Source organism: Salmo salar, chromosome ssa17 (genome assembly GCF_905237065.1).
Source record: "Salmo salar chromosome ssa17, Ssal_v3.1, whole genome shotgun sequence".
In the NCBI taxonomy this organism is placed as follows: Eukaryota; Metazoa; Chordata; class Actinopteri; order Salmoniformes; family Salmonidae; genus Salmo; species Salmo salar.
In genome coordinates this window covers 25,346,984-25,486,270 of record NC_059458.1, presented here as the reverse complement: position 1 = coordinate 25,486,270, position 139,287 = coordinate 25,346,984, and the positions used below count along the sequence as shown (strand labels likewise).

Genomic DNA, 139,287 nt, shown 5'->3' with positions numbered 1-139,287 from the left:
ATCGGGTTCAAGTCTGGGCTCTGGCTGGGCCACTCAAGTACATTCAGAGACTTGTCCCGAAGCCACTCCTGGGTTGTCTTGGCTGTGTGCTTAGGGCCATTGTCCTGTTGGAAGGTGAACCTTTGCCCTAGTCTGAGGTCCTGAGCACTCTGGAGCAGGTTTTCATCAAGGATCTCTCTGTACTTTGCTCTGTTCATTTTCTCCTCAATTCTGACTAGTCTCCCAGTACCTACCACTGAAAAACATCCCCACAGCATGATGCTGCCTCCACCATGCTTCACCGTAGGGATGGTGCCAGGTTTCTGCCAGACGTGACGCTTGGCATTCAGGCCAAAGAGTTCAATCTTGGTTCCATCAGACCAGATAATCTTGTTTCTCATGGTCTGAGTCCTTTAGGTGCCCAAGCAGGCCGTCATATGCATTTTACTGAGGAGTGGCTTCCGTCTGGCCACGCTACCATAAAGGCCTGATTGGTGGAGTGCTGCAAAGATGGTTGTCCTTCTGGAAGATTCTCCCATCTTCACAGAGGAACTCTGGAGCTCTGCCAGAGTGACCATCGGGTTCTTGGTCACCTCCCTGACTAAGGCCCTTCTCCCCCAATTGCTCAGTTTGGCCGGGTGGCCAGCTCTTGGTGGTTCCAAACTTCTTTCATTTAAGAATGATTGGAGGCCACTGTGTTCTTGGGGACCTTCAATGCTGCAGACATTTTTTGGTACCCTTCCCCAGATCTATACCTGGACACAATCCTGTCTCGGAGCTCTCTGACAATTCCTTAGACATCATGGCTTGGTGTTTGCTGTGATATGCAATGTCAACTGTGGGACCTTAAATAGACAGGTGTGTACCTTTCCAAATCATGTCCAGTCAATTGAATTTACCACAGGTGGACTCCAATCAAGTTGTAGAAACATCTCAAGGATGATCAATGGAAACCAGATGCACCTGAGCTCAATTTCAAGTCTCATAGCAAAGGGTCTGAACACTTATGTAAATAAGGTAATTCTAAACATTCAAAAAAACTGTTCTAGCTTTGTCATTATGGGGTATTGTGTGTAGATTGATGAGGATTTTTTTTAATTTAATACATTTTAGGATAAGACTGTAACGTAACATTGCGTAAAAAGTCAAGGGGTCTGAATACTTTTCGAATGCACTGTAACGGTACATAGGGGCCCAAGCATGCTGGGCCCCTATAGCCTTCCCTGTAGCTCAGTTGGTAGAGCATGGTGTTTGCAACGCCAGGGTTGTGGGTTCGATTCCCACGGGGGACCAGCACAGAAGAAAAAAAAATGTATGAAATTGTATGAAATGTATGCATTCACTACTGTAAGTTGCTCTGGATAAGAGCGTCTGCTAAATGACTAAAATGTAAATGTAAATGTAGACAGACTACATAGACTATACTCTCTGCTGACATTGTTGTAAGTGGCCGTGTCTCACTACACCGCCCACCCATGCCGCTTTACACAAGGGAACAACAAATCCCACGCAGCTGTTTCAACCGCAGGGCATTCACTGTATATAGGACCAGTTTCACATTATGGCCTTTATAGCTAGCTGGTTTCTCATGTTAACAGGGGTAGAACTGCAGGGCTTGGCTGTTAATGAAATATACTGTATAATTAATGATCACAAGCAGAATTCAGCCTCAACAGTTGATAAATAAGCTCTGTGGAGTGTAAGGCCAAAATGCCAGTGGTGGAATCATTATGCAGGGACATTACATCCTTGGGTGGTGATTTCTCATAATTTCAGGCATTAGGCAATGCATGTGTTAAAAAACTGTAGGGATTCTGTTTAGTTTAGAAGTTAGACTTAAGGTTAAGACTTAAGGCATAGGGGCCAGTCATTTGGGATTGAATCCTAATTAAAATATTGATAAAGCCTCTTTCACACAACATTGTGAAGCCCAAAGTGTATACAGAGACAGAAATATAGAAGCATGTCAAAACAACTAAGTGTAGTAGAAAAACAACGGAGCACGATAACAGATGTCTGTATGTGTTGTACTGAAATCAGTTCTCAAATCATGGAAATGTGCACCAGACGCCAGTCCACAGATCTCCATTCAACGGTCAGTCAACCACTGTCTGACACCGTTATGAAACAAACGTCTCGATCGAAAAACCAAGAAAATCGAAGCGTCCCATTTATATTTGAATTGTATTGAATTGAGTTCCGTGTCTATGGGATATTCCAACTCACAAGCCCTGCATGTAATGTTTACAGTCTGCTATTGTTGAGCCGTATGCAGCAAGCTTTTACTATGATGAAACATGAGCACCGGAGAGGGATGTGTCTCCAGTCTCAGAATTAATCAGCATTATAAACACACACACACACACACACACACACACACACACACACACACACACACACACACACACACACACACACACACACACACACACACACACACACACACACACACACACACACACACACACACACACACACACACACACACACACCACAAAGCATAAAAACGTGCAAAGCTAATCCATCTGGTCTGACTAGACACAATGGAATGACTGTCATTTTTGGTGTGTGCGCGAGTACATGGGTGCCGACGTGCGTGTGTGTGCTCAGATCTCTGTCAACACTAACAGAGGAAAGGATCGGGACCACATGAAAAGTCACTCCCCAGCCTTGGGAAAGTATTTTCATGCGATTATTGGTAGCCTAGTGGTTAGAGTGTTGGGCCAGTAACCGAAAGGTTGCTAGATTGAATCTCTGAACTAACAAGGTCAAAATCTGTCGTTCTGCCCCTGAACAAGGCAGTTCACCCACTGTTCCTAGGCCGTCATTGAAAATAAGAATTTGTTCTTAACTGACTTGCCTAGTTAAATGAAAGAAGAAATGTGTCTGAGAAAATAAATTGAGCTAATCAATGACTTGGACTTGAATGGGATCTGACTGTCAGTAACCAGGAAGTGTTCAGCACTCTGTGAACAGCACATGCTGGTACTGTAACCGATCCTCTAGTTTTCAGGGGATGTGATAAAAGTCCACTTCCTGGTTACTGACAGTAAGTACATGGCCCTGGGGAGTTTAGACAGCAGGCCTCTGGGAGGGTCTGTTCTGCAGCCAGCTGGAAATGTTCAGTCTCTTTCTCTAGGGGCGCATCCAAAATGGCACCCTATTCACTATATAGGCCTAGTGCACTACTTTTGACCAGGGCCCATAGGTAGTGTACCATTTCAGATGCAACCGTAGTGTGTTCTGCAGCCAGCTGAAAGTTCTCTCTCTCTCTCTCTCTCTCTCTCTCTCTCTCTCTCTCTCTCAGAAGGCATGTGTGTACTGGGGTCCCTCATCACATCCAGCTGTATCACCATCACATCTCTAGAGCAGGGTTTCTTAAACTATGGGTCAGGACCCGAAACGGGCCCTGGGCATATGAGAGATGGGTCACAAGTTATGATAATACATCTATAATCACATACTATTTCTTCTTCATCTGGGTCGTTGGAGAACGATTTGTTGTTGTTGTGAAATAAAACAGGGATAGTGCCATGTTAAACTCAGTACTGACTGTCGTACCCCTCACCCCAGTCACTCAGCCACAACGTACATTATGTGAAGGAGGTTCTGATAGTAAGTAAAAATGTTTGTGACAACGCTCTTGTCTAGCAATTAAACAGCATGGATGACATTTGCAGAGGAGTTGTGAAGAATGACCTTTCCCTTTCAAGGACATACATAGCAGAATACACTGAAAAGATGAAAAAAGAGAGCTGTCCAGGCACTCAGTATTGGGTCAACCGAAAACACATGTTGAATGTGTTTGCTTTCTGTTGTCAACTTCCCTCAATGCAAAGGTGAGACGCTTTGCACCAGATGTATAAAAGCATGTCCCCAGTGTCCCCCCTATAATCACTACCAACATGGGTTGTGTTAAAACCAAAGCACTCCTAAAATGGAAAGACATAAAACTGTTTTACTAGCATTACAAATACGGGGTAAAGCTTGTGTGGTCCATTTTCTGTTTTAATGTTATGAGCGATAACGCTTCACGTCAGTACAAAATAGACAGAGGCCCATAACCAACCTGAATGACGGAGCAACACGTTAGCACAGTCCTGCAGTGGACAGACGAGGGCTGTGAAAACAATCACAACACTAATCTCTATGCAGGGATCCCATGCTTGTATGAGGTAGTCATCACAGAGCAATACCACATGAATCTCCATGCCCCTCTTCACTGTCATCCACCTTCCCCGGAGCCAAGCACCCTTCATCCTCCGCTCTCCTTCCATCCCTCCATCCTCCTTCCATCTCTCCATTCATCTCTCAAAAAAAAATATTTTTCCTTATACAGGGAATCCCTGCCCAGATAGGATTAGGGAATTTCCCTTGGACCACAACTCATCTATCAAGGAAGCCCTTGAGAGAAACATGACAGGGAGAAAGAAAAACGGAGGGGGTGAGAGTCCTAATCCGACGCAGTGTTTTCCTTTTACACACTCCATTCCCTTCAGCTGGGATGCTCTCACACACACACACACATACATACGCGAGCGCGCGCACACACACACACACACACACACACACACACACCCACACACACACACACACACACACACACACTTATTTTCAACACAAAACAGTTTTCCTACAAACAAGCCAGCCTGTGAAGTTCAGAGAACAAAAACTCAGTGGTCTTAATGGAGAATTGATGTTGAGAAAATGTGGGACATTCCAACTGTACTGACTAATGACCACAAGTTTATGGTCCTGAACCTCTTTAATGACCACCATTAATTAAAGAGGATTAGAAAGTGTGAGGAAAACAGAGGGGAGGGCTAAAATGACAGGGAATCGATGGAGAGAGAGCAAACACCATTGTAAATACAACCCATATTTATGTTTATTTATTTTCCATTTTGTACTTTAACTATTTGCACATCGTTACAACACTGTAAATAGACATAATGACATTTGAAATGTCTCTATTCTTTTGGAACTTGTGTGAGTGTAATATTTACTGTTCACTTTTGTTTATTTCACTTTTGTTTATCCATTTCACTTGATTTGGCAATGTAAACATAATGTTTCCCATGCCAATAAAGCCCTTTGAATTGAACTGAGAGAGAGAAAAACAGACAGAGAGAGAGAGAGAGAGAGAGAGAGAGAAACAGACAGAGAGAGAGAGAAAAACAGACAGAGAGAAAAACAGACAGAGAGAGAGAGCGAGAGACAAACAGACAGAGAAACAGAGAGCGAGAGCAACAGAGAAAGAGAGAGAAATAGAGAGAGAAAGAGATACAGAGAGAGCGAGAGAGAGAGTGAGAGAGAGCAAGAGAGAGAGAAAGACAGAGAGAGACAGAGACAGAGACAGAGCAACAAGGGGCATTTCTAGAGAAAGCGAGAGAAGAGGGTGGTGCTGAGACAGACTGGTACAGAGAAGCCATAGTCTCCATGATGATAAATGAGAGAGTGTCTTATGCCAGAGGTGGGCAGAGCATTACTACATCACAGAGAGTTTGAGAAAATTCCAGACAACATGGAAACTGTTGTGCATCCAGGACTCAAACGTTTTGGCCGAGTTTTGCCATTTTAAGCTCCTAATGCGCACATCAAATCACTGGCATGTCAAAGTAGGGCATGAACCTAAAAATAAAACACAGTAAAACAATGAGCAAAAGCAGTAGAAACGGTTAACAAATGTTTTATTTACCATAAAAAAGAATGCTGTGTTCTCATTTTCTCACGGGGAGTTGAGTTGACTCATATTATGGGTCTAAATAGATAGACAAAGTGGATTATGGGTGTTTGGCGATAGTGTTACAGTGGCTGAAGTTCAGACTAACATTCTGTTGGTGTTGAGATTATGATTTAGGGCTTAGAAGGTTATTTGAGGCCATAAATAAAATAACAAATACAGATTAGTATTAGTCCCAAATGGCGCCCTATTCCCTACATAGTGCACTACTTTTGCTACTGCACGATATATGGCACTATAGGGATTACGGTGCCATTTGGGACGTAGCCTTAGCCCTAAATCCTCTTGAACCTACCCGTAAGGCCTTGGTTAGTTTGTAGCAGATAGCAGTGATAAAGTGGTGACACTCTGCGCTGTCTCAACATCTCTGATATAATGAGGTTAGGATTGGTTGGGTGTTCTGATACAATAAGGTTAGGGTTGGTTGGGTGTTCTGATACAATAAGGTTAGGGTTGGTTGGGTGTTCTGATACAATGAGTTTAGGGTTAGATGAGCATCTGATATAATGAGGTTAGGGTTGATTGGGGATCTGTATAATGAGGTTAGGGTTGGTTGAGTATTCTGATACAATGAGGTTAGGGTTGGTTGGGGATCTGATACAATGACCAAAGTTTAGGGCTAGTTGGGGATTGCACTTCAGAAACAAATGGAAAGTAAAAAACGACATAATATAAATACGCTTCTGCCGGAGAGTATCCATTGCAACTAAAACCAAATGCATTAGACTCAAGTGTCAAAACACAACAACCATTGGGCTGTTTCATCCAATGACATATCTAACCTCTTTGAGAGACTGTGAAGGCACCATGACCATGCCAACGACCGGACAGTTGAGAAAAAACCTGTAAGTGTGTTTGGCGTGGTCGCCGCACCTCAACGTGACACATGTCAAAGGACTCGTTGCCTTGAACTCTGAGTACCTGTAAGGGATCCTGTGTGTGTGTGTTTAAATCCACTTGGCTAACTCTACTACTCCGTGGCCTGTTACCCATCAACTCTGTTACATAACTCAAGACAGGAGTCCAGTTTCCCCAGTCACTCTTGTCAAGGCTCATTGCAATAAGAAGTTAATGTCTTTTCAACAGAAGGACGATAGAGGAGGAATGACACGGGAGCTTTTCCTTCAATCACTCCTATTATCCAGACACTATCTACCCTTAATAGGTAACTGTACATTCTCCAGCTGTTGATTGAGTTGTGCCAAGAGGTTTTGACAGTACCGAGGACAGACGGACACATTCCATAATACATTCCTTGGGTAATTGTCTGTATGGCCTCAGTCATGAGTGTAAACCCACAGCATTCAAAGCACCTGCTCTCCAGACGTCTCCATTGAAGACACTGCACATCATCTCTTTCGAAAACATACATTCTCAAATTTGCCACTGCTGTCATGAGTGACTTCTTTTCAAAGAGGCCCAGAGACAAAACAGCTGCCATTTCTTTCATTTCTTCTCTTCCTCCAAAAAAGCATGTAAAAACTAAGAAATACAGTCTGAAACAATCAACTAATTTGTTCCTGAGAGGAATTTCCTGATCGACTCCAGCAACTCTTTCTTCATCCAGTTTTGATCAGAACATTTTCAGAGTTCGTCTTCCACAGCTGGCTTTCAAATAAGATTGAAATGTATTGTATCAAATTGCTTCCCCACCTGTCCTCCATCCTACTTTAGTCCAACCCTTAGAACAATCAAACCTCTCAACAACTCTGAAAATGCACTGCGTGGCTTAAAGGTTGAATTACAGATCTGCTATCTTAGTTTGATCACTCTGTTGTCGCAGGAAATGCACATTGTAGTCTATAAAAGGTTTATAAAAGTTTCTAAATTTTGTACTTTCCACTTTAACATTGCTGACCTGATTTGCCCTAATGATAAAGTATCAACACTTACAAAAATATCCATTAATTATAATCCACATAATAATTCACATTTCCTGTTTCCATTTCCTGAGAAGCAGAGTCAAATTAAGATAGACCATCTGTACCTGTACAAGAGATGAGCCCAATAATATATAATGTATTCCCATAGTGATGATGCTTTACTGTGAGAAACATTTAAACCATTTAACCTGTAGACTCGAGCGGATGGAATAATGTTGCCGAAAGGCTGCACAAATGATCAATCACTCCTACGACCCAGAAACGATCTACCCTCATTAGGCGACTGTAAACTCTCCAGCTGTTGATTGAGTTGTGACAAGAGGTTTTGACTGTACTGAGGACAGACGGAAACATTCCATAATACATTCCTTGGGTAATAATCTGCATGGCCTTGTCAGTGAATGAGCTTGACCTCATTTATTACTGTAAACCCCATTGCATTCAAAACACCTGTTCGCCAAACGTCTCCATTGAAGATAACTCATCTCTTTCGAAAACATACATTCGCAAATTTGCCACTGCTGTCATGAGTGACTTCTTTTCAAAGAGGCCCAGAGACAAAACAGCTGCCATTTCTTTCCTTCATTCTCTTCTCTTCCTCCAAAAATACATGTAAAAACTATGAAATACAGTCTGAAACAATTCATTATTTTGTTCCTGAGAGGAATTTCCTGATTGACTCTAGCAACTCTTTCTTCATCCTGTTTTGATCAGAACCTCTCTTCACCTTTAATTTATTTTTCAGAGTTCATCTTACAAAGCTGTCTTTTTAAAAAAATATTAAAATGTGTTATATAAACTTGCTTCTCCACCTGTCCTCCATCCTACAGTAGGTTTGATTCTTAGAAGAATCAAACCTCGCAACAACTCTGAAAAGTCACTGAGTGGCTTAAAGTTTGAATTACCTGTACAATTGTTCCAAAGGGGTTCTTCAGCTGTCCGCATAGGATAACCCTTTTTGGTTTTAGGTAGAACACTTTTTGGTTTCAGGTATAACCCTTTTGGGTTCCATGTAGAACCCTCTGTGGAAAGGGTTCTACATGGAACCCAAAAGGGTTCTAACTGGAACGAAAAATTGTTATTTAAAGGGTTCTCCGATGGGAACAGCCAAAGACGCTTTTAGGTTCTAGATACCACCTTTTTTCAAAGAGTGTACAAGAGTTGGGTCCAATAATATTCATATGACGTATTCCCTTAGTAGATATTCTTTACTGTGATAAACATCTAAACCAGGGTTCACCAACCCTGTTCTTGGAGAGCTACCCTCCAGTAGGTATTCACTCCAAACCCAGTTGTAACTAACTTGATGCAGCTGATCAACCAGCTAATTATTAGAATCAGGTGAGCTAGGTAGGGTTGGAGTGAAAACCTACAGGACAGTAGCCCTCCAGGAACATGGTTGGAGAGCCCTGATCCAAACCATTTAACCTGTAGACTCGAGCGGATGGACTCCAACTGATCCGCCAGTAGCCGATGACTAATAGCTGATAAATCAGTCGTGCTGTTTAATATGTCACTAGAAAGAAAAGACAAGGGAAGCAGCACATCCCAGAATGTATTTATTTACATTACATGCTCTAGTAGTGCATGGTCTATCAGTCACCTTATGGACATCTGAATAGCATACCATCCCTGTGTTCGTTTTGGGGAGGGGAGAACGTGTCCTTACTCTGCCTGCACACCATCTGTGCTCTCGTGGAGATTTTCCTTGGAGTTTCAAACAAAAGAAATAACTAAACTAATGGAGCTTCCAAAAGACATCAGTTAATCAACGCTGGACCCAGATCTTCCACCCCCAGAGACTCTCTGTGCCTGCGCTGCCTGAGGTGGACCGCCAACTCAATGTCATGTCCAGGACTTGATTGTTCAAACAGACGAAAAGATCGAGGCGGACAAAAACGTCCAAATATCTGATCGCTTCTACAGAAATGAGAGAGGAGAGGAGGCTCTGCACACCGTGCCAGTGGAGAGGCTGGCTGTCAGGAACGAGGGGGATGAATCCCCAGAAGAATGATTATAATCTGAAATGTTTGGCAGAGCCAGAGACGCTAGATTTATGTTTGAAATTACGATTGGACATCCACACAGAGTGGGAATGGTTTGTAGAATATTTTGTCTGGTGTAGGTTCCACAGGAGGTTGGTGGCACCTTAATTGTGGAGGTTGGGCTCATGCTAATGACTGGAGCGGATTCAGTGGAATGGTATCAAAAAATCCAACACATGGTTTCCAGGTGTTTGATACCATTCCATTAGCTCTGTTCCGGCCATTATTATGAGCAGTTCTCCCCTCAGCAGCCTCCACTGGTAGGTTTCACTGCAGCATGCACTCCAGAGCGTCTCTCGTTCCACGAACAATCCCTGCTTGTCCTTATTACCCATTTCTGAGAACTGGTATTTATTGAGGTCTATTTAAAAAGAGTTTATTTCCAAAACGCTATATCCAACAATTTTTCACATTTGTGTTTTTTTCATCAGAAATGAATGGTTATAGGTATCTTCATGTGTGTGTAAAATATTACTGATCTCATATATTTTCAATGTGTATTAAAAGGGGTATTTAACGTAACCATTGTTTAGCTGAAATGGAATGTTGGTATCCTGTGTATTTAACATATGAATTGAACACATCATAAATCTAGCCTCATGCTATAATGTTTGGTTAGAGTAAGACATCGTACCAAATGGCACACTATTCCTTACCCTTCACCTCCACTGTGACCGTAGTGTCAATGGCTATTCCTTACCCTTCAGCTCCTCTATCAGCTTGGTGTCAATAGCTATTCCTTTCCCTTCAGCTCCACTATCAGCGTAGTGTCAATGGCTATTCCTTACCCTTCAGCTCCACTATCAGCTTGGTGTCAATGGCTATTCCTTACCCTTCAGCTCCACTATCAGCTTGGTGTCAATGGATGTTCCTTACACTTCAGCTCCACTATCAGCGTAGTGTCAATGGCTATTCCTTATCCTTCAGCTCCACTATCAGCGTAGTGTCAATGGCTATTCCTTACCCTTCAGCTCCACTATCAGCGTAGTGTCAATGGCTATTCCTTACCCTTCAGCTCCTCTATCAGCTTGGTGTCAATGGCTATTCCTTACCCTTCAGCTCCACTATCAGCTTGGTGTCAATGGATGTTCCTTACACTTCAGCTCCACTATCAGCGTAGTGTCAATAGCTATTCCTTACCCTTCAGCTCCTCTATCAGCTTGGTGTCAATGGCTGTTCCTTCGCTTCAGCTCCACTATCAGCTTGGTGTCAATGGCTATTCCTTACCCTTCAGCTCCACTATCAGCTTGGTGTCAATGGCTATTCCTTACCCTTCAGCTCCACTATCAGCTTGGTGTCAATGGCTATTCCTTACCCTTCAGCTCCACTATCAGCGTAGTGTCAATGGCTATTCCTTACCCTTCAGCTCCACTATCAGCTTGGTGTCAATGGATGTTCCTTACACTTCAGCTCCACTATCAGCTTGGTGTCAATGGCTATTCCTTACCCTTCAGCTCCACTATCAGCTTGGTGTCAATGGCTATTCCTTACCCTTCAGCTCCACTATCAGCTTGGTGTCAATGGCTATTCCTTACCCTTCAGCTCCACTATCAGCTTGGTGTCAATGGCTGTTCCTTACCCTTCAGCTCCACTATCAGCGTAGTGTCAATGGCTATTCCTTATCCTTCAGTTCCACTATCAGCGTAGTGTCAATGGCTATTCCTTACCCTTCAGCTCCACTATCAGCTTGGGGTCAATGGCTATTCCTTACCCTTCAGCTCCACTATCAGCTTGGTGACAATGGATGTTCCTTACCCTTCAGCTCCACTATCAGCGTAGTGTCAATGGCTATTCCTTACCCGTCAGCTCCACTATCAGCTTGGTGTCAATGGCTATTCCGTACCCTTCAGCTCCACTATCAGCTTGGTGTCAATGGCTGTTCCTTACCCTTCAGCTCCACTATCAGCTTGGTGACAATGGATGTTCCTTACCCTTCAGCTCCACTATCAGCTTGGTGTCAATGGCTATTCCTTACCCTTCAGCTCCACTATCAGCGTAGTGTCAATGGCTATTCCTTACCCTTCAGCTCCACTATCAGCGTAGTGTCAATGGCTATTCCTTATCCTTCAGCTCCACTATCAGCGTAGTGTCAATGGCTATTCCTTATCCTTCAGCTCCACTATCAGCTTGGGGTCAATGGCTATTCCTTACCCTTCAGCTCCACTATCAGCTTGGTGACAATGGCTATTCCTTACCCTTCAGCTCCACTGTGACCGTAGTGTCAATGGCTGTTCCTTACCCTTCAGCTCCACTATCAGCGTAGTGTCAATGGCTATTCCTTACCCTTCAGCTCCACTATCAGCTTGGTGTCAATGGCTATTCCTTACCCTTCAGCTCCACTATCAGCGTAGTGTCAATGGCTATTCCTTACCCTTCAGCTCCTCTATCAGCGTAGTGTCAATGGCTATTCCTTACCCTTCAGCTCCACTATCAGCTTGGGGTCAATGGCTATTCCTTACCCTTCAGCTCCACTGTGACCGTAGTGTCAATGGCTGTTCCTTACCCTTCAGCTCCACTATCAGCGTAGTGTCAATGGCTATTCCTTACCCTTCAGCTCCACTATCAGCGTAGTGTCAATGGCTGTTCCTTACCCTTCAGCTCCACTATCAGCGTAGTGTCAATGGCTATTCCTTACCCTTCAGCTCCACTATCAGCGTAGTGTCAATGGCTGTTCCTTACCCTTCAGCTCCACTATCAGCGTAGTGTCAATGGCTATTCCTTACCCTTCAGCTCCACTATCAGCATAGTGTCAATGGCTATTCCTTACCCTTCAGCTCCACTATCAGCTTGGGGTCAATGTGACATTCTACCTGCTACACAGAGCTCATTGTTTGAGAGTGGAGAGCAACAGAGGGGAACGGCATCTTTATTCTATTTTCCCTATTATATTGGACCATATTCATCGATTATGCATAAGTACAATAGCTTTGGTCCAGTTTTCGCAAGTACACATAAATGTTTTGCTATTGCTTGTGCTAAATGATCCTCTAATTACACAAGTTTCTTTTGTTTACATTGTGAACATAGTCAATGTAGCTAGCTAGAGTTTCTGCTAGCTAGAAGCTTCTTGACTTCATACTGTAAGGACCGATGCCGGAGATGAGAAGCAGGTACAGGGAGTCAACATTTAATCAGGAAACAGACAAAGACCAAGACAAGAAAAACACTGTTCTTGTCTTGGTCTTTGTCTGTTTCCTGATTAAATTTACACGGGTACAAAATGACAAACGACAATTAATGCTGTAGCAGGGAACAGAGCGGGGAACCTGACAGATATAGGGGAGGTAATGACAGAGGTGATTGAGTCCAGGTGAGTCCAATAATCGCTGATGTGCGGGACGGGGGAAGGCAGGTGTGTGTAATGATGGTGGCAGGAGTGCGTAATGTTGGGGAGCCTGGCGCCTGAGAGCGGGAGCGGGAGCGGGAGCAGGCGTGACACATACAACTTAGTAAAATAACCAGTGGTGTCTAGTCCAGACCATATGCAACCAAAATCGACTTTATTTCTCATTATTTTAATTCACAAGATAAAATGAACAGGTGCGTCAGCCATCAAGAATTGAACCTTGGCAATTCTTGAGCTTAGACGTTGCCATTGGAAGTGACGCAGTGCGTGCGCAACACAGGCAGTATAGCAGCTTTCATTTATTTTAAAGGAAGCATTCCCTCAATGGCAGATGGCTGATGGCAATGCCGGATGCCCGATGGCTGTACTGTAGTAAGGCTGTTATATAGTGCCCTGCTTTTGACCAGAGCCCATTTTACTGTGTCGATACATTTTTGAACATGTCTTTTTTTAATATTGATGTCACAAATGTATCATTTGTACCATTTTTTATTAAAAATATTTTTATTTTCACACCCTGCAGTGCTAGTTTTTTCTCTGAGTGAGGCAGATATATCTAGTTTTGCAACAAAATGTGATTGTTTGTCTCTCTGAAATGAAACTACCTAGTGATAGGATTCAAACAAATACATGTCTGTCATTTACCAACCCTATGCCATGATTAGATTGGGGGAAAAAAACACACCTGTCACGCTCTGACCTAGGAGAGCTGTGTTTTCTCTGTTTAGCAAGGCCAGGGTGTGATAGGTGGGTGGGTGGGCATTCTATGTTTTGTTTTCTATGTTTTGGCCGGGTATGGTTTCCAATCAGAGGCAGGTGTCTATCGTTGTCTCTGATTGGAAGCCATACTTCGGCAGCCTGTTTTTCCTTTGTGTTTTGTGGGTAGTTATTTTCCGTTTAGTTGTAAAGTACCTGACGGAACTGTCTGCTGTCATTTTTTGGTTTAATTTGTAAGTGTTCATTCTTCTTTCATTAAAACTACAAGATTAACATATTCCACGCTGCACCTTGGTCTACTCATTATGACGCCTGTGACAACACCAATCTCTTACATCATTTATTTAAACAAAAAAGTGAATTTACCCATATTTTTTAAAATGGATATACTGTATAGCGTTTTGGAATGAAACTTAATTTCTACATACAGGGAGATGCAGGATATGTGAGGTTGTAAATGTGCTGTGTTGATCATATCTGCTTGAATGAGAGTCATTAACATGGAAGGAGGATGATGTCAAAGATGGCAGGTTATGGTTCTAAGACAGACCGTGAGTTTAACGAAATACAAAGCATTTTAGAAAAGTGAATCACTTAAAAAGGCCAACGGATGGGGTAGAAAGAGGTAGACAAATAAAAAAAGCCCTGGGAGAACATACTGTATATTTGGCCTTTTCTAAGTAGGGTGCAAGGTTTCAATTAGGAGGACATTAGCCTGTCCTCCCTGAGACCAGAATTGTTGGCCGGCTAGTATCTCTTGATGTTTAATGGCGACTTCTATGGCTTTATGACATCCAGAGCCATGACACACTGCACAACACTGCAATCAATGCATGTTTCTCATTTTGGAGGGAAAAAACGATCTCGGAGAAAGAGGTTACACAACAAAGAGATGCAAGAAGGCTATCAGCAACTAATAATTACTTATGAACTGTCTTGTCTACAATCCTTCAATATCGGCACGAGGTCATTCCCACATTCTTATTTTATTTTATTTTTTTACAGTAGTTAGTTATACTTCTGCTTGAAATAATCTGGCATAACGTTTTTGCACTTAGATGTGCTGATGACAACTGTGATTGATTTATCCGACTTTCGGAAAACGTGTGATTGCTAATGTCCGTTCACTGTTATTGCAGGCCCCAAATGTATCACTTTATGACCAGTCGAATGAGAACAGAATGTTTTCATATGTCCGCCTTTATCTGAATGGAAGAATTGTCTCTGAAATGGGGAATCTAAGAATTATACTGTATGACATATTTCCATCACATCTTAGCTTAAATGAGAATGTACTCAGTACAGTACAAGAACTTGTAATTGCTCAAATGTTCCACATAGGGGCCAATATAATAATGGTAACCAGTGACGTTCACCCATGGCAATGCTCAAAAGCTTTTTGCAGGTTTTTTTTATGTCAACATCAAAACGAAGCAAGGGGACACAATGGTGACATAACAAGATCCCCGTTCATCTAGCATTATAAAAACACAACGTCAAATGTCAATAAATTCTAAACCATATCAATAGCTGGCACCGGGGACTTACTAATAACAGACTCAAGTCATACTTTACCAGACAAAAAGGCAACAATGTATGAAAGAAAGTCTCCCAGTCAAGCTGTGTCCGTTTACAGTCCATACAACAGGCCCACAAAGTTTTAAATGCAGAGTACAATTAGTCACGCATCGTCTGCTCTGGCACAGAAACCATACGGTAGAAACAGACTGTAAACAACATCACATTTCACAGCACTTGTGGTTATGGTTTCAGATCTGAAGACTCCTATACAGCTTACCAGTTACAGCTACTCTGTGGCTGCAGCTGACCCCAAGGTCAGGCCTACTGTACGCTCCACAGACACGTATCCCTTCCAGCTGACATGACACATTCGGCTGGCGGTGGCGACGTTGTGTCATTGTCACTCAGGAAACCTCTGGCCGGGGACAAATGACCTCGTCCACCTAATAAAAGACATCTGTAAGCGCCGACATCATGTCAAGACTGGAGCAAAAATAAATGGCGAAATCAAGAGTGAAATATCACTGGAGTCAGCAGGAGCTTTTTAAATCATCCCATGATTAGCAGCTGAAGACAGGTGAACAGTCTCTGACGTGTTAAGTTAATGTGTGTGTAGGATTGTGTTGCCTTCCACAAAAGCTACCTGTCACTATGACCGGATTTATGTTCAGTGCTCCTAAGTTACGCAATGCATGATTTAAACAAAAGTTCTAAGTTACAATATGCGCAGAGCTCAAGTTAGGATACTAATGGAATTATGGTAGTCTTTTGTAATACATCCTGCTTTATCCACCTAGTGGAAAGGTGTAGGGGTACCAATATCACATGGAAGACCTCGCCAGACCAATCCTCGCCAAAGATCAGTTTAGAGCTCACGATCAATAAGTCTCAACGCAGCCTAGAGCTGCAGGGCCAAACACCAGGGGTATCGATGTCTTCTGAACCTCTCCAATAGGAAATACTTGGATCTCTCTCCCTCTAAAATCAGTCATTCTCACAGTCATGGATCTGGGTCAGTTTCCTTCACCCCATGGATATCATCTCCATTTCACCATCTCCTCTCTGTTTACCTGGCTGTTCATAACTGCTCTTAGGTTATGAAAACATAACAGCTAAAAGAAGGCAGAGAAGTGCGTCATACTGTAAGTTCCCCGTTTATAGACCCGTCATCACACTAGGGGCTCTGGACCGGGAAGTGCCGCCTGCGCGGGGGAGAGCTGGGTTGTTTTTCCACCTGAGGGGGACTGGGGTCTATTTTAAAAACACTCATTTCCCACATGGCTCTGTAAATGAAAGTTGAAGTGCAGTGGGTTGGACAGCGTAGATAGAACAAAGCATTGGAAGGTGTCCATGGAGAAGGTTTCATCTGTGAATCTTTGCCACAGTAAACTCTTCAGGTGACTGACTGGGTTTAAGCCTCAGAGAGTGAACCAAAGGCCTGTAGAGTGAAGCAAAAGCCTGAAGGTTAGCAGCCTGCTAACACCTACTTTGTCAAAATGGAGTGAATGATGGAGGGCGAATAGGGCCTGTATTCAATCAACATGGACAACCTGCTCAAACTTCTTGGTATCCAAAATACATACATATTCACATGGTATTAACATAGCAACAGTGATATTACAGTGCAGGTATGCATTGTTACATAATACTTGCTGTACAGTACTGTTATACCTCTTTGTGCCAAGCACAATAAATAGATCACTTCCTCCTACAGTGCCTGAGGTGACATAAAACCATCAGGTAGATGATTAGTAGCCATTTTAACAGTAACTACATCGGGGCACTTAGTCTGCTGAGTAATTTATAAGGAGTAATTAAGAGCTCATTTCAGTACATTGTCCCCTCTGGGCTCGTCAGTAGCTCTGACTGCTCCTGTCGTTCTTGTTCATTACCTTTCATGCACCATTTCTTAAGATTTAATTAACATTTAGATGCATAGTTACCAAGTATTTACATGGTTGAAAAAGGTATTGCAAAGGGATGCGATATCAAAAAAACCTTTGACTTTAACAGGCTTTTCAATGTTTGTTCAGCAATGATGATGTTGCCTAGCTCTAGCTTACACTGCAATGAAGCTTTTACATAATTCCCTCATAAGTGTGTTTGCAGCAAGCTGAATCGTCTGCTTCTGATGAGCAATTTGTCATGTTTAAATGTGCTTTTTATACATGATACAGGGCACTTGAGAAAGTCCCTTTTTCTAATCTAAAACAGTCCTCCTAAGGGAGTATTAGACTAGACAATTGTAGCTCATGGCCTCACTTCATTTTCCTCTCCTCATTCCCACTTTACTCCAGCTGCCAAGCCCTCCTCTTCCTTCTCTCCTTCAGCGAAGAGGAGACAGTAGATGTAACCACAGCTGACCAATCTGTGATTTTCAGTAAACGGATTAAAGTCAGAGACAGACATGGTGTATTCAATCTGACCCACTTTGTTGATAGATGTCAGTTTAAGATGATTGGTTAATAGATTTTTGTGAAGTTTCCTTTTTTGTGGTTTGCATGTTGCAACACAATACATCTGTTTATCACGCCCTGATCTGTTTCACCTGTTCCTGTGATTGTCTCCACCTCCTCCAGGTGTGGCTTATGTTTTCTGTCTCTCTGTGCCAGTTCGTCTTGTATGTTTAACTGGACTTTGTACCCGCCTGCCTGACCATTCTGCCTGCCTTGACCACGAGCCTGTCTTCCACTCTGTACCTCTGTCACGACTCCTACCGTAGGTAGCTCTCCCTCCTGTTGGGGTGGCGCTCGGCGGTCGTCGTCGACGGCCTACTAGCTGCCACTGATTTCCTTTTCCCCCTTTTCGTTTATTGTGTGCACCTGTTTTTGGTTTGGGCTGATTAGCTGGGCTATTTTAGCCAGGAGGCCCGCCTGCTCTGTGTGCGGGATTATTTGTTTGCTGTATTGCTTGTGTATGCACGCTCATTTGTATTTTGAGGTGCGAGTGCGTATGTTGCGCCGACCTGTTTTGTCCCATGTGTTTGGGCACTTTGGTTTTTTTTGTGCGCTCCAGTTCGCTGTTGGGGCGGCTTGTGTTTTGCCGTTGTGTGTTGAATAAATAACACTACCCTGCATTCTCTGCCTCCTGCTCCTGACTCTGCACCCACTACGCCCTAGCGTTACAACCTCCTGGACTCTGATCTGGTTTTGACCTTTTTGCTTGTCCAAGACCATTCTCTTGCCTACCCATTTGGATTAATAAACATTTTAAGACTCCAACCATCTGGCTCCTGTGTCTGCATATGGGTCTCGCCTTGTGTCATGATACTGTTCTCTTACTGTGGAGTAAATCTACATCAAACCCTTCAGCAGAGGGGCCTCACCGTTTTAGTTAATAAACAAACAACCAAAATCTGGATTTGAACTTTTTTTCTTAGAAATCGAGCAGAAAATCTAACTTCTTTTTAGGATTTGTCAGGATTTGAACACATCTGCCACGTCTACTCCCGCTCCCCCTCTCCGGTGCTTGACGTCACCGGTCTACTAACCACCGGTCCTGGCAACCCATCTTTACACACACCTGGCATCCTTCATTACGCACACCTGCGCCTCATCATTAGGCACAACTGGACTTCATAATTTCCCTGATTACTTCCACTTTATTTAGCCCTCCCTTGTCATCAATACTTAGGTGTTATTGGTTTTTCTTTCACGTGCAGTACGCGTCCCAGGTTTGTTCTTTTGTATCTGTTCTGTGTTAAAACTCACCTTCTGCACCTCCTTTCTGACTCCCTGCATATACGTTACAGAATAACACCTCGTAATATGGAAGCAGCAGAAGATTCAACTCTCTTCCAGACCGTTAATGAACAAGGTCATCTAGTCCATCAACACCACGACCAGCTGGCAAAACTGGGTACGGCTATAGAGGAGGTCCTCTGTGTTCTCCACCACCTCGACACCACCAGCGAGGTACTCCATACCCATATCAGAGGGCCTCCTACCACGGGTTGTACAAGTCAGCCATTCCCCCATCCTACCCAGTCATCCCCCCAGGTCAGAGCTGCCCGACTATCCCTTCCGGAGAAATATGACGGTATTCCATCAAAATGCCGTTGCTTACTACTCCAGTGCTCCCTCTAGTTTGTCTATCAGATGGGAGCTCCCACCACCAAGAGGTCCAAGGTTGCCACGATCATTTCCCTGCTGACCGGATGGGTGTTGGTGTGGGCTACGGCCATCTGGGAGGGAGGAGAGGAGGAGCTGGGTTCGTAAGAGAGCTTCATGGCTTAGTTCAGGGCAGTCTTCGACCATCCTCCAGAGGGCAGAGAGGGAGGTGAGCGACTTTTCCATTTCTGGCAAGGTGCCCAGACCAGCAGGATGCCAAGAGCCTCACCTTTTGCCTGTGGCAACCTCCAGCGAATGGAATGAGCCGGCGCTCCGCATCTCTATTCCGTAGTGGTCTGCACGAGGAGGTCTAGACAGAGTTGGCATGTCGGGATGACAACATATCCTTGGACACTCACCTCGATGGCCATCAGTCTGGATAACTTTCTTCGGGAGCGCAGATGTCCACCTCGCCACTCGCCTCCATCCTTTGCATGTCCTGAGGCAGAGCCTGAACCCAAGGAGTTAGGGGCCACAGATCTCTCCGCGGCAGAGCGGCGTTGCCGGAGACAGCTGGGGCTCTGTCCCTATTGCGGCCAGGAGGGGAACCCGCTAGAGCAGAGGGGCGGCCCCGTGATCTTCCGTCTCCCAGGGTAGACGTGAATATTCCATTATTATCGTTATCCGCCAAACCCTTTCTGGTTCCTAATTCACTGGCTGGCTGTCCCTCAAGTGCTGTCTATACAGCTCTAGTGGACTCCGGTGCTGCTGGGAACTTCTCCAAACAGGCCCTCGCCTCCTCCTTGAACTTAACCTCATACTCGCTCTCCTCTTCTCCTTTTCCTGTCCAAGCCCTAGATACACAACCATTGGGATCCGGCACAATTACGCACATCACCACACCACTTATCCTCACCGTGGGACGTACGCACCAGGAAAGCCTTCCCTTATTCATCACCACCGCACTCGTACACAAGGTAATCCTTGGCCTTCTGTGGATCCAACGTCACAACCCCACCCTCTCATGGTCGAGCATGAAAATCACCACCTGGGGACCGGGATGTCGGAGGACATGCTTCCCTGTTCCCTGTTCCATACAGAGTCCTGTATGTGCCCACCAATCGGGCCTCCTGAATCGTTGGCCCCGTGTTTTGGGACGTAGATGTGGACTTCCGCCAGGCTCTGCAGAGGGAACCTGCTCCTGTCACCTGCCCTCCAGAACGTCCTCACGGGGGTCCTCACATTTTCGTCCTCACATTTTCCGCCACTGGACACCCAGGTTTCAACCGCACCATCCAATCCTTTTCCGAGAAGTACTGGTGGCCCACCTTGGCGCAGGACGTCACCCACTAGGTCTCTCCAGAGATGTTTGTTGTTGTTGAACGCTGTCGAATGCCGAAAGCTGAACTAAGACCTCGATTTAAAAGCCGACAGTGTTTTTATATGACAGTGTTTTTATATACTTTTATTTTTATTTTGAATCCTGCGGCTCTGTTGGGCTAAATTGCTGTGAGCGCTGCTATCTGTCCCTGAATCCTGCCAGATTCCGTATAGGGGGAGAGACGCGAAAGCCCAGCTAATCTAGCTGGCTCAGCGTCTCAAATGGAGGCCACTATTGAACGTTTCCAGCGTTGCAGGAGCTGTGTTTACTTTGCTTTGTTCTGGGACAATGTGGACCGCGTTGACTTTCAATGTAGCATCTGCTTGCTTGCAGAGGACTACAAGAGCGAAGTAGCTACTCATTGCAAGCAAGTAGCAAACCTACATATGCTACTGGGGAACCCACACCCACCTACTTTTTATTTTCTTCCACCTCAGTAGCCGGACGCTGCTCTGGTCTGGTAGAAGTTCCGGCCCGGTGTCGGCTCTCCACAGCCGACTGGCCGGTGCTAGGCAGGGTTCCATCCCTGAAGGGGTCTCCCCCTTCCCTGGAGAACGGAGCTGTACTTGACCCAACCAACCAGCCATGGAGGTACGTCACTCGCCGTGGAAGACGAAGAAGGCGTCCTCTGGCAACGGGGGTCTCCATGGAGATGTTGAGCCCGGATCTGACACAGACCAGAAACAGCTTTGCCGCCCTGGATCCAGAGGTTCCGGCGCCTTGGTCCTTGGTGACTTCCCAATCAAGATCAGATCCAGAGGTACCTGCGTCTTCGTCCTCGGTTTTGTCTCCCTCTCCAGTGGCTTCTACCTCAGGTTAAGATCTCCAGAGCTCCCAGCCTCACCAGACCGTGAGGCCGCCTGAGAGACCGGCCCATTCAACATCACCAGCTGTCATCATAGGCAGCTTTATGGTGAAAAACATCTCGGTCCCCTTGGCAAAAACCCTGTGCTACCCAGGAGCACGAGTACAGAACATAACAAGGCTGCTTCCGACTGTTCTACCACAGATGCCGAGAGCTGACACTGTCGTAGTCCATGTGGGCCGCGGGTGTGAAAGATTCAGCAGACTACTGGAATTACACATCTGGCTAAAGACTACTGTAGCTCCACTGGAGTCACTTTTATTGATAACTTTGACACCTTCTGGAATCAGAAGATACTCTACAGTGTCACGACGTGCGCAACTGGTTGCAGGTAAGTCAGGTTGCAGGAGAGCAGAGATGGGTGAAAACAGGCACACTTTATTCATGCCCAAGGAAAACAGTGAATATGCCCAAAGTACACAAACGGTACAACAACAAAAAAACACGGGTAAAACACATACCCGACGCAAACCAGCCTGAAGCGAACCACACGTAACAAACAAACAATTACACATACAGACATGGGGGGGGGGGAACAGAGGATAATATACAATTTGTCAGATGAGGGAATGTGAACCAGGTGTGCGGAAAACCAAGACAAAACAAATGGATAATGAAAAGTGGAGCGGTGATGGCTAGAAGACCGGTGACGTCGACCGCCGAACGCTGCCCGAACAAGGAGAGGGACCGACTTTGGCGGAAGTCGTGACATACAGAAATGACGGAGTCCATCCAAATCATCTTGGCTCCTGGACTGTCCATACATTTCAAGGCTGCGTTGAAACAATGACTGGTAAATGATCCAAGACCAGCTCAGTTAATCCCTACTATTGTGACAATGAGTCGTCATAATGCTGCATCAAATGTACATGATCTTAGGGGCATTGGCAAACACAATGCAAGTAATTTAATTTATGTACCCCTAATTGCACCAAATACATCTGTTTATCCTACAGCTATTGTAAGCAGTAATCATGAGCCTAAAAACCAGAGTTACACTGTTAACACTGAGGCGGTGTGCAATAGTAGGAAGACAATGTGCAGCTCGCCCTGCACTATCAGCTCCAATGTAAATAACATGAGTAAGTCTACCTCTGATAAGCCATCCAGTAAAGCATTAAAAACAATCAAGCATCCCAGAAAAGTGCTAAAAAGTAGCCCATATTAGCACTTGTAGCCTAAGAAACAAGGTCCATGAAGTCAATAACTTGCTTGTAACAGATGACATTCATATTCTGACTATCTCTAAAACTGACTTTGATAATACCTTTGATACAGTGGTAGCAATACATGGTTATAACATCTACCAAAAAGACAGAAATGCCAACGGAGGCGGTGTTGCGGTCTATATTCAGAACCACATTCCTGTAAGCTTAGAGACAATTTAATGTTAAATACTGTTGAAGTAATATGGCTACAGGTTCATCTGCCTCACCTAAAGGCCATTCTTGTGGGAAGCTGCTATAGACCACCAAGTGCTAACAGTCAGTATCTGGATAAAATGTGTGAAATGCTTGATAATGTATGTGATATCAACCGAGAAGTATATTTTCTGTGTGATTTTAAATATTGACTGGCAATCATCAAGCTGCCCACTCAGGAAAAAACATCAAACTGTAACCAGTGCCTGCAACCTGGAGTCAGTCAACCTACCAGGGTAGTTACAAACAGCACAGGAATTAAATCATCAACATGTATTGATCACATCTTTACTAAAGCTGCAGATATTTGCTTTAAAGCAGTATCCAAATTCATAGGGTGTAGTGATCATCATTTAATAGCCATATCTAGGAAAACCAAAGTTCCAAAGGCTGGGCCTAATATTGTGTATAAGAGGTCATACAAGAAGTTTTGTAGTGATTCATATGTTGATGTAAAGAATATTTGATGGTCTGTGGTGTGTAATGAGGAGCAACCAGACACTGCACTTGACGCATTTATGAAACTACTTATTCCAGTTACTACTAAGCACGCACCCATTAAGAAAATGACTGTAAAAACTGTTACATCCCCTTGGATTGATGAGGAATTGAAAAATTGTATGGTTGAGAGGGATGACGCAAAAGGTATGGCAATTAAGTCGGTCAGCCCAACTGATTGGCAAACGTACTGCAAATTAAGGTATTATGTGACTAAACTAAATAAAAATAAACTACACTATGAAACACAGATAACTTATATAAAGAATGATAGTAAAAAGCTTTGGGGCAACTTAAATGACATTTTGGGAAAAAAAGCCAACTCGGCTCCTTCATTCATTGAATCAGATGGCTCATTCATCACAAAGCCCACTGATATTGCTAACTACTTTAATGACTTTTTCATTGGCAAGATAAGCAAACTTAGGGATGACATGCCAGCAACAAACGCTGACACTACACATCCAAGTATATTGGACCAAATATATGAAAGACAAGAATTGTACATTTGAACTCCGAAAAGTCAGTGTGGAAGAGGTGAAGAAATTATTGTTGTCTATCAACAATGACAAGCCACTGGGTTCTGGCAATCTGGATGGAAAATTACTGAGGATAATAGCAGACGATATTGCCACACCTATTTCCACATCTTCAATTTAAGCCTACTAGAGAGCATGTGCCCTCAAGCATAGAGGGAAGCTAAAGTCATTCCGCTACTGTAACGCCCTAGAGAGGGGTATTTGTTCTTTATTTTGGTTAGGCCAGGGTGTTACATTGGGTGGGCGTTCTATGTTCATTTTCTATGTTGTCTGTTTCATTGATTTTGGCCGTGTGGCTTCCAATCAGGCACAGCTGTTGTTGGTTGTTGCTGATTGGGAGTCACACATAAGTGCCTGTTTTTCCGTTGGGGTTTTGTGGGTAATTGTTTCTGTTACGTATTGCACCTGACAGTACTGTTTGGCTGTCAGTTTTCTAGTTTTTGTGTATAGTGTTCTTTCGTCCATTAAAATCATGATGAACACTAACTCCGCTGCGCCTTGGTCTACTCTCTCTCCCAACAGCCGTTACAGCTCCCCAAGAATAGTAAAGCCCCCTTTACTGGCTCAAATAGCTGACCAATCAGCCTGTTATCAACCCTTAGTAAATTTCTAGAAAAAATAGTGTTTGATCAAATACAATGCTATTTCACACTAAACAAATTGACAACAGAATGTCAGCATGCTTATAGGGAAGGACACTCAACAAGCACAGCACTTACACAAATGACTGATGATAGGCTGAGAGAAATTGATGATAAATTATCGTGGATTATAATAAATTGACATTTTTGTAGGGGTTGATATATTTTTGTAACGTAAAGAAAATCAAGCATGAAATTTCAACGTGGAAATTACAAACGTCAGAAACCTTTTTAAACCTCCTATAAACTACAAGTTCTCCGCCGAAAGGGTGATCAAATTAAGATCCTACATCTGTATAAAACAGTAGGCCCCAGACTACGAGGGATGCCGGCTGCTGTAACTGTTGTAGACACACTTTGGTGAAACCACTGTTCCCAAACGATTACAGTAGAACCAAACAGAGGGCAGAGAGAACTTTGCTGAGAAAAGAAAAGGTCTGGCTTCTATCGGTCAACACGTGAAAATACTTTATCGCTCAATTAACATCTCCTGGTTTATTCATTCACTCACTGAGCCAGGAACAGAATAGGCCTAAACAGCATCAAAGTAGTCATAACCTCCCTCTAATCTGACGGAGTCATTGATCAACGTGAGGGGACTGTTACCCTTAGAAAAACCTTCACAGACCATCTGGCCCCTGATATTTTTCCTCAGTCCTTCACCTGTCATCTGAAAGGATCTGTATAGAGGAAGGTGGTACATCTGTTACAGAACCTTGACTGGATGCTCCATCATCTTGACTTGAGGTTCAGCATGTAAAGTAGCTACATGTACAGTGGTCCATAAGAGAGACCTTACCAAGGTATGATCCTAGTTAAAGTTGAAATGTGTAACTTTTGGGGCGACCTGACCAAATTCACATACAAATGTGAGTTCTAGATCTGTCATTCTCATTGAAAGCAATCTAAGAAGTGGTAGATCTGCTTGCTTGTTTTGTCACATAAACTGAAGTTAGGCGAACTAATAGAATTTTAGAAACCAGGAAATGTCAGAGAGCGATTTCTGCATAGTGCATCTTTAACATTTCAGAATATGGATTAATTATGAAAATAACTGATTGAATCAACGTTGTTTCCATGTTATTTCAACCAAAAAAATGAAATGTGATGACGTTGAATCAACGTGGAAAACTGATTGGATTTGAAAAAAGTTATTTCATATTTTTTGCACCCAACTTTTAACCTTAATCCAATGACATGGTGAAATGTTTTGTGGATTTCACATTAGTTGACAACTCAACCAAATGTCAATCAAAACTAGACGTTGAACTGACGTTTGTGCCCAGTAGGAAGGGTTCCAATCATAAGTGAAAACATTTATATAAAAGTACACACTGGTACGACATAATTTATTTAAATACCAGACAAAACTGTAAATAAAGTGTGGTAGCCCTAGCCCTAACCATAATATAACCATTGTCTCATAACTGTCTGAAGCTGACAATAAACCAAGACAAATTTCCGCCCTCCCAGGAGTTCCTTGGCTAGGACAGTCCCTCCTCCGGGGTTAGGGTTAGGAGAGACAGACTCAGTCCTGGTGCCAAACCACAGGTCCCCGGCACACCGTCTCGCCAGAGAGCCTGGTGATTGATCCTGGAAGGGATGAGCTAGCATTCTAATTGGTGGATAGTACCGCGCCAGGCCAGACAGCAGCAACAATGGGGGACGGACACACATGGAGTATTTAGGACCACACGGTGACAAACAGACTGGAAAGTAATAATGGTGCAGCACAACACCTTGGAGATGCAGCTCAGCGCGGACAGTGGAAAGATGACCTCAGAGGGCTGAGTTCCACTAAGCCAGCCAGCATAGGAAATACAGCTAAGTACTTCTATATGAGGATAGCTCTCCCTGAAAAGTCATCAGGATTAAACCTCCAACTGGGTGTCATTGGCATAGTCTCTGCTACAGTGCTGCTCTCTCATCCTTAAGAAAATACTGTAGATCAGGCCTGGGCAATTATTTTCCATGGAGGGCCACATTAGAATATATTTTTGCCATCGCGGGACAGAATCATATTACAGGATTATACATCATGTGTATGACTGTTGACAGATATCTACTATAAATCACATCCAGATATGCTACTTATTTTACTGTTTTAACATGCATGGAAATAAACCACATCCATGTTCTCCTTTTGGTGGGTATTTTCATTACTAAACATGCAATGAACTACATGGAGGGAAAAGTACATTGTGCATTCAGCACCACGGACAGAACTCTTGTTAACAGGTATGCACAAAAACACAAGAAAGAGAGAGAGCTCAACATTACATTTAAATTACTCAATTAGTGTGAGGAGTGAAGTCTCTGATGGGCATTGACTAGAGCAGGGAAGTCAGGTATAGTTTCTGACGTCGCTATGCACAGGATTTCTGAGAGGTGAGAGTCAGTAAGAGATTATCTGTGCCTTGACTTGTTATATTTCATCACTGAAAATGTCTGTTCACATACATAGGTTGACCCAAACCGTACAAACATCTTCTGAGCATGACTCCTAATCTTTGGAAAGTTTTGTTAATCGAGAGATGGATAGAATCTTGTCAGTGACATTGTTTTGAATAGTTCTCCAATCACTGCATCAGACTGAAGATGGATAAGCTCAAGTTGCAGGTCAGTGGGAGCGTTATCCACATTGAAGGTGAAAGGAGAGGAAACCAACAGCATGTCATTTTCCAACACTTTGAAATCCTCAAAACGATGAGAAAACTCACGATTCAAAGCACGCAGCAGCGATGTATACTTCTCCTGCTGGTCATCTGATAGGGAACAGACTAGTAGTGTCAGAAGGTGGGTGAGATTGTTGGCTTCTACTTAGCGGGTCAGGAGGAGTAATTTTCCCTTGAAGGCTTTGACAAGGCTGTATATCTGATATGCAAAAAGGCCCTTCCCTTGTAGTTTGGAATTCAGTTCATTCATGAGGGCCATGATGTCCACGTTGAAGGCACAATCAGCCAACCATTCTTTGTCTTGCAGTTGAGAGAAATCCACATATTTTCCTTTAATTTGCAAAAACTCAGCAATCTCCAACTCCAGGTCCCACACCTTTTTAAGCACCTTCCCCAAACTCAGCCATCTCACGTTTGTGTGGTAGGGGAGATCTGCATGACCCGACTCTGTCTCTTCCAACAGTGAGACAAACTGGTTTAAAGATTTTGCTCTTATGAAGTTTACCACTTTAGTGACTGTATCCACAACATGGCTCATTTTCAGAACACATTTACAGAGCACCTCCTGATGAATAATGCAATGCAGGAAAATTACATCTTTTTCTGATCTGGGTTCAGCTCAGCTACTTGATCTTGTATCCTTTTCAAAAGGGCACCCATCAGCAGTCACTCTGGATAACTTTCTAAACTCAGTCCTAGCTTTGCCACACACTTATTTCCATCCTCCAATACATCTTTCACTGTGATTGTGCTCTTCATTGACTGCACTCAAGCAAGCTCCTCTGTAATTTCAAAGTCTGGAGTTATGCCTCGTAAGAATATCAACAACTGCACTGCGTCACAAGCATCTCTGCTCTCATCCAGGGCCAAGGAGAAATAGGTGAAATCCTTTACCTTGTCTTTCAACTGTTGTTCCATATTCTCTGCGATGTCCTCAACATGGCGTGTCACTGTTCGTCTTGACAGGGAAACATCGCTTTCTTGTCGGGGCAAAGTATTGCTGCAGAGTCAATTAAACATTCTTTAATGAATTCACCCTCAGCGAATGGGGTGAGTACATAGCAATTCAGCAATTTTGTGGGACAGTACATAGCTAGCTCTTGCAATCTCGTCGTTTGCTGAATGCGGTTTTGTGAAAAGTCTTTGCTGCTTTTGCAACTAAGAAAGCAACTCTTTCGATGCACTTGCCCTCTGCTCAGAAGACATATTCCTTTATTTCTCTGTATGCTTCGTCTGGAGTGTCGGGACAAGCTGTAGTCTTTCAAGACAGCGATGCTCTCTTTGCACACTAAGCACACAGCTTTCCCTGATACCTCAATAAAGACATATTTCGATGTCCGCTCTTGCTGGAACACCCTACATTCATTGTCTACTTTCCTTTTCTTTGAAATCTTTGAAAAACTAATTTTTGCACAATTTCTAGCTAGCTACTATTTGTAACTGTGACGTGTGTGTCAGTCACTGTCTGTTCTCGTGCAGTTGTTATTTATACGTACCTTCAAAATAAATGTCCCACAAGCGGTGGGAGTTAAATCATTACACAAAGGCGAGTATTCATTTGGCTTTTAATTTGTATAACATATACGTTTTTCAAAACTTTACTATCACAAAATCTTTATGTGATCTGAGCATGATTCTGCTGGGCCGTATTGAATCAATTCGCAGCCTGCATATGGCCCCCGGGCCAGCCTTTGCCCAGGCCTGCAGTATATCATACCTGATTTGCACTCTGTCGCCAATAACACTTAAATACATTACGACAACACTGCATGGCAAATAATTGTGCAGAAGTACCAGAGACAGCCCAAAATAGAAATGACAGAAAGAAATGACAGAAATATGCCTATATGTCATTGATAGGGTTGATAATTCTGCCTCAGACTGTAAACAAACCAATTGGACAACTCAATAGTATCTTCATTTGTGGGAAAAGGGACATTTGGTGTATTCTCTTCCCCTGTATGGTGAGTTCACCCATTTCACCGTCAGTAAGGGCTAACTGCCTCTACTACAAGGATGTCTGGCTTACCACAGCAACCCATCTTTGGGATAACTGTAGCATAACATTGATGGACCTCACCACATCAATGTGTCTTTGAGTGTATCAAACTCCAGTAGCAGAGCAGCTGAGGATCAACAAGATGAAAGACAGTACCACAGAATCACCACTGGAACATCCTAAAATGGCTCTGTGTCTGACAGAGACTACTGTGGCTGGGCATTATTGTGTTTGAGTTTGTGGTTGAGATGGGCGATGATCTAATGTTGTGAGCTCAGAGAGAGAGACTGGCATGGACTTACTGCTGTCTCAGTCTCCCTCCTCTGCTCTCTCTGTCTCCTCTCCTCTCCTCTTAGTCACCTCTTTCCTCTCCTCTCCTTGCAGTCTTCTCTTAGTCTTTTCTTCTCTCCACTCAGTCTTCTCTTGTCTCCTTTCTCTTCTCCCTCCTTTCCTTTCCCCTCCCCTCTCTTCTCAGTCTCCTCTGTCTCCTCTCTTATCTTCTCAGTCTCCTCTCAGTCTCTTCTCCTGTCCTGACCTCTCCTTTGCTCTCTTTTCTTCTCCTCTTCTTTTCTCCTCCTCTCCTCCCCACAGTCGGCCTCAATGAAATTCCCTGCAGCCTCCCGTGAGGCCTACTCAAAGTCATCGGGAGAAGTTTGACGACCAGACCGCGCTTTAAAACCAAGCAGACGAAGGGAGGATGATGCTCCTGTTGCAATTGAGGAGTGAAATACCACCCTCTTCAGCGAACGTCCTGATAAACGACCTGTCGACACACTGGGATCCTGGAAGCGTGCGGTGGACTGCTTGCCCGGGGGATTATTCCTAAAAACAAACACATCCTTCTAGATCCCTCCACCGCCCTCATAAAATAGGTCTCCTTCTTTCAGACACTCATTGGTGGAGAGGTAGCGAGGCCAGGTGCCAGGTAACAGGAAGCCAGTTGCCAGGTAACAGGAAGCCAGTTTCCTGGTAAAGGGTACAAGTGTAACCCAAGAGCCATTGGGACCCCTGGCATAAAAATAAGATAATATAGGCCCTATTCAAATGTCTAGAAAACAGAGAGGTAGAAATGGAACCCGCTCGTAAATCTCCTGAACAGACTGGAAGATGGCGCAGAACCTCACAGAGAAAGACCCGGAGCACAGGGGGGAGAAAGTGGTTGAATCAGTCCAAACAACCTGCAAACAAGTTTTCTCCAACCCTCGAGTCACAACAATGGACCGGTCCGCTCCCAAACCAGATCTTAATGAGCCACACAGAAACAAGTGTTATTAGCAAGAGCCTTGGGGAGGTAGAAAGAGTGATTCCAAACAGTAATGAAATCATTAAGACTACTCTTGTTCCAAAAGGGTTCATTGGCTGACCCCATAGAAGAACCCTTTTTGGTTCCAGGTAGAACTCTTTACACAGAGGGTTCTAGACGGAACCCAAAAGTGTTCTACCTGGAACCAAAAAGGGTTCTTCAAAGGGTTCTCTATGGGGACAGCTGAATAATACTTTTTTCCCTAAGAGTGTATATTAAACCTCTGAGACATGGTAGGGTCTGTAGTCCAAGGTCTGTAGTCCAATGTCTGTAGACCTAGGTCTGTAGTCCATGGTCTGTTGTCCAAGAGAGGAATACATACAGTACATTCCAGGAACTCTACTTATACAGTATATCTTAAAGGTTGAGTATATCCTGTGAATATGCCTCAAAGACCCTAAAGATCGACAAAGCTCAAGCTGTAAAACTTTAGAAACTCAATAGCTACTCTGCTCTGAGACTCCAACACATACTGCAGTTTAAAAATGTATTTTGACATGACTGTCTTTGTCACGTCCTGACCAGTAAAGGGGTTATTTGTTATTGTAGTTTGGTCAGGACGTGGCAGGAGGTGTTTGTTTTATGTGGTTCGGGGTTTGTTGGGCTATGTACTTATGTAAGAGGGGTCTTTGTTTTATGTGTTCCAGGGTTTTTTGGTCTATGTTCTATGTTAGTGGATTTCTATGTTCAGTCTAGTCTATGTATTTCAATGTTTTGTTCATTGGATTGACCTTCAATTGGAGGCAGCTGTTCCTCGTTGCCTCTGATTGAAGGTCCTATGTATAGGGGTGTTTTTGTAATGGGATTTGTGGGTAGTTGTTTCCTGTTTTGTGTCTGTGCACCTGACAGGATTGTTTAGTGGCGTTCGTTGTTTTGTATACGTGATTTGTTTGTTTTTTCCTTCTTTTGATTTAATAAAGAAGATGAGTATACACGTTCCCGCTGCACCTTGGTCAAATCCTTACGACGCCCGTTACAGTCTTACACACTGATAAGAATATATATATATATATATATATATATATATATATATATAATTGTGAGTTGAAGCAATTCCTTGTGAGAGCATAACTTGGCTGGGGTTGAGGCCCCCGGAGGACGCCAAGAAATTAAACACCATCACTTGTCAGAATTGATTCTATTTCTTCGAGGAGAAGGAATCCGTTTCCCCAGTCATGTGTGCTGAAGAGGGCTTAATCTCAATGTGATGGACAATCATGGGAATGTGTCACGTCCTGACCAGCAGATGGAGCTGGTGTAGTAGTTTGGGGGTCAGGACGTGGCAGTCTGGTGTGTGTCTTGTGACTCCTGATCAGGAACAGCTGGGAATCGTTGTTCCTGATTGGGAGTCACATATGTAGGAGTTGTTTGTCACTGGGGTTTGTGGGGAATTGTTCTGTGTTGAGCCTATGCATTGCCAGACTGTTTATTGTCGTTTGTGTTTCGTGTTTGTTATTTTTGTATGTTCATTTTGATAGTTAATAAAAGTCAAGATGAGCCTGCACATACCTGCTGCGTTTTGGTCCTCTTCTCTCCAGTACGACATCTTTAAGGATGAGTACAACTTATTTTATGACAGAATGGTGCCGTTCAGGAAACAAACACACTCAAACAAAGGTTTAATTCACCCAGAGTGAGCAGCAATAGTAAATTACTTAGCAGACACAGGAAGTCACCTAAGTGGAGCGTTTGGAAGAAAAAAAACGTTGGCTTGATTACTGCACACTAAGTGCAAGGATCGTAGCAAATTCTTAAATCCATCTTTTTTATGTTTGTTCAACTTCGGTGGCAGTGATAGAGCGTATAACTGAGAGCAACACCTTTCAGTCTAACTGCTGTTTGTTCGAAAAATGAAAGTGTGGAAAACCCTTATCCCCTCAGCTAGAATGTTCCTTCCGAGCCGGATATCATACAAACAACAGCCTTGCTCGAATTTGATCATTGAGACACTCTGGGCCGTTCATGTGTGTCTAGTCTGAACACAAGACCTAAACCAGTTCAGACAGAAAACCAAAGAGCAGAGCAGAGCAGAGCAGTAAAATACAGAAACCGGACATAATCCAACCTGTGGTATAATTACATTGATTCTCTGAAAGCATCAGAGAGACGTCTGTCTGCCGTCATCATGTCACGATGCAGTAACCCCTCAACTATTTCAACCATCGCAGCTGTGAGCAATTATGAAAATTAGATTTGATGTTTAGATTATTTCCACAGACAGAGCACTGCTAATCCTCTCCTGACTGTTCCTAGATCTGCTGCTCCAGTGGTCCGTCACAACCAAAACATGTTTGCTCCAAGAAAAGTCCCCGACCCCTCGACTCCCACGCTAAACGGGTGTACAAATGAACCTCTGCGGACGGTGTAACCTCCTGTTCAACCCAACGGGGGAAGCACAGGCTGGTCCTGACCGCATCTCCAAGAGGAAAAACTGAAGAAAAGATCCAGTGGGTCTTAGGTTGATAGAGTAAGAAATGAACAACTTAATTCCCACTGTCAAAGAAGACCAACGCATCTGACATCTGACGTTTACAAGGCATCTGAAAGTCTTTACATGGTCTGAAAACAGAATTAGCAGCAGTAATTGCAGTGTTATAGTACCTCATACCTAGTGTAATATAATTTTGCAGTTACCCCGGAATAATGTCTATGTAATATGGTTGTATATCTATATGGTTGCATACGGTTCTATGTAATATGGTTGCATACCATTGCACCCCAGTTTCTCTACTTGCACATTCATCTTCTGCACATCTATCACTCCAGTGTTTATTTGCAAAATTTTAATTATTTTGCCACTATGGCCTATTTATTGCCTTACCTCCCTTATCTTACCTCCTTTGCACACACTGTATATAGATTTTTCTATTGTGTTATTGACTGTATGTTTGTTTATTCCATGTGTAACTCTGTGTTGTTGTTTGTGTCACACTGCTTTGCTTTATCTTGGTCAGGTCGCAGTTGTAAATGAGAACTTGTTCTCAAATTGGCCTACCTGGTTAAATAAAGGTGAAATAAAAAAATTAAATTAAAATAAATCTATGAGGGATTGGCGTCTTCATCACAACTATTATAGAGATACGTTAAGACCAGATCAGCATTATAAAAGGCTATAAAACAAGTCTCAATTCCAGGCACCATATACGTGGTTATTGGAACCACCGGTGAAGTGTGACAGAGACCATACATATGGCTCATGGCTATTAAATACATTATGCTCTTGATCATGAGTTTAAGGCATTAGACACAGAGGGGATAAATAACTAGCAAAAATGACATAAAGAGTAATTCCACCTGTTGTCTGTCTTTTGGATGGTTGCCAACGACAGACGTTGTGCTTTCAGTGTACATGATCTAAAGCAACAGTTCTCAATGCCAGTCCTGAAGCGTCTGCAGGTTTTGTTGAAGAAATGCATTCAAATCTGTAGTGCAACAACAATGCTTGTGACTTTGATGACATCACCCGGAAACCTGGTTACTGTGCAACTGCATAGGCTTCCGGGTTAAGTGGCCATTGTGTCAAGAAGCAGTGCGGCTTGGTTGGGTTGTGTTTCGGAGGATGCATGGCTCTCGACCTTCATCTCTCCCGAGACCGTACGGGAGTTGCAGCGATGAGACAAGACTGTAACTACCAATTGGATACCACGAAATTGGGAACAAAAAAGGGGTAAAAAATCAAATTAAATTAAAAAAAATTCAAAACTGCATAGGACCCTAAAAAGTTCTCAACAGTGTATATTTGTGATGACTAGCACCCCTAAAGGCCTTATCAATGCGTGTGTTTGTGATGACGTCATAGAAATATAGAATTCTGAGAATCATAGGCATGGATAGTCAGTTCACACTCCCCTAATCACACATGATCACTGCCTTTTCATTCCTCTTCTCACAGTCAAACGTTCTAGAGACTTGACACGTCACCTGACAAACAGCTGTATTTAAGGAGAACAAAGCTGAGGGAACCTCCCTCCCCCACTCTAAACAAACACCATATGTGTCTGTGGTGCTCACTGCTTTATCCAGCCCTGTAGCATAATGCAGTACCACCACCTCTCACTCACTCACTTACTCACTCCACCGGGCCTCTTAAAGAAAAAAAGTGTTTTTTCCAGAACAGGAAAATACATGTTTTGACATCAACACTGTGGAGTAAGGCTATGGTGTATTTTGGAGTGATATTTTGGTGACGACTTAATTATGAGGAATCAATCATCAATGTTCTCCGTAAAATCACACACACAACATTCTGTAAATGTAATCACTATTCCAGCTGTCTCACTTCAGAGGCGATTTCTCTACTCTATTGAGGTGGCTGAGAAAGCTGTCGTGTGTCTGCCCCATGTTCGCCTGACAGAAGTCCTATACCAGGGGAGCATTCTCACAAAGTCCTTTGAATACCAGAGTCCTATGGAACTCGATTACCTTAGACTCTGGAAAGAGAAACACTTCTAATGTTACACTGTTCCACTCAAGCTGTTCCAGCTCCACCACATTCACTAACTCAAGGTATCCTCACTGTAGCCCATGCTCTGCTGTAGGAGTGGTTATGCTGTTAGAGTTCAGACCATATCACAGGCCCACCAGTTGTGTTTATATGGCTCTGAGGTCAACATGGAGAGATGGCTGTAGCTGAAAGGGAAAGTCATTGAAGCACAAACCAGTTGTAGAGACCAGAAGGGGTTAACTAACTGAGATGAAGTGTGTCGACGAAACACAAAGATACTGTGTATAGTTTAACACCGTAGTTCCCAGTCAGCTGATACAGAATGTATAGATCACAGGAGGCTGCTGAGGGGAGGACGGCTCATAATAATGATCGGAACAGAGCAAATGGAATGACATCAAACACATGGAAACTATGTGTTTGATGTATTTGATACCATTCCACCTATTCCGCTCCCACCATTACCACAAGCCCGTTCTCCCCAATTAAGGTGCCACCAACCTCCTGTGGTACAGATTATACTGCTATGTGACAATGGCCTCAGATACTCCACGATCTACTATTGCTATGGCAACACACTGCTTGCCAGCCTCCCGAATTAAAGGGAAGTCTTTTACATTGCTGCTTTTGTTGACACATGCCTGAAGTGAAAACACAGGCAAGGAAAAAGCTGACTGGCCAGGCAGCCATCCATCTTTGTGATTTAACGCTAGCTGCTTGTTCGCCAAATACCCAGGAATTCCTCTCTTTAAAAGACACAGAGAAGAGAGGAGACCCGATTCACGGGGAGAGAGCTAATTTATGAGTTGAGTCATCATCCGCACAATATCAATCACTTCACAAGGGCTTTTTCTTAAACCCAGTTAAGCTCAGCATGAGTCCTGCAGGACAATAGAAGGGAGGCATCTTTTCAATTAGCCTCTTCACAGGTAGAGTAGTTGATGTTGACTGCCGCCAGAGTGGTGACCTGACATCACAGAGGGTGTGGATGAGAAGAGAACGCCTTCCAGAAAGGTACTTGAGTCTGCAGCAGAGTCAAATATAATTTTTGTCGTTCAGCATATGCTCTTTTCCAGAGCAACATTCAGTTGTGAGTGCATACATTTTCATACGTTTTTGTGTACTGGTCCCCCATGGGAATCAAACCCACAACCCTGGCACTGAAAGCGCCATGCTCTACCAACTGAGCTACACAGGAGGGCAGAGTGATATGCAGACCCTCACTGAGTGTTCCGATTCTTTACGAAGAGCCAGTGATGGGAGAGGAGGGGAGGTGGAGGGGGCATGTTTATGATCTTCAGTTCCTCTGTGAGATTCCACAGGTCTGACTGCTGTTTTCGGGTCTCTCGCTCCCCTCAGCAGCATAGCGTGGTTGGGAAACAGGACGGGAGACAGCTTCAATATAGCAGTAAGGATCAGGAGCACATCATCGTCCTATTAGCCTGTGTCTGTGGTGAGCCCCCGCACCACTTCCAACACAGCAGGGTCTTAATAGGGGAGAAAACTTACAGAATACACTCAGACGTATTAAAATGACTATGACCACTTTGATGGTAAACCCCAGTTCAGACTGAAAACAGGACATGCTTCCATATGGTCCATAACACCACAGGAATATTCTATCAGCCATTCCCCGTTCTTTCACATGCTAACTAACGCTCAAGTTCTTCAATGTTCGCAAAGAAGACCCCAGACCAGACTATTCATGTGTCCTCTCCCTTCCCTTTTATTGCCAACTGGTGATGTTGTATGTTAATAAATGGTTGGAAACAGCTGTAAACTTTAACCATAAGAGTGTGCACAGGTGCTTGATGAAATATCAATATATCTCTTGGTACAAACGAGATTTCCAAACCACAACAACAGCAATTAATAATGGCTTAGCTTACACTTAGCATTTTATTTCTTCAAGTTCATTTCATGAAACCATGTGTGATGTCATTTCAACTGCTCCCAGTCCTTGGCATCTTCAGGTATGAACTGGGAAAGACCTACTGATGCGGTGTAGCGCCCATCAATCCTCCTCAATGGCTCACAATTAAACCCCACAATGGCTTTAAATAAAAGCTGACATATGAAAACAGGCAGAGGCCGGGATCCTCATCATCAGAAGCATTATTCTCTAATGTTTCCACCATGGGCTGGTTTTAAATCATAACAGACCATTTTGTAAATGGAGAGGATTCTCTGTACTGAGAAGGGCAAGGGCAGAACCCCTGTGGCTCTGTTCTCTCTGTTCAGAGGAGTCGTCTTTTCCATTAGAGAAAGAGATTGTTGTTGCTGATGGGCAGTGGGTCTGGAGCTCAGTGAGAGAGGAGGAGAGAGAGAGAGCGAGAGGGGGAGATAGAGAGACAGAGAGAGAAGCTACAAGCTCAGAACTACAGTAAGAAACAAGTTGTCATGGTAGATATCACTAATCACATGATCTCCCTCTCTCTACCCTTAAAGCCAGTCATATTTCTTCCACAGATGCCATTCATCACTGGTCTTGGGATATGTCCAAAAGGAACAAATTGACAAAGGCCTGCAACCTGGACTGAGGGGTAGATATCACATAGTAAATGAAAATCCTGGACACTCAAATTAGTAGGATATGTTACGTTTGGTATGATATGTATTCATTTGTGGATGTCCATCATCCATTTTGTAGGATATGTTACATTTGGTATAATATGTATTCATTTGTGGATGTCCATCATCCATTTTGTAGGATATGTTACGTTTGGTATGATATGTATTCATTTGTGGATGTCCATCATCCATTTTGTAGGATATGTTACGTTTGGTATGATATGTATTACATTTGTGGATGTCCATCATCCATTTTGTAGGATATGTTACAAATTACAATTTGCATATGTTACGAAATTACAATTTTTATGCTATGTTACGATTTGCAATTTGTTGTGGTTAACGTTAGCTAGGTGGCTAATGCTAACGTTAGCTAGGTGGCTAACGGGGATTAGGATTATGGTTATACGCTAGGGTGAAGGTTAGGAGTTAGGTTAAAGGGTTAAGGTTAGGGGAAGGGTTAGCTAACATGCTATATAGCTGCAAAGTAGCTAAAAAGTAATAAGTAGTTGCAAAGTTGCTAATTAGCTAAAATAAAGTTATCCGTGATGAGATTCAAACACACAACCTTTCGTTTTTGCCATCCAGTCTTATGTAAACATACCAAACATAACATATATTTCTAATTTGAGTGTCCCAGATTTTTGTTTACTATGTTACGTCTAGTCTATGAGAACAACCTGGACAACGGCATCCTCAGAACACAGGAGGGCATGTCCATCGAATCAGCCCTTAGGGAGTCCAATCTATCTATGTACCTTTAGACAAAAATGTTGTTCTTCATGGTACTGCTGTTGATGTGTTCTTAGTAGATGCCGGTGTGAATGTGAAAAACAAACTGTGATATAGAAAGCTACTTGACACAGGTTAAAGCCTGTTCACTACTCATTGCCAATATAACGTAGAATGTGCACATTGGCACGGAGTGATTCTGCTGTCAGGTAAAAATGTTGTTGGAGATATAAGATATCTACACTAATGTTACACACTACACTAGATCACTCCACACATCCTGTTTCTCAGAGGAAGAGCAGACCGCAACCATCAGGAAGAGCCTTAGCTACTCCGTGCCTCCATGCTCACAACACCCATCTAACCAAATGACACTGAACAGATACTATGGAGGGAGAAGAAGCGTGAAGGAGCAAGAGCTGTCAGAATGCTGGCATGGCCGGGGAATCACTCTCTAATTTCCCTCCCGCCTTTTGTGCTCGGGTGTAGGGGGTGTGGATCCCAAAACCTTCGCCACACATGCCTTAGATCGGCAGGCCCACGTGAGGTCACAGCCCCCGGCACTTGGCGAGGTTCCTAGGCACGTCACGAAATGTGCAAAACTTTTGGGTCAGGCTGACAAGCCCTCTGAAAGAAAAAAAGGCTTACTTTCTTTTCATTTCCTTTGTTGTTTCTCTTATTGTAATATTAGCTGAAGCTGAAACATTCAAGGGTCGATCCAAATCACACAGATTCCTCAAACACGTGAAATATATCCTGACAGTTCTACTCATGTGGTCATAGTCAGAGTATAGTTAGTCTCATTGACTCCCCTATAACTTGATGAAAGGGTATTTGAGAAACAGGGATCCATAACAAAGACTGAAGGGCCAAACGCCAGCCAACATTTATCTCAGTGGGAGACATTCATTGTTTTCCTTTCAAGGTCAAAATTCTCCTAGATGAATCACCTCACACACACACACACACACACACACACACACACACACACACACACACACACACACACACACACACACACACACACACACACACACACACACACACACACACACACACACACACACACACACACACACACACACACACACACGTGTGCATGCACACACGCACGCACACACACGCACACACTCAAAAACACACTCTCTCTGGTTCTCCCAGCAGCCTTAGTAAATCCAACTTTAGGCTGGAAGCTGAGCTCCCACAAATTTCAGCAAACTAGCTGTGGGATGATTCAGAGCTTGGATCAGGATAGGGGCTGGAGAATCTGAACATCTCCTGTCCACAATCTCTCACCCCCTGGTTGATGACCCTGGATCCAGTCAGCTTCCAGCTGAGCCGTTGCTGTGGTAACAGACTGTTGTGTTTTGAAGGCCTTGCATTTTCCTACATCCAGAGAATGTATTCTTATGATTGTGATGTCGTGTTCTCCCGCATGTCTCTGTTGTTTCTGTTTAAATAAGATGGAGGGGGGAGGGGGGAGACATCTATCTGGCTTGAATGTGATGTCATGTATACATGAATCTATAGAACAACTCACATGTGAAATCATTTGAAACATGATTTTCATGTGAAAACAAGTGTTTTTGGAACACTTCACGTGAAATTCATGTGTTTTCATTCAACGTTGTTTCCACATCATTTCAATTAACTTAAAACGTAGAATAGTTTCTAGTTTCTGACTCATGCAAAATAGAAGCATTCAGTCTGTCGCTATTTGCAGTCCAACCAAGGTGCATGGCCCTAATGAAGGCTCAAAGTCTGAACTGTTTTTAATAATAAAATAACTTTTTCCCTATAATAGTGGGCAAAATGTATAGCAGTTCTTTAAGAATGTACCCCTAAATTAGCCTTATGAAACAAATGAACCTTGAATTCTTGAAATTAGACATACATAAGGGAAAGTGAATATGCTAAAAGGCTTTTCATAAACATCTCTACCTATCTGCACATTAATGAGGAAGACTGGTGAACAGCTTGGATGGACGTTCCACTTCCATAATAAATCCCCCTTTAGAGGAAGAGTATTGGCGCCACCACATGGCAGAGGCTGCGTCAAAATTAAAACAAATTGTATTTGTCACATGCTTCGTAAACAACAGGTGTAAACTAACAGTGAAATACTTACTTATCAGTATATAACCTGTTAATTTATTTGCCTTGCGACCGTGATATACAGGCATAAAGGCCGAGACAAGACAACGTGGCAGAATAAACTCAACCACACTTTTGTTTTATCACAAAACCGTATAGCTCTGTCCAATGAAGTCCACAAAGCATATTGCGTGTACAGTTACATGACCTGCAGCATGGTCACGCAAGTGAATGTTTCCGACATTTTCGGACCACAGAGAGTTACCACAAGTCGCAAAGAAAACAGGAGCTGCCTCCTGAGCGGCACAGTGGTCTAAGGCACTGCATTGCAGTGCTAGCTGTGCCACTAGAGATTCTGGGTTCGAGTCCAAGCTCTGGTGCAGCCGGCTGTGGCGGAGCACAATTGGCCCAGCATCATCCGGGTTAGGGGAGGGTTTGCCCGGCAGGGATGTCCTTGTGTGGCTGGCCGGGCGCAGTGCACGCTGACACGGTTGCCAGGTGTACGGTGTTTCCTCCGACACATTGGTGTGGCTGGCTTCCGGGTTAAGTGGGCATTGTGTCGAGAAGCAATGCGGCTTGGCTGGGTTGTGTTTCAGAGGAAGCACGGCTCTCGGCCTTCGCCTCTCCTGAGTCCGTACGGGAGTTGCAGCGATGAGACAAGACTGTGACTACCAAATGGATACCACGAAATTGGGGAGAAAAAAAGGGCAAAAAATGTAAAACAGGAGCTGCCTCCACTATTCCAGCAAAACTTCAACATTTGAACATCATCAAATTACCTCTGCTGACTCTAATACAGTGTCAACTAAAATATACCAAAAACTATTTAATCCAAGCTAAATATGTTGTGGCTGCCAACGGTTCTGATTTCTGTGTGAGTAAAAGTAGAAAAACATGTTGACTCACCCTAACTGTTACTTGTAGAGAAACTCCAATTCCATCCTCCTCTCTTTCATGTTGAGGAAACGGTCTATCACTCTGTCATACAGTACATGCTTTCATTTTTTGTTGTCCTAAGCTACCTGGTTTCCATTTGTGGGCAACATTAGCTAGTTAACATTAGCCTTCTACATCTAGCTACATATTGAACTTCCATCCTCAGGCTAGAGGCACAACAATGTATGTATATGTATTATCCTCTTTTGACCTCACCCTCTCACCTTCCCCCCCTACTCACAAGGCAGGCAATACGCTTGACCTCATCTTTACTAGATGCTGTTCTTCCACTAATCTCATTGCAACTCCCCTCCAAATCTCCGACCACTACCTTGTATCCTTTTCCCTCTTGCTCTCATCCAACACTTCTCACTCTGCCCCTACTCGGATGGTATTGCGCCGTCCCAACCCTCGCTCTCTCTCTCCCGCTACTCTCTCCTCTTCCATCCTATCATCTCTTCCCTCTGCTCAAACCTTCTCCAACCTATCACCTGATTCTGCCTCCTCTCCTCCCTTTCTGCATCCTTTGATTTTCTCTGTCCCCTATCCTCCAGGCCGGCTCGGTCCTCCCCTCCTGCTCCGTGGCTCGACGACTCACTACGAGCTCACAGAACAAGGCTCCGGGCAGCCGAGCGGAAATGGAGGAAAACTCGCCTCCCTGCGGACCTGGCATCCTTTCACTCACTCCTCTCTACATTCTCCTCTTCTGTCTCTGCTGCTAAAGCCACTTTCTACCACTCTAAATTCCAAGCATCTGCCTCTAACCCTAGGAAGCTCTTTGCTACCTTCTCCTCCCTCCTGAATCCTCCTCCCCCTCCCCCCCTCCTCCCTCTCTGCGGATGACTTCGTCAACCATTTTGAAAAGAAGGTTGACGATATCCGATCCTCGTTTGCTAAGTCAAACGACACCGCTGGTCCTGCTCACACTGCCCTACCCTGTGCTTTGACCTCTTTCTCCCCTCTCTCCAGATGAAATCTCGCGTCTTGTGACGGCCGGCCGCCCAACAACCTGCCCACTTGACCCTATCCCCTCCTCTCTTCTCCAGACCATTTCCGGAGACCTTCTCCCCTTCCTCACCTCGCTCATCAACTCATCCTTGACCGCTGGCTACGTCCCTTCCGTCTTCAAGAGAGCGAGAGTTGCACCCCTTCTGAAAAAAACCTACACTCGATCCCTCCGATGTCAACAACTACAGACCAGTATCCCTTCTTTCTTTTCTCTCCAAAACTCTTGAACGTGCCGTCCTTGGCCAGCTCTCCTGCTATCTCTCTCAGAATGACCTTCTTGATCCTAATCAGTCAGGTTTCAAGACTGGGCATTCAACTGAGACTGCTCTTCTCTGTGTCACGGAGGCTCTCCGCACTGCTAAAGCTAACTCTCTCTCCTCTGCTCTCATCCTTCTAGACCTATCTGCTGCCTTTGATACTGTGAACCATCAGATCCTCCTCGCCACCCTCTCCGAGTTGGGCATCTCCGGCGCGGCCCACGCTTGGATTGCGTCCTACCTGACAGGTCGCTCCTACCAGGTGGCGTGGCGAGAATCTGTCTCCGCACCATGCGCTCTCACCACTGGTGTCCCCCAGGGCTCTGTTCTAGGCCCTCTCCTATTCTCGCTATACACCAAGTCACTAGGCTCTGTCATATCCTCACATGGTCTCTCCTATCATTGCTATGCAGACGACACACAATTCATCTTCTCCTTTCCCCCTTCTGATAACCAGGCGGCGAATCGCATCTCTGCATGTCTGTCAGACATATCAGTGTGGATGACGGATCACCACCTCAAGCTGAACCTCGGCAAGACGGAGCTGCTCTTCCTCCCGGGGAAGGACTGCCCGTTCCATGATCTCGCCATCACGGTTGACAACTCCCTTGTGTCCTCCTCCCAGAGTGCTAAGAACCTTGGCGTGATCCTGGACAACACCCTGTCGTTCTCCACTAACATCAAGGCGGTGACCCGATCCTGTAGGTTCATGCTCTACAACATTCGCAGAGTACGACCCTGCCTCACACAGGAAGCGGCGCAGGTCCTAATCCAGGCACTTGTCATCTCCCGTCTGGATTACTGCAACTCGCTGTTGGCTGGGCTCCCTGCCTGTGCCATTAAACCCCTACAACTCATCCAGAACGCCGCAGCCCGTCTGGTGTTCAACCTTCCCAAGTTCTCTCACGTCACCCCGCTCCTCCGCTCTCTCCACTGGCTTCCAGTTGAAGCTCGCATCCGCTACAAGACCATGGTGATTGCCTACGGAGCTGTGAAGGGAACGGCACCTCCATACCTTCAGGCTCTGATCAGGCCCTACACCCAAACAAGGGCACTGCGTTCATCCACCACTGGCCTGCTGGCCCCCCTACCTCTGAGGAAGCACAGTTCCCGCTCAGCCCAGTCAAAACTGTTCGCTGCTCTGGCACCCCAATGGTGGAACAAGCTCCCTCACGACGCCAGGACAGCGGAGTCAATCACCACCTTCCGGAGACACCTGAAACCCCACCTCTTTAAGGAATACCTAGGATAGGATAAAGTAATCCTTCTAACCCCCCCCCTAAAAGATTTAGATGCACTATTGTAAAGTGGTTGTTCCACTGGATATCATAAGGTGAATGCACCATTTTGTAAGTCGCTCTGGATAAGAGCGTCTGCTAAATGACTTAAATGTAAATGTAAATATTAATGGTTGGATCAGAATCGCCACTATAATCATTGGCTAGTACGTAAAATTAAGTAAAAGCACAAGGCCAAATCCCAATCTATCCATGGCTAATTTAGGAAAGGGACAATTTTAGCTATCTAGCCACCGGAGGACAACAACACAATGAGATGCAACAATTCAAGTTTTTCCGTCAATGACGTAAGCTCTCAATGGGACTTGATAGGAGTAAGCCAAAATCCGAGCTGGCCTTGCTTGACACTTTTTCTTTGGTGGGCCAGAACCACTCACAGTTGAGCTCGCTTAGCTCAACACTAATTGTTTTATACTTTTTTTTGTCAAGGGAGGCCAGATGCACGCTGGCTTCACTTGCCTTCAATGCCACGGGCAGCAACAATGTGGTACTCGTTTGGATCAGACAGAATGAGATAGATCACCTACACGTAGAGAGACAGAGGCCGCTGTTTTGCTCGCTAGGATGCTTTCTCCTGTGAGATAAAAAAATATATATTTTGGGGGAAGCCTGGCTTCCCTTGGCATCCACGAATACAAAATACTGATAGAAGGAATAAATGCACAGTGTCATGCATACTTCAATTATTTGAGACTTACTAATGGTGTGAATGTGATACACCACGGGGTACCAGTAAGGAGATATCCAAACTGTCATATATAGTGACAATATCATTGCCTGTTGAGGTAGAGAAAAACCAAATCATATGTAAATAAGAATTTGTATAAACTGTACATCAGACTTTGTTTGAGGAGCACAACACAGATATACAGTACGGTGTGAGCGTCATAATTCCCGGTGACATCAACATCACCCCTTGAGGTCACAGCTACATTCCTTTAGGTGCCTTTTGGCAAACTCCAAGCGGGATGTCCAGCTGCCCTGTTTTTTCAGGGCTATGGCTCTGACATGCCTGCTTTCTTCCTTCTGCTTTCAGACCTACCTCTGACATGCCTGCTTTCTTCCTTCTGCTTTCAGACCTCCCTCTGACACGCCTGCTTTCTTCCTTCTGCTTTCAGACCTACCTCTGACACGCCTGCTTTCTTCCTTCTGCTTTCAGACCTCCCTCTGACACGCCTGCTTTCTTCCTTCTGCTTTCAGACCTACCTCTGACACGCCTGCTTTCTTCCTTCTGCTTTCAGACCTACCTCTGACATGCCTGCTTTCTTCCTTCTGCTTTCAGACCTCCCTCTGACATGTCTGCTTTCTTCCTCTGCCTTTAATACCGCCTCAATCTCTTCCTGGCGAACCCTCTCATCCTTGCATTCCCGCAGCATCATAGCCTGACGTGCTTTTGTTGCCTTGTACTACCACAGATGTAATTGGCAGCTGCAACTTTCTGCCTGTGCTGTACAGGCCGATGGAGCTGAAGCTTTGTGGCCCTTTCCTGCAGTCATTGACCAAAAGTGCCCTCTTTGGCCTCATGGGTGTTATGTTATTCATCTTTTTCATAATTAATAATGTTTTGTTTTTTTTAAGGAAGAAAATCAGGTGTTTCTATGTCAAACAGTTTTGTTATATTTCAGTCTTCTGTGAAGTATATAAAGTCGAAAATTGGGATGCAAACTCTATATCTGGTATTGTACAGGTGTCTTCTTTTTTTTTTAGGTCCATGACCATGTGTGTGAGGTGGATACTTTTGTTTCAAAGTAGATTGTTACCAAGACGACCAAGAATCACTCTGTGTGACCCTGATTTTGCCCACTGCAGTAAAGGTTAATACATTTGAATTAAGTGAGGTAAAGACCAAACATGGCCCGCAGGGAAAATTATGTAGTTTGACACCGCTAGGCTGCACTGTCTAAAGCAATTTTCTGACATTTTGTGTAAAAGTGTTTTTTCCTCACAAAAATACTGAAACAAACATTAGTTTCAAAAGGAAATATTCAGTTTTATTCAAAACAGTTACATTTAAAAAATAACAGAGTATGGATATACAATATTTACATAAATGTGCACAGCCAAAAAATCCTTGGACAACACAACTTCTGAGGGAATACACAGTAACAATACACAATAAAATTGTGTGTATTATACTGTATATTATAGGTCAATAGTGGAGGTATATAAAATATTTTTCAACCGAGGTTGAACTTGCAGCCCATCAGTTAGATGTCTGTGAGGAACAAGGAGGAAATGACAGATCAGTGTCCTGCTGTGTGTATGATTCTACTTGATCACTGTGCTTTCCTCGCCATACACTGAACTTCCTAGTGGGAAGAGGGATCCCAACACTAGAGATATATTTCAAAGCACTTGACATCATTTTCTTGACAATTGCTGTTCTTGCTGTGAACAGAATGAAAATCTGCAAGCCCTGTGAAGCAAAAGCAAAAACACAAAGACGTTATCAAGTATTTTCAGGAACACGCAAGAGCAAACGAAAGGTAGCGTTTCCATAAAGACCAGCTCAATTTATTTATGTTTACTAGGTGTCTAATTGTCAATCATGTCTGGATTCTGTGGTACAATAGTACACTAGTATTTATAGTTTACATTTTAGTCATTTTGAGACACTCTTATCCAGAGCGACTTACAGTAGTGAGTTCATACATTTACTACCTGAGTGGTGGTGAGTACACAGAAGGAGATGTTGAGTATGATGTCCATGGTCTGGTTCTGTGTAATGAGCAACAGATAGCACAGGATCCAGGACAGACCGAGCACCACAGCCAGAGAAATGCTGCTGAGGAACTTCTTCTTCATCGATGTGTGTCTTGTACTGGGAAACATAACCAACATACTTAGATTTCTGTAATAGACTGCTGTAATACTGTGGTATAATAACAGTATGCTTCCATTGACTGAGTGGGTTAGAGCATGGTGCGCATTAAATTTGATGATTTGGTTACTAATGACAATTAATAATAAAAAAATATATACAATTGTATTTATAACAAGCTTTTCATTGAAGACAATAAAAAAGGAACAAGCTCGTTAGTAGGCATTTAAATCAAGACATCTTAATGACTAAAACTTTGTACTTTGTGCCTCCAAAATGCCCCCATTAATGTTACCTGGTTAAATGTGGGTTGGTCTTACCTGTTGTAACTGCAAAAAATACCAACACCACCGTGTTGAAGATAAGCATGAACGCCACAGGGATCAGGAACCCCCAAAACATTGGCAGCTTGAAGTCAAAGTTCCCCTTTGGATCGAGGGCAGCAAGCCAGCAACTGTAAGGTCAAATGAATGAGTTAGAGAGTGGGACTATGTGACAGACAAAACAGGATGCCAGTGATTTGAATAACATGGTATAAAGTAAACATGGTGGCATAAGTAAACAAGAAACCTTTCAACACAATGGATCATTCTTTTAGTTTTTTACAACTTTTTTAATTGCTCTTTACCATCATTGATAGGGAAAACCTTTTACAGTATGAGTTATAACATTTTATACAGCAATTGCCCCACATTGACATTGGTAATTCTATTCAGTACAGTTCATGTGAGAGATATCCATCCCCTCCAGCTCGTGGCTTCAGCCAATCAGACTGTCCCCATGCACCCCAGACACTGCCCATGCAGAGGTTCACAAACCAATAATATGTTGAGCCGGGTCGCTCTCTTTCAAGTACAGTACATTATAGTATAGTACAATACAGTACAGAGAAGTAGTACAATAGTAGTATTACTCACAATTCCTCCTGCCTGTAACCCAGTGGATCATCCACTCTGTAACTACTTCCTAAGGTGAGGGCCACCACAACCACAGGCAGTCCTAAAGGACAGAGAATGATGATGTTATTTCCTGGTAGATTTGCATGCAGCCATATACAGAGTATATACACTACGCATACATCCTCTAAAGACATAACATTACTATACAAGTTGTTTTTAAGATCTATTTCAGACTTATTAGAGCCTGAAAATATCACCTAGCATTAGTTTCGGTTCAAGGAGCCCAGGGATAATGCCAGCCAAAGCTTCTGAAACAACTAAATACTTTATTTTTCTCCATGCTGTCCTACCCCAACCGATGGCCACGGTATAGGCTGTGAAGTGTCACGTGCTGGTGGCCAGGCTGTTTCTGATCATCAGGAAGACATGTGTGGCGTACAGTGTGTTCCAGGTGAACGTCCCCAACAGGAAGTACTGCAGCAGGATTGCAACTGCAGTACAGGGCCCTCTGTCCCGCTCTGTGTGTGTGTCGGACGGGAGGAGAACGTTGTCCTCCTGTATATCAGGTTCCTTCGGCTGTTTATGAGGGTGGTCCACTCCCAACATGAAGAGGAAGGTGAAGATCAGGAGACACACGCAGATGCTCACTAAGAGGACCGTTGGGTTGGTTTTGCGTGATTTCCTGGGGATAGGTCATAGACAACAATATGTTAGGGAAGTTAGATGTGTAGCTATGGATGTGTTGGTTCATAAATAGTGGGTTTCATATTGGTTTCACGAATCAAGTCCTGTTGGATCAGACAAAGGGCTTCTTTACACTATTGAGATGCACCAAATATTTTGAATTGGTTCTGGAACCCTGTAGGATCTTACCGGGTCACGATCTGGAATGTTATTGTATATTTTGAATTGGTTCTGGAACCCTGTAGGATCTTACCGGGTCACGATCTGGAATGTTATTGTATATTTTGAATTGGTTCTGGAACCCTGTAGGATCTTACCTGGTCACCATCTGGAATGTTATTGTATATTTTGAATTGGTTCTGGAACCCTGTAGGATCTTACCTGGTTGCGATCTGGAGCGTTATTGTTAAACTCAACCCTATGATGGAATTGGAGCATCCCAATATGGGGATCCAGTTTAGCGCTTCAGCGTATTTAAAATCCCTCCTGAATGACTGTAGAAATAAAATAAAAAAATAAATTTCAACACTAGGTTGTGTCACGGTCATACTGTATAAAGTCATCACCCTCATGTGTCTGGATATGCTGTGGTAAACAATAGGTCAGCGGTTCCCACACTAGGGGTCACGACCCCATGTGTGGTCGCCTGATATGAAAATGCATCGTCGCTGTCCATCATGAATGATAATTCTTCACGTTTTTCGTCAAACTGCTATATCCGTCTGTTTATTCTTGACTAGTAAAGGCCCAATGCACTACTTTGGTGAAAATATTTATTAATATTATTTTGTCATTCTGATTTTTAAGGGGGTGCAGCACCCTCAGCACCCTACTTCCCACGGCTATGCTTATATCTTTCAGTCTAATATGTAATATGGCTATTAACTTACTTTTTTAGCTCTTCCTCAGAAGATTTTTGAAGTAGTTAGGAGGCCTAAATGCCCTCTCCAAGTTTAGCTGGAATTTAGTCTGAAAGGATTTGAGAAATATTTGTTGACGATAAGCCAATGTCTTGAACCCTGGTCTCCCGCATGCCCCGCATTCTGAAGTACAGACATGGCCTGCTCTCCCTTATGTAAGAAATTAAGCACTTTCCCATGTTTACTACATTATGTATTGTAGACTGCACAGTAGCCTAATAAACAAATAAACACTTTTCGTTAATAAAATAATGATAAACAAATACTCGTTCAAAATGTAGATGTTGATTTAGTTATGGATCCATAACGAATTACTATGCGAATAAAAATCCCTGATTTACAGAAATATTGGAACAAAGTTGTCTAATGAAGGCAAACAATTTAGAATCCTCCAATCCTGTAGCCTACTCCCGACGGTCATGTTGTACATCACAATATTTTCCATTCCATCCTAACGGAAACCCTGAGGGTTTCGTTTTCCTCTGAATAGAAACACCATAATATTAATCAAATTAATTAAGCCAAATTTCTTTAAATCAATCCCATATACTATGTTATTACAAAACACGGAATACTATCACATGCTTTTCAAAGATGCCCTCTGGTGGTCAAACTAGCAATAACTTGCAGTAGCAGAACAAATGGCTGAGAATTAAATGAAGAGCCACAGAATTCTGCGGCAGCACGCAAGGTGTGCCACAGTATGAGGCAACTTTTAAAGGAGGAACCACTGTGTCTCATCCTGTTCTGCGCAGAATATCAGATCTCAACAACGATTAGAGAAGTGTTTAATATCCCCATGGCTTAGGCTACCACATCCTTATGGTTTGCAAGTATATTTTTTCATAAGCGCAATGTGACTGCAAGAGACAGGTTGGAATGTCTGACTGAAGTACTGGACAAATCAACATATTTTTTTTTTTTAATTGGTGGTGTTTGAATTTGTTGATAAAATGTGGTACTGTCCCGCACAATCCGGGACATGTGGTCACCCTATTCCCATGGTGAATGGCTAGGCCCACTACGATCGATATGAAACCACAGACTATTGCAGACTTTACCGCCACAATCGATATGGTGAAAACAGGTTCTAGGGAGGCATAGGCACAGAAACTCAACACCTTTGTCAGATAACACTGTAAAACTAAGAATTGATGCTATAGCTAGCAATAAATAGAAAACTGACTGAACCACTCAAAAACTCCCCAGCTTTCCAAATGGATGTTAGTTGTGAGGGCCGAGGTGCCCATTCATTTACTTTTGTTCGCTACATGTCGGGATGCTATTCACAAGGACATATTGTTCTGTCTCATCTCAGGATCAGCTGCATGGCTATATTGACAAAAAACAGATTCCATGAGATCAAACGGTGGACAAAAAAAACAAACAGACTTCGATGACTTTCTGTGTAATGAAAATAAAATGTCTCCCCCTGCCTATGTAAATGACATATTTGGGAAACTGAACGCAAGCATGCAGGGAAAATACTAAAACATTTTACAGATGAGTGACCGAATCAGTGCATTCAGAGAAAATATTTCTTATTGGAGAGAAATCTGTTTGACTGTGATCCTGCCTCAGTTGACATGCCGGTAAGTGAAATCGAAACTGATCGTGCCATCATATGACCGAATGCTGCAGATAACGTGTTTTGGTTCCTGACTCAAAAGGGAATACCCTGCCATCTCCCTCCGAGCAATAAAACTCATGGTACCCCTTGACAGCTCATATCTGTGTGAAACTGGATTTAGTGTAGTAGTCTGCATTATAACCAAATATCAATCCAGGTTGGAAGTGACAGCAGAGATGAGGTGCGCATTGTCAACCACACCCCCTGACTTTGAGAACCTCCGACTCGACATGCATCATGTCTCTCAACTCACTATCTGGAACAGTGGTGGTGAGATAAGAGACTTTATGTCAGACCAATTTACATTGACTGTCATAGTCCCACATTAAATGTATGTGATGGTGAGTTGAGAAGACAATCAGAAATACTGTTAGAATGTTTTGCAATTTTTTCCCCAAAAATTGGGAACCCCTCCATAGGTCAGAGTGTCGTCAGTAAAAGGGAGATGAAGGCAGCTAGCTACTCACCATCAGCACAGCGAAGTTAGTGGTGCGATTACAGAAACATCGCAGGCCGTCTGCTGAGTGGTTGACTTTGGAGCAGCCAAAGGTGCTCCAGTCTTTCAACGTGTAGTTCCATGACACGCAGGCAAAGTCATAGAGGGAGGCGTTGGGGACAGCCTGAGAAGTGAGAAACAAACAAACTCACTGTAAATTCTTCAGCAAAGACATGCATTGACAGTATTCCTCATTCAAAAAGATGTATAAAGTCAATTGTGAAGTTTGAAAGGTCATTATGTAAATGTGGAAAGAAGAAGTTTCAATTATGTGTGGCAAACCTCTTCAAAGTTAGGAGCGTTTGTCACAAATTAAGTGGGAAACTGTCACCAAAGTCAGCCCAGAATGAAAGTTCTTTCGAACATGACAGTACCTGTGTGTTTGTTTCGCTGTCCTGGTCCACCCGGGCCGCAGGTAAGGTCAAGGATAGCAGGGTTCGGTACACAAATCTGGTTCTCGGTAGGTCCAGGTCTAAACGCCAACAGGTAAGTCAAAACAGTCCAGCTCGTACACGGTAAATCCAACCAATGTAGATTGTCTCTTTCTCTATGGTTCATAGACCCTTCCCGCCCTCTCTCTCTCTTCCTGGTTTTTCTTGACCTTTTATCTGTGGGTCGGCTCCACCTTCTGAGGGTTCCCCTTGCTTCTGGGAATTGTAGTTTTGGCAGTCGGCCATTTTGTGATCTGTAGTTCTGATCGGGGTGGCCATTTTAGTGATCGGGCAGAGCCCGTTTATTAGTTCTGCCCTCACATATCTGCCATTTATCACTCGACCCCCTTCTTTGCCACATATGATAGATCATATTATATACAATACAACATACGCTTCCTTGTTCACTGGCCAAAACATACTTCCTTGTTCTTAATGGCGGATAAGCGTCAATGCATAACTTAGATCAGGTGTGACAAACTCATTCCATGCAGGGCCTAGTGTCTGCTGGTTTTTGTTTTTTCCTTTAAATTAAGACCTTGACAATCAGATGAAGGGAGTTCCATACTAATCAGTCACCTTAATTATCAATCATGTACAAGGGAGGAATGAAAATCCACAGCCACATGGCCCTCCGTGGAATGAGTTTAACACATGACTTACAGTTGACGTTTTCCACATTTTGTTATGTTTCAGACTTATTCTATATTTTTTTTAATCCTCAGCAATCTACACACAATACCCCATAATGACGAAGCGAAAACAGGTTTTTAGAAATGTTTGTAAATGTATAAAAAAAAATATATACCTTATTTACATAACTATTCAGACCCTTTGCTATGAGACTCGAGATTGAGCTCAGGTGCATCCTGTTTCCATTGATAATCCTTGAGAAGTTTCTACAACTTGATTGGGATCCACCTGTGGTAAATTCAATTGATTGGACATGATTTGGAAAGGCACACACCTGTCTATATGAGGTCTCACAGTTCACAGTGCAAAAACCAAGCCATGAGGTCGAAGGACTTATCCGTAGAGCTCCGAGACAGGATTGTGTTGAGGTACATATCTGGGGAAGGGTACCAAAAAAAATCTGCAGCGTTTAAGGTCCCCAAGAACACATCCGTTCTTTAATGGAAGAAGTTCGGAACCACCAAGAATCTTCCTAGAGCTGGCCGCCCGGCCAAACTGAGCAATCAGGGGAGAAGGGCCTTGGTCAGGGAGGTGACCAAGAACCGGATGGTCACTCTGACAGAGCGCCAGAGTTCCTCTGTGAAGATGGGAGAATCTTCCAGAAGGACAAACATCTCTGCAGCGCTCCACCAATCAGGCCTTTATGGTAGAGTGGCCAGACGGAAGCCCTTCATCAGTAAAAAGCACATGACAGCCCGCTTGGAGTTTGCCAAAAGGCACCTAAAGAACTCTAAGACCATGAGAAACAAGATTCTCTGGTCTAATGAAAACAAGATTGAACTCTTTGGCCTGAATGCCAAGCATCACATCTGGAGGAAACCTGGCTTACTGTGAAGCATGGTGGAGGCAGCATCATGCTGTGGGAATGTTTTTCAGCGGTAGGGACTGGGAGACTAGTCAGGATTGAGGGAAAGCAAAGTACAAAGATGTCCTGAGTGCTCTGGAGCAGGTTCTCAGACTGGGGCAAAGATTCACCTTCCAACAGGACAACGACCCGAAGCACACAGCCAAGACAATGCAGGAGTGGCTTCGGGACAATTCTCTAAATGTCCTTGAGTGGCCCAGCCAGAGCCCGGACATGAACCCGATCGAACATCTTTGGAGAATCCTGAAAATAGCTGTGCAGCGATGCTCCCCATCCAATCTGACAGAGCTTGAGAGGATTTTCAGAGAAGAATGGCTGTAATCGCTGCCAAAGGTGCTTCAACAAAGTACTGAGTAAAGGGTCTGAATACATATGTAAATGTATATTTCAGTTTTTTATTTGTAATACATTTACAAACATTTCTAAAAACCTGTTTTTGCTTTGTCATTATGGGGTATTGTGTGTACGTAGATTGATGAGGAAAAATAGCAATTTAATACATTTTTGAATAAGGCTGTAATGTAACAAAATATGGAAAAAGTGAAGGTCTGAATAATTTCCAAATGCACTGAAGATAACGGACAACTTCCCATTATGTTTTGCAGATAAATTCGGACCACGATGCATTTACTTATTCCTAGACAAATCTTACTGTGGGCTTGAAGAGCATCTCAACATGCAACCCAGACACTTGTCCCAGGTCAGCAGAGATGACCCTTCTGCTGGTCTCTGAAGAAGCTCTGAAAACCCTGGACCTGAAGAACCAGTCATTTTGGTAGAGCACAAAACCAATGGAGTGATTTGTGTTTTTACTATGTAAAACTGAGTGGAGTGAGAAAGAGGGGAGAGAGGGAGAAAGAGAGATTGTTGTTCATATCAGGACTTCATATACATGAGTAACTTGACCTTGTCTTGTAGAACTATCATGGAAGCCTTATTATTTGTCAATAGCTTCCCTATCCATGTCATGTGACTCAACTTTATTGGACAATCTAAATTTAGTCACTGCTGACCTGATTTCTGAGACCACAAAGAGCAGTTAAGCCCTCTCGGTGAAAGCGGTATAAGGAAATTGAATCTTAAGTTTATACACTGTTTTTTTATACCAACATTGGCTCACCTGGTGGGAATTTGATAACAATCTGGACATAGGTAGAACCTCCTTTGTCAGTTGTCAGTTCAGAGGTATTAGTGTTGAGATGAATTCTGTTGGCCACAAAATTACCAGATCTTCCTGGAGATGGAGATTAATTTGATTTATACAGTTAAAGCAGAACAGTGTTACTTCTTTACCACAGGAGGCTGGTGGCACCTTAATTGTGGAGAATGGGCTCATGGTAACGGCTGGAGTGGAATCAGTGGAATGGTATCAAACACATCAAATCCATACCAAACCTTACTGACAGCAGAGGAGAAACATTTGAAAAATGAGAGGAGATAGCACTAGACTGTCAACACAGATAATTGTCAAAGACTCCAGCCACCCTTGTCATAGACTGTTCTCTCTGCTACCGCATGGCAAGCGGTACCGGAGAGCCAAGTCTAGGTCCAAGAGGCTTCTAAACAGCTTCTACCCCCAAGCCATAAGACTCCTGAACATCTAGTAAAATGCCTACCCAAACTATTTGCAGTGCCCCCCCTCACTCCCTCTTTACACCACTGCTACTCTCTGTTGTCATAGTCACTTTAATAACTCTACCTCTACCTGTTGTGAAATTGTTAGATTGCTTGTTAGATATTACTACACGATCGGAACTAGAAGCACAAGCATTTCGCTACACTCGCATTAACATCTTCTAACCATGTGTATGTGACCAATAACATTTATTTTGATTTGATTTACATGTACATACTACCTCAACTAACCCGTGCCCCCGCACATTGACTCTGTAATCGGTACCCCTTGTATATAGTCTCGCTATTGTTATTTCACTGCTGCTCTTTAATTACTTGTTACTTTTATCTCTTATTCTTATCTGTATTTTTTTGAAACTACATTGTTGGTTAGGGGCTCTTAAGTAAGCATTTCACTGTAAGGTGAAATGTTGCAACGAATACCTGTTGTATTCGGTGCATGTGACTAATAAAATGTGATTTGATTTGATATAAACTATAACTTTAAATGCCAGTGTGTAGGTTCACTAGCAGTTCTACCCACCAGTCAGAGCAGTAAACTGGATCTCTACTGAGTCACTTGGTACTTGGACAGACAGAAAAACATTAGTTTACATGCACCATGCAGACACGCACAGAGGCACACGTACACACATAAACTCAAGCATATGCAGAAATACACGCTCACACACACACACACACACACACACACACACACACACACACACACACACACACACACACACACACACACACACACACACACACACACACACTCCTGTACTTTTGGACAGCGTCTCTCTGTGTTCTCTCCCCACTGGCATTCAGCAGCTGACTGATGGTAGTTACAGCTGCCACTGCGATGTCCTGCAACATGATCAAAACCAGGGGATGACCTTCAAGTGTTCAAATCACTGCAGTAACAACCTCACGTTTCTCTCCAGAACATGTCATAGTTCACCACTTGATTTCAAAACATGTTATACCTTTGTGATATTTGCAGACTGAAGCAGCGTGTTAGCGATCTGAGCTGCTGTGGTGATGTTGTCAGCTGACAGCTGCTCTGGTTGGGAGGTCAGGATCTGAGTACTGAAGACTAACTGTAGTAAATCACCTGAACTGCTGGAGATCTGAATAGAGACAGAGAATGATTTATATTTATTTACATCGTTTTTTAACAGAACATTGTATAAGTGGCAGCAACATGCTGAACTCTGAGTACATTTGAATGTTGAAATAGTCAATTCTATCTATGTGGATCCGTTGGTAGAGCATTTCACTTGCAATGCCAGGGTTGTGGGTTTGATTCTCACAGGGGACCAGTACGAAAATGTTTGCACTCACTACTGTAAGTTGCACTGGATAAGAGTGTCTGCTAAATGACTAAATATAAAAATAAAATGTAATGTAAAACACAATAAATAAAAAAGAATGTTCCTCATCAACTGTTAAGCAGAGTAAAGGAACAGAATACATGAGCTGAAGGAAAGAGCCAGTTGTTACTGATCTTCAAACTGTAAGATCCACTCCTCATAATGATAACTGTAACTGATCTGAAGAAAGAAGAATGCTAAATTGAGACTGGTCATAAATCAATATAATAAAATTGACTTACATTTCCTAGAATGTCACTGAGGGTTAAATCACACTGCAGCTTGTAAGGAGTACCAAACTGCGGAGATCCAGTGTCATTCAAACATTCTGCAAAGGCTTCTGGTAAACCGTCTGGAGGAACCAAGAGAGTCAAGATTTAGTTTTATCTAATACAACTTTAATTAGGAATGTAACAGATGAACACATTTTTCTAATTTTAGGTGAATCAAAGTAACGTACCACCGGCTGTATTCTCACCACACAACTCTTCTGAATCGCCATAACAGCCAAGCATTGTTATTGGGAAGGCAAAATCACCAATGTTGGTGAAATCGCAGCAATTCCCTATCGAAGTAAAATACATTTCAACATGGACCAAATGTATGACAGCAAACATGAAATATACATTCTGAATGTGAGATCCAGGGAAAAGTGTTGTGAACTCTGAAGGTGAGATCCAGGGTTAGGTAGAGTAGTGTAGTTGTGTGTACTGTCAATGTGAGATCCAGGGTTAGGTATACTAGTGTGGTATTCTGGAGTGGAGTCACAGGGTTAGATATAGGAGTGGAGTATTGTGGAGTGGAGTCAATGGTAGATCCAGGGTTAGGTATAGTAGTGTAGTATTGTGGAGGAGTCTGAATGGTAGATCCAGGGTTAGGTATAGTAGTGTAGTATTGTGGAGGAGTCTGAATGGTAGATCCAGGGTTAGGTATAGGAGTGTAGTATAGTGGAGGAGTCTGAACGGTAGATCCAGGGTTAGGTATAGTAGTGTAGTATTATGGAGTGGAGTCTGAATGGTAGATCCAGGGTTAGGTATAGTAGTGTAGTATTGTGGAGGAGTTTGAATGGTAGATCCAGGGTTAGGTATAGTAGTGTAGTATTATGGAGTGGAGTCTGAATGGTAGATCCAGGGTTAGGTATAGTAGTGTAGTATTGTGGAGGAGTTTGAATGGTAGATCCAGGGTTAGGTATAGTAGTGTAGTATTGTGGAGGAGTCTGAATAGTAGATCCAGGGTTAGGTATAGTAGTGTAGTATAGTGGAGGAGTCTGAATGGTAGATCCAGGGTTAGGTATAGTAGTGTAGTATTATGGAGTGGAGTCTGAATGGTAGATCCAGGGTTAGGTATAGTGTAAGTGTGTGGCCGTACCCTCTGAACAGGTCTCTCCGGTCCACTCATCAGGACAGATACAGACTCCACTCTGCAGCTCACCACCGTTGATACAGTCCAGAGGAGGGGTTGTGGTGGTAGAGGGGAGACTGATACTGGTGATAGAGGTAGGGTAACCAGTAGTTGGAAGACCAGTAGTATTTAGGTAACCAGTAGTTGGAGTGTCAGTAGTTGGAGGGTCAGGGGTTAAAGGGTCATCAGTAGTTGGGATAGTTATGTCAATGGTGGTTGGAATGGCAGAGGATGTGATGAGATCCCCTGTGGAAAAGAGACTTAAAAAAGATAATTAAATCAGTAAACCACATTAACATGGATACATAGTGTCAGTTCCTATAATCATAGGAGATGATCCATGCTGTTCCAGTTTCATTCTGTCTGCATCAGTGTAGAAAGGTTTTCTACTGTACTTTATGAGAGAAAGAAATCTTTATCACTGCCAATAAACGGTTGACAGCAAAGGCTACTCTTATCAACTGAATCTAAGACCTGACAGTAGTCGATTTACAGTCAATAGTGTCTGCATAAAAAAAAAATCTGAAACAATGTCTTCATAGACACTAATACAGTTGAAGTCGGAAGTTTACATACACTTAGGTTGGAGTCATTAAAACTAGTTTTTCAACCACTCAAATTTCTTGTTAACAAACTATAGTTTTAGCAAGTCGGTTAGGACATCTACCTATCTAATTTTTCCAGCAATTGTTTACAGACAGATTATTTCACTGTATCACAATTCCAGTGGGCCAGAAGTTAACATACACTAAGTTGACTGCGCCTTTAAACAGCTTGGAAAATTCCAGAAAATGGTGTCATGGCTTTAGAAGCTTCTGATAGGCTAAATTACATTATTTTAGTTAATTTGGAGGTGTTTCTGTGGATGTATTTCAAGGCCTACCTTCAAACTCAATGCCTCTTTGCTTGACATCATGGGAAAATCAAAAGAAATCAGCCAAGACCTCAGGAAAAAAAATTGTAGACCACAAGTCTGGTTCATCCTTGGGAGCAATTTCCAAACACCTGAAGGTACCACGTTCATCTGTACAAACAATAGTACGCAAGTATAAACACCATGGGAACACGCAGCTGTCATACCGCTCAGGAAGGAGACGAGTTCTGTCTCCTAGAAATGAACGTACTTTGGTGCGAAAAGTGCAAATCAATCCCAGAACAACAGCAAAGGACCTTGTGAAGATGCTGGAGGAAACAGGTACAAAAGTATCTGTATCCACAGTAAAACGAGTCCTAAAGTCGACATAACCTGAAAGGCCACTCAGCAAGGAAGAAGCCACCACTCCAAAACCGCCATAAAAAAGCCAGACTACAGTTTGCAACTGCACATGGGGACAAAGATTGTACTTTTTGGAGAAATGTCCTCTGGTCTGATGAAACAAAAATATAACTGTTTGGCCATAATGACCATCGTTACGTTTGGAGGAAAAAGGGGGAGGCTTGCCAGCCGAAGAACAACATCCCAACTGTGAAGCACGAGAGTAGCAGCATCATGTTGTGGGGGTGCTTTGCTCCAGGAGGGACTGGTGCACTTCACAAAATAGATGGCATCATGAGGCGGAAAATTATGTGGATATATTGAAGCAACATCTCAAGACATCAGTCAGGAAGTTAAAGCTTGGTCACAAATGGGTCTTCCAAATGGACAATGACCACAACTATACTTCCAAAGTTGTGGCAAAATGGCTGAAGGACAACAAAGTCAAGGTATTGGAGTGGCCATCACAAAGCAATGACCTCAATCCCATAGAAAATTTGTGGGCAGAACTGAAAAAGCGTGTGCAAGCAAGGAGGCCTAGAAACCTGACTCAGTTACACCAGCTCTGTCAGGAGGAATGGGCCAACATTTACCCAACTTATTGTGGGAGGCTTGTGGAAGGCTACCCGAAACGTTTGACCCAAGTTAAACAATTTAAAGGCAATGCTACCAAATACTAATTGAGTGTATGTAAACTTCTGACCCACTGGGAATGTGATGAAAGAAATAAAAGCTGAAATAAATCACTCTACTATTATTCTGACATTTCACATTCTTAAAATAAAGTGGTGATCCTAATTGACCTAAGACAGGGAATTTTTACTAGGATGAAATGTCAGGAATAGTGAAAAACTGAGTTTAAATATATTTGGCTAAGGTGTACGTATACTTCCGACTTCAACTGTATATCCTTCGCAGCAAAAAGACATAACATCAATCAATCATTTAAGAAAAACTCAACTTCAAAATTCATAAACCAAACTGTAAAAACAGTAAGGTGATATATTGGTTATAATCAATTGATAAGTTAAATGTATCATACATCTTTGCACACCGGAAGAGAAAGCAGTTTTCCGATACAGTTCTCCATCATACATCATACCCAGCAGCGTTGCAGTTCTTGACACAAACCGGTGCGCTTGGCACGTACTACCATACCCCGTTCAAAGGCACTTGCCCATTCACCCTCTAAAGAGCGCACAAACACAATCCATGTCTCAATTGTCTCAAGGCCTAAAAATCCTTCTTTGACCTGTCTCCTCCCCTTCATCTACTGATTGGGGTGGATTTAACAAGAGACATCAATAAGGGAAAAGAGCAGGTGTTCTTAATGTTTTTTCACTCAGTGATTTAGATGCACTATTGTAAAGTGGTTGTGCCACTGGATATCATAAGGTGAATGCACCAATTTGTAAGTCGCTCTGGATAAGAGCGTCTGCTAAATGACTTAAATGTAAATGTGTATGACTGAATATCTTAAATCACCCTGAATGAATCAAATATAGAGCAAGTCTTACCTGTAGCAAAAACAGGCATAATCCATAGCTCCTTCATCTCTGCTGTTACCAATATCAGCAGACTGCACATTATCAGGACATCTGTTGGTCTTATGCTGTGCTGCTCTCCACCTGTCACAGAGAGTGCAGTAACGTGGAGATACCTGTTAATGATGTACTATTGAAATTAAGGGGGAAGTACTGTACATTGGCTCCAACACAATCAACGTTGTCAACAGGATCAGTAAAGACAATGACACAAATTCTTTGAAAATAGATCAGATATGACTGGATGAATAACTAGGATAGACATGGATGGATACTGTGAGGACCAGTCAACCAATAGCATTACCTTTCTCTATGCAAAACATTATTTGTTGCAGCTGGGAATGTACAGTACATGTTTTGGTAAACAGAAGAAAAACAATTCACTAGAGCAGGTGTAATTAGATCTCCTGATTTGAGGGTTAGATTTTTAAGAAAGTGATAACTGTCTTGGAGGTCTGGATTAGAATGTGAGGCCACTAGAAGGTGTACTTCTCTAGAACCTGGGTACTATTCTGAAGTACATGTAACACAAAACTCATCATATACTAAGAGAAAACTGTTCCAATGTAGGGAAGTTGTTCCTTAAGTAACCATGGTAATAGGAAAGATGAACCCAACTGCAGAGATGACAAATGGTGCAGTTACATTGACATTATTAATTCATGTAATTCATTCAATAATAGCCAAGACGCAAAGCTGCTACAGCATAGCCATTTATTGTTATTTAACAATGTACATCTCATTTAGAAACAATTTGACCACTGCTCTTGCCTTCTCTGAACCCTTTCCCTGTTCCTTTACAGTTGGCTTTACAGTTGGCTTTACAATGGCTCCTCTCATTAAGGCCACATCATGCCCTGACCTAGTCATGGGTGTGTCCCAATTATAACTCCTGCCTCCTGAAGTTTTCACTCATTCACTATTTCACCCACAAATCTGAAAACATTGGATTCGCAGAGGCACTGTCCAAAGCAGGGATGGGCAACTGCTGGTCCGGTGTAGGCCCGTGAATACATTTCCAAAAACGATAAAAATGAGGAACTCAGTCGGGTTCTCAACTTACTGTTGAGAGTTAGAATAGTAGAAAACACAAGGTGCAATTTCAATGTTTGGTTGTGTATCAGCAGTTTCTCTCTTGTTATGTCAGTCACTTGACAGTCACTTAATTAGTCCACGTCAGCTAACATTTGTCTAGACTGGTAAGATAGTCTAGCCAGCGATCTAAACTTGTAGTAATCATGGTTGAATTACCAACTGGGGAGGGGCCCAATTGATTTTGTAAGTCATTCTCACTCAGATATCATAATAAAAACTGCAAACATTTCTCTCCATCCTATAGTAGGGTGAGAAATTTCAGGAAATTAGCTGAAAAACTGCACATTTCTCTCCACCCCATTGCAAATTATTAGAATTACATGAAATGAGTTAAGTTACAAAATCTCTCCTCCCCATGGCAAATTGTGTAGAATATCAAGAAATTAATTCTAAAACGTACTCTTTTTTCTCTCCATTAGGGGGGGGAGCTAAAACTTTGTGCTCGCAAGGTGGGACACACACACAAAACTCCATTTAGGCTAGGGCCAGCTCTGACTGTATGTCTGGGTATGGATGAGTTGATTTTGTTTAACCTTCATTTAACCAGGCAAGTCAGTTAAGAACAAATTATTATTTTCAATGACAGCCTAGGAACAGTGGGTTAACTGCCTTGTTCAGGGGTAGAACAACAGATTTTTACCTTGTCAGCTCGGGGATTCGATCTTGCAACCTTTCGGTTACTAGTCCAATGCTCTAACCACTAGGCTACCTGCCGCCCCAAGGTTAGGTAGACCCGCGAGCCACTGCGGCCCATCATGATGAGTTCAGATGTTTTGTGGTCCCCACCCCCATCAAAGTTGCCTATCCCTGGTCTAGTGGGAGTTTCTACCATATTTATTATTCCAGTCATTTCCTTTCAAATCAGTGAAGGGCAGTGAACAAGGGCTAATTTGTGGAGGAAGGAGAGATAATTGGAACGTATGGCTAAGACTGGAGGTAGCTAGCATACTATCCTTTGGGGGACAGATTATGGCAAACCGCTCCATAGATCAGGATGAGATATAAAGAGAAGCAGCAGGCAGCAGGACGGGTCAACATTAAACCCTGGAGTCTCAGATAAACAACTCAAGTCTTAATCTGTCCACAGGCTCCAGAGCCAGGAGATGAGATAATGGAGGTGAGAGGGTTTACCAGGAAGACGACAGGACAGGCTGCTGAGTATTCCAATTAGTCCTACAACTACCAATTAGGGATGGCGAGGGGGGGGTAGAATTCAAATATAGATGGAAGATGGGCCTAGAAGTGGTGTCAGACAGTGGCAGGCAACAATAGTCGTTCCTTGTCAGTTGTTTAAATAATGAAGTCCTCCTCTGTCCTCATTTCTTCTTCTTGTCTTGTGTGGAGGTGAACCAGGCGTCCAGCAGCTTCTTGCTGTAGTAGATCTGCCAGCCATGCACCTGCACCGCGATCACCATCACCAGGTACATGACGGAGACGGCAGAGAAGCCGAAGATGAAGCGGTAGGCCTTGCCGTGGCGGTACAGCTGCTGGGCCACCGGGAACATCTCCATACCCCCGTAGATGAGTGGCGCTATGCAGAAGAGGCCGGCACTGATCATGGAGATCACCAGGTAGCTGATGTTGTTTCTGGGCAGGGCCATGAAGCTGAAGAGGGAGGGGATGATACTGAGCAGGTAGGGGTACTCCCACTGGTAGGGAGCAGCCACCACACTGTGGGACACCAGGTTCAGCTGGCTCACTGTCACCTGGGCAGCTAAGAGGAGCCAGATCAGAACATGGACGATGTTCAGCTTACGGATCTCGGACTTGAGGGCGACACTGATGAGAAAGAGAGAGGAGAAGCACAAGAATATGTGATGTTTCAAACGGGTCACTGTGAACAAAACCTGTCATCTTGTTCTTATGAAGGCACTTAACCCTAAATCGCTCCTGTAAGCCGGTCTGGATAAGAGCGTCAGCTAAATGACTAAAATGCAAAAACATTGAAATGAGAGCGAACCTCATCTGGTAGTGTGAGGCCACTCTCTCGCGGTGCTGAAAGTCACTTCCATCTGTGCCAGTAGCTCGAGGTCCAGCTCGGGAAGCCATGGTTACCGCCTGTCCAAAAAACTCAAAGTAAAACATGTCATTCATTGTGTTAGAGCTTTCTAAGGTGCTCATTAGTGCTCATTAGTTATTTCACAACTGCAGATAAGTATACAGCATTCGCTATCACTCTCGAAGACATTGTAACCTAATGGCAGTCTAATTACATTAGACAACTAGCCTTTAAAATAATAGGACTAATACAATTTGTATGACATGAGCAATACCAATGAATTAAGAATTGCATTAGTCACATGCACTGTAAACAGGTGTAGACTAACAGTGAAATGCTTACTTACGGGTCCCTCCCACAATGCAGAGAGAAAAATAATGGAAAGATAATAACAAGAATAAATACACAATGAGTAACGATTACTTAGCTATATACACAGAGTGTATATAGCTATATACACGGGGTACCAGTACTGATTCAATGATAACATGACTATATACACGGGGTACCAGTACTGAGTCAATTACAACTTGACCAAATACACGGGTACCAGTACTGAGTAATGATGACTTGGCTATATACACTGAGTACCAGTACCGAGTCAATGTAATTGAGGTAGATATTTACATATAGGTAGGGGTAAAGTGATTAGACAACAGGATAGATAATAAGCAGTGTCAGCAGCGTATGTGTTGACTCAAAAGGTAGCTATTTGGTTAACTATTTAACAGTCTTATGGCTAAGCGGTAGAAGCTGTTCAGGGTCCTGTTGGCAGTAGGTACCGCTTGCCGTGAGGTAGCACAGGTAACAGTCTATAACTTGGGTGAATAAGGTCTATGAATTAGGCTAATAGATTAGTTGACGAGGCATAAATACAGAAATGACTTGTACAAAGCATAGCTGATCCTCTTAGTTTTCCTAAAGGTTACCCAGTGAACTTGACAGTGGACACATGAGGATGATGGGCATTTGGATTAACACTAGCTTGGCTACCCTCTGCTTTCCTGTCCCCTTGTGCTGGCTTATCAGATAACGCCAGGCCAGGCGAGGATGATTTCTAGTTAGTAAGTAAAATATTTAAATCCCCCTGTGGGCTATTTAGAAAGAGCCCAGTAGCGCTTGTGTTAAAACATTCATCAACAGGCCTGATTAAAATACATTTTTTTAAGACAGAGTTAGTTAGCTAGCAAGCATCATCAGCTATTAGTATGTAGTTTTATAACACGTCCAGCTGTTTGTAAACTAAACAAGCATGCTCACAGTTCGTCCTGGACTGTAAGTGGGGAAATGCATGACAATGTAACGTTACAAGTTAAAATGTAAAAAGTCACCCAGACAACTTTAAAGTTACCAAGCTAGCTAGCATCATCAGCTATTAGTATGCAGTTTCTAAAACGACCAGCTGTTTGTACTAAACAAGCATGATCACAGTTCGTCCTGGATTGTAAGTGAGGAAAGGCATGACAATGTAGAAGTGAAAATGTAAAAAGTCACCAAGACAATTTTAAGGTTACCAAGCTAGCTAGCCAGCTTGCCAACGTAGTGGTACTGCTAGCTTAACAGTCTCATTGCCGTAGACACCTTGCAAGAACAAACTACAGACAACTGCAGCTACAGTTTAGTTTGCTAGACATACGTTAATTTAATACTTACTGTATGTTCAGTACAACAGTAGTCGTTACACGTTCAATTAACAAACTTATTGCGACTAAACTCGGTGAACATTGCTCCTTTCTCCCGTAGACATGTGCAATACGGAAGTGTTGACTATTCAATCTGTGATTGGACAGATGACTGAACGGAGGGTAGTGGGGGACAATCCAAAAAGTTATACTACAGTTGGAAACAGAAACGCTCATTGCGACAGGCTAGGATTTTCTTCTTCTTCGTGAGGTTCGAAATACGTTTTTTAATTGAACGTTTATAAATCCATTGAACAATATTATAAATCCATTACACTTTGTGATACAAAATGGGAAAAGGGGAAACGGAAAAATAAAAAATATTTTTAATTACCCTACCAACTAACCTTACACTCATTAAAACCCACCACCTTATTTCACTACTTTAACCGTATCTGATTCTACCCCAGGCCGACAACCTGAGAGGATGGGACACTACCACTCAACACACCCTGTAACACTTCTGAAGTCAAATCTCGTACCCCCAAGTACTTCTCTGCAGCTGCCACCACAACATATATTTTCTGTGACTTACATTCCATCACTGTGGTACAGTTGATAACCATTGCTAAGAAGCCAACCTTACTGAAACATACAGTATTTCACTCATTGGCCTATCCCTCTGTTCTGGCACAGATCTACTATTCACAGGGATAGTCTCAGAATCCCTCACCCTTGATCCACCCTCCTCTACTTTCTTCACTGCCTCAGCATAGGACATCTTCTGCACTGCTCTGACCCTGGCCACCTCAACCTGCCTCTCTCGCACCTGACACCTCCAATTCTCCGAAACATGGGCACAGTTGACACACAATTTCTTTCCCATCGAAACTACACATTGCTCTGTCCCATGTCCTCCTTCACACTTCCCACATCTTGGATTATCCCTCCTACACACTGCTGCAACCTGCCCATGTGACACCTATAACACCGCAATGTATTCTATGATATTAATTTGTTTGTAGCTATATGAGATAGATGCATAATTAGTGGTCTGTCAAATATAAATTATTCTTTATGTAAACAACAACAAATGCATGCATTGCATTTTGTGAGTGTATGCAGTGTTGTACAGGTATTGACAAAAATGATGATGATGATGATCTTGAAAACAGTGAGCAACAATGGTATGTGTTGGAGCCTTGTTCACCCTGCAGGGCTTAATGCTCGAATCAGTTTTGTTTTTGAAATCCGTTTTGGAATACTGGCTGTTAAAACAGCAAGTTACAAGTGACCAAATGGGATATGTGTGTGTTCAGACAGCAGTCATTTGCTGACATGGCTATGGCAGTTGTCATAGTAATGACAGATGTGTGCGCAGTGGTGTAGGCTGATTGGTGGTGGTGCTCAGGGTTCCTATCACTCAAAGTTATGTAACAGACTAAGGTGACAACAATGCCTGCCGTGGACGTTTACTAGTTGCTTTACATGTTCAAAATCATAGTGTAAGAACTCAAAGGATAAGATGACCCAACTTTAAAAACAAGTCCTTTCTGGATAGCCACAGCAGTCAACTAGCTCGCTAGGTAGCACATTGACTAATTTGCTTGTAAACAATTAACAAGCAACCACATGTTCTTGTCAAACTGTCAACAGAGTGGCCAGCAAGCAACAAGATATGCCAAATAAGTTTAAAAACCACTTGACAGATTAGACTGTTCAGACTCAAGTCGCATGGCCAGGACTCAGATTTGTATCTGATTTCATACCACCTACGAAGATGGTTTGAAATGTGGCTTGAAATATCCGATTCCATGTGCTTTTTGGCGGTTCAGACTGCAGGAAAAAGAACAGATTCAAATCGGATATACAAAAAAAATTGGATTTGAGTCACTTCAATGCAACAAGTAGCAATCAAAGAAGAGAACACATTTTTTTAATCACTTCATCTTTATTTAGAAAAACAACAATAGTGCCAAAAACATTATACTAAGTTCTTCATTTGGTTATATGTTTAGCACCATTGTCAGTTAACATTTCTTTTTTCCTTCAAGGCAGTCTCAACAGGTATACACATTTACAATTTCAGACAAAATCAGTAGTTAAACGAATAAATGACAGAGAGGAATACTGCCACATAACTTAGAGAAGTGTGGTTGACTATAACTTAATGTGCATATTGAAAATGTTAACTATACACCCCTTCAAACTCCCATAACTCCTCTATTTATTAATGCACCACAGATGAAATGGGAAGCTTACAACCAAATGTCTTCACTATGTTGCATATCAATTGAATTTTATTTTAGGTTCCAAACCATGAAACAATCTCATTTCCAAATATGATATCAATAAATAAAAATGGTAGACACTTCTGCATAATCTGGAACAACGTGAATAAGGATGATAAAAAAAGAAATCAATCTGTCGTGGAGGAACTATGGGATAGGAAAAATCATATTGTTAAAGGGGAACAATGTATGGTATTACATACTGTGAATGTAACAGTGTTACTTATATGCCAAAAGTATAATTTGGCATGAAATAAAGACATTAGAATGTCTTCTGAAAAGTCCACACATGGAAGAACTATCTCTGAAGAATAATTGTGTACTAACATTAGGTATGCATGACAGATAAAGCTGATGCGTTGATGCTTGCTTATGAAAGCTGCGGTAGACGGCTAGCCATTTAGTGGCGTCATGATATGGCTGTGACTGTTGGAATGCAAAGAACGGATACACTGAGTGCACATAACATAAATCTGATATGGAAATATAAAATACAAACAAATGCTATATATTCACATATGGAGAAGAACATGTTGGGCAAATGTAATAATTCCATCCTAAAAATAGTTATCTTTAATAAAAAAATAACACATTGTTTCCAATGTAATATGCTGCTATCCACAGTAGCGCCATAGGATGTCAGCAACCATGTTTTCTCTATAAACACTGTCAATCATGTGAGGTGGATGACACTGCTACAATTGGGATAGTCAGTATTCTCAATAATTTTGCAACATTTTTACCCCCTATTAACCAACAGAAATTGTAATTTGCATAATTATCTGAATATCTACATACAGACATCTCAAATTATTTATCACAGGGCTTTGCCAAATTCATTTCTGGGGTAAATTAAATGTATTGCAGAGAGATTGATTTATGTTTTTTTGCACCCATGTAATACTGCAATACAAAGACATAAACATACTATAGCATGTACTGTAGCACTCACACATTCATTGGATACTTCTGAGCCGAGTAGTAGTTTTCACCATTGTCATCATGTGTCACTATTGAGGTCAACAGTTTAAAATGAATAAAACACTAATTAAACAGCTATGTAGTGAGTTGTGATGTGGATGCCCTTTTTTGTTGTTGTTGTTGTTGATGATCTTTACATTGGGTACAATAAATATCCAGAGAATGAAGAGTGGACATATTGACCGGCATAAAGTCCTGCTGCCTGGTCAGATGGAAGCTGTACATGCACAGTGTCTCCTTGCTGTAAGGGGAGCACAGCGCTCCCTGACGCCTGGTCCAGGCTGCCCTTTTTGTACTCATCATATGTGTACATCACAGGCTCATTGTTCTTGACCAGTGCCACCCACACATTTGCTCCTTTGCAGTGGACGTGGTAAGCAAAGTAATAGATTCCCGGTATAGTACAGCTGAAGACACCGGTTTGGGGATTGTAGTCCTGATGGCCGTTGTACAGGAGTTTGTCGAAGACAACAGGGGACCCTACGGGGGGGAAAGGATTGGTGAGCTGAGCCGTGAATGCTGGCATCTCCAGGCCGTTCCTGTCCCCTCCATTCTTTGGTTTCTTGTAACCGCCTTGTTTAAGACCGTCCAGACCAGGACCCATCTCAGGGAGGATTTCACCAAGACCAGGTGGTTGGGTGGGGGGTCCGGGTGGGCCAGGGGGACCAGGTTGTCCTGGTTGTCCAGGCTGACCAGGGGGTCCACCGTTGCCAGGTTTCCCTTGGGGCCCTAAAGCGCCTGGAACACCAGGTTTACCTTCGCCGGGGTAGCCAGGTTTCCCTGGTGGACCAAGCTCGCCTTTTGGCCCGGGAAGACCGGGAAGACCAAGTGGCCCACCTGGACCAAAATTTCCTGGGATTCCCTTGGGTCCCTGGTGACCTTTTTCTCCGGGCATTCCACCTTCTCCCCTTGAACCGGGCATTCCAGGAGCTCCAGGGAGGCCAGGTAACCCTTTGTGGCCGTTATCCCCTTTCGGACCCAGTGGCCCTGGTATACCTCTCGGTCCTGGTTGACCACCCTCTCCAGGATACCCACCCTGTCCAGGAAGCCCTGGAGGCCCTGGCTCACCTTTAGGACCTGGCAGCCCCTTTGGCCCTCCATTGCCACCTTCTCCCTTCGGACCTGGGAAACCAAGGCCCCCAGGTGGCCCAATGGGACCGGGCAGGCCAGGTGGCCCGTTGGGTCCAGGAAGGCCTTCCTGCCCTGGGAGACCTCCATGACCTTTGTCACCTTTTGGGCCTGGAGCTCCAGGAAAACCTCCATGTCCTTTGTCTCCTTTTGGTCCAGGATATCCTGGCTTTCCGTAACCAGGTAGACCTGGGCCCCCTGGCAAACCTGGTGGGCCTGATTCCCCTTTACCGCCTGGGAACCCTGGTTGTCCTGGCAAACCATCTTGCCCGGGCTTGCCAATACCTGGTAGCCCAGGTGGTCCTGGTTCTCCTCCTTCACCTGGTGGACCAGCAAGTCCTCCTTCTCCAGGTGGGCCTGGTTTTCCTGCCCCCCCGGGCAATCCTGGTAGTCCATTCAGACCTGGTTTTCCAACCCCTGGCAAACCCCCTTGACCAGGAGGCCCAGGTGGTCCACCAGGTCCTTTCAAACCTGGCAATCCTGGCAAGCCAATCCCTTTGTCTCCCTTGGGCCCAGGAAGACCAGGCAGTCCAGGTATGCCCTTGTGTCCAGGCTCCCCTCGAGGCCCAGGCTGCCCAGGCAGACCCTGACCCCCTGGCTTCCCGATGCCTGGCAGGCCTGGTGGCCCTGGAAGACCTGGCCCCCCAGGCATCCCCATTGGTCCTACATCACCACCAGGACCAAGGTCGCCCTTCGGACCTGGCTGGCCGCCTCCACCAGGTTTACCGGGCATTCCCGGCATTCCGGGTTTCCCTATCCCAGGATATCCTTGGGGACCAGGAGGACCTGGTTTTCCATGGGGGCCGGGCATCCCTTGACCTAGCATCCCTGGAGGGCCCTGTGGTCCGGGAGGCCCTTGGGCTCCTGGTGGACCCTTGGGACCAGGACCCTGTAGTCCCCTATCATCAGGTGGTGGGCCTCCAAGGCCTTTCCCATTACTGGGATATGACTGACCTGTGGATGACATCAATTAGCATTTACCATGAGTTACTAACTTGAGTTAGTGACTTGAGTATCTCATTGAGCACATAGGAACATGACCAATTAATATGCATGAACATTGGAGTAAGCCCAATGGACCTTCATCCGTAAATGATGGGCCAAATTATTATCTTTGAAAATTAATGCCAAAAGCTGGCTTTAATGTCCCCCTTGGACACAGGGTGCTGATAGTGGATGTTAAAAGCATGTTACATTTCCTAGTTATCAAACATACTTTCTTTCCGCCTTCTCTGATTCCTTGCTTGATTGTTGAAACAGCCAAAATACACATTTGTGAAATGTCTTACACTCTTAGAAAAAAGGTTTCCAAAAGGGTTTCCTTCGGCTGTCCCCATAGGAGAACCCTTTTTGGTTCCAGGGAGAACCCTTTTTGGTTCCAAGTAAAACACTTTTTGGTTCTAGGGAGAACACTTTTTGTTTTGAAGTAAAACACTTTTTTGTTCGAGGGAGAATACTTTTAGGTTCTATGTAGAACCCTCTGTGGAAAAGGTCCTACATGGAACCCAAAAAGGTTCATACCTGGAACCAAAAAGGTTCTTCAAAGGGTTCTCCTATAGGGACAGCCAAAGAACCCTTTTAGGTTCTAGATCGCACCTTTTTTTCTCAGTGTGTATAGTACCTGCAATATGCTGTATTTCAAATCAAATCAAAGTGTATTGGTCACCTACAAAGATTTGCAGGTGTTATAGCAGGTGCTGCAAAATGCTTAGGATGCTGGCTCCAACAGTGCAGTAGAATGACTCGCAAATACAATGTAAATAATAAAACATGTAAACAAAAACTCAAGAAACAGCAGAATGAGTCTAATTAACAATCCAGGGGTAGATATATTAGAATGAGCATGTGTCAGAATCCAGAATATAAATACGTGGTGTGTATAGACAGTATATCATTTGGAAAGAAAATGGTTTGTATAGTAGTAGCTATATTAGGATGAGCTATGTGGAGAACACAGTACAGACATACAGAGTAAGTAAACAACAGTATATTTTGCCTGCTTCACATGTGATTTGTCAAGGATGCTTTTACAACCATGAGCTGGATATGATTTCCTGTGGATGCTAGGAGAGATGACGTTTGCTTTGGCGAAGGGAGAAGAATCTTGGAAAAGCAGTAGAGATGTGTTTTGAATGGAATTAACATGTCAGAGAGTGGGTAATGGTTTCATGTCAGCACTGCACCATGAACATGGCTCGTCTTCCTCTGGTTGTACCATACTGTCCATGTTGGCTTTCCCTTCAAACCCACATTGGTGGCCATGGCCATGACCCAATTTAAAATCTAAATATGGTTCAATTATGCTATTGTTTAGCCTACACTCTTAGAAAAAATGGTGCTATCTAGAACCTAAAACGGTTCTCTGGCTGTGCCCACAGGAGAACCCTTTGAAGAATCCTTTTTAGTTCCAAGTAGAAAGAACCCTTTTGGTTCCATGTAGAACCAAAAAGGGTTCTCCTATGGGGACAACCAAATAACCATTTTTTTCTAAGAGTGTACATTTCTGTGATGAAGACAATCTATTAAAATCTCACCTTTTCCCTTGCCCTTATTGTGTGGCATCTGGGGTTGTTCGTGCATCTGTGGAAGCATCTGTGGAAGTTCTTGCCCATACTGTGGCAGCACATATGGCATCTCTTTGCCGTATGGCATATGTTGTGGCATTTCCTTCCCGTACTGTTGCTGGGGCAGCCCGTCCCCATTCCCGTTCCCGTTCCCATACCCGTTCCCTAGGGACATGTGAGGTAACTGTTGCATGGGCTGGTGCTGCTGGGGAAGGTGCTGCTGTGGGTGCTGCGGCTGCTTGTGCCCGTAATATGCCGCCCCACGGGCATGGTGGCGTAGTACTAGACACAGCTGGACTGCCACCACCAATAGATGAGTAGAGGGGAGGGGCTTGGCCATGTCCTATAGGAGAGAGAGAGGGCAGGTCAGCAGAATGAGATTTTCAAGACCATAGAATGAGTTAAGCAGATGAGGGTTTCAAGACCATAGAATGAGTTAAGCAGATGAGGGTTTCAAGCCCATAGAATGAGTTAAGCAGATGAGATTTTCAAGACCATAGAAGGAGTTAAACAAAGGTATTCTGACAGATATATTAGAGAAAATGTATGGCAGTACAATAACCCCTCGCCAAAGTTTCTCAGAATCATGAGAGCTAAGATAAGTGTGCTATTTAACATTTTGTAGCGAGGCCTCAGGATGCGCACTATAACCATATGACTATACACAGCGAGGGACTACCAAATATTCTGATCATACTGTACTCTGAAACATTTTAAAAGCAATCTTTTTGTGGAACAGATAATAAATAGTTCTGACAAGCTAAATCACATGGATTTGAGTTTGATACTGCCAGCATGGACAGCCAGGCCACTCCTCAAGGGCAGACATTTTTGGCTCTGAAACCATAACACTCTTATTCAGAGGTGGGGTTTTGAGTTACTGGGCGGGTAGGAAAAGAGAGCAAGCTCCTTGCTGTTGTGGATGTCAGTTCCTGCTGTAATGAAGAGATGTGTTTTGCATCATTGAGAAGTGAATGTGCAAAACTTCAAACTGAAAATAATCCAACGCATTACTTTGAAGCTTCACACAGTACAATTGTTACTGATCCAGTGGGCCTACCCCAGTGTAACGAGGGAAGAGGTGATTCATCATACGACTGTATTTCTGTATTTTTAAAGTTATATATCTTGATAACTTGATTGTTGACACGCAAAACATTTTGGGATAATATCAACCACAGACTAATGAAAGAAATACCAAAAGAAGATTTTTTTTTAACACTGCAGTATGTTTGTTTGGGTTTTAAAGAGAACATTTGGTTCAAACAAGGTGTTAGAGTACATTTGGAGGGACACTGAGCTAGCTGTAAGATTACTGTTGATCAGTGGAGGCTGCTGAGGGGAGGACGGCTCCTAATAATGTCTGGAACGGAGCCAATGGAACGGCATCAAACAGATGGAAACCGTGTGTTTGATGTATTTGATACAGTACCATTCCACTGATTCCGCTCCAGGCATTACCACGAGCCCGTTCTCCACCAACCTCCTGTGCTGTTCATACATTATGATTAGTCTTATTCCAGACACCTAGACCAAACAACTGTGAAAGGTGAGGAGTTAGATGCAACATAGCAGAGTCTAAACATGACAAAGTCTTCACAGCACATCTATTCCCACTGGGCAAAAACTGGTGGAATCAACGTTGTTTCACATCATTTCAACAAAATAAATCATGTGATGACGTTGAAGCAACGTGGAAAACTGATTGGATTTGCTCATCAGTGTAAGGGATTTTTTATTTTATTTTCACCCAAATTTGTACCTAAATCCAATGGCATGGTGACATTGTTTGTGGATTTCACGTTGAATTCACGTTAATTGACAACTCAACCAAATGGAGATCAAAACTAGACTTTTGAACTGACGTCTGTGAACTGTGGGTTGTCAGTATATGCTAAGTACATGCAGTACAACACTGACATGGCATTTAAGGGACCTCCTCAGACCAAAGGAAAAGCAATGACTAAATGGACAATTGGCATGTGTGGTTCTTGTAGACACCAGCATGGACCACAGACAACCATACCACCTGAATCAAGCCATTTATGGTTTGACTTGGCAAAAATATCTCTGCTTTCACTAACCATTTAATGCACAGTTTGTCTACGCAGTAACCATTTGCTCAACACTGGATAAAATGACCTCACTGTCCAAGTCAAGGGTGTGATTCTCCATGCTTTCATAAGAATCAGTCTGGCCAGGCTGTGAACAGGAGAGAACAGCAGTGAATCCATATATAGCCCAAGGCCAGATGTATTATGTCTCAGAAAACAAGCAGGAAGCAGGGGAACAGAATAACATTTGGTTTAATGCTCAGCCAAAATGAATTGCCCTAAAAAAATTAAATGCTGACTTTATCAAGTCTTGGTTGTGACAGACTGCTTAGACACAGGAGGTCGGCACATTGGACCTAGTCAAAGTTACGGAACACTTTGATTTTCAGGGTTTTCCAAATTTCACTAATGTCACCAGTCCTGTTGATCAAACATCTTTAGAATGTTTACTGGTAGAAAAGAGGTAGAAAAAAGAGCATCATTCTGGAACAGAATTAAGCATAATTTCTCATTCACAACCACTTTAGGAGCATACCAGGAACAACTTGTTGATGGAACTGATTTATCCCATGAGCCAGTGCGAAATAAGAAAAGCACAGAAACACCAAATCACTCCACACTACCAAGCTGTGAAAGCACCATAACATACATCCAGACCTTCGCGCTTTTACCAGGACGTCTGGGAAATCAATAACACATTACCATGTCATTAGACTGAAGGGCGCTACCCACATAAAAGAATAAGACAGTTTACTATAGAATACTACACTACTTATTATAGAATTCTGCAGAAAACTGTAGTATGTAGTAGTATCCTTCGATCATGTGTAGTACTTAGTATAGATTTTTTGTAGTATACTATAGTAAATACTAGTGTTATCCGCAAAAAAAAATACTGTAGTAAATAATATAGAAATGTCAGCAAAAATACATAAAAAAAACTATAGTAGATAATACACAATTTAATTTGCTTATACCCTGCCCATTCCCCACCCCCCATATCCCAATGTGCCAGCCATAAGTGAGAAACCTACATGCCAAGTATAGACCATCATTATATTGTGTTCCGTATGGCTTTTGAAAAGAACAGAAACTCTGAACTATCTGTTCAGACCCCAGTCCAACCTTTCTACCTACATGTCATGGAAAATTAGCTATTTTAGTATTTCTCCAGTAGGTTTCCTCAAGGAGAAAACCCCCACTTCTATGTCAAAGATAATGCAACTAGAACACTATAGTAAATACTACAGTATACTTCAGTCCACAAAAACTCTACAGTAAATGCTACAATAAAGTCCACAGAAACACTACAGTGAATACAACAGTATTCCTACCATGGTATACACAATAGTATTTTTTCTTGTGGGTAGGCTGTTGGAGCCACAAATTAGATGGCTTGCAATGTCAGCGTTGTGTCAGCTAACATTGGCTCAGCCAGCAGACGTTCCAATTTCAGCTGCAAATGTTTTGTGTATAGTGTAAGTAGTGGATCTGTAGACACATGAATATGGTTGTTATTATCCCTCTATAGACCACGAAGGCTGCCAGACTGTATTAATGGATAACATTTGTAGGCCTATAGTGTACAGTAACTCACCACATCTATAACCTGTTGCATTGTCGGGGGACGTGTGCTTTAGGCAGTGACTATTTATTCAATTATTCTATTTCCCTCTGCTAATTTTGGTTTAGTGATTTAATAGCAACATCAGCCATTTTGTTAGAGTTTGGAATTGGTTTTGGACAGCAGCGCTGGATGGATTCTCCTCGCCAGAATAGCAGCCATTAGGTTGATGAATAACACATGAGAAATCATGGGAATAATGCCTCTATTATTCCAACCACCAATATTAAAATAATACAATTACAATAAGCACATTGGGGAAGCATCAAGCAGCTGTGCCACATGTCAGTGTAGACCAGACCAGAGACTGAGGAAGAATGGCCTGTAATATTCACTCTGTTCATTCTCAGAGCAACAACATGAGTGGAGCTACGCCCATTCCCTTTATTCCATGAACGACCTCCTATCCACTGTAATTACACTGTGCTGTGTAAATAGACAAACTGATCTGCACAGCAAAAAATACAAAACAGTGTGGATTACCCTCACAGGGTAACATAAGATCACATGTGATCACATGACAAGGTGTGTTTTTGTGATCAGGTGAAATTCAGGGTCCAGTTAGCTGTTGTATATGTAACCTCTATGGTCACTCACCTGCACACCTCTTAACTTGTTTTTATCTGCACTGTGTCTTTCACTTGTCTTCTTTGTCCGAATAAACTAAACTAAAACACTCTGGTTCTGGGTTGCAGCACGACCTCATAAACACAAGTTGTCTGACATGTCCTTCTCTCTCTTTCTGCTCTTTCTACACAATGATGATGGAAAGTTCAACTGTGTGTGTGTCCGTGTGTCTGTGTGCGTGTGCGTGCGTGTGTGTCTAATATGTTTGGTTGTGTGTATTTATTCCTTGTGTCACTATGTCAATGTTTTATTGAAATTGTTATCTTTAACTCTGCATTGTTCGAAAAGCACCCGTAAGTAAGCACCCGTAAGTAAGCACCCGTAAGTAAGCACCCGTAAGTAAGCACCCGTAAGTAAGCACCCGTAAGTAAGCACCCGTAAGTAAGCACCCGTAAGTAAGCACCCGTAAGTAAGCACCCGTAAGTAAGCACCCGTAAGTAAGCACCCGTAAGTAAGCACACAAGCACACACTGCTTGTGTGCACCTGTTGTTTATGATGAATGTGACAAATCAAATTTGATTTGATGTAATCTCTTTGACCACAAGAGGGCGCTACGCCCAATCATTTTACTCTCCACACATCTACAGTAGTGGAGAAGATACACCTGATACCTATACCTCACCCTTTAACTAACATCCTACTTTCACCACTAGGGGGCAGAATCAGTACAACACTTGACAGACGCAGTGAAGACATCATGAGAAAACAGCATTTGTACCTTGTGTTATGGCAAGTTGTGATTCTGGAGAATTGAGAATTTGTTAGGATTTGTTTTTAAAAAACTATTTGCGGCCAATAAGCGCGCGCACACACACACACACACACACACACACACACACACACACACACACACACACACACACACACACACACACACACACACAGACACACACACACAGACACACATGCTTCCATAGAAGGCCAAACCCAAACGCCCACCACACCCTGGATGTGTGTACATTCCTCCTTTCCTCTATTTTCCTTTCCCATCCTTCCCATCCTTCCCTCCTTCCCTCAATCCCCTCCTTCCCTCCTTCCTCTCTTTGCCGGCCCGTCGCTGAGTAAGGAAGAGAGAGTCACGTTTCCCCTCAGAGTGAGTTGTTCCACACAGAGAGCACATGCTGCTAAATGGGAGATGATTAGAGACAGGAACCTAGGACGTGACTTTATGTGTGTGTGTTTCTGCGTGTGTGTGTTTCTGCGTGTGTGTGTGTGTTTCTGCGTGTGTGTGTGTTTCTGCGTGTGTTTGTGTGTTCCTGCGTGTGTGTGTTTCTGCGTGTATGTGTGTGGACCCACCACCGCACTCCGCTGGGCCACACTACTCCTTTAAACATGGACCACGTCTCAGGAGATTTGTACAACGCTGCCAAGTGATCGGTGCAATAATAAACGTAAGGTGTGAATGTATGGACGCTTCCCTCACGGTCGTCTTTACTGTTCTTTCAGCCGCGCTGAGATCAAAGCATTGACTTATGGAGAGAAGATGTTTATTCTGCCTGCTGAAATAACCTCCCAAGTTGTTATATTATGGAAAGATTAGTTACACTTGTGTAACCGGTGTGAAATGACTGGCTAGTTAGCCGGGCGCGCTGTGGGGCATTTCAGTCATTGATGTCACTCACTCTGAGTTGTCGATGTGTGCAGAGGGTCCATGATTCAAACCCAGGTTGGGGCAAGGAGAGGGACGGAAGCAAAACTGTGACACTTGCATAGATATTGTTGCCATCAACATCATGCTGAAGGTGTGAGGAGAAAAGGCACTAGTACAGAGAACAATCTGTACTCTACATAACACCCTTCAGACATACAATATCTGTCTGTCTGTCTGTCTGTCTGTCTGTCTGTCTGTCTGTCTGTCTGTCTGTCTGTCTGTCTGTCTGTCTGTCTGTCTGTCTGTCTGTCTGTCTGTCTGTCTGTCTGTCTGTCTGTCTGTCTGTCTGTCTGTCTGTCTGTCTGTTCACTACAATTACGCACGTCCATTTCCTTCCTCCATGACCTGCTAACCTCTTGACCTGACAAACAGAAAAAGCTCCTCTTACCCTTAGCGTCTCCTCTCCTCAAACCCAAAGGCCTGTCGCGACGATGACCTAACCTCTCGCTCTGTCCTTTGGCCCGCAGGTCTCACTGTACTTTCCCTCTGTTTCTGGTGGTGTTGGGGGTTTCCCGAGGCATGAGACTGCTTGTGACTCTGGCCACAGGTCCGATGCGTTGCGGTGCAGTGCAGTCTAGGGCCCTGAAACAGAACGAGGATGAATGAGAGATCCTGGAGCACCATGACTTTTCTCAGACAGCTGGGGTTTTAACACTGAGCTGCCATCTCCAGCTCACTGCCCTTCCCAACTTGGCCATCATACAGTACTGGACAGTAGTAGAGGTCTTATCACTATGAACAGTAGTAGAGGTCTTATCACTATGAACAGTAGTAGAGGTGTTATCACTATGAACAGTAGTAGAGGTCTTATCACTATGAACAGTAGTAGAGGTCTTATCACTATGAACAGTAGTAGAGGTGTTATCACTATGAACAGTAGTAGAGGTCTTATCACTATGAACAGTAGTAGAGGTGTTATCACTCTGGACAATAGTAGAGGTGTTATCACTCTGGACAGTAGTAGAGGTATTATCACTCTGGACAGTAGTAGAGGTGTTATCACTCTGGACAGTAGTAGAGGTGTTATCACTCTGGACAATAGTAGAGGTGTTATCACTCTGGACAGTAGTAGAGGTGTTATCACTCTGGACAGTAGTAGAGGTGTTATCACTCTGGACAATAGTAGAGGTCTTATCACTATGAACAGTAGTAGAGGTCTTATCACTATGAACAGTAGTAGAGGTGTTATCACTATGAACAGTAGTAGAGGTCTTATCACAATGAACAGTAGTAGAGGTGTTATCACTCTGGACAGTAGTAGAGCTGTTATCACTCTGGACAGTAGTAGAGGTGTTATCACTATGAACAGTAGTAGAGGTCTTATCACTATGAACAGTAGTAGAGGTCTTATCACTATGAACAGTAGTAGAGGTCTTATCACAATGAACAGTAGTAGAGGTGTTATCACTCTGGACAGTAGTAGAGCTGTTATCACTCTGGACAGTAGTAGAGGTGTTATCACTATGAACAGTAGTAGAGGTCTTATCACTATGAACAGTAGTAGAGGTCTTATCACTATGAACAGTAGTAGAGGTGTTATCACTATGGACAGTAGTAGAGGTGTTATCACAATGAACAGTAGTAGAGGTGTTATCACTCTGGACAATAGTAGAGGTGTTATCACTCTGGACAATAGTAGAGGTGTTATCACTCTGGACAGTAGTAGAGGTATTATCACTCTGGACAGTAGTAGAGGTGTTATCACTCTGGACAGTAGTAGAGGTGTTATCACTCTGGACAATAGTAGAGGTCTTATCACTATGAACAGTAGTAGAGGTCTTATCACTATGAACAGTAGTAGAGGTGTTATCACAATGAACAGTAGTAGAGGTCTTATCACTATGAACAGTAGTAGAGGTGTTATCACAATGAACAGTAGTAGAGGTGTTATCACTCTGGACAATAGTAGAGGTGTTATCACTCTGGACAGTAGTAGAGGTATTATCACTCTGGACAGTAGTAGAGGTGTTATCACTCTGGACAGTAGTAGAGGTGTTATCACTCTGGACAATAGTAGAGGTGTTATCACTCTGGACAGTAGTAGAGGTGTTATCACTCTGGACAATAGTAGAGGTGTTATCACTCTGGACAGTAGTAGAGGTGTTATCACTCTGGACAGTAGTAGAGGTGTTATCACTCTGGACAGTAGTAGAGGTGTTATCACTCTGGACAGTAGTAGAGGTGTTATCACTCTGGACAGTAGTAGAGGTCTTATCACTATGAACAGTAGTAGAGGTCTTATCACTATGAACAGTAGTAGAGGTGTTATCACTATGAACAGTAGTAGAGGTCTTATCACAATGAACAGTAGTAGAGGTGTTATCACTCTGGACAGTAGTAGAGCTGTTATCACTCTGGACAGTAGTAGAGGTGTTATCACTATGAACAGTAGTAGAGGTCTTATCACTATGAACAGTAGTAGAGGTCTTATCACTATGAACAGTAGTAGAGGTCTTATCACAATGAACAGTAGTAGAGGTGTTATCACTCTGGACAGTAGTAGAGGTGTTATCACTCTGGACAGTAGTAGAGGTGTTATCACTCTGGACAGTAGTAGAGGTCTTATCACTATGGACAGTAGTAGAGGTCTTATCACTATGGACAGTAGTAGAGGTGTTATCACTATGGACAATAGTAGAGGTGTTATCACAATGGACAGTAGTAGAGGTGTTATCACTCTGGACAGTAGTAGAGGTGTTATCACTCTGGACAATAGTAGAGGTGTTATCACTCTGGACAGTAGTAGAGGTCTTATCACTCTGGACAGTAGTAGAGGTGTTATCACTCTGGACAGTAGTAGAGGTGTTATCACTCTGGACAGTAGTAGAGGTCTTATCACTATGGACAGTAGTAGAGGTGTTATCACTATGGACAGTAGTAGAGGTGTTATCACAATGAACAGTAGTAGAGGTCTAATGAAAGTAGTAGAGGTGTTATCACAATGGACAGTAGTAGAGGTGTTATCACTCTGGACAGTAGTAGAGGTGTTATCACTCTGGACAGTAGTAGAGGTGTTATCACTCTGGACAGTAGTAGAGGTGTTATCACTCTGGACAGTAGTAGAGGTGTTATCACTCTGGACAGTAGTAGAGGTGTTATCACTCTGGACAGTAGTAGAGGTGTTATCACTCTGGACAGTAGTAGGGGTGTTATCACTCTGGACAGTAGTAGAGGTGTTATCACTCTGGACAGTAGTAGAGGTGTTATCACTCTGGACAGTAGTAGAGGTGTTATCACTCTGGACAGTAGTAGAGGTGTTATCACTCTGGACAGTAGTAGAGGTGTTATCACTCTGGACAATAGTAGAGGTGTTATCACTCTGGACAGTAGTAGAGGTCTTATCACTCTGGACAGTAGTAGAGGTGTTATCACTCTGGACAGTAGTAGAGGTGTTATCACTCTGGACAGTAGTAGAGGTGTTATCACTCTGGACAGTAGTAGAGGTGTTATCACTCTGGACAAGTAGGTGTAGAGGTGTTATCACTCTGGACAGTAGTGAGGGAGAGGTGTTATCACTCTGGACAGTAGTAGAGGTGTTATCACTCTGGACAGTAGTAGAGGTGTTATCACTCTGGACAGTAGTAGAGGTGTTATCACTCTGGACAGTAGTAGAGGTGTTATCACTCTGGACAGTAGTAGAGGTGTTATCACTCTGGACAGTAGTAGAGGTGTTATCACTCTGGACAGTAGTAGAGGTGTTATCACTCTGGACAGTAGTAGGGGTGTTATCACTCTGGACAGTAGTAGAGGTGTTATCACTCTGGACAGTAGTAGAGGTGTTATCACTCTGGACAGTAGTAGAGGTGTTATCACTATGAACAGTAGTAGAGGTGTTATCACTCTGGACAGTAGTAGAGATGTTATCACTCTGGACAATAGTAGAGGTGTTATCACTCTGGACAGTAGTAGAGGTCTTATCACTCTGGACAGTAGTAGAGGTGTTATCACTCTGGACAGTAGTAGAGGTGTTATCACTCTGGACAGTAGTAGAGGTGTTATCACTCTGGACAGTAGTAGAGGTGTTATCACTCTGGACAGTAGTAGAGGTGTGTAGAGGTGTTATCACTCTGGACAGTAGTAGAGGTGTTATCACTCTGGACAGTAGTAGAGGTGTTATCACTCTGGACAGTAGTAGAGGTGTTATCACTCTGGACAGTAGTAGAGGTGTTATCACTCTGGACAGTAGTAGAGGTGTTATCACTCTGGACAGTAGTAGAGGTGTTATCACTCTGGACAGTAGTAGAGGTGTTATCACTCTGGACAGTAGTAGGGGTGTTATCACTCTGGACAGTAGTAGAGGTGTTATCACTCTGGACAGTAGTAGAGGTGTTATCACTCTGGACAGTAGTAGAGGTGTTATCACTATGAACAGTAGTAGAGGTGTTATCACTCTGGACAGTAGTAGAGATGTTATCACCATTTACAGTAGTAGAGGTGTTATCACTATTTACTGTATTAGAGGTGTTATCACTATGAACAGCAGTAGAGGTGTTATCACTATGAACAGTATTATAGGTGTTTTCACTATTTACTGTATTAGAGGTGTTATCACCATTTACAGTAGTAGAGGTGTTATCACTATGAACAGTAGTAGAGGTGTTATCACCATTTACAGTAGTAGAGGTGTTATCACTATGAACAGTAGTAGAGCTGTTATCACCATTTACAGTAGTAGAGGTGTTATCACCATTTACAGTAGTAGAGGTGTTATCACTATGAACAGTAGTAGAGGTGTTTTCACTATTTACAGTAGTAGAGGTGTTATCACTCTACAGTAGTAGAATTCTGGACAGTAGAGATGTTATCACTCTACAGTAGTAAGGGTGTTTTCACTATTTACAGTAGTAGAGGTGTTATCACCATTGACAGTAGTAGAGGTGTTATCACCATTGACAGTAGTAGAGGTGTTATCACTATGAACAGTAGTAGAGGTGTTTTCACTATTTACAGAGTAGAGGTGTTATCAGTCTACAGTAGTAGAACTCAGGACAGTAGAGATGTTATCACTACAGTAGTAGGGGTGTTTTCACTATTTACAGTCAACAACATGCCAGTCCTTCCTGGTTGAGGGTTGACGAGAGATGAACTGCTTCTTTTCATGAGAAATATTACTGCAATGAAAATTCCAGATTGTCTGCGTAATGAAATAACATTCAGCTCAGACACCCATACATACCCCACAAGACATGCCACCAGGCATCTGTTCACAGTCCCCAAGTCCAAAACGAATTCACGGAAACGCACGGTATTATACAGAGCCATGATCGCACGGAACTCCCTTCCATCTTCCATTACTCATTCAAACAGAAAAATTACAGTACCTTTAAAAAAGCGGGACTATGAGGGGACACACACACAAACACACACATTGTTTTTTTGTTGTGTTGTTTGTATATCATTGTGTTTAAAAGTTGTGTGACTGTCCTTGTCTATCAGTGTTCTGTTACTTGTCATGTTGTGTGTGTTTTGTAGACCCCAGGAAGAGTAGCTGCTGCTTCTGCTAAAGCTAAGGGGGAACCAAATAAAGAAATAAAAAGATGAACCCAATATTTTATATACAGCAGGTTTTTAAAGGACCAAAGAGTATGATCTGCTTCGTGTTTTCATTTTTGCAAAAGAAAAAATACTGGCATCGTCTCGGCCCTAATATATAGTATAATCTATTTTTATATCTGTGTCCATACTGTCCACAGTTTCTAGTATATAGACTTTCTAGTTCAAGAGAAAATCAACAAAATAATGAAAAAAATCAAATCAACAATTACATTATTTTCAATGAACTCTGCAACTCTTCCAACTATTGTAATTTTTAATAACTGCCACCAGTTTTGCACCAACACATTTACAAGAAAGACATATTGACATAGAAAATGAAATAAAAGTGTGTAAAAAAATACAGATAAATGATATTTCATGCTGAAACCCTCATATTAAACACCAATGGTATTCACTAAGCTGATTGTTTGTATTTAGAATAATGTTTTACAGCTTTGTCATTGTATTTCTTTTATCATCTTATTATATATACAGTAATAGTCAAAGTTTAGACACACCTATTCATTCCAGGGTTTTTCTTTATTTTGACTATTTTCTACATTGTAGGATAATAGTGAAGACATCAAAACTATACAATAACACATATGGAATCATGTAGTAACCAAAAAAGTGTTAAACAAATCAAAACATATTTTATATTTGAGATTCTTCAAAGTAGCCACCCTTTGCCTTGATGACAGCTTTGCACAATCTTGGCATCCAGAGGGATCAGCGAGACAATTATTCCCAGACTCAGAAGACATCCCTTAGGCTTCATGTCGGAAATGACTCTGAGACCTCTGGATTAAGAATGATTTACAGCTTTGATTAAAGTAATACACAAACATGAAAGAGCTGAGTGGGAATACCAAGACACCAGCATTTATTTTAAACCAAGAGGTATATTTCTGATCCGATAAGATGTTTAGGAATAAAAAAATAGAACTATTGTGTTTGGAATGTATGTATCCAGCACCATGGACAGAGGACTGAGTGCTGCCAAAGACAAATGGATAAACACCAGACTGCACTGCAATAGAAATGTTTTAATTTACTCGCTTTGCAATGATTAAATAATAATAATAAAAAGTATATGACCCGGAAATAAGGGGTTACTGACAACAACAATAACAACAACAACAGCAGTGAAAACAGAGAAGAGCAATAGGCTCTTTAAAACAGCTGCATCATGGCACAGCTGCATCATGGCACGTCTCCAAGGACGTGTCAATCTGCCACCCTGCTGAGAGCAACCAGACCAAAACCCCTCCTATTTAATTACCAACACCTGTCCTACCAACACCTCTAGTTCATTTAACAATACTGTGCTTTAACTACTCCCCCTGTGGACAGTGAGGGCAAGACACCCAGAGTTAAAGAGAGCCGGGGTACGAGGGTTCACAGCTGCTGTTTTCCAGTCTCCACGCAGCCCACTCACACATCAACCAATCGGGTGACAGTCTTGGATATTCCAAGGGATTCTAGACCGACCAATTGCGAGAGACCTGTGGGAGCCATCTTCTTTGGCTCCTCAATTTGGCCGAGGAGAGAAAACGGCGGGCCCCCGCTAGGGAGTCGAAGTCCGGCACACAGCAGATTCAGAATCCAACAGAATCCAAGCTCTCAGCTGCAAAAGCAACCTGTTTCCTCTCCCCTCCCTGCCTTATTTACTTATCAGATTCACATGGCTGCAATAAAATTCTCACGTTGTTCTCTGGGGCTTGCTGTTGGAACAACAAAAGTCAGTCAAACGTCTAAATATTCCTTCAACGGGCTGCCAAAATGTATTTCTCCGGCCCCTCTGTCAATACTTAGACCAGGACTCTCAAACCCTGTTCCTGGTGAGCAACCCCCCTGTAGGTTTTCTACCTATAGGACGGTATCTTTCCAGGAACGGGGTTGGAGAGCCCTGACCTAGACACTAACCTGTGATTTTTAGTGTGGTGCAAAACAATAACGATAATGCAATAAAGTGGCTCCCGAGTGGCCTAGCGGTCTAAGGCACTGTTCTCAGTGCCAGAAGCGTCACTACAGTCCCTGGTTCAAATCCAGGCTGTATCACATCCGGCTGTGATTGGGAATCCCATAGGGCGGCGCACAATTGGCCCTGCATCGTCCGGGTTTGGCCGGGGTAGGCCGTCATTGTAAATAAGAATTTGTTCTCAACTAACTTGCCTAGTTAAATAAATAAAATAAATAAAAAAAGGCTGTTGCCATTCTACCACAGGATGTCTGTTTCCTACCACCTTTGCCACCACTTCCAACCACAGCAGTGTCTGCTTGATCCCGAGCCACAACTCTTTTATCGCACCAACTCGGGGGTTTGAAAATAATCACATTTCCATTTCTCCTCTGTATTTCCCTGACTGCTTCCAGATGGTAACTTTAATTCTCAATAATCAAAAGGGGATCACGAGGAAAAGCATGTTGAATACCAACCATGCTGTTGAGCACAGATATGTGCTTCTTTAGTAGTTTGTAGTCAGGTCTGGCATCGCTGTTTCAACGGCACCCCTTGGCCTAATATCCCTTCACTATGTAAACATGCAGTGAACAAGAAAAGTTGACGAGTGAACTTATACGTGAACATTACTGGCCCTGTCATCGTCTATCCAAATCGAACACGGCTTGTTTCTGATTCTGAGCAAACTGCAACCTCACTTCAAACACGGACACAGCAAGGAAATAAATAAGGGATAATATCATATTTTCCACTGATCTGAACTCTGGAGGTGGTAAAATCAGACTCTCTGTTTGAGGCTCAGTAAGACAATATGCAGCTCAGAGGACCAATTCTCTCTCTACCCAGAATACCATCAGATGTATTTCTAATGTTCACAATTCTCCATCAATCAACTGAAAACATGAGACTGAAAAAGACAGGGGCCGTTTTCTTTATCCTGCCATATTATACTTCTTGTGTGTTTTTTATCCAATTTTCTATTATTCTCTATAGTATTATCAATATCAATGCATTGTTGGGAAAGAGCTCTCAAGGAAGAATTTCACAGTACTGTTTTACACCGGTTGTATCCTGTGCACGTGGCGAATACATTTTGAAACTTGAAACATATTCAACACGCTGTATATGACGCATATCACTCGAAGACTGGCAATGGAGACAAGCTCAGCTGGAACAGACTCACAGTCAAAAGGTTAGTGGGCTAAACATTTTCTATGGAACAGAGATGGAGTGAGGGAAAAGGAGGGAACAAAAGGAAGGATTTTCATTTTTACCACGTTTGGCTTTACTTGATGCCGTTTTGCTTGCGTCGGTTCCAGAAATCAAGCCTGCACAGTTTAAGTTGACTGCGGATCATGTTCTCTGAACACAAAGGTAGGACGGGTGACTGGAGACAAAGTACTGTAATTATTACAAAGCTGCCCTTGGAAATTCTACACAGAATACCAGAGGGAAATGCCTGACATCTTCCCATGGACCTATCTGTGTGCTCTCCTTCCTTCCCTGAGTAAAATTTATTTTTACCCTACAGATGTAGGATGTTAATTTGATCACTCTTTTCTTGCTGAAACTTTTAGTTTTGTTGCTGAAACTTGTAGTGTATTCGAGGTTTAAAAATGCTTCCAAAGTTTGTAATTTCCTCTTTAAAATGTCAGACTTGATTTGTCCTAACAAAAAATGTATCAACCCATACAAAAAATGTCCAATAATTATAATCCACATAATAATTCAAATTTCCTGTTGCTGCAGGATTATTTTCCTGCTGTAGGAAAATGGCTCAAAATAAGTTCCTATATCAGTACTCACTGATCCAATGTCAGTTTAACATTTTCCCATCTAATAGGTAAAGTTAGGACATGATGAGGGTAAGATGATTTTAGATCAGAGCCTCAGTTCAGGTTCCCTTCCTACAGGCTGTGGCTGGTGCCCTAAAGAAGCCCATTGTCTTTGGTGTCACCCCTTTAGCCCATTGACCCCATGAGAACGGGCTGTTTTCTCTGTCCTCAAGGGCTTCCCAATAAAACGGATGCTGATGGCTGTCACGCTCTTCACGTTACCTAACTCGCACACTTGGCCTGGCCGCCTTGGCAACCGATGTGTACAGGTAACCATGGCAACCACTCCAACCTTACTCTACCACACACACACACACACACACACACATAGAGATGGTAATAACTGGAGCAGAATTAGTGGAATGGTATTGAATACATCAACACATGGCTTCCATGGTTTCCAGGTGTTTGATGCCATTCCATTTGCTCCGTTCTGGCCATTATTGTGAGCCGTTCTCCCCTCAGCAGCCTCCAATAATGAGTAGTGTGCTAAACAGAAGAAGAGCCGCTCCGTATTAGCAGCAGCATGGGTTAGTGATATCCTGGAACCTTGGGACGTCCCGACCTTAAACCCTAAATACTAACCTTAACATTTACCCTAATCTTAAACATAACCCTTACCTAACACTAACCCTTACCTTAACTGTTTTATATTTCAAGTTCAATGGGGTGACGTCAGAGTTGGGACGTCGAAAAGTATCCCACTTAAGACTTTTTCCCAGCAGAATTCTGGAATTTCAAAGGGAAAGACACACCACTGGTTCCACAGGAATGTCCGATCAGCTGACGGAGCCGAGTGGGAGCCAAGCACACATCTGGGGACTGTAAAACCCATTGGGACCTAAGCCTCTCTCCCTCTAGTCTTCATCTCATCTGTGGGTGCTCTGTCTGTGTATTCAGGAACTTGGGTCACTACTCCACACTTCACTCAGCTGACCTGGTCGAGTGGTGAAGACCCTTGAGGAGCAGAGACAGAGAGACAGAGGGGGTGGTAGGGAGGGAGGAAAAAAGGAAGAGAGAGAGAGAGAGAGAGAGAGAGAGAGAAAGAGAAAGAAAGAGAGAAAACGAGAGAGAGACAGAGAGAAGGAGAGTAAGACACAGAGACAGAGAGAAGGAGAGTGAGACACAGAGACAGCAAGACACAGCCCAATAAAAAGAAGTAGAGAGAGAAAGAGGGAGGGAGCGAAAGAAAGAAAGAGAGCTAGACCTGTTAGCCCCATCAGACAACTGTATGAGGATGAGGTGGCTGTGAGGTCTCCTGTCCCACTCTGACAGCAGCAGCCTGGGGAGCAGCAGAGGAATCAATCCTCCCTCCAACTCACTCCTGATCCTTTGTCTTTCTCTCACTTGAACTTTGTTCCCTAGCTCTCCTCTCCATTCCTCCCTCCTTCACCTCTCCTCTCCCCTCCCCTCTGCTCTCCTCTCTTCTCTATCCTCTCCTCTCCCTGTATGTGCTGTTCATCTGGCCTTGTCCGATGTGATTTATCCCATCACAAACACTACTCCACTCCCAGCAGCCTAAATACCTGCCCTGCAAAGGTCAGCGCCTCTGCCAATACTCCCGTTGTCCTGCCCATGTTATGAGCTGATCAATGTGTGTGTGTGCCTGGCCTTTTCCAGCATTCCTTCACACATAGACACTCTCTTTACAGAGCAAGGCTACAGGAGTCACCCTGAGTTATTTGGTCGTAGCTCTCAGCCTCCAGAGGGGGGAAACAAATGGTGATCAGGATGACCTCAGCAGTACACAGTTCACAGAGCTGGGTTGAATAGGACGTCGTAATGGAGGCCAGGGTCAACGAGGGGTCAATGAGGGATCAAGAGGGTCACAAACAAGCTGAGGAGAGGCCGACTTTCTGTTGGGAAGGCTTTAGTACCTTCACAATACTTGGTGATCTCAGACTAAGACTATTTCCTGTTGTTAACACTGGGAACTGTGAGCTGTCGCATATTTTAGGCCAGACTTTTGTGGAGAGGCACGATATTCTTGTTAAGCTTGAGCTGAATTGAATGTTTGAAACCCTCCAGGAACTGAACTCCTAATCTAATTTACAATAAAGGTATTCTATTCTATACATATTTAAATCCATGGACATAACTGATATAAATAAATGATGATAAATGATGTCACAGTATCAGTGGTGTAAAGTACTTAAGTAAAAATATGTTGAAGTACTAAAGAAATGTTTTGGGGTATCTGTACTTGACTTTTCTATTTATATTTATGACAACTTTTACTCCACTACATAAGAAAATATGTACTTTTTACTCCCATACATTTTCCCTGACACACAAAAGTACATTTCGAATGCTCAGGCAGGACAGCAATATGGTCAAATTCACACACCTATCAATATAACGCGTTGTAATCCCTACTGCCTCTGATCAGGAGACTCATTATGTCTGAGTGTTGGAGAGTGCCCGTCTGTCCGTAAATATAAAAAACAACCTGTGTAGTCTGGTTTGCTTAATATAAGGAATTTGATGTATAGCATTTACTTTTTTAGTATGACAATTCAGTACTTTTCCCACCACTCTACTTAAGTACATTTAAAATCAGATACTTTTACTCAAGTAATATTTTACTGGGTGACATTCACTTTGACTTGAGTTATGTTTCATTAAGGTACCTTTACTTTTACTCAAGTATGACTATTGAGTACTTTTCCAACTACTGCAGTGTGAGAAATATCCCATCCAAGAGACCAGTCTAAGGGACTTTGGCTTCTGTCGTCAATGCTCTCTTTACAATAACACTGGTAACACTTTACCCTGCAGTTACAAAGCAGTTACTATGTAACGACATGTTAATAATAAAATGTTATTACCGGTGGTTACATAAGGTGTTACCATAACACATATTTCTCCTTCCCCTCTCTATCCATTAGAGTACCATAATCCACCATAAAATATATATAACAGTTAAGTTATTTTTACCCACATGCTGATGGCTTCACTCTCATCACCATTAAACCAAAACCAGGCTCATTTAGGATCTCTCAGAAGAGAGATGTACAGTACGGCCACGGGCCAGACAGGATAGTGATGAGAATAAGGAACATGATGGATGTCAGAGACAACTTCATGTATTATACAGTTCAGCAATACATATTTTCTATATCCCATGCCATACAAAACTGACGTAGGAATTCTGAATTCCATGCCATTCGTTTGAGACATCATCCACGTAACTTTCAAGGATATTTTATTAAGAATATGACTCCACATATCTGCATAACTTTCAAGCTATTTTATTTTAGATATCCACATAACTTTCGAGCTATTTTATTTTAGATATCCACATAACTTTCAAGTTATTTTGTCAATAATATTATTAAATTCACTATGAATACTTCAATTCAGAATCTACATAACTTTTAAGCTATTTTATTTTAGATATAACTGTCAAGTTATTTTATCAACAGTACCTTCAGAAAGTATTTATACCCCTTGGCTTATTGCACATTTTGTTGTGTTACAAGCCTGAATTCAAAACAAATTAAATATATTTGGTCTCACCAATTTACACACAATACCCCATAATTAAATAAGTGAAATTATGTTTTTAGAAATTGTTGCAAATGTATTTAAAATTAAATACAGAAATATGTAATTTACACAAGTATTCACTCCCCTGAGTCAATACATGTTAGATTCACATTTGGCAGTGATAACAGCTGTGAATCTTTCTGGGTAAGTCTCTAAGAGATTTGCACACCTGGATTATACAATATTTGCACATTATTCTTCAAGCTCAAACAAGTTGTTTGTTGATCATTGCTAGACAGCCATTTTCAAGTCTTGCCATAGATTTTCAAGCATATTTAAGTAAAAACTGTAACTAGGCCACTCTGGAACATTCAATGTCATCTTGGTAAGCAACTCCCGTGTATATTTGGCCTTGTGTTTTAGGTTATTGTCCTGCTGAAAGGTGAATTTGTCTCCCTGTGTGTCATGTGTCAGTGTGTGGCGGGTCAGACGAAGTCAGGCGCAGGACACAGAACTGAGTAAAAACTTAACTTTACTCGAAAATAAACCAACAATATATTCCACGCTGGGCAACACACCACCTCACAGAAATACAGACCACTTAACAACGAACAAACATGAACAAAAACCATGGGGAAAACAGAGGGTTAAATAATGAACATGTAATTGGAGAATTGAAACCAGGTGTGTTTAACAAAGACAAAACAAAAGGAAAATGAAAAGTGGATCGGCAATGGCTAGAAGGCCGGTGACGTCGACCGCCGAACGCCGCCCGGGCAAGGAGAGGGACCAACTTTGGCGTAAGTCGTGACAGTACCCCCCTTGAAGCACGGCTCCAGCAGTGCGCCGACACCGGCCTCGGGGACGACCCGGAGGACGAGGCGCAGGACGACCCGGGTGGAGACGGTGAAATTCCTGCAGTAACGACGGGTCCAGGATGTCCTCCACCGGCACCCAGCATCTCTCCTCCGGACCGCACCCCTCCCGTTCGATGAGGTACTGAAGGCCCCTCGCCCAACGCCTTGAGTCCATGATGGCTTGCACAGTATACGCCAGGGCCCCCTCGATGTCCAGAGGGGGCAGAGGAACCTCCCGCACCTCAGACTGCTGGAGCGGACCAGCCACCACTGGCCTGAGGAGAGACAGATGGAACGAGGGGTTAATACGGTAATCAGGGGGGAGCAGTAACCTATATCAAACCTCGTTCAGTCTCCTCAGGACTAAATGGCCCCACAAACCACGGACCCAGCTTCCGGCGGGGCAGGCGAAGGGGTAGGTTTCGGGTCGAGAGCCAGACCCGGCCCTCAATGCGGTGGCGGTCGGCGCTCGCCTTCTGCCGCCTGATGGCCCGTTGCAGGCGCACATGGGCAGCGTCCCATGTCTCCTCCGAGCGCCGAAACCATTCATCCACCGCAGGTGCCTCGATCTGGCTCTGATGCCACGGTGCCAGGACCGGCTGATAACCTAGTACACACTGAAAAGGAGATAGGTTAGTGGAGGAGTGGCGGAGAGAGGTTACTGGAGGAGTGGCAGAGGGAGTTTTGGGCCATCTCCGCCCAGGGGATGAAAGCCGCCCACTCCCCCGGCCGGTCCTGGCAATAGGACCGCAGAAACCTACCCACATCCTGGTTAACTCTCTCCACCTGCCCGTTACTCTTGGGGTGAAAACCTGAGGCAAAGGCTGACCGAGACCACCAGGCGTTCCATAAACGCCCTCCAGACCCTAGACGTGAACTGGGGACCCCGATCAGAAACTATATCCTCAGGCACCCCGTAGTGCCGAAAGACGTGGGTGGACAGGGCCTCTGGAGTCTGTAGACCCGTAGGGAGACCGGGCAAAGGAAGGAGACGGCAGGACTTAGAAAACCGATCCACAACGACCAGGATCATGGTGTTACCCTGTGACGAAGGAAGATCCGTCACGGAATCCACCGATGTGGAACGGGTAGGGGTTGTAATTTCCCTCTGGGCAGGTGTCTAGGTACCTTGCACTGTACACACACCGAGCAGGAGGAAACATAAACCCTCACGTCCTTAGCTAAAGTGGGCCACCAGTACTTCCCACTAAGACAGTGCACTGTCCGACCGATGCCAGGATGACTAAAGGAGGGTGACGTGTGAGCCCAACAGATCAAACGATCGCGGACATCAGACGGAATGTACAGATGCCCAACTGGACACTGGGTGGGAGTGGGATCTGTACGTAACGCCTGCTCGATGTCCGCGTCGTCCTCCCATACCTCCGGTGCCACCAGGCAAGAAGCCGGAAGTATGGGAGTGGGATCCGTGGACCGCTCCTCTGTGTCATACAGCCGGGACAGTGCGTCTGCCTTCGCGTTCTGGGAACCTGGTCTGTAGGATAGGGTGAAAACAAAACGGGTGAAAAACATGGCCCACCTTGCCTGGCGAGGGTTCTGTCTCCTCGCTGCCCATAGTGGTCAGTCCAGATGAGGAAAGGGTGTTTAGCCCCCTCAAGCCAATGCCTCCACGCTTTCAGAGCCTTTACGACAGACAGTAACTCCCGGTCCCCCACATCATAGTTACGCTCCTCCGAGCTGAGCTTCTTCGAAAAGAAAGCGCACGGGCGGAGTTTGGGTGGCGTACCCGAGCGCTGAGACAGCACAGCACCTATCCCAGCCTCGGACACGTCCACCTCCACTATGAACGCCAAAGAGGGATCCGGATGAGCCAGCACAGGAGCCGAGGTAAACAGAGCCTTCAGGTGACCAAAAGCCCTGTCCGCCTCAGCCGACCGCCGCAGCCGCACCGGTCCCCCCTTCAACAGTGAGGTAATGGGAGCGGCTACCTGATCAAAACCCCGGGTAAACCTCCGGTAGTAGTTGGCAAACCCTAGAAACCGCTGCACCTCCTTTAACGTGGTGGGAGTCGGCCAATTACACACGGCTGAAATGAGGTCACTTTCCATCTCCACCCCTGAAGTTGAAATGTGGTACCCTAGGAAGGAGACGGACTGTTGGAAGAACAGACATTTCTCAACCTTGACATTCAGCTCATGCTCCAACAGTCGACCAAGCACCCTGCGCACCAGGGACACATGCTCGGCGCGTGTAGCGGAGTATATCAGAATGTCATCGATATACACCACTACACCCTGCCCGAGCAGGTCCCGGAAAATCTCGTCTACAAAGGATTGGAAGACTGATGGAGCATTCATCAGCCCGTATGGCATGACGAGGTATTCCTAGTGCCCAGAGGTGGTACTAAATGCCGTCTTCCACTCATCCCCCTTCCGGATACACACCAGATTGTACGCGCTCCTGAGATCCAATTTTGTGAAGAAGCGCGCCCCGTGTATTGACTCGATCGCACTGCACCGGTAATGGTTGATCAGGGCCCTCTCATTCCATCCCGTGCTGGCAGCCAGGGTCCTGAAGTCCAGTGCGAACTCCTGTGCGCTCCTCATCCCCCGTCTGAGATGGAACAAGCGTTCCCCAGCCGCTCTCCCCTCAGGTGGATGATCGAAGACCGCCCGGAAGCGGCGGGTGAAATCCTCATAGCGGACCGATGCTGCGTCTACTCCTCCCCAGACGGCGTTGGCCCACTCAAGCGCTTTCCCCAACAAACAGGAGATGAGGGCGGACACGCTCTCGTGTCCCGAGGGAGCCGGGTGAACGGTCGCCAGGTAGAGCTCCAACTTGAGCAGGAACCCCTGGCACCCGGCTGCCGTCCCATCATATGCCCTCTGGAGTGAGAGCCGAATCCCACTGGGTCCAGGTGACGGAGGGGTGGACAGTGGTGTGGGTTGGGTTGGGATGAAGTTGATGGGGGTGTGGGAAAACCCCCTCTCTCCCATCGCTCCATGGTCTGCAGCACGCGATCCATGGCTATGCCAAGATTTTGGAGCATCGTCGTGTGCTGCTGTACGCCCTCCTCCACTGGTGACGGAGGACTGGGTGCATCTGCTGACTCCATCATTTTGGTGCGTGTTTCTGTCATGTGGACGAAGTCAGGCGCAGGACACAGAACTGAGTAAAAACTTAACTTTACTCAAAAATAAATCAACAATATATTCCACGCTGGGCAACACACCAGCTCACAGAAATACTGACCACTTAACAACGAAGAAACACGTACAAAAACCATGGGGAAAACAGAGGGTTAAATAATGAACATGTAATTGGAGAATTGAAACCAGGTGTGTAAAACAAAGACAAAACAAAAGGAAAATGAAAAGTGGATCGGCAATGGCTAGAGCAAGGAGAGGGACCGACTTCGGCGGAAGTCATGACACTGTGTCTGTTAAAAAGCAGACTGGACCAGGTTTTGTGCTTAGCTCTACTCTGTTTATTTTTATCCTAAAAAACTCCCTAGTCCTTGCCGATGACAAGCATACCCATAACATGATGCAGCCAACACCATGAGGTATTGTGTTGGATTTGCTCCAAACATAATGCTTTGTATTCAGGACATAAAGTTAATTTCTTTGCCACATTTTTTAGCAGTTTTACTTTAGTGCCTTATTGCAAACAGTATGAATGTTTTGAAATATTTTTTATTTTGTACAGGCTTCCTTCTTTTCACTCTGTCATTTCGGTTGATATTGTGGAGTAATTATAATGTTGTTGATCCATCCTCAGTTTTCTCCTATCACAGCCATTAAACTCTAACTGTTTTAATTCACCATTGGCCTCATGGTGCATCTTTGTAGTGACTGGGTGTATTGACGCACCATCCAAAGTGTTATTAATAACTTCACCATGCTCAAAGGAATATTCAATGTTTGCCTTTTTTTTACCCATCTACCAATAGGTGCCTTTATTTGTGAGGCATTGGAAAACCTTTCTGGTCTTTGTGGTTGAATCTGTGTTTGAAATTCACTGCTCGACTGAGGGACCTTACAGATATTATTGCACACAGAGTGAGTCCATACAATTTATTATGTGACTTAAGCCCATTTTTACTCTTGAACTTATTTAGGCTTGCCATAACAAAGGGGTTGAATCCTTATTGACTCAAGGCACTTCAACTTTTAAATTTTTTTTTTTTTTAAATAACATAATTCCAATTTTACATTATGGGGTATTGTGTGTAGGTCAGTGACACAAAATCTCAATCTTCAGGCTGTAACACAACAAAATGTGGAAAAAGGGGTGTGAATACTTTCCGAAGGCACTGTAATTAAATGCACTATGAATACATATATTCAGTGGGTGTTACATCCTGATGAGCTACTAAAGAACCAGATACAGCAGCTGCAGTGGAACGGAACAGGGCTTCTCTGCTCCCGGCAGTAGGGCTGATCTGCTAGGGATAGACTGCTACTGTCCCGTATTTGGTAGTGTACTCAAATCACAGACACTGCAGCTGTGTGATCCCAGGGCACATTCCCCTAAACCTTATAAACCCTTCTTATACAACGGCATTAGCAGAGAGAAAGAGAGAGAGAGAGAGAGAGAGAGAGAGAGAAAAAAAAACCTGGCTCCCTGTAGAGGAAAGGCTGTTCAATCACTGCACCACAGCAGAACCTGAGACAGAGCTGTATTTCCTGACAAAATGTCAGAAACATAAAACAATTAGAGAGTGTCATTTCCCCAAATTTGAAACCCTTATTCAAGGTCTCAAAGACCTCACTGATGCGAATAGGCTTCCCATCCTGTTGGGGGAGGACGCAGAGAGCTGTGGGTTGGCAGCGCACTACATTGCTGCCTGCCATAGATGAGGGACAGTGTCTGACAGACCAACCAACATGTCCTCTATATTGTTATTGTTCAATAGTTATTTTGACCTTTGGTTATTGTTGTTACTGTTGTCAATATCGATTACTATTATTTTAATATTTTAAATATCCAAAGTAAGCTTTGGCAAGATGTACATTGTTATGTCATGCCAATAAAGCAAATTGAATTGAATTGAGAGAGAGAGACCTACTAATTTACTAATTTATGTGCTAGAGCAGTCACACAATGTGTTGTTGTCCAATAGGTTGACACTAACTGCCTAAGCTATACAGGTTTAAATCTAATTTCATTATGTGATTTGTTTGTTGAAAATGTAAATGTTCCTCCCCCAATAATCACAGCGACCCTTTATAATACACAGTCACTTGTCAGTCGGAGGCGAGGGTTGATGTGCAATATTTAGATTTTATATGTGTTTATGTGTTTTACAACTGGAATGTATAAAGTCCAACAGCAATATATGCAATGAATTGTATGTGTAATGTCCTAGCCTCTGTTCTGAAACGTGTCTATATGTCCTTCCTGTTGTTTTTAAATGTCTGATGTACGTATGTTGTCCTTTTGTATATAATGTTGTCATGGTTACAGTATATGTTCACCTGCCCGGGGACTAAGGATGTAAATGAGCTGTTTGCTAAATCTGGTGCAACTCATGTTTTTGTTGCACGCTGTCCCTGTCCAAATAAACTTCAGAAATAAAATAAATAAATGAGATCACTAGGTGTGATTTATTTTAAACTAGCAAAGAACACAGTTATAACCATGTCAGAGACTCAATCTCCATTTTTTGTTGTCGAGTCAAATCTCTGCCAACTGACTACACCCCGAATCCTCTCTTCACCCTGAACAAGGCAAGGGCACCACCCTTAGCTCACACAACACATACAATATGTCGCGGCTTAGAAGTTGAATTCCAAACGATTTCATCCACCCCTCCCTGGAATGGCTGAGCAGTCCGGGTACTGTGGTTCCACACCTTTAGTGGGAGAGTGACCCTCCTTTTTCTGGCCCTCTCTCTCAGGCTGCACAGCAGACACCCAGGAATGCTCCCACAATGAACCTCAGAGACAACACAAACTACCTGCTGCTGTATCTAATCCCTGTATAGGAAGAGAGGGAGGAAGAGAGGGGAAAGAGAGAGCAAAAGAGGGGGGAAAGAGAGAGAGGAAAAGAGGGGGGGGGGACAGAATAGAGTCGCCCTCAGGGTCCAGGCTCAGATCTATGGGCCAGGAAGTGAAGGTAAAGCTAGGATGCTGCATGGGGCTTTAGGGAACCCATTATGAAGCCCAGAGCCACATAGTCATGTCTAGTGGACACAGGGCCTACTGACTTTACAAGGACAGGCCATCAGGTTGCACATATCCTAACTCCTGGAGGTATGTTTCAATGGGTTAATCTGTGTTCAACAGCCTCTCTCTCTCTCTCTCGAATGATATGAATATGAATAATATGAATAATATTTGAATGCTAAGCGAAGGATTTTGCATATGATCATATTCAGGAGATGACATCACCATCCTAATACATGATGTGGTATTAACTAACTAGACTGGAGATGACATCACCATCCTAATACATGATGTGGCATTAACTAACTAGACTGGAGATGACATCACCATCCTAATACATGATGTGGTATTAACTAACTAGACTGGAGATGACATCACCCTCCTAATACATTATGTGGTATTAACTAACTAGACTGGAGATGACATCACCATCCTAATACATGACGTGGCATTAACTAACTAGACTGGAGATGACATCACCATCCTAATACATGACGTGGTATTAACTAACTAGACTGGAGATGACATCACCATCCTAATACATGATGTGGTATTAACTAACTAGACTGGAGATGACATCACCATCCTAATACATGATGTGGTATTAACCAACTAGACTGGAGATGACATCACCATCCTAATGCATGATGTGGTATTAACTAACTAGACTGGAGATGACATCACCATCCTAATACATGATGTGGTATTAACTAACTAGACTGGAGATGACATCACCATCCTAATACATGATGTGGTATTAACTAACTAGACTGGAGATGACATCACCATCCTAATACATGTTGTAGTATTAACTAACTAGACTGGAGATGACATCACCATCCTAATGCATGATGTGGTATTAACTAACTAGACTGGAGATGACATCACCGTCCTAATACATGATGTTGTATTAACTAACTAGACTGGAGATGACATCACCATCCTAATACATGATGTGGTATTAACTAACAAGACTGGAGATGACATCACCATCCTAATACATGATGTGGTATTAACTAACTAGACTGGAGATGACATCACCATCCTAATACATGATGTGGTATTAACTAACTAGACTGGCGATGACATCACCATCCTAATACATGATGTGGTATTAACTAACTAGACTGGAGATGACATCACCATCCTAATGCATGATGTGGTATTAACTAACTAGACTGGAGATGACATCACCATCCTAATACATGATGTTGTATTAACTAACTAGACTGGAGATGACATCACCATCCTAATAAATGATGTGGTATTAACTAACTAGACTGGTGCTGACATCACCATCCCAATACATGATGTGGTATTAACTAACTAGACTGGAAGTAAAGCTACTGGGTCAGTCTCTCAGAGTTAACACCTCTGACAAGCCCTGGATTTCTACTGAACAGACTGTCTGTTTCACATGTCCTTTTCTCTTTGGAAAAAGAAGTGCCTCATCATCATGAGATTTAGGATTATTCCAGCATGATCTTTTTCAGGGAATCTCTCAGTGAAGAAAGGTTACAAAAGTCCCAATGAACACTCAACAATTTGAGCTGAACGTTCTCATCATTTTAACCACATAGCCTTCAGAACAACCCAGACACGTGCAAAGAATCTCGCCCCGTTCCCTCAACACCCTTGCCAGAACACACAAACTCACCGGAGAAGAAAAATGCAGACATTGAAAGCACCAAATAGTCAGGTGGTACCAGGTCTATAGAGTGAGAATACAGTCCTGATAAACACCCAGTTCACAAAACCCCTCCAAATCATCATCATAATATCAGCCATATTAATCCTGACAGACCACACCTTCCTCCAGGAAACCTATAGGATGTCCTTACCTTGCTCAGTGTGTGTCTGTTGAGGGGAATTATCACTGGAGTTATAGAAGTGTGATACAGACCCCTGAACAGAAGTAAACAGCATGGACTAGGCTTTTATGTTCAGGTGGGTGGAGCTACTGGGGAGGAGACAAGGCTTTTATGTGCAGGTGGGTGGAGCTACTGGGGAGGAGACAAGGCTTTTATGTTCAGGTGGGTGGAGCTACTGGGGAGGAGACAAGGCTTTTATGTTCAGGTGGGTGGAGCTACTGGGGAGGAGACTAGGCTTTTATGTTCAGGTGGGTGGAGCTACTGGGGAGGAGACTAGGCTTTTATGTTCAGGTGGGTGGAGCTACTGGGGAGGAGACAAGGCTTTTATGTTCAGGTGGGTGGAGCTACTGGGGAGGAGACTAGGCTTTTATGTTCAGGTGGGTGGAGCTACTGGGGAGGAGACTAGGCTTTTATGTTCAGGTGGGTGGAGCTACCGGGGAGGAGACTAGGCTTTTATGTTCAGGTGGGTGGAGCTACCGGGGAGGAGACTAGGCTTTTATGTTCAGGTGGGTGGAGCTACTGGGGAGGAGACAAGGCTTTTATGTTCAGGTGGGTGGAGCTACTGGGGAGGAGACTAGGCTTTTATGTGCAGGTGGGTGGAGCTACTGGGGAGGAGACTAGGCTTTTATGTGCAGGTGGGTGGAGCTACTGGGGAGGAGACTAGGCTTTTATGTGCAGGTGGGTGGAGCTACTGGGGAGGAGACTAGGCTTTTATGTGCAGGTGGGTGGAGCTACTGAGGGAGAGACTAGGCTTTTGTGTTCAGGTGGGTGGAGCTACTGGGGAGGAGACTAGGCTTTTATGTTCAGGTGGGTGGAGCTACCGGGGAGGAGACTAGGCTTTTATGTTCAGGTGGGTGGAGCTACCGGGGAGGAGACTAGGCTTTTATGTTCAGGTGGGTGGAGCTACTGGGGAGGAGACAAGGCTTTTATGTTCAGGTGGGTGGAGCTACTGGGGAGGAGACTAGGCTTTTATGTGCAGGTGGGTGGAGCTACTGGGGAGGAGACTAGGCTTTTATGTGCAGGTGGGTGGAGCTACTGGGGAGGAGACTAGGCTTTTATGTGCAGGTGGGTGGAGCTACTGGGGAGGAGACTAGGCTTTTATGTGCAGGTGGGTGGAGCTACTGAGGGAGAGACTAGGCTTTTGTGTTCAGGTGGGTGGAGCTACTGGGGAGGAGACTAGGCTTTTATGTTCAGGTGGGTGGAGCTACTGGGGAGGAGACTAGGCTTTTATGCTCAGGTGGGTGGAGCTACTGGAAAGGAGACTAGGCATTTGTTCAGGTGAGTGGAGCAACTGGGGAGGAGACTATGCTTTTATGTTCAGGTGGGTGGAGCTACTGGGGAGGAGTACCCCTCAGAGAAGGTGGGCAGAGAGAGAGATGAGGTAGCCCCCGAGAGAGTGTGAAAGAGGGAGAGAGAAAGAGAATAGAAGAGAGGGGGAGAGAGAGAGAAGAGAGGGAGAGGTATTCTCCTGAGTAGTAGGGAGACAGAGTCAGAGAGAGGGAGAGAGAAGAGAGGTGGAGAAAGAGAGTCCAAGAGAGGTGGATAGAGAGAAGAGAGGGGGATTGAGAGAAAAGAGATGGATATAGATAAGAGAGATGGACAGAGAAGAGAGATGGATAGAGAGAAGAGAGATGGACAGAGAGAAGAGAGGTGGAAAGAGAGAAGAGAGGTGATAGAGAGAAGAGAGATGGATAGATAGAAGAGAGATGGACAGAGAGAAGAATGCTGGATAGAGAGGTGGATAGAGAGAAGAGAGATGGATAGAGAGAAGAAAGGTGGACATAGAGACATGGCAGGTCACTCAAAGGAAATAAATCCAACCTCTAACACTACTCCTGTAAGGAGCTTCTCCTTGATTCTCATTTGATTTCATCTGTTAAAACCACTCTTTGGCGTGATGATTTCCTACGGATAGAAGCTTGGTTCAGTGGAGCGGTGGTGTTTAGGTGAAGTAGAAGAGCTATATCTCCCAGTATCTGTCCACTGGGCCGGCTGCTGATCTCTAGCACAGTACAACTCAGTGGTGCTTCTGCTGCAGAGCTTCACATCAACAGAACACAGCGAGTGAACAGCTGGTTCAGATTTGATGCCATATTGAAACCGTGTTGTAATGTTGTAGTTTGCCATGTCCTTCCCGCATCATTCCTGTTGATCTAGAAAACATTATCATAACCACCGCCCATTCCTGTTGATCTAGAAAACATTGTCATAACCACCGCCTATTCCTGTTGATCTAGAAAACATTATCATAACCACCGCCCATTCCTGTTGATCTAGAAAACATTATCATAACCACCGCCCATTCTTGTTGATCTAGAAAATATTATCATAACCACCGCCCTTCCCGTTTATCTAGAAAACATTATCATAACCACTGCCCATTCTTGTTGATCTAGAAAACAGTATCATAACCCCCACCAATTCCTGTTGATCTACAAAAAAATCCTGTTTATCTAGAAAACATCATAACCACCGCCCATTCTTGTTTATCTACAAAAAATTCCTGTTTATCTAGAAACATTATCATAACCCCCACCCATTCCTGTTGATCTACAAAAAAATCCTGTTTATCTAGAAAACATTATCATAACCACCGCCCATTCCTGTTGATCTAGAAAACATTATCATAACCACCGCTCATTCCTGTTTATCTAGAACACATTATCATAACCACCGCCCATTCCTGTTTATCTAGAAAACATTATCATAACCACCGCCCATTCCTTTTTATCTAGAAAACATTATCATAACCACCGCCCATTCCTGTTTATCTAGAAAACATTATCATAACCACCGCCCATTCCTGTTTATCTAGAAAACATTATCATAATCACCGCCCATTGTATTGTCATCTGCATCTGTCTTGCATCCACTATAGGCACACTCCTCACTAAAGTCCTTTCTAATACAAATAGGCTGTCCTCAAGTGCTGCTTCTCTCTCTCTCTCTCACACACACACACAAATATCAACCTTTTTCTGGACACTTTTTGTCCATTAGCTCTACTGCCCCACCTGTCTCACATTATGGTGTCTGGCAGGAACCACTCACCCTGTTTCTATTGATCTATTATCACTGTATTATCTTCCATTACATATCAAGGAAAAACATTGAACAGCCAGCCACCAGTTGAATGGAAACTTTGACATCATACCTGCCCAGACTTCCTATCCATGTAGAGAACCTGCATGTGCTTACATCTCAAGGCCAAAATGTTATTATGTCAAACAGCGGCCCCAGAAATGTGGTATGCATACGCCATTATATCTCTGCTTCCTGATGTTTGATCAACTTCCTTTAATCTGTCCCATTGGCAGTTAGTGGGGATGACTAATACGTCAACTGAGCTCACTCCCATACTACAGGAGCCACTGAGTCCAACTATCAAAACACGATGTGAACATTTGTACATGATAACGACAATATCTGATACACCACGGTATGTTGATCTGTGGTCTATCACTTAGTTTGACTGTCTTTAAATCCTCAGTGACTAGTTCTTACAGATTCACGGATGTGCCAGTGAGGGCAGCAGTAAGACAGAGAGAGCGAGAGACAGACAGACAGACAGAGACAGAGACTGCTGCTGCGTTGGCCTTGTGTTACCCACACAGCTCATGTTCTCTGGTGCTGACAGGCTGTCTGTTAGAGACACGGGCAATGTTTCAGAATGAATGTGTTGGATCGACAGCTCAAACGTGACCGGCAGCTGGGCCCTGGTCTGGGGCAGATAATTCCAATGCCAGAAGCCTGGTTGAACCCTGCAGCTGCCGAGCACAGCAGTCCCTCCGGTCGACCCAGATTACACACAGAAATTCACAGCCACAGCACTAAACACTCAACCACAGACAGAGAGATGAGAGATGACCTGGCCATTTGTCCTAACATGGGACCATTCATTAATAAGTCATGTTCTGTAGCTAGTCTAATACAATGCATAATCTTTCTCGAAACCAAACTTGAACAATTACATTTACATTTCATGTTATCATTCTTGAATATTGCACATATTATAAATAGCTACATGTATTCATCAGTGTGGCGGTCAGTGCTGAGATATCAAAGAAGTATATTGTAGGGTTGTACGTTGTAGGGTTCATCGAGGTTTCTGCTGCTATTCTAAGGAGTCACAGAGCAGCTATGAAGTAATAGAGGTTCAACAGAGAGGACGTTCAAGAACACTCCATTTTCACAGAACACTAATGCAGAGCAGAGATGTGTTCATTGCGTCACTCACAAACACTGCATACACCATGTGTCTCATTGGGAGAGTTCTAGATAAAAATGTTAAGTTAAATTTACATCATTACATTTTCACAGACTACCCCAGCCCTGACCGAGATACACAGTTACAGAGGGGTGGCAAAGGGAGGGTACTGTATATTACTTTAGAAGTTTATCAGAATACGAATAGAATTTTGGTAACTTTCAAGGATTTTATGTAATTTAGCACAAGACATCTAGTGGGTCTTTTGGGTAATTCCAATTATCACAGGTGTCTGTCATTTTTTCTGGCCCTCCATGTGGCCTTATCACATGTAAAATATATAAAATAATCAAATAAGATGGTCTTCCCTGTGGCTCAATTGGTAGAGCATGGTGTTTGCAACGCCAGCATGGTGTGTGCAACGCCAGGGTTGTGGGTTCAATTCCCACGGGGGGCCAGTACAAAACAAACAACAACAAAAATTATGCATGAAATGAAATGAATGTATTCACTACTGTAAGTCACTCTGGATAACAGCATCTGCTAAATGACTAAAAAATGTCAAATGTAAGATGATTTTAAAATAAAAAATACAATGATAAAGCTGTAAAACATGATCTGAAATATAAACCATCAATTTAGTGAATACCATTGGTGTTTAATATGAGGGTTTCAGCATGAAATATATTTTATAAACATTTTCCCCCAAAAATATTTTACTATGTCAATATGTCTTTGTTGTACATTTTTTGATGCCAAACTGGTGGCAGCTGTGAAAAAAGTCAATAGTTGGAAGAGCTGTAGAGTTAACTGAAAATAATGCCATTGTTGATTAGATGTTTTATTCATTAATTAGGCTATTTTCTCTTGAACCATGTGGTCTATCCACTAGAAACTCGTGGACAATATGGACAGAGATTAAAAAAAATGAACACTATATGTGAATACATTTTTTAAAAGCTATCAAACATAAGTGACCAAAGTTACCATAAATTGCCATAGATTACCAAAATTACGGAAGATTCCGGTAACTTTGGTAAATTACCACTAGCTTTGCAACCTTGGTTACAGAACATTCACTTCATTAACTGAAAAGTCCCCATTGGCTGTAAACCATGACACTGATCTGCAGCAGCGTTAGCGAACTCAAACAGAAAAAGCGGAGAGACAAGAATGAGATTCAATTGGTCAATTATTCGAATTCTGCTAGGTCAGGTGACCTCAGATTCTGGCCGACGGCCGCAGACTACAGAGATGATCGATGGTTGTCTTCTGTGGTTCCCATGGTCAGAGGAAGTCAGCTGATGTTTAAGAAGCGAGAACGAGAGAGGCGCAAGAGTGCAGCTGGGTGTGACTCTGAAAATCGTTTCTGTTACTACGGTGTTATATCGCCACTGAGTTGTGTTCGGGTTGACCGCCTAACTCACTCCCATTTAGTAGAATTACAGCTGTCCAGTTTGGCCGAGGAATGGACACGTTTGCCTGTGAGAACATTTCATAAAGCTGCAGTCACATGCTCCTCTGAAAAATGCAGACGGTCCCCTTTTCCAGAGATCTCAACACAGCATCCACTCCATCCCCCCTGCCAAATGAAGGCTAGGTTGGAAAATATTCCTCTGTTTTTTATGGGCCTTCAGAACAGCTTTTGATAAGGTCGTCAAAACGTGTCGGAATTCATTGCCATTTGATACCTAATTAAGGATTCAAGAACCACTTCTGAGAAGGACGAACTGTAATGGATAAACAGTTGGTGCATGATTGAGACAGATTCAACATGTGAACATCAGCCTTCAGATGGTGTTGGAACAGCCCTATTTGTCACTATAACCCGAATGGACGGTCCCCAGATATGCAACTGGTCTTCCAGCACAGATACGTCATGACCTCTGGAAAGTTGAAACTGTTCCGACGCAGACCAATGACCTGTTTTTCTGCCTCGTTATTACGTCTCTGTCTATTTTGGCTCGGGTGCAAGGACAGGTGAAGTCACCAATACAGAGCAAAACACGAGGGAGCGCCAACCCTGCTGAGGTGGTTTCAGGAAAAGGGAGTGCAGGCTTTTGTTCCATCCCTGCCTTAACACAACATCAGAACCTGAATGACGTATGTTAGAGCTGTAACACAACCCTGCATGCCCAGTAGCTCTCCAGCAGGGTTAGTATGCCCTGTTAGTCCCATGATGAATACATTAAAACTGTATCCCAGACATACATATGTTGGAGAATATTAACCTAACTGACCTGAGCTGGATAACAGGCTGATGTCGACAGACATTCATCACGTAACACTGACACACACAAGTTAGATGTGGGAAACTCAGCCACCGGGACTGAGCCTGTACCATACCTCTGAGAGGACTATCCTTCTAAAGCCCACAACTATAATTAGTAAAATAAGTCAATTACTCAACGAGCGGTGGAGTTGAGAAATGTATAAACTCTCTGTGGGTTTCCTGCTACCACAGGACTAAGCTTCATTATTCACGCATTCATATATCAAGCACTCGCTAGAGAGGCATTTCCTCATTCCCTATTTTGTTTTGGCACACAAACATGGAAAATAGCATTACCTCTTAAATGTCACCCCACCAAACCACCTGCAGCCTGCATAACGTGTCGTCTGTTTAGTCAAAATGTTCTCAATCCTAATTGTTAATGGGGCGGTTTGAACAACACTATATAGAGTTCTGAGGTGTGTGTGTGTGTGTGTGTGGCAGCAGACTGAAATCTCTCAATAGATGATGTGTGTGTGTGTGTGTGTGTGTGTGTGTGTGTGTGTGTGTGTGTGTGTGTGTGTGTGTGTGTGTGTGTGTGTGTGTGTGTGTGTATGTGTGTGAGTGTACGTGGCAGCAGACTGAAATCTCCCAATGGGTCATGTGTATTGTGTTGTGTGTGTGTTGTGTTGTGTGTGTACGTGGCAGCAGACTGAAATCTCCCAAAGGATCATGTGTGTTGTGTGTGTGTGTACGTGGCAGCAGACGAAAATCTCCCAATGGGTCATGTGTGTGTGTGTGTGTGTGTGTGTGTGTGTGTGTGTACACGTGGCAGCAGACTGAAATCTCCCAATGGGTCATGTGTAGTTAACGTCCCTCCCTATGACAGTGAGTGTCTGTTTAATATTATGTCTGTAATAGCATTACGAAAAATGGAACATATTTAAGGGTAATTTATTTCAAACAGATCTCTCAATCATCACAGGATGGGTCTTTACACTTGAATTGGTATGATGTCATTAAAGCAAATAATGCAGAAGGAAACGTCACTTTCTGCCATAAAGCTAGTTGGCTATTGCAGGACCTGTTCCTTCACTGTAATATGTAAATAATGTATTCAAGCCCTCAATCTCCACTCTCCTTAACGAGAGGGGTTGTAATGTTGACATCGTGAAGAAAGGGTTCATCCTTTCTCTGGTAACTATGGTAACACTACCATCGAGGGTTGGACTGTGGTGTGAAATACCAGTTTGACCACTTGTTTGCTGACACTATGCATGCCAGCTTTGCCGGTTGGGCACGGGTTGAATTTGCTGTCCTGCCATCAATCTCTCTGGCATTTGTGGGTTTGTGTTGAGTCGGTCTACTGCTCTGTGTTTTTCTCCAGTACGGCAGGCTGGCGGCAGGGATGAACCTCCGGTGTGGGACGTTGGATGAAACAGTACCAAACACTAGTCCCTGCGCTGGGCTCCTCACACCGGGCTTTGGGGCAGAGAGACTCTGGGTGTTCCCATCTGTCCTCTACGATCCAGACGACCCAGCCGTTGGGAGATACATCACATGTGAGAAGAGTTCAGCTGCTGGTCGCTCCTCTCCTCAGACGACAAGCAGAGATAGAGGCAGGCTATGAGAGATATTATTAGTTACACATGTCCTAATTTTTAAAGAGTACCTCATCTAATGTAAGATACCCCACAGTGGTGACCAGAACTAGACAGTCAGTTGAGCCTAGAATAAAAGAAAGGAAGGTTGTCTGCAGTACACAAAACATGTATTTTCAACCATGTACAAAGAACAGGTATTCCCAAATATATTGTAGAAACAACACTTCATAACTGAGTCAGCAGCTGTTCTTCCTCCTAATCATGTCTTCACTTGCGTACAAGTTACTATTTCCCCAACAACAACAGCCATTTACCATGAGGGTGGCATTTCCCCAACAACAACAGCCATTTACCATGACATTTCCCCAACAACAACAGCCATTTACCATGAGGGTGGCATTTCCCCAACAACAACAGCCATTTACCATGAGGGTGGCATTTCCCCAACAACAACAGCCATTTACCATGAGGTTGGCATTTCCCCAACAAGAACAGCCATTTACCATGAGGGTGGCATTTCCCCAACAACAACAGCCATTTACCATGAGGGTGGCATTTCCCCAACAACAACAGCCATTTACCATGAGGGTGGCATTTCCCCAACAACAACAGCCATTTACCATGAGGGTGGCATTTCCCCAACAACAACAACCATTTACCATGAGGTTGGCATTTACCCAACAAGAACAGCCATTTACCATGAGGGTGGCATTTCCCCAACAACAACAGCCATTTACCATGAGGGTGGCATTTCCCCAACAACAACAGCCATTTACCATGAGGGTGGCATTTCCCCAACAAGAACAGCCATTTACCATGAGGTTGGCATTTCCCCAACAACAACAGCCATTTACCATGAGGGTGGCATTTCCCCAACAACAACAGCCATTTACCATGAGGGTGGCATTTCCCCAACAACAACAACCATTTACCATGAGGTTGGCATTTACCCAACAAGAACAGCCATTTACCATGAGGGTGGCATTTTCCCAACAACAACAGCCATTTACCATGAGGGTGGCATTTCCCCAACAACAACAGCCATTTACCATGAGGGTGGCATTTCCCCAACAACAACAGCCATTTACCATGAGGGTGGCATTTCCCCAACAACAACAACCATTTACCACGAGGGTGGCATTTCCCCAACAACAACAGCCATTTACCACGAGGGTGGCATTTCCCCAACAACAACAGCCATTTACCATGAGGGTGGCATTTCCCCAACAACAACAGCCATTTACCACGAGGGTGGCATTTCCCCAACAACAACAGCCATTTACCATGAGGGTGGCATTTCCCCAACAACAACAGCCATTTACCATGAGGGTGGCATTTCCCCAACAAGAACAGCCATTTACCATGAGTGTGGCATTTCCCCAACAACAACAGCCATTTACCATGAGGGTGGCATTTCCCCAACAACAACAGCCATTTACCATGAGGTTGGCGTTGGTCATGAAAGTAGCTGTAAGGCATCAGCTTGTTATTGTTATTGCATGGTAACCCCCGTCACGGGTAACCCCCATGGTCAACCCCGTCACGGCGCTACACGCTCACGCTTTTGACCTGGGTCATGTAGTGCACGCTCACAGCAGGTAAGGATCAGTTCCTCGCCACATGCTGCACTGCGCTCTGCTGTCCAGGGACTACGCATAGCTCCCAAAAAATAAGACATAACATTCTCACTCAGCTGGAGCATCAGTCCGAGCATGTGCCAAGTAGCTGAAGTAGAAAGAGAGCTTGGCGAGCAGTTTCCACAGAGGTGCTATCCCTCATCCTCCGTTTCAACAGGCCCCTGTCTTTTCCACCCTTTTACCAGCCCCGTCTCTTCCCTTCATCCCTCTAGCTCTGTACAGCTCCAGCCTCTGTCCCAGCCAAGCCAACCGTCAAACCAGCACCCCGTCATTCCAAAGACATGACCCGTTCACACATAAAACAACTAACCTCTCTCTATGGAGGGAAGGAGGCAGTACGAATCAGAGGAACATGGGAACGTATGAGCATGGACCCCAGCAGAGTATGTCTGGACCAGGACTAATACTAAAACATATAACCTGGGTCATCTAAAATGTGATGTAGAAAATGCAAGCTATAGAAACATGTCATTTGACTAGCTAAGTCTTTTGCAATTTCAACAATGACCATACCATTGAACATTATACAGTAACCCTAGTAACCCAGGACCCTAAACGTCAGTAGGCTAATGTACACATCCAGTTTATACTATTCATCCACGTGATGACATACACACAGAATGTATAAACATCACAAACGCCTGCAGTCCCATTCATCACCATTGACTTCCCTCTGGTGGGTGAGATCAGGGGTAAATAAGAGAGCAACATAAATACACCAGCGTGCCTCCATGTGAGGAAACAGGTCATTATCCCAAACTGATGTTTCCTGTGGAGGGTAAGTCACTGGTCACGACACCTACAGCAGGGGCAATGCGAGCAAACCACCTCTGTGAGCAAAACTTCCTCTCCTGTGATTTAAAAAATACATATATATTTATTATTTAACCTTTATTTAACTAGGCAAGTCAGTTAAGAACTAATTCTTATTTACATTGACGGCCTACCAAAAGGCAAAAGGCCTCCTGCGGGGACGGGGGCCTGGGATTTAAAACAATTAATAAACACAATATAAATATAGGACAAAACACACATCATGACAAGAGAGACAACACAACACGACATAAAGAGAGACCTAAGACAACAACATAGCAAGGCAGCAACACATGACAACACAGCATGGTAGCAAACCAACATAACAACAGCATGGTAGCAACACAACATGATAGCGTCACAAAACATGGTACAAAAATTACTGGGCAGAGACAACAGCACAAAGGTCAAGAAGGTACATCACACAAAGCAGCCACAACGGTCAGTAAGAGTGTCCACGATTGAGTCTTTGCATGAAGAGATGGAGATAAAGAGATTGTGATGCCAAATCCTGCTGAGCTGAGCCAGGGTCGTGGGTTCAAATCCCAATGGGGCCACATATACTAAGATATAAGATGTTGATACATTCTGTCCTGTTAGTCACATTGTATTATTATTGAGTCTGGGGACACAAAGAACTTGGCTCTGTTGACTCCTCGTCTGCATGGAGCAGACACCAGACACTGTTGTTGTTCCTGAATGAATTTCTTGGACACCAGAACCCCCAAACAGTACTCCTACATTTCTCCTAAATGATGATAGATTAATATCCATGTGCAACAGTGGATAACATGGAATTTAGGCTTAGATAAGTTTAAGCAGTGGTATTAAGAAAGATATAGGGGAATTACAGTGCATTCGGAAAGTATTCAGACGCCTTGACTTTTTCCAAATGTTGTTATGTTTCAGCCTTATTCTAAAATGGATCAAATAAAAACAATCCCCATTAATCTACACAAAATACCCCATAATGACAAAGCAAAACTGTTTTTTAGAAATGTTTGCTAATTTATAAAAAATTTAAAACAGAAATACTTATTTACATAAGTATTCAGAACCTTTGCTATGAACCCCAAAATTGAGCTCAGGTGCATCCTGTTTCCATTGATCATCCTTGATGTTTCTACAACTTGATTGGAGTCCACCTGTGGTAAATTCAATTGATTGGTCATGACTTGGAAAGGCACACACCTGTCTATATAAGGTCCCACAGTTGACAGTGCATGTCAGAGCAAAAACCAAGCCATGATGTCTAAGGAATTGTCCGTAGAGCTCTGAGACAGGATTGTGTTGAGGCACAGAACTGGGGAAGGGTACAAAAACATTTCTGCAGCATTGAAGGTCCCCATGAACACAGTGGCCTCCATCATTCTTAAATGAAAGAAGTTTGGAACCACAAAGACTCTTTCTAGATCTGGCTGCCCAGCCAAACTGAGCAATCAAGGGAGAAGGGCCTTGGTCAGGGAGGTGACCAAGAACCCGATGGTCACTCTGACAGAGCTCCAAAGTTCCTCTGTGGAGATGGGAGAACTTTTCAGAAGGACAACCATCTCTGCAGCACTCCACCTCCAGGCCTTTATGGTAGAGTGGCCAGGTAGAAGCCACTCCTCAGTAAAAGGGACATGACAGCCCGCTTGGAGTTTGCCAAAAGGCCCCTAATGGACTCTTAGATCATGAGAAACAAGATTCTCTGGTCTGAAGAAACCAAGATTGAACTCAGATGTGACGCCTGTATGCCAAGCGTCACATCTGGAGGAAACCTGGCACCATCCCTACGGTGACGCATGGTGGTGGCAGCATCAGGCTGTGGGGATGTTTTTCAGCGACAGGCACTGGGAGTCTCAGAATGTCCTTGAGTGGCCCAGCCAGAGCCCGGACTTAAACCCGATCAAACATCTCTGGAGAGACCTGAAAATAGCTCTGCAGCGCGCTCCCCATCCAATCTGACAGAGCTTGAGAGGATCTGCAGAGAAGAATGGGAGAAACTCCTCAAATACAGGTGTGCCAAGTTTGTAGCATCATACCCAAGAAGACTCTGGGCTGTAATCTCTGCCAAAGGTGCTTCAAGAATGTGCTGAGTAAAGGGTCTGAATACTTATGTAAATGCAATATTTCAGTTTAATAAATTTTAGAATAAGGCTGTAACGTAACAAAATGTGGAAAAAGTCAAGGGGTCTGAATACTTTCCAAATGCACTGTAGATCACTATATAGGCTGACTTGGTGACTAAGGAATAAAGCGGGGCGGCAGAACCGGAAATATCTGGTTTTTAGACTTCACCTTTTCTTTCCTTGTTCACTAAAAACCGGATGCTTCCGGTTTCTTCTGACTCAGCTGAGGTTGAATAATTTCTTAAAACAGCTGCAGTGCCTTTGAGGGTGGCATATTTTCAGTACTCCTGAAAGGGTGAAAACATTTTTAACCAAGGAACATTGACAGGACAAATTCTCTGGCCGCTCACACAAAACATATTTTTCAGGAAAACTTACAGTAGAATAAAATTATACATCATGTTTCAATGTTATCAGGGAATAACAACTTAGAAAGCAACAAAGTCCCAAAATGTTTATTTTTTTATGTTTACATTAATAGATTGTCCACAATATTGTTTACATTCCTTTGCACAGTAACTGGGCAAGAAGTATGCCATTTTGTGGTCAGAACCTGTCATTGCAAGTACATGTTCTGCAAGTCATCTTTGTCCACACATGGTGCACATTTGGAAAGGAAATGTATAGTGTATAAGGTTACAACTCTACAAAGACATTGATCGCTGACCTTATCCTTTTCATTATCACGTGTGTTAACATTTCTGAAGCACTGTGTATCATGTCGTTTTTCTTTTAGCATGGATTGATCATGTATAGAAGTTGTAGTCACTTTACATCAATAAGACATTGAACATGGGCATAGTAACTTCAAAAAAATGTCATCTTAATAATCTTGATGCATGTTCACTATCTTAAAAATGCTTGCAAGTCAACAAGAGAATCCAAGAGTGATTCTTCACTTCTTCCTGTGTCTTCCAATGGTTCTGCTATTTATTTCAGAGCACAATTCATGGCTGTGAACGTCAAGGGAATCCTTCACCGTCTGATTACTGGATAATCTATGAGTGAAAACTGTGGCGTTCACAGAAACGCTGAGACTTCTCCTCTTCAAATGGTTTATTTATTTGCCCGTGACCGTGATCCAGTGATCCAAACTGTTTCTGTTCTGCTGAAAGTTTTGGTCCAACGCTTCCCTTGGAACAGCAGCCGTATATTTTGACTGGAAACCATGTTGATCAGAGGAAGCAAATTAATCAATTTAGATAGATCCAAAAACCTGAGTAACGTTCGTACATGAAAGGCACTGAGTCATCGTCTAATGATTCGACAGTCTGTCTGGCCAATGTCTGGACACACTTAGTTAAAGTTTAAAGCAAATGTTTGAGATTTGCTTTAAACCAGGGAGCTCAAAGCATAGCAAGGTGAAAATACATTATCCCCTTCTCCTCTGTTTTTCTTTCTTTCCTCCTTCACATTTGTCCGGTTTCCATGGCAACCGGTTGGAAGACTTGTCGGGGGTGGGTTTGGATTGAGAGTTTTGTTTTGGGATGCCCACAATATCATCTGGTGTGCTTTGTGAAACTCCTTCAAATGTCTAACGATGACCAACAGGTTAGGATATGCTGTTCGAGGTGAATACATGGAGAGGCCTAATTGTATCAATAATATATTTACAATTCTACCACCAGTCCCTACTTTATAGGCCCTGTAAATAGTCCTACTTTACAGGAATAAACAACACAATGTGAAAACTGTACAAGGGAGTGAATATAGCTTCATACTGTATATCCAAAGTACTACAACAAAAACAGAATATTGGAATATAAATATCCTACAGTTTACTATAGGAAAAATGCTGACTGGGAGTTGCCTCATCTCATCCATCATGTCTAGTCTGACCTTTAACCTACTGGGCAATACAGTACAGTGTAGTTACAACTCAGAGTCTCTCCCCACTGGGCCATACAGTACAGTGTAGTTACAACCCAGTGTCTCTCTCTCCCAACTGGGCAATACAGTACAGTGTAGTTACAATCCGGTGTCTCTCTCTCCCCACTGGGCCATACAGTACAGTGTAGTTACAACTCAGTGTCTCTCTCTCCCAACTGGGCCATACAGTACAGTGTAGTTACAATCCAGTGTCTCTCTCTCCCCACTGGGCCATACAGTACAATGTAGGTACAACCCAGTGTCTCTCACTGGGCTATACAGTACAGTCGTGGCCAAAAATGACACAAATATTAATTTTCACAAAGTTTGCTGCTTCAGTGTCTTTAGATATTTTTGTCAGATGTTACTACGGAATACTGAAGTATAATTACAAGCATTTCATAAGTGTCAAAGGCTTTTATTGACAATTACATGAAGTTGATGCAAAGAGTCAATATTTGCAGTGTTGACCCTTCTTTTTCATGACCTCTGCGATCTGCCCTGGCATGCTGTCAATTAACTTCTGAGCCACATCTTGACTGATGGCAGCCCATTCTTGCATAATCAATGCTTGGAGTTTGTCAGAATTTGTGGGGTTTTGTTTGTCCACCCGCCTCTTGAGGATTGACCACAAGTTCTCAATGGGATTAAGGTCTGGGGAGTTTCCTGGCCATGGACCTAAAATATCGATGTTTTGTTCCCCGAGCCACTTAGTTATCACTTTTGCCTTATGGCAAGGTGCTCCATCATGCTGGAAAAGGCATTGTTTGTCACCAAACTGTTCCTGGATGGTTGGGAGAAGTTGCTCTCAGAGGATGTGTTGGTACCATTCTTTATTCATGGCTGTGTTCTTAGGCAAAATTGTGAGTGAGCCCACTCCCTTGGCTGAGAACCAATCCTACACATGAATGGTCTCAGGATGCTTTACTGTTGGCATGACACAGGACTGATGGTAGCGCTCACCTCATCTTCTCCGGACAAGCTTTTTTTCCCGGCTGCCCCAAACAATCGGAAAGGGGATTCATCAGAGAAAATGACTTTACCCCAGTCCTCAGCAGTCCAATCCCTGTACCTTTTGCAGAAAGCAGTCTGCCCCTGATGTTTTTCCTGGAGAGAAGTGGCTTCTTTGCTGCCCTTCTTGACACCAGGCCATCCTCCAAAAGTCTTCGCCTCACTGTGCGTGCAGATGCACTCACACCTGCCTGCTGCCATTCCTGAGCAAGCTCTGTATTGGTGGTGCCCCGATCCCGCAGCTGAATTAAGTTTAGGAGACGGTCCTGGCGCTTGCTGGACTTTCTTGGGCACCCTGAAGCCTTCTTCACAACAATTGAACCGCTCTCCTTGAAGTTCTTGATGATCCGATAAATGGTTGATTTAGGTGCAATTTTACTAGCAGCAATATCCTTGCCTGTGAAGACCTGAACTGCAGTGCAAATGTTTTTGGGGGATTCAGTTAATTTGCATGGCAAAAAAGGGACTTTGCAATTAACCTGATAACTCTTCATAACATTCTGGAGTATATGCAAATTGCCATCATACAAACTGAGGCAGCAGACTTTGTGAAAATTAATATTTGTGTAATTCTCAAAACTTTTGGCCACGACTGTACAGTGTAGTTACAACCGTGTCTCTCTCTCCCCACTGGGCCATACAGTACGGTATGCAGTGAACGGTCTACTCTTCCAGCGGGAGGTTTTTGGACGAGGATGAAGAGGGCCCAGGGCGAGTTCCTCGTGGGGTTGCTGTTTGCAAGGCCAGACAGGTGTCTCCAGCACTTCACTGCACCCCCTCCACCCCCCTGTGCACACACACACACACACACACAGTCCTGAAATGGACACCTTGTGTCTGACGTGCTTGAGGGGGCCGGCTGACCCAGCCACTACCCAGTCTGAGAGTTAAAACATGTCATTACTAATCATTACAATCTGTAGGCTACTCAGCAATGACATCCAGACACAGTCAGCGACGTCATTATTACAAATACCAGCCGAGCTGGAGACCTCATGAGTCATGAAAATCCTGTTTAACAGATCTAATAAGTTTAAGATTGATGTTAGTTCATGTAACACATTCTCAGCAGAAATTCAGGCGTTCCATGGAATCTACCGCAGGAACAGCAAAAACGAAATACCAAGCATGTTTGATAGTTCATCAGGACGTTCACAGCCCTCAAACGGTTTCCACTAGATAACCCAGCCACACAGTCAGATTCCACAGCTACAGAATTGGCTACAGAATTGCTTTTTGGTCTTCATTTAAGGTTAGAGTTAGGCATAAGGTTAGCAGTGTGGTTAAGGTTAGGGTTAAGGTTGGTGTTAGGTTAAAAATGTGATTTTAGAGTGGCTGGGTTATGACTTTGTGTCTTGTGTTCACTAGTGAAAACCCTCACACATCCACTGAAATTAAGTAAGCTTTCGCTAGAGTATTGATTATAAAATAATGACTCTAGGGTGGGATTTTAAATAAACAACATGTTGGAGAAGAATCCTGAAAGCAGCCTCCGTGGTATGGTTGGTTCTGGGACTGTCCCATGGACAGTACAGTACATGAGGTATGGTTGGTTCTGGGGCTGCCTCCATGGACAGTACAGTACATGAGGTATGGTTGGTTCTGGGACTGATACATTGACAGTACAGTACATGAGGTATGGTTGGTTCTGGGACTGCCCCCATGGACAGTACAGTACTTGAGGTAGGGTTGGGTCTGGGACTGTCCCATGGACAGCACAGTACATAAGGTATGGTTAGTTCTGGGACTGTCCCATGGACAGCACAGTACATAAGGTATGGTTGGTTCTGGGACTGTCCCATGGACAGTACAGTACATGAGGTATGGTTGGTTCTGGGACTGTCCCATGGACAGTACAATACATGAGGTATGGTTGGTTCTGGGGCTGTCCCATGGACAGTACAGTACATAAGGCATGGTTGGTTCTGGGACTGCCTCCATGGACAGTACAGTACATAAGGTATGGTTGGTTCTGGGGCTGCTCCCATGGACAGTACAGTACATGAGGTATGGTTGGTTCTGGGACTGCCTCCATGGACAGTACAGTACATGAGGTATGGTTGGTTCTGGGGCTGCTCCCATGGACAGTACAGTACATGAGGTATGGTTGGTTCTGGGACTGCCTCCATGGACAGTACAGTACATGAGGTATGGTTGGTTCTGGGACTGTCCCATGGACAGTACAGTACATGAGGTATGGTTGGTTCTGGGCTGCCTCCATGGACAGTACAGTACATGAGGTATGGTTGGTTCTGGGACTGTCCCATGGAGAGTACAGTACATAAGGTATGGTTGGTTCTGGGGCTGCTCCCATGGACAGTACAGTACTTGAGGTATGGTTGGTTCTGGGACTGCCTCCATGGACAGTACAGTACATGAGGTATGGTTGGTTCTGGGACTGCTCCCATGGACAGTACAGTACATGAGGTATGGTTGGTTCTGGCGCTGCCTCCATGGACAGTACAGTACATAACATATGGTTGGTTCTGGGGATGCTCCCATTGACAGTACAGTACGAGGTATGGTTGGTTCTGGGACTATAGATCACAACATAACAACAAATCTTCAGATTGTACCCTAGGCAGGGCTTGTAAACAATGATATTACAGTGTAACGGAGCGGTTGAGTAATATTGGTAGCATGTCGTTTCAGATGGTTCCATAGTCTCTATCTATCAAGAGAAAGTTGGATTTTCACATACTTAACTGTTTTACGGAGATTGATAGGCATCAGACTGGGATAGGACTGATACCAGCCATCTGCCAGAGGAAATATATTTTACTTTCTCCTTTATAAACCAATCAAAGAGAGCACATTCAAATGATTAATCACTCCTTTGCACGCTCTCTTAATAGGCAGTTTGGGAAAGGATTTACCGTCAGTGTTCATGGGTAATTTGCGCTAAAAATCACACTGTTCATGTCTCTCGACAACATAAACCACAACTGTTCAGATCTATTTCAATGAAAGGTCAGGAAATATTTTGACATTTAACGACATTTAACATGTTTTCAAGTATATAAAAATGAATGTGAGTGTGATGCTGAGCAGAAACATTCTTTAATGCAGAGGAAGCTAAATAATAGAATTCCGTGGTTGATGTGTCAGATGAAGTTATAAGATCTTGTATTATTTCTATCCATGGTGAAACATTTGTATTCATCTCTTCACAACAATAGCGGCTTACGGATTCCACTTGCCAATTTGGCCGGAACGCTGTCATTTTCCAACATCGCCAACTGCTTTCCTAGTTCCTGTCTTTGAGAACTTAATGCATTTCGACCCTCATACCATCCCTCCTCGGCACAACCAACCCATACCAACACCACACAAGACAAATACATGCTATTACAGCCTGCGGTTTGTAGACCGCAACCCCAAGCCCTTTAGGCAGACGAGATAAAACAACAATTCATACATTTCGTGCCAGGTGATGTGGAAGCACAAGGCTAGGCCCTGCCAGAAGCAGCACTGAAGCAGACAGAGCAAACAATTCCAAGCATTCCTTGGAGAACCAGAGTAAAGTGACACAGGCATCCTCTACCACACAGCAGAGGTCACAGAGGCCTGGCCAGATGCAGCAGGCTGCAGAGATAGAGACGCCACTCAGAGAAGTGGACGCTTTGGTCCTTGGCAATAACCAAAGTCAGCCCTTCCAGACAGTGTACTACTGCTTTTCAAGCTTCTAAACTCATTACAATCATTTTTTATTTAAACATTTTATTTTGCCTTTCAACTAGGCAAGTCAGTAAAGAACAAATTCATATTTTACAATGACGGCCTACCCCGGCCAAACCCTCCCCTAACCCGGATAACGCTGGGCTAATTGTGCGCCACCCTATGGGACTCCCGATCACGACCGGTTGTGATAAATCCCAGGATCGAACCAGGGTCTGTAGTGACACCTCTAGTACTGAGATCCAGTGCCTTAGACCGCTGGCCCACTCGGGAGACCCTTTATGTCTAGCTATCCTTTTCATCTCATCACACATGCAATGTGGCTCATTTGTTCTTGGCCCAACATGATTGAAACCAATTGTTGTTGGTCAAAGATGAACTCCTTGAGCAGGAGACAGACTCAGCATACTACAGTACGCATTAATCCTAATGAAACACTTGAACATCAAACATCTCAGTTAAGAAGGAGCAAGATGAGAACGAGAGTGCAAGAGAAAGACATACATGAGAAAAGAGAGAAAGGAAGAGGAAAGAAAGAAAGGACAGACTTTGGAGCATATTGGTCTAACTGTTGTTCTTCCCAGTGTGTCTCCAGGAGGGCAGAGTTTCCCCAGCAGAGAGAAGAGCCCCAGTCCCTGTTTGCTGAGCATTGATGGATTGAGCCCTCACTGAGTCCTACACTAGAACCGTTTTTACTGGCATACGGTACAGGACGGCTTGTGGGGGTAGCGCAGGGCACTAATAATCCTGCCTGCCATGAGATTACACACGGACTGTGTTGACAAAGGGAGATTCCCCACCAGACGATATACAATGTGCTTTGTCCAGTTACCAGTTCCAGAGCTGCTGAACTGAGTGTGTCAGAGAGGAAGTACGTTACTGACAATATAAACCAGTATTATATTATTTAACAAACGTATATGCACTGTCTATACGCTAACTATAAAACCTTTACAAACCATTTAAAATCAATAAAATAAAGGTTGAGAACTCCACAGCTTTAAGACATCAGATGACCATTAAACAGAAATATGATTCTGATACTGTCCAGACATGGCTCTAGTAGATTGTTGTCCTGTAATTGAGGTTGGACCAGTTAAAGGATAAATCCAATCCAAAAATACATTTTGGTATTGTTTTCCTTAGTCCACTGTTGATACAATCCCAAAATGTTTTGCATGTCAGCAGTCAAGTGTTCAAGATATTGGACTTTCAAGAAGCAAATTGTCACTTGCCACATCATCATGATGGTGCAAAATGCCTTATATGATGATGTGGCAAGTGACACTTTGCTTCTTGAAAGTCCAATATCTTGAAAACTTGACTGCTGACATGCAAAACATTGAGTGGGTTTTCCTTTAAAGGAGTTGTCTCCCTTCTCTGTCCTGTAATGGTTGCTTCATGTGTTAGTTGGTGAATGTTAGATCTTAGCTGGTGACTGTTAGATCTTTGTTTCCACTGGTCTAGCCAGAGTAAATGGAGCCATGGAGTTCATTGTCTAGTTAACACAGCCACAAAGTCATAATCATGGCTAAACCAGCCCATTTTCTACAATTTCTCTTCACATTTTTTTAAAAACCTAACCCTAACCACACCACTAACCTTGTCTAACCCTAACTTAAAACCAAAAGGCAAATGTTTGTTTTTAGAATTTTTTTAATAGCCAATTTTGACTTTGTGTCTGTGTTAACTAGTGACAACCATGGAGTTCAGTCTCCCTCCATTCTATTCCACTCACCTTTTATTCAGAAGTGAGACTCACATTACCATTCTGATGATCCCCCTTTCTATGATCTGACGCCATTTACAAAGCCACAAATATGCAGACCAAGTGTATCATCGACATTATCGTCTGGAATCGACCGGATAAAAAGTGGGACTTCAACAACTGCCTGGCCTTTATTTCAGATGCGAGGCCAAGTGCAATAAACATGAATATGCATGAATATGCCTTTTGAATATGCAGATGATGAATGACTCTAAATATTAAAGAATGTACATGGTCAATTGGACTTATTTTTGGAAAATAGCACACTGGACAGTGCTATCCTCGATGCCGATGGTGTTATATTTTTATAAACTGGGTGGTTCGAGCCCTGAATGCTGATTGGCTGACAGCCGTGGTATATCAGACCGTAGACCACGGGGTATGACAAAACATTTATTTTTACTGCTCTAATTACATTGGGTAACCAGTTTATAATAGCAATAAGGCACTTCAGGAGTTTTTGATTTATGGCCAATATACCACGGCTAAGGGCTGTATCCAGGCACTCGGCGTTGCGTCATGCTGGGGTATATTGGCCATATAGCACATCGCTTCTGGCCTTATTGCTTAAATATATTATGGTGAGGTCAGAGCAGTGAGCTAGCTGGTGAGTGTGCTCCCAGAGGTCAAAAGAGTATGAACCTCCAGTGAATGAACTTCCAACGAACCAAAGACAGATTTACAAGCTTGTAGGAATGGGCGTCAGGATACGGCCTGGCAGGACAAGGGTCACAGTGACAAAACAAGACAAAACCTTTATGGATTTGATGGTGTTTTCAGATATATTGATTCAGTGTCTGCCTTTGACAGGGGCTGTGTTTTGCGTGTGTAGAGGCATATCTCTATAAAGGGAGACATGTTAAGGCCCCATGGGCCAGAGGAGACCTTTATATATCTGTAAATCAGTCACACAACCTTTAACATGGCAAAAAGGGATGGGAGAATCCATGACCTGCCTTGTCCATAAATAAACCCCAGCGCTTTGTTGAGACAAAGATGCTCAGCAGCAACAGACAGCCTTCTCAAACTGCTGGTGGTCAACATCCATTAATCAATCCAGCCATCAGTCCAACCAGGAGAGAGCCATCAGTCCATCCAGGAGAGCCATCAGTCCATCCAGGAGAGAGCCATCAGTCCATCCAGGAGGGAGCCATCAGTCCATCCAGGAGGGAGCCATCAGTCCATCCAGGAGAGAGCCATCAGTCCATCCAGGAGAGAGCCATCAGTCCATCCAGGAGAGAGCCATCAGTCCATCCAGGAGAGAGCCATCAGTCCATCCAGGAGGGAGCCATCAGTCCATCCAGGAGGGAGCCATCAGTCCATCCAGGAGGGAGCCATCAGTCCATCCAGGAGAGAGCCATCAGTCCATCCAGGAGAGAGCCATCAGTCCATCCAGGAGAGAGCCATCAGTCCATCCAGGAGAGAGCCATCAGTCCATCCAGGAGAGAGCCATCAGTCCATCCAGGACTTCACTGGAACCCAAGTTCTTAAGATGTTGGCCATGGGATCAAATGATTGTCAGATTGCCACTGCATCAATCAGCTAGATTTGGACACCTGCCAGTAGCAGTAGCACAAAGGGCATGCTGGGCAGTCAGTCTCCACCAGGTGTGCCCAGTCAGTCTACACCAGGTGTGCCCAGTCAGTCTACACCAGGTGTGCCCAGTCAGTCTACACCAGGTGTGCCCAACCTTCTTTGACATCAGATCTACTTTTTCCATTTGCCAGCCTGATGAGATCTACCAGTCTTTAAATCTAAACCAACCAACACTGAGTATGGACCTGTTGCTATGAGACCCATTTGATACGCAAATATGTGGACCAATAACATGTATTCCACAAATAAGTGAAACAAATTTCATTTCCGACCTTAGTGTGACTTTTGGCATTGGGTGGAGGCAAGTAGTTTGTCATAGTCAGGGCTGTAGCAGCTTGTTTCAGGTCTCATGCAGGCCACAAGGTGGTCATCAGTCATAGTAGATCTGTACTTGGACTGTATTATCTTCATGTGAGAAATTGCAGACTCACAGAGGTAGGTTGATCCAAAAAGGACTGATATGTTGAGAGCACATCTTCTTATGTTGGGATACTTCTCCTCTAGCAGTAGCCCCCAGAACTCTTCCTTCATCTCAGTGGTTGCCCTGGATTTCAGCTGAATGTCATTTTGATGGGTGAGAATTTCGGTTTCTGCTATAGTTGTGTCCAACTGAACAAGTAACCCCATTTTGGAGGTAATGACTTCCACATTTGTCTGTACCAAACGGAAAGCACATATAAGTGGCAATAGGCTCAAGTGATGCAAAGTCAGTGAAACGACTGCAAAACTCAGATAAGATGCTCTGGACTCTAAAGCTGTGCTGTATCCTTGCCCTGATGTTCAAGTTCTGAATGCACGTGTTGAAAGAAGTGCAGGTCCTTACGTTGCAGCTTTCTTGTGAGCAGTTGTGGTTTGCATTTAAGTGTTCACAGAGCTGATTATGCCTTTTCCTTGCAGCTCTACATTCAATTCATTAAGCATGTAAGTTAGGTCAGTGAGAAAAGATAAATCCAGGAGCCACTGTATGTCCTCTGGCTGTGCATACTCTGCATGTTTGGAGACCTTGAGAAACTCCTTGATTTCAGTCAACAACTCACTGAATCAACCTAAAAATGTACCTCGGCTCAGCCACCGCACATCCGTGTGCAGCAGCAGGTCTGTGTGCCCCGCTTCAGTCTCTTCTAAGTGAGCGTGAAAAAGCCTCCGCTGTAGGCTTCTTGCACGAATAGAACACACAATCTTAATCGCAGCATTTTTCACCTCTTTCATGTTTAACATCTTCCTGCACAAAGCTAGCTGACGAATTACATAGTGATAACTAAGAAAGACGGTGAAAGAATCACCTCGTTTGCACAATGCAACAAACCCACTAATGCGGCCTTCCATAGTGGGTGCCCCATAAGTAGTAATGTAGACAAGCTTACAAAAGGGCAGTTGGAATTTGTTAGCAAACTCCCTAAAAGCTTGAAAAATACCTTCACCCCTTGGATGTCCTTTCATGTTGTCAAATACCATTCTGATGAAAAGGTATAACTGTGCCACATCTACCATATCTGTGGACTGGTCAAACTGGAGTGAATAACACTCGCAGATGTCAATATCCTTCTTCAGTTGATGCTCAAGATTCTCTGCTATTCCCTCACATCTTCTTGTCACTGTATTTCTGGACAACTGAATGTCATTGATGTCAGCCATAATTTCAGTCTTATTCTTAAAATCCCCAAACAGTGAGTCTGCAGCCTCAATAAATGCTTCCTTGATCATCTTCCCGTCTTTGAACAACTTTTTATGCTTAGCAAAAACGCGACTCACACGATAAGATGCTATGGTTGCCGCTTCCCTTTGGTCACAGGCCTTGTGAAAATTGACTGCAGCGCTGCCAGTTGATTTTTTAGTTAGTGTACCTTCCTTCTTCGTAATTCAGTCTTTGCTGGAAAATCTCTTTCCTGGGTTTTGTGTGGTTTTAAAATGTCGTTCTGTGTTACCTTTCTTTGGGATAGCGATGCTATTATGGCAGATGAGGCACACATTTTTTGAGTTTGACATGATGAAAAAATAATCCTCCTTTCCTTGTGGAAATTATACATTTTCTGTATCCTTCCCTCCACTCATTATTGCTGCTGTCAACTACACAACTTAAGAACTAATTGGCTACTAAGTTAGCTAGACCTCGACTTGGAGATGGCGGGCGACATCTGACCGCGCTAACTAGGCATACGTCAATAAGTGGGCAGGGACTGGTCATATTTGATGTAAATCACGTGACTTCTCAGACATTGCTGTGAATGGAGGACTGTTGAACGTTAAAACAGAAAGAGATTATAGGCGTTGATTTGTGTGGCTGAATTTAAGTACATGTATAATCATCTCACGATCGACTGGCAAGCACTCCATGATCGACTGGTTGGGCACCCCTGGTCTACACGTTAGCTAACGCGAGGTAGCATAGCATCCAACAGAAATGCAGTAATCACTATTGCATGTGATAAGCTGTTGGGACAGCGCAGTCAGTGTAGCCTTGCCCTTGTCTCTCCTTTCCATAGCCTCTAGCTAACGGGTCAGCCAAAAGGACACTTTGATCACCGTAAATCTCCTGCCTCCAGAGTAACACTTCAGCATGAGTTGATAGATGGGAGGAACTCTGGGGTGTGTACACTGGCACTGCACTTGGAGGGAATATTTATCTAATATGCTTCTGACATATTTGTGGAGTTGAGAGGCGTATGCACTGTGAGGTGCTCACGGCTTTGGTATTCTAAAACAAACCTCTACAACGCCAGAGCCCAAACCTGATGCTGTGGGCTGGAGGCCGCAGGGTGGTGAGGGGGGGTCGCTGTGTGTGTGAGAGAGAAAGAGTGAGGGGGGGGGGGTAACTGTTGAAAGGGGACTCAGGGCTATACATACCTGAAACCCAAAGCTTGTCTGAACATACCCCTCACTCTACTTTCATTTCTAATGATGAAAGTAAAATGGCCTTATGTGAGTTTATTTTCACTCTAATAGAATGTACAATGTATACATAACGGGGGGGTGGAGGTATTATTGGCAGTGAATGTCATCCCTTAAACCCCCCAGCCTCCATCCAGCCCATGTCAGAAACCAAGCTGGCATGCAGACAGTGTGTAAATGTTTAGTCTGGTGTGTTTTATTTCCACGCGCCTCTTCAGCATCACAGCCAACACTTAGCGGAGCCGCTGCCATGCTTGTTTTGCTACCGCCTCCACACAGAGTAGCAAAACAAATGACATCAGAGCTTTGCTGTGTGCTCTCTGATGCACACAGATGTAGGACAAGCCAGTGTTCTCTCCTCAAACACATTGGATTGGATGATCAAAAGAGGAGAAAGGGCATGCTGAGAACGTACATTAAGAACAGGAACAGTGTCCATCTCCATTGGCTGTAACGGTGCCACAGAAACCAATGACACACTGCTGCTCTTTCATCCAACTAGTTATATAAACAACTGCTAGCTGGAAGACTAACTACTCATTCTAATAGCGCTGCAATCGCTCAATCAGTGGATTGAAGCGTTTATCAAACTCTCAACATGAGGATGTCTGTGTTATCCAAAAGAGCTGTGGAGAGGAGGGTGTATTTGGAGGGTATTTGGAGCAGGGAGGGGAGGTAGATATTCTGGGCATATTTTTTTATAACTTGATTGATCATGTGAATGATTCATGTAATCTGATTGAACAGTCCTTTATTCTTAATGATAATGTGAATTACATTAATGCATATATCACATTCAGCTGAAAATTGAAACAATATTGAGCATTTCCTGCAAATCATTCAACATTCTATAATCAAAATTCAAATGATCCTATAATTGAAAGACACCAAATTGATGCCATGTAAAAAAGAAAAACGTCAGATGTTTACTTCTTGGTGGGTCCATAGGCCTACTTGCACCAGTACAAAGACAAGTAAAGAGGTCTTAATATCTCAGCCTAACGCGAGTGAACATTTATTATAGCAATATATAGGATGTTCAATTTGGCCACCATCCTTGATAAATCAATCTAGTATATAAACTATAGTCATTATTACTGTTTAATGCTGTGGAACAACAAAAGGGAGAATTGTCTAGAGCGAAACACTGATGGTTTGGGATTTTATCGGTGTTGGCCGGGGACTTGAGTGGCTGGTTTCACACACTGGTCCCACAGAGCGGTTGGATGTGTTCACAGTGCACCCGCTCCTGCTGCCCAGTTAGACTTGGCACGACTACTGTTACATGTGCCACTGATTCACATACTGTTAGCCGGGCTCATTCTGTGTAATATACTATTATAGGGTTTTACTTGGCAGTAAGGGACTGTCCAAACTAAACAGAACAACACTACTAGAGACGACAGATGACTTTGGCAGAGTGCTAAGCGATGGAAATTAGATAACTGAGTCTGTGTGTGTCTTCCATTCCGTCTCATTCTGGGTTGTCCCGACTAACCTCCATGATAGACCCAAGGTTTACAGATGTCAGACATGTCCCACACCACCTCCTTGTGGTAGAACCAGCCATTACAGAGTCCACATGAAGTCTAGAGGATGACGGGCAGACAAAATAGATTTTATAAAAACAGATATCAATATGGATGCGGTTTGTTTCTAGACCTATGTTAATATTTCTCTTTTAGTATCGATATAATTTCACTGAAAATACATCCAAAAAGAGACGCAGAATGAAGTACTACACAGTTGGAGGCAGAGGTGTTACCTGTTTTCCTGTGGCAGACAATAGGTAAAGTGTTCATTTAAAAGTGTTTAAACAGAGAAGGTTTCCACCGACCGCAGAGAGAAAGACATGAGCAATTTGGGGATAATTCTCTGCCCACAGCTTCTTGGCCTGGGATCTCCCCTGTCTGCTTGGACTTGGTCTATAAACACGATCTGGTTCTTTAACTTGACGTATTTGAGGTGAAGCACTCATACCCAGAAAGCTTCTGAACAATGGCTGGCCCTGCATTAGCAAATATTGGTCAAAATATTCCAAAGTACTTCAAAAAATAAAAACACCATATGAAACATTTCAGGGAAGTATTAAACTGTTTTGAACAGCAGCATCCATTTCACAGAATCTGCATTTCACTCCAGATTAGCGTCTCCTTGTACCAAAGGGTTTGAATATGTGGAATCAGGCACGGACTACCTCAGGTTAATGAAATGTGCAGCAGCGGAACCTAGCTGAACAGCCCAAAACAAGCTAGTGAGCGTCTGGAGATAGAGTTTCTGATCCAAACAAACTACAGTACATATACCCCTGCATATTCAGACCATGGACTCATGCGCTTGCTGTCCTGCAGTTTCACAATCATCTTTTATAACCTTCACTCTTTTTACAGAGCAACCATCTGGTCAGAGAGGCCTGGTCCCATTGTCCTTCATCTTGGCCTGGACAGAGAACAGGGGAGTGGGTTCATGGAGGTAGATCCACCACTCCCTTCCAAAAGGCCAGAGGGTTGAGTTAGCTCAGCTCAGGGCTCACAGACCGAGGGTAATAGATCACTTACCCTGGCCTCTACAAAGGCTCGTTGAGACAGACGACTCCAGGACAAGCCGACTGGGCAGCGCAGCTGTCTAGTAAAGATGTCATATGAAACACTGGGGGTCTGGAGCCAGAGGAGGAAAGTTAAACAGGCAGAGAGACGCTGATTGAACCCTGCAGAGTCAGATTGCACGTTGCATCATCACACCCCCCCCCCCGAACAATGCCACACCATACTGACGCTGTGCAACAGTATGTCAAATGACTATGCTAATTAGCATTACAGTGTAAGGGGGAGGAATGGATATGGCTGGGACAGTAACGAGCAAGTTTGCCTGACTGCCTGTATCAGCCTACTATGTTTATACACAGCAGTCCTTCAACAGAAAATCTGTCCTGATTGACAGATGTGACCACCGGTTGCAAACAACCATCCATCATTACCATGATGTCATCTGCGACAGATTCAATTTTGAAATGAACAAAAAGGTACTGTAGCAGAAATATAAATTCCTTGATGTACGCTAGCAGCAGGGACTCGTTTACGTCACTCGCCAGGACAACAACCAAACAGTAAAGATATAAGCCTGGTTCCTGTCAAAGCTGCATCCTGTCCCTCTCGACTTTGATCTGCTGGCACAGAGCACAAAGACAGAGGGTGGCATGTTGGTTCTTGTCTTGACTAGGGACGGCAGAGGACAGGCCTGCTGGATGATGAATAGGGCATCTGTGTTCACCCCGTCAAGCACTTCTGAAGAGGGAACTACAAGTCAATCCAACCAGAGCAAACTGTACAGCCAGCACTACTTTAAATACAAGGCCACATACTGGTAATCGGTCTCCTTTCACACGGAAAGCAGTAGAGCCAAACAGAAAGGACTAGGTGATCTAGAAATACACCACATCAGTCCGTGGAGGGGCCTGACCCACTTCAACAGATACTGTATGTACCGAGGGAACCTAGGGATGCATTCAATCAAATCTGCACAACAGGAAAATTCTGCATGGGAAAATGCTGCATGCATGCTTACACAAAAATATAATTTGAATTCTATTTAATCTCAGTGAGTAAATAACTCACTGCACAGTTTACTGAAAATGCATGTCAATGTGGAACAGCACAGTTAGCATTACATCCCAGACCTCGAGATCAAGACAGGAGAGCAGAGGAGTGAGAAAGACGGTAAACTTTCACGCCGGATAAAGAATAAGAAAATTGTTCTTTCAGATGACTGGAATACTGCAGTGTGGCATGAAACTGTCAGGGCAAGTCTGGGAAACGTCAACAGCATTTCAACAATTTCTAAATCTACATGTCTAAAGAAAATGTGCAAATTCTCTGCTCCAACTGAAATAAAGTGGACAGAAATTTGGGACGGGTTCCTCCACTCTTCTAAAAGACACAGAAGGCTTGATTGTGATATGTTAACAATATGGCAGCCATCTCGTTCCTCGTCTCAGCTCCCTTGTCTGGTAGCCAAGAATAACTGGGAGTTCTGGGTAATTCTGCTGTTCACCACCCATTTCCTACTGTTCCCTCTCCACTGGGCCGAGCTGCTGTACACCAGATGAGTGAGAGCATCTGTGTGTTCTCATGCTTCTGAAGAGGAGTGACGTCAAAATGTGTATAAGATGCCCCTTAGCTACAGGGTCACTGAGGATAATCTGAACACTGGTCTCGCCAATAGGCCAAGGTTATGACTCAGTGTTATGATCATATGCAGCAGGACATCAGTTTCCTTCATATTAAAACTCGTCCAGGGCTTGACTGGACTGTCGCCAACTTGGCACACAGAAAGACATGCATCAGCAGAAATATCCCTGGCCTTCACTGTAGACATTCTAGAGTTCACAACTATACATACCAATTACACTAACAGATCCTGCATTATGTCAGATTCCAAAGTGTCCACAAGAGGGCTCTATTATTCTAGATCTGAAAACACTGGTCTCAGAGAAATCAATTTCTAGAAGATTCTATTCCAGTAATAACAGTATTTGTCTATTCAGCAATATATCTGATCAAAGGTACAAGAGGATCAATCTGTACACAGAGCCAAACAAATTTAGAATAGATGAAAAGGAGAATACAATTTCACTCAACATCTTGATTTTTTTGTTGCTGGAATCCTTAGTTGCTACATCCATTTTTGGACTTCTAAATGAATGATATACTGAATACCCATTACACCTTGAAGAATATAACTTACTAATGACCCTAGTTCTGTCATACCCCATCAGAACCCCAAATATGAGCTTGTTTTACTCAAAGTATTGGTAAAAAAACAACAACACTACAGCTTCAAAACATGGTTCAAACTATAATGTTGTTATCATGGATGGTCACTGCTTGCATCCATAGCTCAGTCTATGAATTTGAGTGGTGATATTTCTCCAGCCCCTTCCCTCAGTTTCTCACCAAAACGCAGCCGGGGTGGCTGCTTTGTTGTTGTTTCAATAACTGGTGGTTAAATGCACGCCACAGTGATAAGCTTCATGCAAATTTTCATGCAAAAATATTGAGGTTAGGCCATCATTTGAATGATGCGGGTGACATGAACAGTGATTGGCTGCCTTTATCCATATCTCATCATACACCGAGTATAGCAAACATTAAGAGCAATTTGCTAATATTGAGTTGCACCCCCTTTTGCCCTCAGAACAGCCTCAATTCGTCAGGGCATGGACTCTACACGGTGTTGAAAGCATTCCACAGGGATGCTGGCCCATGTTGACTCCAATGCTTCCCACAGTTGTGTCAAGTTGGCTGGTGGACCATTCTTGATACACATGGGAAACTGTTGAGCATGGAAAACCCAGCAGCGTTGCAGTTCTTGACACAAACCGGTGCGCCTGGCACCTACTACCATACCCTGTTCAGTTGTCTTGTCCATTCCCCTCTGAATGGCCCATATACACAATTCATGTCTCAAGGCTTAAAAATCCTTCTTTAACCGGTCTCCTCCCCTTCGTCTACACTGATTGAAGTGGATTTAACAAGTGACATCAATAAGAGATCATAGATTCACCTGGTCAGTCTGTCATGGGAAGAGCTTCTTAATGTTTTGTACACTCAGTGTATAACCTACCCTGTACACTTTATCAGCACACTGTAGTCTATAGCGAATGGGCCAAAAACCAGGTTGGGCAAGTAGGCTATTTCTAAAATGCTATGGAAACACATTAAAACTTCTATTTTATTCTGTACATGAAAACATAAGCGCAAAAGTGTTATGTGCACTGTCATACAACATTTTATCCGCTAAAAAGTCAGTTTGATGAAAGCACGTCTGGTGGGAAAAATGCATATATTGTTTCTGTGCGGAATTTTGACTATCTGCATTAAAATCTGTTGCCAACTGGATGGAAACCTAACCACAGTACCAAACAAGCAGTGGAAAACAACTCCTTAACACTCAAAAGTTCCAGGAAAAGAGAAAAATTCTCAAAGTGAAATGCTTGCTTTGACAGGGCGAGTTTTCCTCAAAACAGGCTTATTCTCAACGCAGCTCTTCTTGGTAGCTATTCTCGTAGATCGTCTGAGAATACTGGCCATATGGGACTCTCCAACTATGGTAGGTGTATTTTCAGCTTTAATTCGGACATGAGAAACCTGTTGGGTAATTGTTTCTCCACCATTCCTTTTTGTCCTGGGTGCCTTGGGAGCTTTTGCTTGGCTTGGGGCGACTTGCAATGCCTCCTGGGGACCCGTGTCTTCCTCTTTTTCTGTGTCTTTCAAAGTGTCCATCTTGCCTTGAATGGTTAGCAAAGACTCCTGTGAAGTTACAAGGAACTGGCTCATGGAATCTCTTGAGGAAGTACAAATATTTTTCACTGCGACTGAAAATTCCCAACACCCCAGACACCACAAGGTCAGACACAGAGCTTATTACATTACATACAGACTTACCTCTGCCCCAGCCAGTTGGGATTTGAGCTCTGATAGTTCCTTCATCAGATGTTTGATTTTTGCCTTAGAGATGAAGCAGTGCTCATCAGTTATACATGTCCAGAAAGAACTGGCCCATGACCGTACAGTACTGCTGGTGATTCATCGTATAACTAAAAACTACATGGTGACAAGTGTTGAACAAATAGCACCTTTTTCGTGAGGATGGCTCTGTTTCGATTCTCAATCTCCTGTTGTCTTTGCTCCCCTCTCTCTCTGAAATTATAAACAATAATATTAATATAAAGCCAGAACTCCTGTTTCTGTAAACATCAACAAACTGCACACTGGCCAGGTCTTCCATGGGTCATATTCATTAAGGCACACTGTAGCAAAAACGTTTTGCATCAGAACAAAAATGAATGCTTCTTATTGTAAGTCCCTGCTTGTTTTCCTGTCCCTTTTCCAGTAAATGTTCTTCCATTTGGTGCCTAATAAATATGATCCTGGCCACTGCAGTAACATGAAGTGAAATAGCTAGCTACCTGAGCTCCAGGGCTCTGGCCACTCTGTCCTCTAGCTCAGTGATCTCAGCTTGTTCCTCCTCTACAGCTTGCTGGACATCAGCAGTCTTTATCTGGGCCAGGAGGGACTTGGAGTCCAGGGCCTCTACCTCCGTTGAGCTCAGCTTCCTCGAGAGGAACACTTGCCCCATTTGAACAGTCTGCTCACAGGACAGGACCTGAAACGTAATGTCCAACAGAACAATTTTCAGAGAATGCATCGACATATCCACAAACACTACGAATATGAGTATGTGAAAATTATGAATATATAAACATTTGTATAGATAAATGATAAGATATAACACAGTAAAGTTAAGAGGCAGTATTAACTCAAGGTCATAACTTCAGAGGTTGGCAACATGACATTCAGCATAGGACAGTATCTAGTAATGGTGTAAACTTTTAAAGGAGAAAATCCTTAACTGAAGAACCTTCAGTGTAGTCATCACAAAACTACCACTATCAGATCCCCATCATCATCATCATCAAGGGAAAAATACAAATGTAAGAAATACCTAACGCAACAATGCTGTAACGTTATTAGCAGGAGATATGCATCTTTCAAATGATTAGTCACGGATATAAAAGCGCTCTGCACATCCTATTTAACAGTTGGAGAAATGTCAGAGTGAGACAGAGAAGCGACAGTAGCAAAGTCCTGAAAACATGGAGGAGAGGGACACAGCAGAGAACCTAAAACGGCATTAACTACCATTGTTGCTGAGTGGGTGGGAGACAGCAGTAAGATGAGCGGCGTCTATTAGCTAGGCAGGACTGAGGTAGACTGAACTGCATTGCCCCCTAGTGGTCATACCATTTATATACACATACATACACAAATACACACAGGGTCATACGAAGGACCATATCTGAGTTTTCTTAGCGTATAAACATAACGGCAGTTTAAAAGTTAAGAACAATTGTACATTTGTCACATCCCTAGTAGCTACATTACTGTACAATAACAAGTGACCTCACCTCGTCAAGGTCAGTTTGGATCTTCTCTCTGGAGGCCAAGGACAGATTCCTGGCCAGCATCTGGTTCCTCTGCTGCCTCAGTAACTCATCCAGCTCTCTCTGCATAGGAAACACAATGACAGCCTTGAACATAACATCATTCAACTGTATCAAGTAGGCTCTAATGGGGAGTACTCACTAGGCGCAAATGGAACCAAACCTACCTGAATTTGTCTAATAGAAACACTCGTTTTCACTGCAAAACATTTTTAGTTGCAAACTGAACCAAACGCAAACGGAACAAAACCTACCAGAATTTTTCGTGGCAAAACATTTTGCTGCAAAAAAGTTTTGCTGTGTGTGTGAATAATGAACACACCCCAGGTGATTGAGGGAATATTGACGATATCTTTAAATGTGTGATCAAAGCAGCACAAAATGGCTGCGTAATTTCAATTTGAGGTACCATGAGCATCAGTCATTAAAATAATCAAGTGGGTGTTTTCAACATCAGATATGAATTTTCACCTGTAAGGCGTTGATCTGCCTCTCCTGCCTGGCTCTCTTCAGGAATACAAGGTCTGCCGGGGTAACCTCATAGCCCTGCATGTCTCTTATCAATGAGTAGGGGTCCTCTTCCAGCACACTGCCTGAACAGACTGAACATGTACATTGATAACATTTGGTGGATTGTGCTAATATATTTTTCATTACAAGCTTCTGCACCATCATAAACCAAAGCATTTAACATTCAGATTTATAGACATACAGTAGGGTCATGTGACATAGGAATACATTAAAATAGATAAGAATTGGAACTTTAATGAAATGTGTTTTCAGAGGACGCGTACCCACTCAGATCTGTCATGTTAAAATATATATATATATATATAAGTTTACATACACCTTAGCCAAATACATTTAAACTCAGTTTTTCACAATTCCTGACATTTAATCCTAGTAAAAATTCCCTGTCTTAGGTCAGTTAGGATCACCACTTTATTTTAAGAATGTGAAATGTCAGAATAATAGTAGAGAATGACTAATTTCAGCGGTTATTTATTTCACCACATTCCCACTGGGTAAGAAGTTTAAATAAACTCAATTAGTATTTGGTAGCATTGCCTTTAAAATTGTTTAACTTGGATCAAACGTTTTCAGTAGCCTTCCACAAGCTTCCCAAAATAAGTTGGGAGAATTTTGGCACATTCCTCCTGACAGAGCTGGTCAGGTTTGAGTCAGGTTTGTAGGCCTCCTTGCTCACACACACTTTTTCAGTTCTGCCCACAAATTTTCTATAGGATTGAGGTCAGGGCTTTGTGATGGCCACTCCAATACCTTGACTTTGTTGTCCTTAAGCCATTTTGCACAACTTTGGAAGTATGCTTGGGATCATTGACCATTTGGAAGACCCAATTGCGACCAAGCTTTAACTTCCTGACTGAGGTCTTGAGATGTTTCTTCAATATATCCACATCATTTTCATTCCTCATGATGCCATCTATTTTCTGAAGTGCACCAGTCCCTCCTGCATGCAAAGCACCCCCACAACATGATGCTGCCACCCCCATGCTTCATGGTTCGGATGGTGTTCCTCGGCTTGCAAGGCGCCCGCTTTTTCCTCCAAACACAGCGATGGTGGTTATGGCCAAACAGTACTATTTTTGTTTCATCAGACCAGAGGACATTTCTCCAAAAAGTATGATCTTTGTCCCCATATGCAGTTGTAAACCATAGTCTGGCTTTTTTTATGGCGGTTTTGGAGCAGTGGCATCTTCCTTGCTGAGCGGCATTTCATGTTAAGTCGATATAGAACACGTTTCACTGTGGACATACTTTTGTACCCGTTTCCTCCAGCATCTTCACAAGGTCCTTTGCTGTTGTTCTGGGATTGATTTGCACTTTTCGCACCAAAGTAGTTCATCTCTAGGAGACAGAACGCGTATCCTTCCTGAGCGGTATGAGGGCTGCATGGTCCCATGGTGTTTATACTTGCGTACTATTGTTTGTACAGATGAACGTGGTACCTTCAGGCATTTGGAAATTGCTCCCAAGGAAGAACCAGACTTGTGGAGGTCTATACTTATTTTCTGAGGTCTTGGCTGATATCTTTTGATTTTCCCATGATGTCAAGCAAAGAGGCACTGAGTTTGAAGGTAGGCCTTGAAATACATCCACAGGTACAACTCCGTTTAACTCAAATGATGTCTATTAGCCTACCAGAAGCTTCTAAAGCCATGACATTTTCTGGAATTTTCCAAGCTCTTTAAAGGCACAGTCAATTTAGTGTATGTAAACTTCTGACCCACTGGAATTGTGATAGATTATTTTACTTATAATTCACTGTCTGTAAACAATTGTTTGAAAAATTGTGTCATGCACAAAGTAGATGTCCGAACCAACTTGCCAGAACTATAGTGTGTTAACAAGAAATGTGTTGAGCGGTTGAAAAACGAGTTTTAATGACGCCAACATAAGTGTATGTAAACTTCCGACTTCAACTGTATATATAGTTGTCGTTTCTCTGAAATACTACTTGCCACCTAGCAATTTTATGAAGTTGATTTTGGCTAGCCCAGATTGAGAACCTATCTCCCAACCTCATAACTAGCTACCAAGAAGCCATTTCAGGCTACTAATCAAGTTACAGTAGCTAGCTTGTCTAACCATCTTAGCATTTCACGATAGTCTAAACACGTTGTATTCGGCACATGTGACAACTACAGAAATATTTGGCATGCCTGCTGGCAAGGTTGGAAGACTTTAGGAAAGCAAGCAAATACTAAATGAACTGAGTAAGACTCACATTCCTTTCATTATTTTACCCAGATATTAGCAAAAAAAGAACAGACAGCTCAAGAGGTATGGTTACATATGCAGAAAAAGATACATTTTTGCACATAGAATTAAGCATAATGATTATGACTCTAAATTGCAGGAAAAAGCCATTTCAGGCTAAATTCTCCCACTTGCAGATGGGGCCAAGCCCCCCTCCAGACCACCCTCCCATCCTCACGTACTTTGTGGCCCCTCAGATTTTGGGGGTGGACGACATCCGTGTGCGTTTATGTTTGTCACCTCAGATATATCAAATCACATATTGGTGCAAATATACAGCTAAAGGATTGTGAACAATATGGGAAACACCCACGTGTGCTTGAAGTGATGCGAGACCGTCGGCACGTTTCCGTTTCTGCAGGCTCAATTGTGTTAAGGTCCATGGTCATATTTAGCGCAGGAGACAAGGGTTCTTGCCCAGGGGTGGTTTCAATCTGGATGGAAAGACAAAATTGTAACAGATAGAAATTAATTAGTTGGCTAGGCCCACCCTCCACAATAATTGGCTCAAGTTGGCCTACAAACTACAATGCCTTCATAAAGTATTCACACCCCTTGATTTTACAGTTTGTTGTGATGAAAAGTTGGATTAAAATGTATTTAATTGATGTTTTTTGTCAACCAGACACAATATACTCTAATGTCAAAGTGGAAGAAAAATTCGAACATTTGCAAAAAATGCACAACAAATAAGACACTAATATATATCTTTATTAGATAAGTATTAAAACGCAGAGTCAATACGTTAGAATCAACTTCTGCATCAATTACATCTGTGAGTCTTTCTGGATGAGCGTTCCACTCCTGGATTGTGCTACATTTGCCCATTACTCTTTTCAAAATTCTTCAAGCTCTGTGAAATGGGTTGTTGATCATTGCTAGACAACTATTTTCAGGTCTTGCCATAGATATTCAAGCAGATTTAAGTCAAAACTAACTCTGCCACTCAGGAAGATTCACTCTTCTTGGTAAGCTCTTTTTTATCCGGAAAAACTCCACAGTCCTTAACGATTACAAGCATACCCATGACATGATGTAGCCACCACTATGCTTGAAAAAAAATGGAGAGTGGTACTCAGTAATGTGTTGTATTGGATTTGCCCCACCCTGAAGAAGGCACAGTGATGCCAAAAGTTTTTTTTTTAACCTACAAATTACTGGGAGGTTATACAACGAAGTGTGCGACTCTTTTTTACAGCTTCGTTTATTCTCCGTTAGTCAGCACCTTTACACTAAATAATTTTTTCTGGGTGTGCACCTGCTCATGTTTTTTATTGGATTTGTACCAAACATAACACTTTGTATTCAGGACAAAGTTAAATTGCTTTGCCACATTTTTTGCAGTATTACATTAGGCACTTGTTGCAAACAGGATGTATGTTTTGCAATATTTGCATTCTGTGCAGGCTTCCTTCTTTTCACTTTGGTTACTATTCTGGAGTAACTACAACGTTGTTGATCCATCCTCAGTTCTATCACAGCCATTCAACTCAAACTGTTTTAAAGTACACTTTGAGCTCATGGTGAAATCCTTGAGCAGTTTCCTTCCTCTCCGGCAACTGAGTTAGGAAGGACGCCTGTACCTTTGTAGTGACTGGGTGTATTGACGCCCCGTCCAAAGTGTAATTAATAACTTCACCATGCTCAAAAGGGATATTCAATGTCTACTTTTTACATTTTTAACCCATTTACCAATAGGTGCCCTTCTTTGTGAGGAATTGTAAAACCGCTGGTCTTTTCGGTAGAATCTCTGTTTGAAATGCACTTCTCGACTGAGGGACATTACTGATACAGTTATTGTATGTGTGGGGTACAGAGATTAGGTAGTCATTGAAAAATCATGTTAAACACTATTATTGCACAGAGTCCATGCAACTTAAGCACATTTTTACTTATCTAGGCTTGCCATAAAGCAGTTGAATACTTGACTCAATGCATCAGCTTTTAATTAATTTGTGAACATTTCTAAAAACATAATGATTCCACTTTGACAGTATGGGGTATTGTGTGTACGCCAGGGACAAAATTTCAGCTGTAACTACAAAACGTAGGAAAAGTCTAGGGGTGAATACTTTCTGAAGGCACTGTAAAAACCCCAGTGCGCCTAGGCAGAAGTGTGGTGAACGAGATTCGGCCTACCGTTTGTGTTTCAAAGCTCAAAGGCCAAGTTATTTTCAACTCTGACGTTGGCGGCGTCCTCTGAAGTTGTCGTCCCAATGGAATATGATTTGAAGTGTCTTGAATGAGTCTACTGATCGCCGGTGAAACATTTGACTTGTGAGTAACTTTTTTCCCTTTGGTTGCATTTCTGTTTCTCCTCTTTGCAACGGAATTCTTTGAGCGATCCATTTTTCTTGTTGTGTTGAAACCTAAAGTAGCCAAATTGCAACATATGTTGACTAAACCATTCAGAAAAAGAGAAGAGGAATTATGTGACAATCGAATCAAAATCACCTGTTGGCGCGCACCTGTAATGCTCGCGAGGCCGTGGCTAAGAGCCAATTTATGCTTGATCCGAAAATGTGGTCTGAGACGCAATAGCGGGGCGGAGGCTAAATTAAGCTCTGTACCGCATCGCTGTCCGCCTCTTAAATGTTGTAACAATGTGGGGGGCTCCGTATAGCTCTGCATTGACATGATTGGTTAACGGTAGGTGAGGGCGGGAGGTCTGATCTGACAATACTGAGATATTAAATTATGTTGCAGGATTAAAAAAATAATATATATATATATATATATATAGCCTACTGTACATAACAAAAACATTCCTACAGTAGATGATATCTCAGACAGAGATACAGTAGGTGTGTGATAGTCCGTTTTCACCCTCAAAGGTCAGAGGGAGGCCATAGGGGAGGTCAGAAAGCGGTGAGAGGAGACTAACAGGCCATTGGATGCTTTCACTTGACAAACATTTCACCATCATTTCACTATCAGAATCAGAAGGTACTTATTCACCAGTATATTAAATGAGTACATTTTACTCATACCCAGCAATAGACAAATATACAGACAGAATACAGACAGAGGAATTTACACAGTCAACATACATCATGTATAATATAAATACAGTAAACATAAAACATAATGGATGGTAAATTGCATTGCTTGAAATTCTACCTTCCAGCGAGGCTAAATCCTCCCTAAACAGCTGACTGTAAATGCCAAGGCTCTTGGCACCTCTAAAAATGGTCTGGAGCAGGGAGACATCCAGAGAGGA

At 43.3% G+C, this 139,287-nt stretch overlaps 3 protein-coding genes, 1 long non-coding RNA gene and 1 other non-coding gene across 8 annotated transcripts; 1 reads left to right on the top strand and 4 right to left on the bottom strand.

Annotated features, from left to right (window-relative positions):
• Positions 1 to 45,910: 45,910 nt before the first annotated feature.
• On the bottom strand, positions 45,911 to 47,782 carry LOC123728070 (uncharacterized). The gene is made up of 4 exons (XR_006759938.1): positions 47,684 to 47,782; positions 47,087 to 47,220; positions 46,607 to 46,766; positions 45,911 to 46,361 (listed from the first exon to the last, which is right to left on the bottom strand). It is a non-coding gene; the product is annotated as an uncharacterized lncRNA (long non-coding RNA).
• Positions 47,783 to 61,268: 13,486 nt separating this feature from the next.
• Positions 61,269 to 65,415, bottom strand: jgn1a (jagunal homolog 1-A). Its single transcript, NM_001173863.1, is given in 3 exon segments — positions 61,269 to 63,445; positions 63,627 to 63,736; positions 65,319 to 65,415. Coding segments are annotated over 2 exon segments (552 nt in total). The 5' UTR covers positions 63,716 to 63,736; positions 65,319 to 65,415; the 3' UTR covers positions 61,269 to 62,982.
• A 1,803-nt stretch (positions 65,416 to 67,218) lies between these two features.
• Positions 67,219 to 99,978, bottom strand: LOC106595092 (collagen alpha-1(VIII) chain). Its single transcript, XM_045699180.1, has 4 exons — positions 99,860 to 99,978; positions 78,597 to 78,790; positions 72,222 to 72,594; positions 67,219 to 70,641 (listed from the first exon to the last, which is right to left on the bottom strand). The coding sequence occupies exons 3-4, from the start codon at positions 72,589 to 72,591 to the stop codon at positions 68,693 to 68,695; spliced, it is 2,319 nt and encodes a 772-aa protein (XP_045555136.1). The 5' UTR covers positions 72,592 to 72,594; positions 78,597 to 78,790; positions 99,860 to 99,978; the 3' UTR covers positions 67,219 to 68,692.
• LOC123728336 (U7 small nuclear RNA) lies at positions 75,451 to 75,505 on the top strand. Its single transcript, XR_006760222.1, has one exon. It is a non-coding gene; the product is annotated as a U7 small nuclear RNA (small nuclear RNA).
• A 7,268-nt stretch (positions 99,979 to 107,246) lies between the features above and the next one.
• Positions 107,247 to 138,645, bottom strand: LOC106575654 (early endosome antigen 1). Of its 4 annotated transcripts, XM_014152274.2 has the most exons (9): positions 138,536 to 138,645; positions 138,207 to 138,436; positions 136,381 to 136,501; positions 133,758 to 133,888; positions 133,251 to 133,349; positions 132,252 to 132,448; positions 131,919 to 131,982; positions 131,728 to 131,790; positions 126,019 to 131,592 (listed from the first exon to the last, which is right to left on the bottom strand). In XM_014152274.2, exons 2-9 carry the CDS (start codon positions 138,414 to 138,416, stop codon positions 131,263 to 131,265), a joined length of 1,215 nt encoding a protein of 404 aa, XP_014007749.1. In that variant the 5' UTR covers positions 138,417 to 138,436; positions 138,536 to 138,645; the 3' UTR covers positions 126,019 to 131,262. The 4 variants fall into 4 exon arrangements, with proteins under 4 accessions (XP_045555135.1, XP_014007749.1, XP_014007747.1 ...); XM_045699179.1 differs by lacking the exon at positions 126,019 to 131,592 and adding an exon at positions 107,247 to 107,900 and having other exon boundaries at positions 138,207 to 138,643; XM_014152272.2 differs by having other exon boundaries at positions 138,207 to 138,645.
• Positions 138,646 to 139,287: the final 642 nt, after the last annotated feature.

Coding starts and splice junctions, on each gene's coding strand:
- LOC106595092 (XM_045699180.1), bottom strand. CDS start 72,591: ATGGCCAAGCCCCTCCCCTCTACTCATCTATTGGTGGTGGCAGTCCAG. Junction 70,642..72,221: donor CAATAAGGGCAAGGGAAAAG/GTGAGATTTTAA, acceptor TGTCATCCACAG/GTCAGTCATATCCCAGTAAT.
- LOC106575654 (XM_014152272.2), bottom strand. CDS start 138,416: ATGGATCGCTCAAAGAATTCCGTTGCAAAGAGGAGAAACAGAAATGCA. Junction 133,889..136,380: donor TCGCATCACTTCAAGCACAC/GTGGGTGTTTCC, acceptor GTACATGTTCAG/TCTGTTCAGGCAGTGTGCTG. Junction 131,791..131,918: donor GAGCCATCCTCACGAAAAAG/GTGCTATTTGTT, acceptor TTCATCTCTAAG/GCAAAAATCAAACATCTGAT.